This window comes from Lepisosteus platostomus, chromosome 3, assembly GCF_059453375.1.
Source record: "Lepisosteus platostomus isolate fLepPlt1 chromosome 3, fLepPlt1.hap1, whole genome shotgun sequence".
NCBI lineage: Eukaryota > Metazoa > Chordata > Actinopteri > Semionotiformes > Lepisosteidae > Lepisosteus > Lepisosteus platostomus.
This window is the reverse complement of record NC_142613.1, coordinates 36902689-37046867: the sequence shown is the minus strand read 5'-3', so window position 1 is coordinate 37046867 and position 144179 is coordinate 36902689. Positions and strand designations below refer to the sequence as shown.

General features: G+C 36.8%; 2 protein-coding genes across 2 annotated transcripts in view; both read right to left on the bottom strand.

The window, feature by feature from the left end:
• The window catches only part of slc35f6 (solute carrier family 35 member F6), a 10587-nt gene extending 9727 nt beyond the window's left edge, over nt 1-860 (bottom strand). Inside the window, exon 1 of the mRNA XM_088625506.1 lies at nt 620-860. Coding sequence (XP_088481632.1) covers nt 620-696 — 77 coding nt within the window. The 5' untranslated portion in view covers nt 697-860. The remainder of the gene's footprint in view (nt 1-619) is intronic.
• An 85694-nt stretch (nt 861-86554) lies between these two features.
• kcnk3a (potassium channel, subfamily K, member 3a) lies at nt 86555-143258 on the bottom strand. The gene is made up of 2 exons (XM_088625505.1): nt 142739-143258; nt 86555-88763 (listed from the first exon to the last, which is right to left on the bottom strand). Exons 1-2 carry the CDS (start codon nt 143019-143021, stop codon nt 87889-87891), a joined length of 1158 nt encoding a protein of 385 aa, XP_088481631.1. The 5' UTR covers nt 143022-143258; the 3' UTR covers nt 86555-87888.
• Nucleotides 143259-144179: the final 921 nt, after the last annotated feature.

The following is a 144179-nucleotide window of genomic DNA, read 5'->3' as shown; positions in this document are numbered from 1 at the left end:
GGGGTTCAGCAGACTAAAATCGCTGATATAGCACCCACAGAACGGTCAGTGTGGGCTCATAAACACAGATTTAAGACGGATTACGTAACACAGATGTACAGAGTATAACAGCACGCACGGAACGCAAAATTAATCAAAGTTCTATGCCTTTACTTATTCAGAAAATAAATCATCTGGATAACACTAATGAAATAAAAATCAGCGACATGTCCTGAAGAGATCAAGGTTTCAAGTTTGCAATGGTAATTAACTACGTTCCTTTACAAATATGTAAAATATACAATTGTAGCTAACTGCTTACTAGATGTCAGGTTTTCTAAATAAGTCACCTCCACACATTCATGCCATAATTATTAAAGGTTATAGTCAATTACTTCACAGTTTAAAAAGTAATCAATAGATCATACAAAGTCAGACACTGCACTAACTCGTAAGCTGGTGTTTTGCTTTCTTATTGAGACAATAAAAATACGAACAGCAATTAACATAACGTGCTGTAGTGTAAATATGCAACCGCTACAAAACAGTAAAATCAGGAAAGGTAAGTAATCTGATTTCAGTTTTCCTAAACGTGTCAGTCTTGACACTATCAGTCGTAAAACAAGCCCTAATCACTTACTTTGCTGATAATGTGTTGATTGAGCCTGTGATAAGCATCATTGCGGCTAGCAAGAGCTGGTATTTCGTCCAGGCCATGCTGGAAGGGAGAGTATTTCAAGACGAATGCAGAAATACGGCCGGTTTTGGTTCAGCTCAGCTCAGCTCAGATCTGCTTCTGTAGGCAGTTGATTTCAACTGCTTTTAGGACCTGCAGTTTCTTCATTTCTTCCTGTGATATCACATGACTATCCTATATTGTCAGCTGACTGCACACACGAGAGTTCATATATCTTGCAGGAAATAGATAAGGTTGAATGTCTGGTTTGTGAGACTCATCTGCAGTGAAATGCGAGTCTTGTTCAAACAGTTGTACAGTCAGTAATGTTTGTCATGCGAAATGTTATATGAATTTAGATGTAATGATTATTTGCAGTTTACTATAATAAGCTGTCTAGTATTAGCTAGGAAAATACGTTAACCAATTTTAATGAATGCAATAACTGAAGTGGCAATGATTTCTACGGAGCGTGTCAGATGTCCCTAGTTACAAGTCACGTGTCAACTAAAATTACATGTTATTTTTCGTGACGATTTATCCATTATTTGTAACCTCCTTTTCGTGAATTTGCTTCTCCACGATTCCATTAATCGAGCGTTGGCAAACGAAAAACTTTTTTTTTTCCAGAAAAGTACATCGGAATTAAGTAAAACAAATATGTAAATGAAGGCGTAACGTCGGCCAAAACTTTTATTTTGCAAACATTCAGCGATAAGTATCAGGGCTTAAGGGAAACCATAAAATAGCGAGAAGAAAAGCAACAGGCATTTAGGAAAATATGTGCAGTGCATTTTATGTAAAAACACTGTTATCCTTCCTGGGGAAGAAAGAGATCAATGCTGTTCAGCCCATCCCTCAGCCTGCAAGAGGGTTTTGAGAAGTGGGTCTAAAAAGAATCTTCTCCAGGAATTGAAAGGATAGCCTTGTGCTCACTGAAGTAAGATCTGAGGTCCTGTCTGTCCGTTTTCATGTTTTGCTAAAGACATTAATGACACTAACAGAATTGAATTTAATTAATTTCACTAACAGAAATTAATGTACTGGATTTTATATATACATATTCCTGAATATTCAAAGTCCCTTTGAGGCCAGTTAATGTTTTGATGGTGTTGTGAATGAGACTACTAAAAGCTGTAATTCAGGGCACAGGGGCACATGTAATTTGGTGCATTACTTTGCATTTTATGAAAATCTGTAGTTTTACATAAAATGCAAAGATGGCACATATATACTGTACAAGTACTGCACATATTTTGCAACATGAGTATTGTTTTTATTCTTGGCTTTAATGACTTCCCCTGAGCTGAATGTTTGAAAAATAGATTTTGACCAATGTTGATCATCCATTTACTTACAGCATGTGTGTTTTTTTTTTACTTGATTCCTATGCATCTCAAACAGTTTTGGGATACATCTAACAAATTCCCTTTCTTTATGGTTCTGTTATTTACTCCTCTGCTCCTACTGTACTCAGTACCAACATCTACTGTCACCTCTCATTGTGTATTCAAATTGTGCATATGACATGTATATTTTTATTGTTGTTGTTCTGTAAAGTGCTTTGAAAAGTTTATTATTATTACTTCCTTCAGATTTAGCCTTGATCATTAATAGAATGTATATTCTTATTGAAACATCACAGGTGTTTTGGAAAGAAGCTGCAACCTACTTGTGGTAACTAAAATAATGAAACCTCCTTATATCTTAAACGTTCTTATATTTTAAATGAAGGGTGGCATTGTGGTGCAGTGTTTGGTGAATATACAATTTAAGGGTTCTGGGAAAACTGGCGCTGGTGTGTGTGTGTTTGCGTACTGTGCTGGAGTGGTGTACCATCCAGGCTGTATCCCACACTGCACCCATTGCTTTTCAGGATAAAGTGGTTACCCCTTTTGCGTTATGCAGAATAGGACAACTCTTACTATTACCCTTACTGAGGAAGAGATCGGTGCTGTTCAGCCTATCCTTAAGCCTGGAGAATGGGTTCTGAAAAGTGAGTCTATAAAGAATCTCCTTCAGGAATTATTCAAAGTTAGCCTCAAGCTTACTTAAATAAGATCTGAAATGCTGTCCGTCAGTTTTCATGTTTTCAGTGTGGTCGCATTTTCCTAAAGACATTGACATAAAGGATGAATATAAACATATTGTAGTTCCTTTGAGGCCAAGTAAAGGAGAACTGCAGTTCCAGTTTCTCAGACCGGTTATTTAATCTCGGTAACACATTTTTACCATGCTTGACGACACCACAAATTTTTACAAATTTTTAAATGAAGGAAACACAATAGTGTGAAGGTACTGTATAGTCGTCATATTGTCTCAAACCTCTGGTCTCACAAAGGGCGAGAGTGAGAATTGGTGAGGTGGCTCTTTCTGCTCGCTCGTCACTGCAATGACTAATGTGACGTGCAAGCGAATAAGTACAGGTTGTGCAGCAGAGATTCCGCAGCAGAAATATTTCAACGTGATCTGCTCGCAGAGTTAACACGTAAAATGTGTTTGTCGTCAAAACCTTCAGTTGAGAGCAATATTTCTGTTGGATTAAAAGACATGTATTCACAAGCCTGCTTCACCTCACTGGAAGTTTGGTTGCCTTGTTCTGAATCACAGAATATGGCGCTGGGCATACCTGGAAATTTGTGATGTGTAATTTTCTAACTCCAAAATATAAAAATAGTGTTGCAGTTCCCCTTTAATGACGTGATCCTTTTGTTTATGACTACAAAGAGGTGCAATTGGGGGAACAGGGGCACATGAAGATGTTGGTGCATAACAGGAATGTTGTGATTAATGTATTTCTCATTTTAGAAAAAAGATCTGTACAACATTTATCATAAAAACAATTTTGTTTTACTTTGAAAACTATTATATACAACTGCAGCAGAAGTGTGGAAGAAGGGCAACATCCTTAAGATATAAGAAGATTCAGGATGTATTATGTCAAGTAGAATAAATAGGTTTAATGGCTTCTTACTTCACAAGGCACCTGTGATGTTTCACTAACAATATACAGTACATTTATGTTTAAGGCTGTATAATGTCCTGACCGTGTGAAAGAAAAATGAGTATAAAGTTCATAGATCATGTGAAAAGGAGGAGCAGAATTAATCTATACTCTGCATGCAGCAAGAAAGAGCCTTTAAAATTCTCTTTTCCTACTCACCTGTGGTAACCATTTGTGGTTTCGTTTTTGTATGTTGTATGAGAAACAATAAACAACATTTTTGACATTCCTGATTAATTATCCTTTGTTTTGCTTGTGAATTTGTTTGCGGGCAGAAGCAGGGCTTAGCAAAGTATGGTAAAGGAGCACCTGGACCGTGCTGGGAATGTGAGGGGTGACAGAGCCCCTTGACTCACTGAGAGTCACTTGGTGAGGTGCTGGCTCAGAGCTGGGGGTAGAAAAAGAAAAAGAGAAAGAGCACCCTGACCCAATGAGTCAGTTTGAGAGGCGCTGCCTCAGGGGTGGAAAATTAAGAGAAAGAATTTCCTTGACTTGCTGAGAATTGCTTGAGAAGAAAGCGAAAAGTCCCCTGGTTTGTTGAAGGAGGCACTGCCTAGGCCCTCAGGGGATTGAGGAGAGAAAAATGAGCAGGTTAGAGCTGCTGAGAACAGTGTGGCCAGGGGATCCCTCTGACTCATACTGTAAAAACCTCCCCAGGGGGGAAGTCAGGGTGGCGCTGCTAACCTGTAAAAACAGTAGCACCAAACGCAAGGCTTTACTTTTAGTCTCTACAAACAGAAATTAATGTACTTGTTTTTCTAATGTAATACTTATTGGTAGATGTTTGTATTCCTGTTTTAAATTGCTCTTTAGTTCTATTTTAATGTTACTGTGCAAAACACCTTTATTGCCATAGACAGCTACTGTAAGTAAATGAAAGCTGAGCTACATGAGGTTCGCTCTAAACTAAATTATGTTTTGAAGAGCACAAGAGAAGTTTCTAGAACTTAGCACTGTGTAATTCATGTATTCTTACTAATGCATAAGTAGAATATCATATGGGGCATGTGATTTTTAAATCTGGAAACTACAGTATGTTCTCAGATGGGATAACTGCTCCTGATGGTGTGAAATACTGCATCCTAGAAAACAGAAAATATATATTTTTTTTTATATATATAAAACAAATCTTATCCTTATGCCTCCAATGCCTCCTTCAGGGTAATGTGACTTGACACCAGAATAAAACCTCTTTAGTGAAAACTTCTCTTAAGGAGTTAAATTCTGAACCTGGGGTGCTGGTTGCTAGCTAGCTGCATGAGTCTTGTAAGGTGCTCTGGTTCCTTCCCACAGTCCAAAGACAAACTGGTAGGTTAACTGGCTTCTGAGAAAATTGATCCTAGGCTCCGTCTCCCCTGTGATCTTGGATAAAGCAGTTAGAAAATGGATGGATGAAAATTATATTATTCTCTTTGTCTGTTTAATATATTGGGAATCTCATGCTACTTGTTTATTAATTAAATACTACATGAGGACAGGCAGGGTAGTGTCCTGTCCTGTCCTGTCCTGTCCTGGGTCCTGGGTTTGATCCTAGACGGGGGCAACTTCTGTGTGGGGTTTGCATGGTCCTTTCATCTGGTTACCTACCACCTTCAAAAAGCTTGTAGTCTAGATAATTTATGGCTTTAATTTGTCCCTTGCACTGTATTCTTCCAATTGTTGCTATATGTAATAGGAATAAGCTTCCTTCTGTTAATGGCTGGATACTGTAGATGGATAAATCAACCATGTACGTGGTATAGGACACACACGCTCAGTTTTCTGTCATGTTTCACCTTTTTATGTAAGGTGTTTATTATTTTAAAAGTTTTTTTAGTAGACTATGATTTTGGTTTAGCTTTTGTGAAGTAAGTGTTGTACACTGCAATGAGTGTACCAACATGTTCTGGTTTGTCAATAAAAGTTGTTCCAGGCCATGGCCACAATCTTAGATTTCTGACAGCTTGAGCCTGACAAATTCACACCTCTAAACAGGATACTCTGCAACCTTTTAGCTTCTCCAGGGTGTCTCCATACACATCTTGGCTACTTCACAATTGTAATTCACAGATCCTTTCTCCTATCTGATTTTTTTTTAAGTGGTATTTTTTAAGTAGTTGAGTGTTAAAAAAAACAATGAATGGATGATTGGTAATCAGGAAATGGCGTATTTTGGCTTTTGTTCCATTAAATGACTTAAATGAACTACAGTTTATTTACATTAAACCACAGTATATAGTGTGCAAACATTTTCAAATTTGAAATATAAAGCTGTTTTAATAGCTGGTCAAATGCTGTCAACTTTAGTCCATGTGCTCTGTACAAAATTATAAATTGGGTAGAACAGAACTAATTCATTACTATAATAGTTTGATGTCAACAGTTCCCAGTTTTATGTTGCTCTTTTAGAGCCTGGACAAGCATGTGGCTGCTCACTGGTCTCTGAGCCCCAGAGACCCCAGCTTACTGTATAGCATCCATGGCATAACTTTCACACTTTCATCTTGAAGGCAAGCTTTTGTTATATGTGCAGCTGGAGATAGTGCATTGTTCTGCTACAATGTTTTTTTTTTTATGTCAGGTTAAGCCCAAAGTAAGTACAGCAAGTAAGGTCCCAGGAGTTGAGCAATGTAGCGCTGTTTAGTCAGGTTGCCATCAATTATACAAGTGGACTTCTGTAGAGACTACACACTCCTGTCCAGAGCAATCACAATTCAACTTCTCCTTTGGTGTTTTACTCACAACAATTAGTAGATATTTCTGCACATCAGCAGCACACTTGACTTGATTCATTATTAGAGAGTATTGTCACGATTATAGTCCCCCCTCCTTAAGGGTGCTCCAGCCCTTTCACTCAAGACTTTATTCTATGCACCTGCTCCCTATTCCCAGCCCACCTTAAAAGCCAGGCGCTGACGCTCATCCGGGCTCTGCATCTGATTTCCATATCGTGCGAGTCCGGGACCTGGAAGCGCCTGGTGCCGTTAAAGTTTTAACCCCTGTTCCTGTTCCTGTTCCTGTTCCTGTTCCTGTTCCTGTTCCTGTTCCTGTTCCTGTTCCTGTTCCTGTTCCTGTTCGCCGGTTCCGACCCGGCCTTCGTGGTTTTAACTTCGTGTTTTGATGGATCTCCTGGTTTTGGACTTTCTCGTGTGTTTTTGGATTCTCTATGGATTACTCTTTGGGATTGTTCGCCTCGGCCACACCTCCCCCGTGCACCAGCGCACCTTGGACACGCCCCCCTGTCTTCAGCCCCGTATTCCTGCATGACGTTTCCCTAGTGTTTCCCCACTCCGTCGGATTGTGTCGTCCGCATAGGGTCCGGAAAGAACTGTTCGTTACAAGTATACCGCACCCGGTATTTTTAATCTTCTTGGCCATATTTTGATTTTAGTTTTAAAATACTGTAGCATTATAATGAGATTTCATATATTAACCTGAGTTATTATGCTATCTCCGCTACTTCAAAATAAATTTATGTTCATGTCTGGGAATGTGTTTTGAAAAATATCACTCTTGAGTGTATTGCAATTGTGATCATTTGTGACACACACCAATGAACTGTCTAGAAGTCTGTTGCAATTTTTGGTAGAGGGCTATTTAATTACCATTCTGTCTTTAACAAATTCCAGAATGTAAATAGCAGGTCCAGAGGATCTCTGATGCTCAGAGATTTACACTTTGGTATCTTGGTATATTGAGGCTTGCCTAAGTACTTTTATTAATATTTTTTGAGTCCTCCCTATTTGTTTTTTTTTTCAACATATCAAGGTCTTCTTTAACAAAGAAACAAAATGTAAGCTTGTATTCCTCTTCGTGTGATGTGGCAGAAAAATTCTCAAAACATTTAAAATAAGCATATTTACTATACAGTATATGTACTATATATACTGATGGAAAAAAGAAACGCAACACCTCCTCCTCCACACCCTAATTTCAGTTTTCTCTTTGAGATGATCGTGCACTAAAATTGTGTTGACCTTATTTTTAAATGCCTTGACAAAATAATTGACATGAAAAATGCTGCCCTATTCTGGTTATTAATCATTCTGTCACTTCTAATGTCATGCATTTACTAGAACCACCTAATCAAAGAATGAAAATAATCACAAGAATGTTTGTCTTGTGCATTCCTAATGATGTATTGCATAACACTTAATTTATTTCTACTACTAAAGAAAAATTACAAAATAATTCAGTACCAATTTTTTACATTTTATAGAAAGTGGGCAAAATTAAATATTATACTTTCCTGTCTAGGCCTTGATTTTCTAAGGTTTAAGAGAGCTTTGATTTTATTTCACATCAGGGATTTATTCCATATCAAGTACTTCTATTCCATATCTTCTATTCCATATCATAACTTCTATGAATAATTAACTTTTCTGAGGTGAAATAGAAATCAATATGAATAAATCATTATATTTATATATTACTTTTCATTGCAGAGGATCCCAGATACTCAGAATGCTTCAGAATATTTCATATTTGAGACAGTTACTTTCTTTTCTTAGATACAGTAGTATATATCAATGGTAAAGAAGAATGTTGAGAGGCCATGTAAGCAGTAGAAAAACACAAAGTGCACACTTTCCAAATTAAATAGTGTGAAATGTGAAATGAGGTTTATCACTTGTTTATCAGCATCAGCAGAAAGGCTCACCATCTTTGATGTGCTCTATAGAGGTCAGTCATAATACAATACATTTTCGTCTTGAGTATTGATGTACAATATTTTCATATATTGGAATTAAGCAGGGCTTTCACTTTAATTATTCAAAATTTAAACTTAATTTAAACGGCAGGAAAAAGACAAAACAGCTAGAGTTTGACTTCTATGGCATACATTATGAACATTATTAATGTGACACAGTTATTTGGCTGATTTTATTTGAATCCATATTTAGTGAGGCATACGCTCAATATGTATGGCTGGTTTCTTTGTTTTTGTACAATCGAGTGTGGAATTGAAAGTGACATTTAGAAACATTACTTTCAACAGTACAATGCTCTGTTAACCCCAAACCTACAATTCATGTTTAGAATTCATCTCAGGCCAGTGAATACAGCAATCAACCCTTTGCCTGCTTGTTACGAGGGCTTCAGCAGGTAGAATATTTAATTGAAGTCAGAAGCAGGGAATTATTTAATTGATATCTTCACAGGCATACTGTATGCATACAAAATAAGTGAGCATTAAAGACAGCAAGTGCACTCTGGATCTTAGGATAGGAAACTGAACAAAGAATCACAGCATTTAATCTGGCCATGTACAGTAATATACACATAGTGAAATAACAACTATTTTGATTTATTTTTCATGTATGTGTTTGCTCTTCAAATGGCAATCATCTTTGAACACCTTATAGAAAACTCCATACTTTAAACCTATTGGGTCTTCAGGCTAGAGCTGTTCTGGTGTTCTTAGTTCAGAGGGCTGGAAGTGTGTAATGGCAACAGTTACCCCAGCAATACTGATAAGGGGGGATGTGATTAACTGGGTTAAAGTACCTTCTTAAAGGACACAACAGCAGTATTTGCTGTGGGAATCTGAACCTATGACATTCTGGGTTAGAGTTCTAACCACTGAATTAAAATCAAATATTGAGGCTATTCAAGGCCTTGTAAAAATATTCAGACCTGTACATGGTGTCCCATTTTGTGATATTACAAAAAACACATTTTTTGTTAAAAACCTGAATGTTCATACTGAAGACTTCTAAAGATAAGCTACAGTAAATGGCAGCAAAAACTGAAGAGAAAAACTGTAATATGTTGATTGCGTAAGTATTCAGACGCAACATTTGGTAAAACTACCTTTGGAAGCAATTGCAACAGCAAGTCATTTTGGTTAAGTGCTGACTTTGCACACCAGCTTGGTGCAATTTTCACCCCTTCTTCTTGGTTCTTGGTTGCTTAGGGATAGTTCACAGATAGCAGTTTTCATCTCTTTCCACAGATTTACAATAGGATATAAGACATGACTTTGACTGAGCCACTGAAGAAAACTCACTTTCTTTTTCTTAAGCCACACTAGTGTAGGTTGGGCCTTGCTTGTCCAATTGTTCTCTTACTGAAAATTGAATTTTTGCACTAGTTTTATGTCTGAAGCAGATTTTCTTTGATTATGTATCTGTGCTTTGCTCTGTCCATTTGTTCTTAGGCTTAATGAGGCTTACCATCCCGTGCTGAGGAGAAACATCCCCATAGCATGGGGATAACATTTGGATTTTTGACCAAAAAATTCCAATTCGGTCTCAACTCACCACAACCTTTTGCCACATTTTTTTTCAGGATCTTTTGCTTTCTTGCAAACTATAATATGTGGGATATGAGGTATGTTTTTCATTCTGCAATCCAGACCTGGTTGTATATTTGAATAAACACAATTGTGTCTAGGAATGTACTTGACTATTGCATATATTCTCCCATCTCCTCTGTTGAACTCTCTAGCTGTTTCAAAGTTGTCATTGTCCTCTCAGAATCACCCCTCACCGTTTTATTCCTGGCCGGACTACTGGAGACCTGATCTAGTCAGTGTCTTGGTGGTACAATGCACTGTCCTTTTCTTAATGATTGAGAAGACTGTGCTCACAGGGATATACAGAGAATTTTTTGTACCCTTTTCCTGATCTGTGCCTTTCATTGATGTTGTCACTGACTTGCTTTGGTTGCATCTTGGACTTCATGGTTGAGGCTTTGCTTGATATTAATTAATTAAGGTAATTTTACCAATCTAAATTAATTTAGGTTTAGAAACATATTTGACTACTTAAGAAATATTAAAGTTTTATTTCATATAATCTATTTAACGTTTTAGCTGTCATTTGCTTTGAATGTGTGGAGTAGGTTGTGTTTATAACTGATATGAATTGCTGCTTCAAAGTGTCATGACTGTGAGCTTTAAAGCAACAAAATGTAATAACTGTTCATGGATACTTTTGCAAGACACGGTAGGAGGATAAATACTCAGTAGAAGAACAAAAGCAGAAGAAAAGTTTTCCAATAACTAATATGCCTTTCCTAAACAGAAAAATGTACATTGAAACATGCTACCACTGTCATTATTCTTAAATACAGTACACTGCTGTTTACGATTGTGGCCAGTATGAAATAGCTAGTCTTTAGGAAAGTTAAATTGTTGTGATAGTACCCTTGGCTGAAAGTGCTAAACTTATTTTGATTGCAACTGTACTTACAGAAGACTATTGCAAACATTCCAAATGTAAAGACTGATATGTGAAGGCAGGGGAGAATCAATAAACTGCACATCTGTTCCAACACAGCATCACAGATCTATAGTCAATCAATATACCAGCTACAAAGACCATAGTGAATACAGGAAATTGTACAATCGCTTCTTTATTTTTTTCCCTCACTGTAATGGTCTGTGAACATTTCTGCAAGTTAACTGAGCCAGATGAGATGATAAGAAATAAAATGCAGAAATAAGCATGCATTAATGACCCTCAGGTCAGAGTGGCATGGTGGCACAGTGGTTAGCATTGCTATCTCTCAGTGCTGAAGCCTTGGGCTCAGTTTTGGACCTGGGGTGCTATCTCCGTGTGGTTTGTATATTCTCCCCCTGTTCACATGGGATTTCATCAGGTCCTCAAGTTTCCTCCCACTGTCTAAAGCAATTCTGGTAGATTTATTGGCTTATGAGAAAATTGGCCCTGGTGTGAGTGTGTGTCTTTGTGCCCTGTGATGGACTGGTGTTCTGTCCAGGGTGTATACTGCCTTGCATCTGTTGCGTACCAGGACACACTCTGGTTCCCCCATGAACCTGTATTGGATAAAGTGGTTATAAAATGAATGGATCAGTTTCCTGCAGTTGCTGTCCTGTATCTTGAACAGCAGAGTGAGCTATTGCACAATGTTTTCTTCCCTAGACTCAGAACTGAAAATTATTTCTGAGCTGCCGTTGATTGTCTTCAGCATTAAAATGCAGAAGGCAGTCTTTGATAAATAAAATGATTTTCAGTTGTTTTTATTACTAATTTATGAACTGAGACTATATAAAAGTGCATTTTTCCACTATACTCTGCTGTTGCTCTTTCTCTCTCTTTGCAATGTATTTAGTAGTGACAAAATTGTGTTTAATATCATAATAGGGTGTAGGCATGTAAAACAAAATCAGTTTTTGCTATTCCTTGGAATGAAATGAAAAAAAATCTGGCAATGCTTGCGTGGTAGGAAAAGTGTGCTTATTATTTTGCATGTGTAAAAGGTGTGTGTGTGTGCACAAAAGGCATACAGATTCAACAGTGGAACAATGCCAATGCAGTGAAAGAGTGTGTGTTTGCATTTCAGGAATGTTGCTGGAAGGAACATCAGAACACGAAGTTACAAAGGCATTCAGCCAGCCTCAACAGACTCCAACAACACTGTAATATGAAGCACCCATAATAACCCAGACTCTAGTATAGTAGTTCAGGTGGGTACCTGCGTCAGCATGCATAGGCTGCAAAGGAACAAGTAATAGGCTTATTCCATGCTGAAAAGAAAAGAAAGAAAACATAACGTTTCAGCTGTGGAGCCTTCTTCTCCACGGCCAAAATGTTGTGTTTTCTTTCTTTTTTTTCCAGCATGGAATAAACCTATTACTTGTTCCTCTAGCATAGTATAGTCTAGTATACAGTGCATTACTTTCCTGTGTTCTGTCTAGTGTTTTTTTCATTCAGGTTTTTTACATATCAATTAATAATATAAATATTCCACCCACTAAGTGGCTTTTACAGTCATTAAACACTTAGAAGTACAGTATGTTGCCCTCCTGGGTCTCTAGTAATATTCTTGTAAATGGTCATCATACTCTTCCATCTCAAATCCCAATTAACCTTTACTGTAGATCCTCATAGTCCCCTTCTTTCAAAAAATGTACATCTTACATTTAAGACAATGTGTAATCAGTTGTCCCACTTTTGGCTTGCTTACTTACTAAATCCATCAGTTCAAGCATCCCCTCTTGTGGAGACCAAATTGGATTAGAGAACAGTCCTTATCCAGTTCTAGCAAGAGTATATCTTTGCTTTCTACCCAAATAACTCTTCCCATTTATAAGGATAAATATAAAATCTCTATATTTATGGTTACTAATTTGCTCTGATGCCTCAGATGTTTTCATTGTATAATGTGTAATTCCCATTGTCTCAATTCTGTGGTTAATAACATTATGATGGCAAAGCCATTTCTATCAATGCGTTTGTCCCTGATGACCAAGAGACCTTTGCCTCTCATAATGTAATTTCCCGTACTTCTCCCTTGTTCCCAGACTATCCTGAACACTGTGTATCCACTAATTTTATGGTTATTCCCATCAGTGTTTGCCATGTTCCTCCATTACCAGTAGAACAACATTTTATGTACAAACTCATTTGATTTTGTTTCATTTTTTTACTGTGCTTGGAACACTAATAATAAAAATAATTATTATGTCATTTAACAGAAAGGGTATTATTCTTTTCTATTTCTATTTTCTTTTCTTTTCCCATTTACAACCGTTTTTTGTGCAATATATGTCAGGGACCCGTGCAATACATTTATATTTATATCTATATCTATATTTATATTCATATGTGTGATCGATTTTTCTGCGTACTGTTCTGTTCTAGTTTGTTCTTTGTGTGTCCGGACTGTAAGTAACTCTTTTAGTGCACCCCTCACTGTACTGATTGTATTGTATGTATTGTACTATTATTATTATTGTATCATTGGTTACACTGTGGTTGTGTTGTCTGTGTAAAGCTGCTGTTGTACTGCAATTTCCCTCACGGGATCAATTAAGTATCTATCTATCTTATTTCCTTTTTGCTCTTCTGAGAAAATTTTTATAGTAGGATTTTCTGGCACTTTTAGTCTGCTTTGTAAAATGTTCTCGGTGGATGCACCAATGGTAATTTGATGGCTTCAGTGTTTCTTTTATACAGTATGCTATTTTCTGTTAGCAGGAAGGGGAAAGCCTAATTAACAGTCCCATCTGAAGAAGGTAAGGAGGTAGTGGATACAAATTGTGGGGAACTGTGAGCTTTTTTATATTGAAAAAAGTTATTTTTGGCAAATATTTTTTTTAAAACTGAAAGCAGCGGAGCAGTGATTTGCTGAAAATCACTTCCTCATTACCATACATTTAGAATGGAAGGCAACAAATTCTCAGACACAATGGCTCTTGACAATGTCAAAAGTACACACAGCATAGTGTTTTCAAAAGCTGGAAGGTTGAAGGAGTAGGTGAATCTATTTAAAATAAGTGGCAAGCATTCTGTTTAATGATATTTTAAAATTCTTATTATGGTTATATTTATCAGACCAGTACTTTCTGGTTTGTCTTGACAATAATGTCTCAGACCTGTCTGTTAATGCCTGCATACATACTCTACAATGTATTTTGGGATTTATAGAAAATAGTGTTTATAAACTATAGTTCATTAAACCCACAATTTAAAGGATCTGGGAAAATAAACATGAGCCAACTATATATCAAAACAATTATTAACTAATATTTTAATGTTGCTCCTCAACCTTTGCTCCCATTCAAAATACGTCAAATCATTACATTTGTCTAAAATGTACTGGCATCATTTAACCTGTTAACCTTAAATGTACTGATATTATGAGACTTTTTCTCTGTATAGTCCCTGACAGATTGTGGCTACAGGCAACATAAGCAATGAGAAATGAGTTTACAAGTCTCTGATTGTTCCTTCAGTTACTGACAGTGAATGACATTGAACCCTGCTACACCACTACACTGTCAAACCTGATACCATTCTTGAGTGAGATCAATGAGCAACTTAAAACAAAATGGGATAGATGGGCAAGTTTGGCCCCCTCCCACCTTCAAAACCTAATGGAAGGACAGTTTTTATGTAAATGCAGTGAATTTTTAACAAACAGCAGCAATATAGAGGACACATGTTAAGGTTTAAAGACTATTTTATATTGAAATATTCTGTACACATTGAAGTATTGTAATGGATATTGAGCCCTGAAAAAATAAAAGCAGGAAGTAGCCTGTAAATAAAGAATTGTGGTCTGTAAATAATACCAGAGTACATGGAAATCTGTATGTGTGCGTTAGAGAAGGGATGGTTCAGTTGTAGGAGCTACTGTTGTCATATTGGAGGAGGGTCCGTATCCTCTCTTCACGACTCCACAGTCCCCAGAGAGGAATGAATGAATGCAAAACATTTGGATGGGTTGTAGACATTCAGGGGAATGCAGGTGTGCGAGATGCATGTTTTATATGACTGCTGTTCCACTATTCTGTATACTGTACATGCTCCTTGATCCCACACAGAAACTATTAGTTTAAATACAGTATAAACATCAAAAAGAAACAACCCTTTTTATATGAGTAGGAATCAAATCAGGATAATTTGGTCTGAAGGTGGATGTGGTCTCTGTAGACATAAAAGTATCTTGAAATGCAGGCAGCAGACATTTTTACAGAGTAACGTACAGTAGCTGCTGGGGAGTTCAGTTAGTTGCCCTTCAAACAGCAGGGGATCCTGTTTTGTGGAGATATTAAGAGGGGTCATCAAAAGAGAGAAAGTTATAAAGGATTATACAATTCTCAACTCCCTAGAATCCACAATGACAAAGAAAAGCTCTTTGGCTTTGTCTGTTTGGCAGAGTGCAGTGCTCCCTTGCTGCAGTTAGTGATCTCTGGGGGCTGAGTGGGATTGCCTTTTCAAGGAGATGAAACATCCCCGGAAAAAGATATCAATGAATGCTACAACTGGCATGAGAGAGAACAGTTGGAGGTCAGGCTAGTTTCCCGACTTGCACTGGGGTATGACAGGGGCAGCAGCAGAGCTCCAGGCGGGAGAGATCCAGCAGGAGATGATGGCAGGCACGACCACTGGCAATGCAAAAGGGCATCTGGGGAGAAAGGATTAGAAAATTATCAATATCCCAGAATCCCCAGTTGCTGATACAAAATTAGCCCTTTGGCTTTTTTATTATTGCTGTGGCAGGTTCTGTTCCTTCCTATCTCTGTTTTGAGTAATTCCATTGCAGGAGTTCTACACGGGCATGCATTCTCTGAAGCAAACATTTAGAAGAAAACACACAAAATGTTCTCATATTAAAATAATAACCTTTAGTACCATATTAATTTAAAGGAAAATCACTACACCGAAATTATTTAAACTTGAAGAGTCTTGTATGAGAACAATATTTATTATTTTTAACAATGTATTATCATTTCTATGAGGTGATACTATCAGCACCAAACTGGCATTAAATATTTAGTAGAAAATGTTATTGTCTATATTGCTGTCATTGTAAATCAAAGTGACTCTCATTCCATGCTTTGGTACTTGGTATTAAGTGATGGACAAAGGAAAGTGACATGCATTAATAATTGTGTTCTAGAAATATATAAGATATACAATGCAGAATATGAGGTTAGAGCATGGAGCTGTGTCAGCACATGAACTGCAAAGAAACTATTATAAGATATACTGTAGAATTATTAATTGCACCATTGGGTTACATTACTCTTCATAATTTCTGTATGCAAGACACAGATTTAATTTAGAGCTTCTAAAAGAATTATACCGTTTATGGTAAAATACAGACAATGAAAACTGTACAGATTAATGTAAAAAAAATAGTATTAGCCCTGCTCACAGGCTTAGTACTACTGCAGTAAGAAGGGTTTTAGCCTCTATGGCCAGTAGATTGACAATCCTCCCTCTAGTACCATGTTCTTGGGACTTCTTTTTAATCTTTTTTATTTTTGTCTTAGAATATTTGGATGGATGGGTGGTGAGGGGGTCGTTTCTAGCTTACCCATCACCAGTTTGCACCTGCTCCATGGCGTTTCACATGCTTCTGTTTTTTCTGACAGGGAAGTTGCACCACAGGGACTTGAGGCATTTAGTATCTCACTGTTTAAATATATTATTGGTTCTTTGATGGGGAGGCTTGGTTCAGAGTTAACGAGGATGAACCAGCCTACTTTGTGAGTTGTGTGTGCACAGGAGGGGAACTATTGAATCTCCACACTGCATAGCTGGACAGGCACAGTGTTGTCCAACTGGTTCCAAGGAGCCCCAGCTTGCTCCTTGAAGACAGACTATCCGCTAGGCTTGCTGGCTCCAGGACTGTGTTTGCCCCCATGTATTGTGGTAAGAGGATGGATGTGCACTGCATATGCACCCTGGATATGCTCTACTGTGCCACAGTGCCTCCTGATATAGGAATGGAATCTCCTCTTGTCACTTTGTATTTGTTTCTATCTGCAGCATCAATACTTTTAAGAGCTTTGTTGACAATGATCGTTGGACTTGTCTTGTCTGGTGTTCAAGTAAGGTCTGTAGCAGGACAAGAGGTGGTTCATTTTGCACCTTCTTGTTCAATTGCTATATGCTATTTTATTATCATTGTTGAATTAAGAGATATACATTAACCTCACAACATCTGTCTCTCACATATGCCCTAGCAATAATGCCAAATACCTTTGTCAAGTAGCTAAATAAAATTTCAGTTAACTTTTTTGTTGTTATTCACCATTTTGTTTTCCTTGAAGTCAGGCAGCTGTTGTTGTCAATTGTGTCTTCCGCACTTGATACCGATTTGCTCCCTTGTCATATGACCTTCTGTAGCTTTCTTATAATTTAATTCCTTCACTCCTCCATCACATGATCTTCTACATCGTTTATAGCTTACCCTTTCCTGCCATATATCCTAAAGATGATGAGCATAGCAGGCTGGGTGTACTAGCTTTACTGTGGCGGTCAAGCTCCAGCACAGAATGAAATCTGTATATGTCCATCCTGTGATTTTGTCAGTAACTAATATCTGTTCATGATAATAAGGATGTCTGTTCCACAGTCAGAAAAAATAACTTTTAATTGGCATTGCAGTGTTAAGTTATGGTCACTACAATAAACTGACTGTGCAGGAATAGTTAAAATAACAGATAATAGTAGACACAAGTCATTAAATTGAATGTTTTTCCTACAGAGTGTTTTTGTCCAGTTCATAGTTCAGTAGTGACATCAACAACAAATCATGAGAATCTGAATTAAATTGCAACTGTTTTTACACAAAACATTTTACATATTTTCTGCACTTATAATAGAATAAATGTTTAAATCTGTATTGTAGGTACTATACATGATATTGTTATATGCCTACTGTCTACCCACATCAATAAGTATACAAGGATTTCTACAGGTACTGTAGTGTTCCACCCTTTGACCTTCGTCCTGTTACATTAGCCTGGTTTACTTCTTCCTCTTTCCCCCTGTACAAAATGGGGTTAGGTTTCCTTGTTCTCACTCTAATTTTGCGTGCTTCCAGTAAATTTGAAAGCAATAAATCTCAGCCCGAGCCCAGTTCAATCTGGACTTGGGGTGCTATCTGTGTCTAGTTTACAGTATATATAATCTCAATGCTTGTGTGGGTTTGCTCTTGGTGCTCTGGTTTCCTGCCACAGTCCAAAGACGTGGGTGTAAGTTAATTGTTTTCTGGGAATATTGTCCTTAATGTGAGTATGTGTGTTTTTCTGTCTGTGTATGCCCTGAATGTTGTCCCATCCTGGCTATATCCTGCTTTTTGCCCTTTGCTTGTCAGAATAGACTCTGGCTTTCCTGCAATCCTCTATCGGATAAAGCAGTTAGAAAATGGATGGATGAATGGCTTTTAATGGATAGTCATTAGTCATTCCAATGATATAAATTAATTCCATAATTACTGAAAGTGCACTTGTTGATCAAGTTTAACTTAATCATGGTAAATGCCACACACATTATAAACCATAAACTTCACACTTTGTTCCGACAAATCAGATAAACGTACAGTGATTTTCTTTTTTAGTAAAAAAGTAATAACAACTGTCTGGGTGATACTTTAATTTAGCATACATCTTCCAAAGCAGGAAAAAATAATTATCTGATACACTGAAAATTAGCACATTAGATAGAAATTTGCATTGCAGTTAGATGACCTTTGCATCTTCAATTGTCATGCAATACCGCCCTTGTCCATCCATTGTTACCCAATTTATATTATGATGTAAATCAGTAGTATAAAACCTTGCTTTATTATTATTATTGCTGTTCTTATTATTTCAAAGAATATGTTAGGATGCTTAACATCATACACACAGCCATTGTTTTTCCATATAATTATTTTTATATTGCACGATTATCAGCCTTTGTTTTTTCTTGGAAGAAATTCTCACAAGAGTCCTGGGACATACTTGAACTTGAGTTGTTTGCAATTTCTGTAGGTCTGGAGGAAAGTAATATTAGGATAGGCACTTGGAAAGTAATCGGAGGTCCCTTAGTGCTGCAGCAGTTGGCAATATTAAGTAAATATCTACAATATCCTGAAGCTCCTAGAGCCTGGTTGCTAAGTTACACCTTCCCGGACGGATCTGAAGCCTTTTCCAGCCCCTCTAATCAATATAAGTGCTTCCTCAAATTCACCACATTTCCACTTATCCAGTCTTTCCATTTTGTCATTTCAAGTTAGTTTTTATTTGGTTTATGCAGAATAAATGCCCAGACTAAATATGAGGCATGGAATGTATAATTCAGTTTTATTCATTTCAATTTAAATTTCAGAACTGATAATCTAAATTAAAAAGCAGCATGTGGATTATGCATCCTGTGTATATAGTTTTATGTTTTTTTTATTTTTTGTTTGTGTTTTTGATTAACCTGATAAGAACATTTATTCACAGATTAGTCCATCCATCCATTTTCTAACTACTTCTTCCAATTCAGGGAGCAGGGGTCTATTCTGGCTAGTAGACAGGATACACCCTGGACAGGACACCAATCCATCACAGGGCAGATGCCCACATTCACACCAGGGTCAATTTTCCCAGAAGCCTATTAGCCTACCAGTACGATTTGGGATTGTGGAAGGACATCGGACCACCAGAAGGAAGCCCATGGGGGAGAACATACAAACTCCACACAGATAGCAGATCGGGTCAAAAATTAAACCCGGGGCCCAAGCACTGCGAACCAGCAATGCTAACCACTGTGGCTATCATGCATCTGTATCTAGATATTTAACGTGTGAAAAAGTCCTTGTCACTTTTACCAAGTCCAGACAATATTTTACCAAAATTCTCCCTACATTTAATTATGTTTTTATTTAGATATAAGATAGACTAACAATTTCATGTGACTTAACTAAGATTCAGTGCTAATGCATTTTAATGAGCTGTATTATCCATAGAATAAAAATATAATTTAATTATAGTAACCTATGAATATTCTTACCAAGGGATAGATGCATATTATTATGGCTGTTTAAAGGACACTGTGTAAAATATTTTGAAGTGCAAATCTAATTATTTTGCAGGAAATGAATAAAATGCCATAAACCAAAGCAATATGCTATTGTATGAACAATCTCATAAACATTTTTTAACTCCTTTATATCACTTTTGAGAACTTTTTATTCCTTAAATGTTCTAGCTTTGTTGTTTTTCACATTGAGTCACTTTGATTGAATTTGTCCTTATTGTTATGTTTTATTTCCCACCCTGAGAAATCCCATCAGCTCTACTCTGTGTACTTAAAAGAAGAAATCTGCCATATTAGGACAGTGATTTTAAGTGGCTGGGCCTCAAAGAATTCAAAACCTGATTAGATGGAAATACAGTAAATGGTTTGTTTTTTATTTCTGCACTGCATGGAATATGATAGTGTATAAGATGGTATACCTGAACATTTCTCTATAGCCTACAACGTGCTAATAAGGATAAATGCACTTGTTGTATTGTGTAGTTTTAACTGAAGAAATATTACCTTTATTTATTTATCATTAATTATTTTGAATGACACTACATTTAACTGTGCAGTAGGCTGAAAATGTTCAAAGAAAGTTTTGATATATGTTTTTTTTTCCCATTAGGGGAGACAAGTGACATTACAATTGACTTGAATGTTGCAGATGAAGCCATGAACTGGAGCAATATTAAGGATGTAATAACATTTCTACAGTACCTCCGAAATCAAATGATACATTTAAATCTCCTCTGCAGGTGGTATTTGATTTGACTCCTCATAGCTGGTATTATATGAAGGCAGTTTCTAGTGTCCTTTCTATAGGCTTTGGGCAGAATTCACGCATTGTGGGAGTTGTGTGTTTCCTGTTTGCCCAGATTTCTAAATTCCTTGCCAACTTTTACTACCCATACCAGATGATAACTTACCTGGGGCTCTCAAAGTGGCAGAAATGCATTTGTCTATCTGATCTGAGTGCAGCTAAAAGGTGGGTGCTGTGTTGGGAGCCTCCACATTTCCCACTTCTGGCACACAGTAGCTACAGTACATCATAGATATTATTCATATGTAACTTTTGACTGGTAGGATCCATGGTGCTTAAGGGTTTCAAGTGCTGCTGTTGAAGCAGTTAAAGTAATATTACATGGGGGCTTCACTGCAGCTGCAGCTGCCTTGTGTAGAAATGTGGAGAGGGGTTGCAATGAGAGCGCCTTTAATAAAACATGGCCAAAAATAAAACATGCCCAAATATTTTCAAAGCTGAAATAACTTAAAATACAGGAAATCAATATAATATACTGGAGTATAAGACTAAAAAGTAACGGTTTCTAGTTCCAGATATGGTCAGTGCTGTTTTGACCCTGACCAAAGTATTTTATCATGATTATTTCAGTGACCACTCTTCATAATATGGACTGGACAGTTTTTTTCTTACTTGTACATAACTAGACAAATATCTATAACACAGTTTTAAATACTTTTATAGGTTTATATTTATGTGATTATTAATAGTAACAAAAATTACATTTTTTTATTTAAAGCAGTATCATCAACTAAATAAGTTGTAGTGTTCAGTAAACTAACTTACTCTATATGTAGTGCTTATTATATTCTGGTATTCTACTGTGAAAATCATGCGAAACCCTGGGTATGTTTTTTTTTAGTTTAAGTATAATTATAAAATGTACATTTTAAAAGCTTTTTTATCATCTAGAATTTTGAAAAGCAAATGTACTGTAAGTAACAATAATATTTAAAGTGTAAGAGCATGATTTTTCCTTTTTTGGAAGGAAAGCTGCTGTTGATGCTCTTTAACTATGTTTTTTTTTTTTTAATCTGAGTATTTTATAAACATTTGGTCTCTCAGTCATGAGAGAAATTTGTTAGTGAGAGTATGCATGAAATGTGCACTCAAGGTTAGGGGTAAACCCAGGATAAAAGACTGACAAAACTATTCAGTGTTATCATTGACAGGAAAGATGTCAGATGCCTGGAGGGAGAGAACTACGGTACCTTTATTCAGGGGGAAGAGAGACGTGCAGGAATGCAGGAATTACAGAAGTATTAAGCTGATGAGCAACATCATGAAATTTTTGGAGAGAGTTATTGAAAGGGGGCCAAGAAGGATGATAGAGATAAGCGAGAACAAGTAATACTTTTCTGGCAGTCACATCAACACAAACTCTATGAGGAGATTGAGACCACAAATTGCTAAAGAGAAGTACAGAGTATTCCCAGTAAAGTTCATTGACCATGAAAGGTGATACAAGATAGCCTTTCTGGAAATCTGGGAAAAAAATAACTAAGGTGTTGTTTTTTTAAGGTGACGGTATTGTAATTGTATGTGTTTGTGACAGCAGTTGTCTTCTTGTATTTTGTTTTGCATTTTAAAGGCTGTCCTTTTTCAGACCTCCTCCAAAACTGCATGGTCCTCCTCTTTCCAAGTTGCTCTTCATTTGGTTCTGCTCCTACAAGTCACTTGATCTTCTCACCAGCTCTGTCTGTCTGTCAGCAGGCACTAAACTATTCAACCCGATTAACTCTGTGTCACTTTAATAAACACTTCAAATTCAGTCTTCACCAAGCACAAACTTTCCCAGTGGATTCTGTTTGGCCAGGAATGCTTCTCTACAACTAACACTTGCTTTCCTGACACAGCAGGAGCCACTGCTGACAATATGAACATGGCTAAATGCATAGTGCTGCTAATATGAATATAGCAAATTAAGTTTTAGTAGGAAAGTAAAAATAAGTGAGAAAGAAATGTAAAGATATTATAAATGAAAAATTATTTTATATAAAATAGTTTTACATTAGCTTGTCTTGTACCTTTTTCTTCTTCCACAGTGGGGAAGTAAAAAAAGTTTTTAAAAAATGTTACCATATATATTTAAAAGTCTAAAATTGAAGTTCAGATGAATATTATATTAAAAACTGTTCAACGCAAGAGGGTGACTCAATTAGAGTATTATCTATATTTTGGATCACCAAAAGATAGCTGCTCTGGAAATCTGTCTGGACAGAGCAACCAGACAAATGCAGAAACATAAAGGAATGGTATACAAGTGGAAACTATGGGGAAATGTATTCAAGCCTGGGACAAATGTTTCTATTACTGAAAAGAGATATACTGACTGAATGGTCTTCTCTAATGCGGAACCTTTCTTAAGTTCTGAGCTCCTGTCTTTTTTAAAAAAAAAGCATTTGGCAAATTAACTGCAAATGTGCTGTAATAAGTATGAATGGGTATTACAATAACATTTTACATGCTATTGTTCTTACATATACAGTACCAGCATTGCCACACGACTGTCATTTTGTATTATAATTCGAAATGCCTTTGTCTTTGGAATTACTGTATTACTGTACATTGGTTTGAGCAAAACCAGGCAAATTTTCTTGATCATCCGACTCAAAAGTTACTGTGATAATTTTCTTGTCCACAATGAGTCATAAGCTCATTCTATTTTTCAACCTGGAATTAACATGTGTTTGTTCTCTTGTGTTATACAGTTCTAAAATTGATGCAAAGCCATATTTTGGTACAGGGTAGAGTGATTAAAAATATGCCCTTTCTATATTTTGCAAACTGAAAAGAAATGAAAACGTAGAAAAATGTGACAAAAACACATTATCAATATTCCAAAGACCTGTTTGATTCGATTTAGTCAGGGGCATATATTTTTACTTCTTCATTTTTAGGTTTTTGTAATCCCTTTTAATTATGTCAAATACAATTGCTAGGACTGTCTGTTACAAAAATAAAGGCCACAGATATATAGGATGCCAAAGGTAATTATTATAATTTCTGAAAGATAACAAAATGTGACAGGAGAGTATAAGGCAATTTTTATCTGTGTCAAGTCTACTGTACTGTGAATTAATCCTTTATAAATGATAGCAGATTCTAAATTAAATTACCAATTGTTTTATTATAAAATGGTGGAGCTTGTGCGAGGCAAGTGGCTTATATCGTTAAAGCGTGTATAAGGTATTACCCTTAAATATCTCCGTCGAATATTTTAATGAATAATGACAACACCTAAAAATGGTAATTGATAAAATCTCCTTCATCTGTACTCGGAACAAATTATCTGATCAAATTTTATTTTTTCATTTTGAGCTTCTGGGCATTATCCTGCGAAGACCTGTCAAGCAGTTCTTTTTGCACAAAACAGAGGTTAACAGCAAGTACAGAACCCTGTCTGGTGATGTCTTGGCAAACCCCTTGTTTGATTACTCTCTTTCTATCTTTCTTTTGATTTCTTTCTTTCGCATTTAACTGACCTTTTAAACTCCCCAGGAAAAGTCAACCAGTAGCACAGGCTAGATTTGTACTAGACAATGACTAGGCTATTTTACTCTGTTTTGCTTTGTCCTTTTAAAAATGTGTTTGTGTATTTAATACAAAAACAGTTGAAATTGACATGAAAAAGTTTAAAGCAAAGACTATGAGGGGCTGACATTCAAGTCCTGAAAACACTTAGTTTTGTAGAGCAACTCCCATATACAGTAATTTCTAATTTCCCTAGATTTGGTGACAGCAAGAAATCAGCAAGATCCTTACATTTTCTGTATTATTAATGTTTGGTGTTGCAAAAGGAGCCTATGACCACCCTTAAAGTAATTAAGATGTGAAATATATCATTTTAAACCACATTTGACACTATAGCCCTGTCTGAAGCAAATACATTTGATGGAGAATCACAAGCATTTTCAAAGGCATATCATACTGTATATTTAGAGATTTATACAGTCAGAAATGGCTGAGTGGACTTAAGTTTAATTGATATAAATTGCATATGACATTAAGTGTATCACAAGTGCTCCATGTTATGTAATCACTCTTACTAGCTATCATGAAGCTAGTGCTATTGGCTGAAATTCTTACTTTGCCACGTATGTGCTGTTAAGTTGCCTGGGGTGCTTGGGAATGCACTTATCCATGAGGAATTTCTGTACTGGATGTCCTTAAAAGAGACAAAAACAGACGAACTGCAGGGCCAGAATCTCATAAATACTGCAGACTGAGCTAGAGAAAAAGGGTGCAGTGATGACGTTGGGGTAGACATTTAGACAAATGTGATGACAGATTCTGCTTTGCTGTATACTGTTGATGTAATGTCAAATGTTGCACTTGACAGCCCATTGCTCTTAAAAAGAACTCAGATAACATTGTAGAATTATAAAAGTCACGAAAAGAAACAGTATTCACATTTAAGTTCTTGTTTTTTATTTATAAATTTGGATTAACCAATTATTTTGTGTGAGGAAATCACACACATGAGGATCTTGTAAACCACACTAAAACATGTCCCAGAAATGTCCTGCTGGTTACGTTTAACCCATTTGAAAATATGCTGTACATCTATATGAAAACAGCAATTAAACTTTGTGAAACATAAGATAATTCTACAAATAAAATGAAGAGAAGAGATGGGTTTTCATTTTTCATTGTTTTGCAAAACATATCAGTGCATAAAATGTAATTTAATTTGAGTTCCAGTTTTTGTGAATAACGCAAATTCAAAACCTTATTCCTTACTTTCATCTTGAAAGAGAAGGCTTAATTTAATCTGACATGGGAACAACATTGACATTTTGATCCTAATAAGCACTGAAGTCAGAACAAAATTTCAACTCTACAAGCTTGAAAGGGGTATTGTTAACATGCTGTCTTTGAGAGAATATAATATTTGTTTGGTTTAAAAAACGTTGGCTTTTTTTCCCCCACACAGAATTACCTTCAAGAACATGTTACTGTATGAACCAAACACTTGAATACTTGTTTTCTGAAACGAGTGCACATTACAAATTGTACTCTAAGAAGTAGAATCTATAATGTACTCAGTTAAATATTAAAAATTCAATTACATTTGTCAATTAAATATATTAAGAATTTATTGAACAATGATTTATACAAGCTTATATTGGTCAGGTTGTCAATTTCATTTGCAGTGAAGCTCTTGATTATGCAACATCCAATGAAAAGAGGGTAATGATTTCTTTTTCACAGGTGGTATACACCTTAGACATGTCTAATTGTAAGAATTTGGAATCATGTCTGCCTTATCATTTATTAAGTTTCAGCAATGTGGATGTAATTAGAGAGTGTATTTTTGTTTGAAATTCCAGTGTACCATTCATCTTATGCTACTCCATCAAATAAAGCTGCCAGCAGCAAAACACACTGCATATAAACACATTTAATGCATTGCCGTTAATGATCCTGCAATAAAAGTTACATTTTTACCATCCACCTCCCATCTATTTTCTAACTGCGTTGTCCTGAGTCTGAACTTGTCCCATCAGGCACAAGAAAATACCTATAGAAAAAAAACAGAAAAATACCTTACCTTTAGAAAAGATCATTTTATTGTATTTCAATATATTCCATGGTAAAAATCAGAGTATTTGTTGTTGCAAGGCAGTTTAAAAATATCCTGAGCTTAGAAAAAAAAATGATGAATTTAAAAGTTGAAATAACTTGAAACTTACAGTTTCATTGAAAATAAATTAGAATAGACTTTTTAGGACATTCCATTAGCATTACCTGCGCAATTCTGTATGACATATAAGACCTCAAGATCAAAAAACAGATTTTACAAGATTCTCCATGCTGATGAGTCCCAAAATTTTCATAGCACTGCTGTGGTTCCCTTAAGCAAACTAATTCCTCAACAAACTGCTTCAATAAAATGCCCAGTTTCATTGATACATAAAGATATAAGTTGATTTGGATGGAGGCACCAGTAATCATAATTTGATGGGGGTGGAAAAAGCATCTGCAGAGTCTAGAGCAGGAAATTGACAAAATAATCAAGTATCAAGTAAAATAAATCAAGTATGATGGAAAATCAATCTAACTGAAGTTTCAATTAAGAAATTTCTAAGAGTTTTCGTTACAGGTCAGATTTTGAACTGAAGAACTAAGAGAAAATAATGGAAGATCATGACCTTCACAAACCCCTTTTTTTGTGTCTGTTTTCGGCTTTCCTGTTTATTTTATGCTTCTATTTGGTTTATTTCTAAACAAATTGAATTCCTCGGGTGATATAATTTGTTTCTAATCCACAAAGCTAAATTTTCACATCCTAAATCCTAAGAAGCAATGTTTATGGAAATTGTAAGATGTTAATCATTTAAAACCTCTAAGCAATCCTGATTGCAACTGAGAGGAGCTCCTCCATGCACTCTATAAGTGTACCTATATGTGCTGTTTTTCTGTCTTCACAGATTTTCTTAAATGAGCTTTCCAATTACAACTGAAACAAAACTGTAGACTGAATTGCATAAAAGAGATTATGGCACAGGTTAGCTTGTCACAACAGGCAACAATGAAAACACAGAAAACTGTTGACAGTTTAAGTTTAACAATGTGCCTTAGACCCAAAAGCAACACAAACACGTATTTTCGTGTTAAGCAGAACAATTTGCACTGCATTTTGCAAGAGAAGTCAAATATGTCACATACAGATAAAAAGCAGCATACTGTATATTATTAATATGTAATTAATGGATTTGCATTACGAACACAAAATACTGTCTTTGATTACTCTGATTAAATTACCCATCTATCAAACACAAATAACAAATTGGGTATCCCGGGTTGATAGAGGTGGTAAAATGTGACTATTGGTTGCTGGGAATTATACAGTATTTGTATAAAAATGTGTACAATTTAGTAAGACAGCAGTCAGACAAAGGATTCGCCTGACATAATGTAATCAAAAAGATCTGTTTCAGATTTGTTTGAGATATATTGTACTGATTCAAGAAAATATGACCGTCCTTTATCAGAGCACAGAGAGAAATATCTAAATATAAACACATTAAATTCAGAAGAAAGAGTACAGTTTCACTGAAGAATGTTCACTTTACTGTGACAGTAAAAGGATCGCAACAGTTTGGTTTTGTGAAACCTGTTCAAGATAAAAGGGATTACACTCAGATGAGTGGCCCAGAAAGTACCACTCATCACAGAACTAAAGTTAAATGCTTGGTTATTCCAAGTTCTTCCCATAACATGTCTGTCTCAAGTTTTAGAAACCTCAAATTATGCCCTTAAATATAAGTACTAGCAACGTGAGAAGTAGGTGAAACCTTACTAACATGCACAGACTCTGGCTGGGAAATGTTTTCCTTCTGATGAATATGTATGATTTTTTTATCTTAGGGGACTTATCTTTTATGACACAATAAGGGTCATAAAATCCAACACCAAAAGCCAACTTGTCCCTGAAAATGTGAAATTGAAATGCAAATGCACTACCTCCAGAAGTCCAAATGCTAATATCATTCACTATTAACCAAACAGAATGTGCCTACTACAATGATTCCTCTGAAGTATGGATCCAGTGTAAATAATCTTCATGCAGCAATGCACAAGAAACACAAGTATCGGGCTAAACCTTTGTCTCAGCACTATTTGATCTTCACTGGCACCACTAACTGCAGGAGAGTTTGTTTGGGACACTCCATATTTTTCCTTTAGTTCTTATTCCAGTTCTGATAAAAATTTACAGGAGACATTGTACTTTCATATGCACACTTTAAAATGCCAAGTTCTGCTTATTAAATTAAGAACATTGCCTCAGAATATTAATTTATGTACATATCCAGCAAAGCATGTCAGATAAACTGGTACCTGAGGCTTATTTTCAAATGCAAGTAAAAAAAGCAGAAATTGGTCTGGTAGCAGTATTTACCACCAGAGAGATGAACAGTGTTAACTGTTTGCATGTTCTGTAATGGGTTGCTTGGTTCTGTGTGTTGTTGTGATTGAGTGATAAAAAAACTTGTGAATGAAGAACAGATTACAGTACACTTTTGAGTATACTTTTGCATATAGTCTTTTTTCAAGAAGGAGGAGATCTTGTGTACTGAACAGCATGGGAATCATCAGGCTGGAAGGCAGGTTGGAGTGGATAAATGGTACATAAGAAGATGGATAGGACTGAAGGAAGAGCTCCCTCTTGAAAAGGAAAGCAAGAAGAGTTTTAGAAACATGGTGTTTATCCAGACATTATTTGTATCTTGTCATTGAACACCTCTCCATTTTACTTTAATTATTTAAAACAATGAGAACTTAAAAAAAATTCTATTCAGAAAGATAACTGTGCAAGGCTCTTTTTAAAAAATTTTCACAGTCAAAAATCCTGGGTGCAGCTTATATTCTGATAAATACAGTACTCCTTGAACTATCCTGCTGCAAAGCCTTAACTCATTCTAGTTTTCTTCCTAACCTCACCAGCTGATCAACTGTACTCCCACCACCACTTACTGTACAGTATATAACTAGTGTAACAAGGGTTCATCTCCTTTAACTTTAACTTATCTTAAATTCCTGCAGAGTAGATATCCACATTCTGTCTACAGCACAAAAACTATAAACATACTGTTTGCCCTAAGCCATTGTAGTCTATACTTTACACATTCAAGCAATTCATCTTCATAGTGATCTGAAACAAAAGTCGCTAAAAATCTCTTTAGAAAATAGGTCAAGATACTATATCACATAGGAAATATCGCCCTTATTTTTTTCCCACCGATGTCATCTTTACCATGAAAATGACCAAGCTCTTCACCCTGTCTCAGAAAGTAAGCCCAGCTGCACTATGGAGAAACCTCATTTGCACTGTTTGTTCCCATGACCTCATTCTTTTGGTAACTACCCAAAGGTCGTGAGCATAAGTGAGTAAAGGGACAAATAGTAGATTGATTGGAAAACCGAGATCTTTGTCCAAAAACTTAGCTCCCTTGTCACCACCATAGGTGCACCGATTTGCTGATCAATCTCACAATCCCCTCTACCTTTACTCATGAACAAGACCCCGAAGTACGAAACTCCTCCACTTGGTACAGCTGTTCCACCCTCACATGGAGAGGGCAAGCCACACTTTTCCAGAAGAGAACTATGACCTCGGATTTGGTGGTGCTAACCCTCACCCCGAATGCATTACAATCTGCAGAAAACTGTTGACTGCGTTCTGGAGATCACGGTCAGAGGAGGCAAAGAGAACTACATTATTTGCTAACAGCTCAGTTGCAGCCCTCAGGATCCCAAGCTGGATACATTCCAAACAACTGGTGTACCATTAATGTGATGTCCATGAAGATTACAAACATGGTAGGAGACAAGAAGCACCCTTGGTGGAGTCTGATGCCCACCTTGAACAGGTTCAATCTAACACTGAGAATGCAAACCCAACTGCAAATACTGTACATGGACTGGATGGCACCCCATGCTTCTGCAGCACCGCCCAAAAGATACTTCAGGGTATGCAGTGATAAGCCTTCTCCAAGTCCACAAAACATGTGTAGATGGGCGTAGCAAACTCCAGAACAGAGTCCGCTTTGCTCCTCCTGTATCCTTTGGCAAAGGCCTTCACTGGGGAGGCTGATGAATGTGATACCTCTCTAGTTGGAAAACACCCCCTGGTCTCCTTGAATATGGTGAATATGGAACCTCAATGTTCATTTTTGCAAAGTGCACCATAAACCCCATACTGTCAGGATTGGCAACCTCACCTCCAACACGCTCACCCTTAACACCAGTGCCCCTCAAGGCTGTGTGCTCTGCCCACTGCTTTACTCCCTGATCACCCGTGACTGTACTGCCAAGTTCAGCACAAACACCACCATCAAGTATGCTGTCAATACCACAGTCGGGGGCCTGATCACTGGCAACAATTATACTGCCTACAGGGAGGAGATAAAACAACTTGCAGACTGGTGCCGAGCCAACAACTTATGTCTCAACATCAGCAAAACCAAAGAGCTGATTGTTGACTTCAGGAGACCAGGAAAAGTCCACTCCCCCATCTACATCAAAGGGTCTGCGGTGGAGATGATGAATAACTTCAAATTCCTAGGTGTTCACATCTCTAAGGACTTGTAGCGGCAATGCTTGTTAATAAGCCAGAATTAAGCGTTGCTGTGCTTTTCTAAATGAGGCCCCATCTCTCTCTCTCCATCTCTGTGGTGCAGCCACAGAGAAGCTATTTATGCAGGCTGATTTAAGGTGTTTTCTTTTGATAAGGAAACAACTCCCAAATGGGGATGCACTTAGCTAAGCCGGGCCATCATGATCAATGGTCATCCAATCCTTTTTCTTCTCAGCAATACTGATTTCTACTGTAATTTATCTATTTTTATCCGCTTTACGTTATCCGCTCCATGTTACAAAATCACAAATGAGACTTCCACTTGCATTGTGAATTCGCTCAACTGAAGACCTTCGCCACTTGCTACCGCCTTACCCTGGATTTCATCGATCATGTCTCTGAGGTACACTGCACTGCATCTTCTTCAACTAAAACAAAGCTACATCTTGGTGAGAGACACATTCGATTATTGCCGTTTTACTGGGATTTTATGACCGAGTCGCTACATCCATCGCAGCACAGGACGCCGTTTCCTTAATTCGTCTGCCAGTGGAGTCTCTATCCCTGCCTTTCGCCGCACGACTGTAAGTCCATCCCGTACAAGCGCCGACCTCAAAAATCTCCTCTTACTACCGCACCTGGAACGCACTCCGCTTCTCCCTGCATCCCCATGACTGGCCAGATCAGCACTACTTAATACCCGCTCCATAAACAACAAGGCTCTTCTTTTATGTGACATCTTCAAAGAAAAAAAACGTACCTTCTGTGCTTAACTGAAACCTGGCACAAACAAAACGATGGATTCCTGTTCAACAAACTAGTCCCTCCTGGGTATGGTTTGTTTGACCTTCTGCGTCTTTCAGGCAGAGGCGGGGGCATCATTGTTATTTACAACGTTTTTTACAGTCTAAGTCCTATTACTATACCTCCTCCCTCTTCTTTTGAGTGTCTTATTTTAAATGTTTCTATCCCCCAGTCTACTATTATTGCCACAGTTTATAGACCACCCAAACTTAGTGAAGCCTTCTTAGCTGAGTTTGCTGATTTTCTCTCATTTTTATGCCTTAAGTTTAAAAGGATCCTTATTCTAGGGGACTTTAATATACACATCAATTCAAGGTCTTCCAGTCTGGCTAAAGACGTCCTTTATCTATTGGGATGCTTTGATCTTACTCAGTTTGTTTGTACCCTTACACATAACAAAGGACACACCTTAGATTTAATTATTGCAAATGACTCTTTTGTCTCCCACTGCTCTCCCCTTGATCTAGGCCTCTCTTACCACTGTAAGGTGACCAGGGGAAGGGTCATTCATAACAGGTATTTTCGGAATGACCTACTTAAAATACTAGATATGGACCTAAGCAAAATGGCTGCCAAAAAGAATCAGCTGACCCGTATATGGAAAGGGTCTAACCTGAGAAACAATGAGACACAGCTGAGCCGCATCAGGAACCGAACTATAAGTGCCCTGGAGGCAGTGAACAGGGTGGAAGCCGATAAGGTGAATGCGGTTTGGAGGAGGAGAGAGGAGAGAGGAGAGAGGAGAGAGGAGAGAGGAGAGAGGAGAGAGGAGAGAGGTTTATGTTAAAGATTGGACTAAAGAATAACAGACTACTGAAAGAAGAAAAGTTTTATGGTTTTTGGATTGCGGATAGTGGATAAGGATACATCGCGGATTGGCTTTATTATGGACTTTTGGAACTCGGATCGGATCAGGATTAAGAGAATGAATTACGGAATGGATTTGGAAGATAATTGGATGGAAGAAACGCCACGAAACACAGGAAAGAAAAGTGTGGTGTCTCATTTACATAAACTTTCCCCCGGAGGCACCACACCACTTAGCCATTCTTTTCAATCTGGAATTACCTGTTTCTAACACTTCCCCCCCACGCTCTGTAAATTTCCGCAACTGGCGATCAATTGATCACCCAAGGTTTGCAAATTCTGCTCTGTCCTCCTTATCTTGTTTCTCTTTCTCTGACCCTCTAGAGGACAAAATACAGTTACTTGACAGTGATCTTTTATCTACCCTCGACACCTTTGCTCCTTTAAAAACTCGAACCATCTCCTTCTCTCGCTCTGCCCCCTGGTACAATGACCATCTGCGATCCATGAAGGCAGCCTCTCGCAAACTTGAGCGTAGGTGGCGTCTTTCTGGCCTAAATTAACATTATCAGGCTTGGAGAGATTACTTATCAGAATATAAGGTCACTATAGAGTCTGCTAGATCCACCTACTTCTCTCACATCATTGAAAATCACCAAAACAACCCCAGACACCTTTTCTCCACCATCAACAGACTGCTCAAGCCAAACTGCCCTACCACATTACCTGCCTCATCACAACTTTGCAACACATTCTTAGATTTCTTTAGTTCTAAGATTGACAACATCCGGCATCACATTCTTTCCACTACACATAGCATTTCCATACCTCCTCCCTCCTCATCCAACTTCTCTGGTTCTCTTCTCTCCAGCTTCTCTCTTCTTGACTCAGCATACCTCAATAAACTAGTTACATGGATGAAACCCACCACATCTATTTTAGATCCCATTACCACCACTTTATCTCAGTCCTGTTTCTCTTCTCTCTGTCTCATTGTCCTCAATATTATACATGAATCCATGAGCACTGGCATTGTATCAACGGTCCTCAAAACTGCTGCCATTACCCCCATGCCAAAAAAGCCTAACATGGCTTTCGACAATCTTAACAATTTTCGCCCAATCTCCAACTTACCCTTTCTTGCTAAAATTCTAGAAGTGCTGTCACACTTCAGTTACATTACCACCTCGTGACAAACAACCTTTTCGAACCCCTCCAATCTGGCTTCCGTCAACTTCACAGCACAGAAACTGCCCTGGTCAAAGTCACTAACGATCTTCTAATAGCTTCTGATTCTGGTTCTCTTTCTTAACTCATCCTTCTTGATCTCAGTGCAGCTTTTGACACTGTTGACCATAACATCTTTCTTTCTCATCTTGAGACTGTTTGGAGATTCTGACACTGATACTTGGAGTTTCTTGTCTCTCTTAATGGGTACAGGTCTGAAATTGGTCTTGTTAAGTCTGGTGTTCCCCAGGGCTCAATACTTGGCCCCTTGCTCTTCAGCATTTACATGTTTCCACTTGGTCAGTTTTTAAGATCACATGGCCTCAGCTTTCATTTTTACGCTGACGATACTCAAATATACATACATAACAAACCTGACACTGATGTGGCTGTCTCTATTCTATCTACAGTAATTGCATCTCTGACATAAAAATTTAGATGACTCAAAACTTCCTTCATCTTAACTGCGACAAGACTGAAGTCATGCTTATTGGCACCCCCCATCAACTTCGTAAAGCCAGTCCTGTAACCCTATCTGTAGATGGTTCTGTACTTGAGCTTCAATCAAAATTGAAACATCTTGGGGTGGTATTCGATTCTGGCTTAACATTCGACCCACATGTGCAGTATACTGTCAAAACATCTTTTTTTCAACTTAGAAATATCGCTAGACTACGCCCTATGCTATCATTAACTGTGGTTGAAAAGCTGATCAGCACATTTGTGTTCTCTCGAATTGACTACTGTAATGCTTTATTCGCTGGGGTATCTACTGTAAATCTACTCTGAACAAACTGCAGTTTAAAATTCAGCAGCCAGAATCCTGACCAGGTCTAGAACAAGTGTTCACATTACTCCTGTCCTGGAGTCCTCGCACTGGCTTCCGGTCAAATTCCGTGTAGACTTTAAAATCCTCATGCTCACCTAGAAGGCTCTGCATGGCTTGGCACCTCAGTATCTGTCTGAAGTATTATTGCCCTACTCCCCACCTCGCAACCTTCGGTCTTCTAATTCTGCTCTCCTTACTGTCCTCCAAGCCTGTCTACATTGTATGGGTGACAGGGCCTTCTCCTGTTATCCCCCAAGCTCTGGAACTCTCTCCCCAAGGGTATCAGAGAGTCACCTTCTCTAAACTCATTCAAATCCAGTCTCAAAACCCTCTTCTTCAGAAAAGCCTTTACTTAACTGGTTCCATTCTTCACCCCTCTGCTTTTCTTAGTACCACCATCTGTGGTCTCCTCTATATATTGTAATTGTGTTTTATCTTGTGTATTCTTCTTATTTATTGTTGTTGTCATCCTGTAAAGCGCTTTGAGAAGCCACCTTTAAAGGCGCTGTATAACATAAAGATGCCGGAGGACATCTGCAGTCCTAGGTGACAAAGGTCAGTGACTCATCTCTCACCTTGGTCAACCAATCAGGGACTTGCGGTGCGTGGTAACACCATGTGGGTCTCTAATGCCCGCCAATCTCTCAATCAATCATCACACATCTGCGTCTTGGTTAAAAAGTTAGCACAAGCTCAGGTCGGGGCTCTCCTTGGCCATTTTCGCACACCCTCAGAGACAATCACATGACAACTGGTGTTGTCTGCACTGGGACTTGGACTTTGTTCTAAGCGTGAGGCCAAAGATCCCGTACGTACTCAGAATTCTGTAACGACCAACATGAATGCGATCTGCTTGATCAACAGCAGCCTACGGTTGGACCCTCGTCAACAACCTGAATAGCTTATTCAGAAGCAGTGCTGGACCGGGAACAAACCTGTTTTCTTCCCGTGTAAAAGAGTGACTTGCGAGGACCCACGGTCACACTCTGTGCATAGAGACTTTCTACTAGTCAGCCGGACTACTAGTAGTCCCCTCGGAGCAACGACTGCACTGCGCGCCGCAGTTAGATTCCTCCGTCAATCCTACTCCGAGCTGCACATCGACTGGTTGGCCGGTAGCCAGAGGACGCTGGCTGAGACGACGCCTATTGGACGACCGCTGGGACAGAATTTGCAACAGAGCCTGTCAGCTGGTTTTGGTGTTCGTGCCGGGAAATCCAAATCCTTACACAGTGGATAAGTAAACCCCATGTTCTACACTGTGTCTCGAGAATTTAATCGTTACCTCAACACAAGTTGTTATCAATTTAATTAATGAGTAATGTATTTACATTTGAGTCTAGTGTAACAGTGGGTAATGACACTGATTAGCGATATGGTATAGCTGAATGGTACTGTATATTGAAATATATTCTCTGTTGTGTATCTCTTTGTGTTTGCATCTCTTTGAGATGATATACCTTGTATCTTCGATAACCCTCACAGTAAGGTCTGCCACCTGTATCCAGGCAGACTGATATATGTTTGGTGCACAATTTATGTTTAATAAATGTATCTCATGTATTGAATCTGTGTGTGTGTGTGTGTGTGTGTTGCTAGTTGTTATGACAATTGATTGTCTAGAAGCCATAACTAATCACCTGCTGATTACTGCTACAATTATTAATTGTCTCTGTAAAACCATAAAACCCCAACAGACTTCACATGAGCACTCAACACCTCCAGTCTCGTCAAGAAGGCACAACAGCAGCTGTACTTTCTGAGAAAATACACCTGCATCCACAGATCCTCACCAACTTCTACAGATGTACGGTGGGGAGCATACTGACCAACTGCATCACAGTCTTGTACAGATACTGCACCGCATCCGACAGTAAGGCACTGCAGCGGGTGGTCAAAACTGCCCAACACATCATCGGCATCACCAGAAGTTTAAAAAAAGCCACCAAAATTATGTCTGACCCCACTCACCTCAGTCATAACTTGTTTGTCCCTCTACCATCTGGCAGAAGGTTCCGGATGCTCCAGTCGCACACAACTAGACTCCAAAATAGCTTCTTCCCCAGAGCCGTCAAGCTGGTGACACCCCCACTCTCTCCCATCATACTATGATCTCTCCTCACTTCTTCCTGTACCCACAATGACTGTACTCCAACACCACTACATACACGACAACTGAATGTAAGCTGAAATTGTACTTAAAACTGTACTAGTTGTAATATTTATTAATCACTGTATTATTTTTGCACTGTTCCCCGTATTACTTTTGCATTGTTTTTGTCCTGTTGTATACTTTTCTCTGACAAATGAAGTTGAATTGAATTGAATTAAACATTACACACGTTAGAAACAAACACCATTTGATGCCTGAAAGGGGGTAAACTTTGCCTAGATTGCACCATTACACTCACCACACATCAGCTATCAGTGGAGAGGACAAAATAATAATGAAGCCAATTCATAGGTGGAGACTATTAGGAGGCCATGATTGGTAAAGGCCAGGGTGAAATTTGGTTAGGACACCATGGTAACACCCCTACTCTATTCGAGAAACACCCTCGTATTTCTAATGACCACAGAGAGTCAGGAACTTTTTGTCTCATCAAAAGGATGGTACTTTTGCCAAGATATACATACTTTATCTTGATATTTAACAATTAGGAATGATTGCATATAACACATTTTACTGTACTTTAGGAAACCTACAATCCCCATTTAGATTAATAAAATAAGATACTTATTTAAAATACTTAATATGAAGAGAGGCTTATTGAACACTCTCAATCCATGAATAGCTTCCATCCACTGTAGATTACTTATCTGCCACTGCCTTTATAACTCAGCCCCCATGAACAAGGATCGGGAAGAAATTGGGCACATAATAACCACTGAAATATTATAGTTTCCTTGCTGTCTGACTGTGAACACTACAGTTTTATTCCATTGTAAATCCTCTTGTTTATGATATTGATCATTTAAAGTTCATGACATTCATGTTCACTTTATGTTTTCATTCACGTTCTATTGTGTAAACTGCAGGGAGATGAAAACAATTTGATAAGTAAAGCACTGAGTCTTAATCATTCTTCATTCAATCATTCAAAAAAAAAGAATGATGTGTTACACAATGCATATCCTCTTTAAATTCAGACAAAGCTAGACATGCTTTTGTTGACGGCTTAAAAGGGTAAGAAAAATGCTATTGACCAAAATAGATGTATTCAGTTTAATTTATTGGTTTGTGAAGCCTGCTTTCAGCTAGACCAACAGAAATGTCAATGTAAATAAGTGTCAAATGACAAGGGAATAAAATATACACAGGCATAAAAGATTAAAGCATTGCATTTGCTTCTTTTTAAAAACACAGCAAATGATATTAACATCAATCTGCAGTATTCTAACTACTTCATCATATTTGTGATCACATATGCATTTCTGTTTCATAACGTGAGCTGAGACAGTTTGTGTTATACTATAGCTCTTTGACTCATGCAAGCCAGCAAAGCATAGAGTTTGTACGAGTGAGACTTACTAAATCTCAGTTCCCTTTTGGAATGGATTGTAGTCATTACAAATTGGATATTGCATTGTCACTAATGCCAGATTTCCTTACATACTATCTTCCATTTTCTTCCATCTCTCTAAAAAAATCTTATTTCTGACAGGACTACTAAGGCCTTCCAGATCACAGCATCTCTTGGACATGCCAAAAGAATTCTGTCCTCAACTGTCCTCAACTGTGAAGGATTGGAGACTACATTGTGGACCTTGACCCAGGATTGGGCATTGCCCTCAATATCTAAGACATAATGTAGATTCGATATAATGTCATAGCATCACATATGCACATAATGTAGTGTCCAAAGCCAATGTGAGAAACTAGACCAAGTTTCAGTATTATCTCCTCTAAAGGCACTGAAAGCCTGTTATGATATTTAGGCCTGGCCTTTGGTTACTTCTCTGGGAGGTTCATGGCTGCTGTCAACACTGGGATAGCATACCTCAGATCCATATGGATCCAGAATCACAGTTGTGTGTGTTGATGTACCTGGGAGGAAACAAAGAGGCTGAGGGCCAGAAGAAGAAGAACCAAGGTCACATGCAACTGCAAATCATCTTAGCTTGTTTTTACTGTAACCTACTGTATGTACTGTACGTATGTGAGAGCTAGATATAATATAAGTATCAAGTATCAATTTCATGTATTCAAGACAATCCTTTCATTTTGGTAGGTCAGTTGTTTTGGGTCTATTTCTACGCTAATGATCTGTCAAGAACCACACAATGAATTTGTTGTGACAGATGATGAATATCTCAAATTAAATGTGCCAGTGTAATCACAAGCCTAGTCCCTTGTCTTCGAACATAATTAAAGAAACGGAAAATGTGTGTCAGTGTCCAACACAGAGCAAGAGTGGATAAACCATCTTTGAAAAAATATTCTGTGATTGACAATGGGCTGCATTTGTTCTGATTCTACAGCATGTAAAACAATTTTGTTTGAAAAGTCTGTACATTGATTTTCTAGCCCTGTCACTTAATAAATTAAATGAATTTGCCAGGGATGTCAGTCTTATTGCAGTTGATATCAGTGGAATTGCAAAGCATGTCTCAAATAATTATAGAGAAGTGGCAACTGTAATTTTAAATACTAGAGGCTCTTTCTTTTTTAATGTCATAATTGAGATTAAATTTCATTGCAAGCAAGTATACCAAAACTCAGTAGGCACAATACTTTAAAAGAAATGTCATTTATATAGCATTAGCAGATCACCCATGGAGAGCAAGTAAAATAAGATACAAGTAAAAAAAAAAACAAGGAGGCAGACCTATCTCCAGCTCCACACATATAGAACTCCAGGATTGGAATCTAACTCATGGTACTATGAGGCAGCATAGTGACAGTTGCTGGGTCCCCATGCATCCTGCATTTTCATATACTATATACGGTATACAATACAATTATTATAGAGACAGGTGGGGTATAAGCATGACAATGCCATGTGATATTGAGTTTGTCTCATGCTGAATCCATGGGGATTAACATGTCTGATTTACGTATTGCTTTTGGAATTTACATGTGCTTCACAGTACTGTAGATATTTCAATTGCTTAAACCAAAATAGGCAGTTAATTTCAAAACACCTGATTAAGCCTCGTGGAAAAATAAGGTATGCTGTATAACTTCCAGTTCCCTGTATGGGAGCACACCAGTCCAGATTGAAATCTTATTACTATGCCTGGACCACTGAAATTCAACCCACATCCTAACCCTAATTCAACCCTAAACAGATCTGACTCAGCAGGCCCAAACCAGAACATGGATCTAGAAAGTCTGACAATTCATCTGCGTTCAGGGGTGGATTATCTAATTATTGTGTATAATTATCCTTTTTGAATTTAGGTGACTTTATCAAAACTAACTTATTTAAGAGGATTTCCACTTACCCTGCATCCACATGAATTTTGTGCATCTAAAGGAATGACAAACAGATCTGTTAAAGTCAGGGTCTTGGTAACTCTGCGTCCCTTGGAAAACATGAGGGATTTCCCCCCTCTCCATACACGTCCTTTATACATATCCAACCCACTCTGAACAAGCTTAAAGTTCCCCATTTTCACATGCATGGAACTCTTAATAATGCATTAATAATTTAGTTTGCATTACAGCTTTATTTAACAAAATTCACCAAAACAATGCAAAAGATTAAGAGCAATAGTTTATAGTTTGAAGAGCAAAACAAAAATTAATACAATATAAGGAATCTAGATTTACAGTATTTGACATATTAGTGCATTGTTTTGGGCTTTAAAAAACAACATACTATGGCTATAAACCTGGAAAAAATGAGGTTCCTAAAGTTAAAAAGAAACGAAAGTGAATCATCCAGTTGTGTCAGAAAAAATGAACACAAAAATAAAAGTGAAAAATAAAATTATATGAAAGCCTACAAAAAGTTTCTACTTTCGTCAAAGGTAAAAACAAGGATGGAGCAGCAAAATAGCAATCAGGTTAAATTGTGGGCAGCAATGGTAATGTTGGATCTATTGCAGTCACAGAGGGAGAAAAAGGACCATCGGTGACTCCAGCTTCACTTTTCCTACTGAGGACACTGTCGCAGCAAAACTGTCAGTTCTGGAGAGAGACCAACAGCAACAGAATCAAACTGCATAAACGGCCTTGTTCCTGCTGAAGTATGGTGACAACTTTGCTGTAATGGACATGTCTGGATCTCCACAAGTACATGCTGTAAGCTCTGTGCTAATATTCCAACACTGTGGTCTCAATACATAAGGGAGGACAAACAATGTGACATTGTTAGATGAGGGACAGTCTAGGTAACTGACATGGATTTCCCTCCAAGTAATGACCAGGTTCCACTGAGATTTAACAGAGACTGTTACAAAATGGTGAGAAAATCACTCAGACATGACTAGTTTATTATTACTGGTTTGGGGCTCTGTTTTTGCTGTAGACATTTTGGGAAAAGAGACGATTTTCCAGGGAGGGCTTTAGTATATGGAAGCCTGTTTCATGACAATGAATGTTCCAGAGTGAACATAACAAACATGGTTAGCCAGTGCCAGCTACAGGTTAGCTTAGAAACAGGATCGGCATTTGATTATACTAGCCTAGAAATGTACTGACAATGTATAGAAACTTGTTGCTGTTGTATGTCATGTGGCTGAATGTCTCAATGTCTTATATAGACATTTGAAAAAATATAATGCCCTGCATGACAGAAACCTCATTCTTCACAGGCAATTTGTAAATAAACTGAACTTTTCTAGTCTTGAACAAAGAAGACTGAGGTACTTCATCCACATATTTAAAATCCTCAAAAACAGTGACAAGTCAAAGAATGGATTTCTTCATAATGAACAGTGCATTTACAGTAAAACTGATGCACCTCTTTACCCAAAAAGGTTATGGAAGTAGAGAATAATATGAATAGTGTGGTTTCTTTCAAAGGATGAGAACTTGTCACTTAAATACTAAATACAAAATGGGTAACAGGGCCCAAATGCAGTCTACTCACTGTAATCTTTATTCAAATTAAAGATCAAACTAATGGCCAAATTTGACCTGCTTATAGGCATGCTTATGAGGAGAGCTGGACAGGACCCACTAAATATCACTGTTTATGTTAATGCCTCCAAAATTAAACAACAGCATTTTTTAGAGAGAAACCTTTAAATGTAATTATCGATAAAGTGAAAATGACCAAATAAGTTTAGCATGATAACCATGTGGGATGTAGAAACTGTGTAGAGATGACAGGATCAAGCAACGAAATGTCAAAAAACAAAGTGTAGTGTATCTACCTCGGGACACTGAAGAAGTAAAACCAGTACTCAATGAATGGACAGAAAATGCTATACAGGAGAAATTACTAGATCTTGTTCAGGTGTATTTAGAATGAATGTGACTGCAGTATTTCATATTGGAATAAGCTGAAAAAAATAACAAAACTGACAGAAAAATCAAAAATGTAAATGTAAACATGAATAAGAATATAGCATATACTTATTGTTTTTAATGTTACTTTCATTTAAAACTTAAGTCAAATCTTCTATTTTTATTAATTAATAACAATAGTTTCAGGATTTGCCTATACAGTAAGTTTTAAATGACTTTAAATAGACCTGGAAAATAGATTGATACCCTTTAATGTGCAGTAGACATAGGCTTCATGCTATAAAGGCAGAATAAGCAAATTTGCTCATTATCACTGGAGTAAAAAATAAACTTTGTCAGCACATGGCCTTGAAATTAATCAGAAATAGATGAACTCTTCTATTCCAGGAACAGAATGAGGACACAGAACACAGAGTAAAATATGGAAGTACAATAACATGTTTTTGGCCTTCATTAAATTTTCATTTTTAATGATTATTCATCAACTATTTTTGTTAATTTGTTTTTATGCAATTTTCATAACGTAATATAACATATAATTATGTAACTCGAGGTGTCATTTAAAACTTTTTATGAAACTCATTTGTCCACGGCTTGTTGTTTTTAATTTTTGTACGCTATGGTTTTAAAAAAAAATCGATATACTGTATGCAGTCGGTGGGCATTTTTTTTTCAAAATTCTATACCATTCATACAATGAAATATGAACAGTGGCAGAGCTACTTAAATGTTAATAATAGTCTTCTTAAGATATGGTAGTTTTTAAAAGTGCACAATCTTTTTCACGGTGGCTATTTTCTGAACAAGGTTCTTTTGCATTACATTTGACTTCTTTTCAAGACACTTTATTCATAAAAAATAGTTATATGTAACTATGAGATCCATCCACATTACACTGACCTATTACACTTGGGACAGAAGAATGCTGAGATAAATGGTAGTGATATTGGCTAATGACATTCAGACTTGCAGACACCATAGAACTGCATCGGTCTACAATTCGTCCAAACATCCTTTACCAGAAAGCTGCTTATTCCTACTAAGTGTTGCAGCAAACTAGAGCCTATATTGGACAGAAAGATTATATTGAACTGCAATTGTCCATGTTTAGTATTACATTCATAGCATAACAAAAAAAATGTTCTGCATGTTTGCTGTTGGTTTGTTGGTATCAATAGTAGTATGTTTGCATAGAAGGGTTTTGAGACCATGTCGCTGTACAGAGACCAATCTGGCATGACTATCCTGGTTATTTAAAGGTTTCACTTTGTTTAATGGGTTAAAAAACATACTATGCAACAAATATGCTTTTTTCCCCTTTTGTGTTTTTGCTGTGATATTGGAATTTACATTATAATTTCGTAAAGACCAAACTTTGTCTGGGTCTAAGATATAGTGCTTTGAACATTGAAAAGGGCAGAAAAGGGAGAGAGTGGACTAAAACATGGATTGTGGGAAGGGAGACAGAAAGGGGGAAGCAGAATGTTACTCTGGGGGGAATGCAGTTTTGCTGAAGCTTCATCTAAGCGTGAAGACATTGGAAGAAGCCAGAAGAGAAGAGCATCATGGAGCCTGCAGAGGTTGGATTATTTTCTGCAATAGGTGGGGTATTAGAGGTCAAAGAAGAGCTCATTTCAGATGGAGCAAGAAGGAAACTCCCTTGTCCAAGCTTGGAGAGGTGAGCAGTGGTCAGACAGTTCCAGGAGTGCTATAGAAGCAGGGGGCTAACGTGGGAATGCACATGAACGATTCAGGTTGAAAGTTGGACATGGACATGGTTCTACAGTATCTCTTGCAAGAGCAAATGCTGAGTGCAAGAAAAGATCTCAGGAGGTAAGATATTTATAACTAGGAGAGCAGAAAAGGGTGTGTTTAGATATTCCTAAGCAGGAGAGCAGAAGTGGGTATGATTCAGTTTTGACCTCCTTCTGAACTTATCTATTAAACTATTAATTAAAATGAACTGGCCAAAGAAAGCAAAGATTCACATCATCACATTACAGCTGTCCGCATAGAATTACATTTTAGGAGACTGAACACATTTTATTTATGCATATACTGTGCACTTATACAATTTTTTTATCTTATTTAGCATACATATATATTTCAAACAAGCTGTCACCTTACCAGTTCTACTACTGCCAAAGTTTCTTTATTAAAATAGCTATCATTATAATGACAGGAAAGGGTATAATCTGTCACTATGGCATAGTCCGGTAACTATTTTTTTTCTGTACAAATGGAAAAAAATGATTACATGGTTGGAACTTGAGATGTGTTTTATGAAATGAAGGCAGTGACATCCTCTAGATTTACCGCTATATACACAAGGTTATTGCAAGTCTCTTGTATCATAGTATTTTTATGAAACAGGCTCCTGTAGTGTAGTGTAGAGATAAAATACAGCAATACAGTGGTGTGAAAAAGTATTTGCCCCCATCCTGATTTCTTATTTTTTTTGCATGTTTGTCACACTGAAATGTTTCAGATCATCAAACAAATTGAAATATTAGACAAAGATAACACAAGTAAACACAAAATGCAGTTTTTAAATGAAGGTTTTTATTATTAAGGGAAAAATAAAATCCAAACCTACATGGCCCTGTGTGAAAAAGTGATTGCCCCCCCTGTTAAAACATAAATCAACCGTGGTTTATCACATCTTTGGAAAGCTGAGTTCAATTTCTCTAGCCACACCCAGGCCTGTGTAGCGGTGAGGCTTATTAATAAGGCAGAATTAAGTGTTTCTGAGCTTTCCCAAATTAGGCCTAATTTCTCTGTTCATCTCTGTGGTGCAGCCACAGAGAAAGAATTCATGCAAGCTGATTTAAGATGTTTTCTTGTGATAAGAAACCAGCTCCCAAAGGGGGATGCACTTAGCTAAGCCTGGCTATCATGATCAATGGTCATCCATTGGCGCCTATCTGTCTAGGGAGTCCGAGTTGGACATCTGGATTGCATTCCTAAGTGTCAGGAGTAAGTGACTCATATCTCACCTTGATCAACCAATCAGGGACTGGTAGGGCCGAGTAACCCACGTGGGACTCTGATGCCCATGGAACTTTCAGCCAATCAATGAGCTGAAGTTCCTCCAGGTAAAAACAGGCAACACAGAGATTCAACAAGATTCAGAAGGGATTCTGGAGAGGATTCTGTGGACTGTTCTAAAGGGAATTCAAAGGAGAATTCCAGGGCAGGACGGCCCAGGAGCAGAAGGCTCCCAAGGGCAGGACATCCTCGCAGCGCGCCTCCTGACCATCCTGAGACTCAGCCCGGACAACCACGGAACGGCCAGTGTGTCCGAGTGCCAGAACTTTCCTTTGTTCTAAGAGTCTAGAGTGGAGGTTGGCAGAGAGTAACCAGCAGCAGGCCTCGTGAACAGGTCGGAACTGTGGACAGCTGAATCACTATTCAGAACTAACTCTTCATTAGGAACGAACCGGTCCTCTTCCTGACTTGCTGGGACCCACAGTCATCTTTTCTCCTGTGCACAAACTTTGCTAGTTAAAGCCAACACTAACTAGCCGGTCAGTGAGCATCAGCAGCGCACCGTCGCAAGCCGCACAGCACAGCCTGGCACCGAGCCAGAGAGCGCGGATTGGACAGCAACAGCCTGCAACTGTTTCTTTGTGCCCGCAGGAGATCTGAATCCCCAAAGATTGGATGAGTATTCAACTTCAATGCATTACAGCTCAAGAATTCAATTGTTATCCCAACCAGTTGATATCAATTTAATTCCTAAGAGTTATGTACTTGTTTCGAGTATCTAATGTAGAAGTTATAACCAAGTTCATTTATGAAACGGTCTTAATGAATGATATACTGAACGTATGTCCTCTTGATATATGTAACACTTCGTAACTGATTGAATATATATCTTTTGTATTCTGATAACCCTCTCGATAAGATCTGTTAGTTTAAGGCATATTCTATGTATTAATAAATGTATCCTCGTGTATTAGTACCTGTGTGTGTGCGTTGTTTGAGTTATGTCGCATGGTTGGACTCTAAAGCCATCAAAAGAATCAACTTTGTGATTTACTGCTACAATTAATAATTGTCTCAGTAAATGCCCAAACCCTACAGAACTGGTGCCTTCAGAGAGCCACTAACATTACATATTTGGCGTCCCTGAACGAATATGAATCACTACACCTGATTACTGCCACACCTGTTCTCAATCAAGAAATCACTTAAATAGGACCTGCCTGACAAAGTGAAGTAGACCAAAAGATCCTCAAAAGCTAGACATCATGCTGTGATCCAAACAAATTCAGGAACAAATGAGAAACAGGGTAATTGAGATTTATCAGTATGGAAAAGGTTATAAAGCCATTTCTAAAGCTTTGGGATTCCAGCAAACCACAGTGAGAGCCATTATCCACAAATGGCGAAAACATGGAACAGTGGTGAACCTTCCCAGGAGTGGCCGGCCAACCAAAATTACCCCAAGAGTGCAGCGATGACTCATCCAAGAGGTCAGAAAAAACCCCACAACAACATCCAAAGAACTGCAGGCTTCACTTGCCTCAGTTAAGGTCAGTGATCATGACTCCACCATAAGAAAGAGACTGGGCAAAAATGGCCTGCATGGCAGAGTTCCAAGACGAAAACCACTGCTGAGTAAAAAGAACATAAAGGCTCGTCTCAGTTTTGCCAGAAAACATCTTGATGATCCCCAAGACTTTTGGGAAAATACTCTGTGGACTGATGAGACAAAAGTTGAACTTTTCGGAAGGTGTGTGTCCCATTACATCTGGCGTAAAAGTAACAAAGTATTTCAGAAAAGGAACATCATACCAACAGTTAAATATAGTGGTGGTAGTGTGATGGTCTGGGGCTGTTTTGCTGCTTCAGGACCTGGAAGACTTGCTGTGGAAAATGGAATGATGAATTCTGCTGTCTACCAAAAAATCCAGAAGGAGAATGTCCGGCCATCTGTTCGTGACCTCAAGCTTAAGCGCACTTGGGTTCTTCAGCAGGACAATGATCCAAAACACACCAGCAAGTCCACCTCTGAATGGCTTAATAAAAACAAAATGAAGACTTTGGAGTGGCCTAGTCAAAGTCCTGACCTGAATCCGATTGAGATGTTGTGGCATGACCTTAAAAAAGTGGTTAAGGCTCGAAAACCCTCCAATGTGGCTGAATTACAACAATTCTGCAAAGATGAGCGGACCAAAATTCCTCCACAGCGCTGTAAAAGATTCATTGCCAGTTATTGCAAACGCTTGATTGCAGTTGTTGCCGCTAAGGGTGGCCCAACCAGTTATTAGGTTTAGGGGGCAATCACTTTTTCACACAGGGCCATGTAGGTTTGGATTTTTATTTTATTAGAATAAAAACCTTCTTTTAAAAACTGCATTTTGTGTTTACTTGTGTTATCTTTGTCTAATATTTAAATTTGTTTGATGATCTGAAACATTTCAGTGTGACAAACATGCAAAAAAATAAGAAATCAGGAAGGGGGCAAACACTTTTTCACACCACTGTATATTGCTGTACCTAAAGTATATATTACAGACTTTTTTAATACCCCAGTACTAAACCATTCTTTTGCAGGGGTACTGGAAAGGAGAACAAAAACAGAGCAACTGGCGAACACTGCAGTAGCGGTAAACATGCAGAACACTCCTCCCTTGGTGGATCTAGTACTTTTTAAAGCCAAAACACACTGTTACCTTACTATGCACCTACTTCTCAGCAAGACAGTCCTATTGTATCTTATTGACCATATTGTTAATTAAACTACCCTGAAAAACATATGCCATCCTTAAAAACAATTTAAGTTAAATAAGAAACAAATTTACAATTTACTGATCCTGAAGAAAATACCATCTAATTTAAAATTTAAATATCCTTCTTGAAAATAATAATGTTCATACAGTAGGTCAATGATCTCAAAGATACATGTTTGTATTGTTTGTAAGTCTGTTTTTATGTTGACACCATTAAAAGTGATATCTATTATAATAATATTCAAAACAACTGTTGGTTTTGGATGGGGATTCACCTCTGTTGCAAAATGTAAGTCTCTTGGCTATTAATGAAGATACATTTAATGGAGGAAGAGCTGCAATTAATGATTCTTCATTGGTTGCTTGAGCTTTAGCTAGTAAAACAACAGCTGTTTGACTTTTAACTTAGATCTTTGCAGCTTTGCAGTAGAAATTCTATTTCAAGATTAAACAGAATGGATAATATAATAATATAGATGGGTTCAACTGTCAGTTTTCAGATGACAAGTCTCAAATCCCATACAAGTTGCATGTCTTGTTTAACTGTGTGCAAAGACAGCAGCAAGGTGTTGTGCAGCAGCTTCTGTCCTATTCTGTTCTGTCTTATGCAAATAACAAAGTGTTGCATCTGAAAGAGCAAAACAGTCCTTCTGTATTAATCTTTTATTTTGTGCAAAAGTCTGTGAATTTATTTTTCTTCATTTTCAGTTCTTGGCTGATCAATACAAAGGATTTCCAATTAGTTTAACTACATGCAGTCTTGTCCTCTTTTTTAATTCATCCATTTAATCAAAGCTACTTAATTCTTAAATTCTCTGCAATCAATGAACTACAAAACTTTAATAATTAAAAACATGTTAAGTGGTATAAACTAAAGAAATCAGTTTATACAATAAATTTACATTTTGTAGAAGTTATACATTTAGAGTCTATAAAAAAGTACAAAAATATTAACTTCAAAAATGTTTACGTGAATCTTTCTTACATATAAATATATCTTGACTCCAGAGAATCCATTCAAGTATCTTCTCTTCCACCTCTCCCACCACCACATTATCACTCTTGCAGCAGCTACAGGTACCTCACCCATTCCTCTGATAACAGGCACAACTATTCAAGCCTCAACCTAGCATGAATTAGGAACTAAGCATAAATGACAATCTATGAAAAAGGAAGTAAAAGCAATATACTGCAAGACATTGACAATACAATGAAAAAACCTTATAATGCAAAGGTGGAGCCTATAATGTTGAGTCCTGAAATGGAAGGTCATCAGAGATGACAGAGTGCTGGTGTTTCTGGTTATATTCTACACCAGCATTTGGAAGGGTGGTTTTTGGAATATGGAATCAATTGGAATCAACCGCTACAAAGCGATACAAAAATTAGGAAAGTGGACAAGAATGGTTTCTGTATAGGGAGAAATATAGGACTGAAGATAGGAGGCAGGTAGGAGAAGGAGTTAGTAATAAAGTACAGTAGGTGGTTGCTTTGGACAAGTACTATATTTCAAATCTGGACAAGTACAGTATTTCAAATCTGGACACGTACAGTATTTCAAATCTGGCCAGAAGCAGAAAGAGGTAGTCAATGAAGTATACTCAGAGGTTAGTTCAGATAGCATAAACTAATTAAACTGAATTCTAACTGACTGCTTTTCTTTTGGATGCCTTAGGAATTTCTGATACTAAGGTTGCTGCTAAGATTGATATGATTGAAGTCTGACAGCTCCTTTTCATCTTACTCTGCAACTTTGGCTGACTCTGTAGATTTTAATGGCTGTGTACTTTACAGTATTTCTCCTGTGCTGTTAAGAAAATTGTACTTAGCTTAGATGATTAATAGATAGATAGATACTTTATTGATCCCGTGAGGGAAATTGCAGTGCAACAGCAGCTTAACACACACAACACAGCCACAGTGTAACGAATTATATAATAATAGTACAATACATACAATACAATACAAGAGTTACTCACAGTCCGGACACACAAGAGCAAACTAGAACAGAACAGTACACAGAAAATCGTATCGCACATATGAATATAAATATAGATGTAACCATAGATATAAATATAAATATAAATGTATTGCACAGGTCCCTGGCATATATTGCACAAAAGTGGTTGTAAACAGGAAAAAGAAAAAGAAAAAGAAAGAGAACAGATGTAGCAGTAGATGTGTATATGCGTTTAGTCCAGAAACAGGTCACTGTCGATGTTGCCTCTGCCAAACGCAAGGTGGATGCGTTGTACAGTCTTATGGCAGACGGCAAGAATGACCTCCTGTAGCGCTCCCTGTCGCACCGTGGATGAATCAGTCTATTGCTGAACGTGCTCTTCATTCCTGTAAGCCTGTCATAGAGGGGATGGGAGAAGTTGTCCATGATGGCCTCTAGTTTGGACATCATTCTCCTCTCAGCCACTACCTCCAAGGGGTCCAGGTCAGACCCAATGACAGAGCTTGCTCTCCTGATGAGCTTGTTCAGCTTTTTTGAATCTACTGCTCTAATCCCAGAGCCCCAGCACACCACTGCGTAGAAAATGGCACTCGCTACCACCGACTGATAAAACATAATGGACCATTCAAATTTGCAAGCCATAACATTTACAGTAATTATACTGTATACAGTATATGTACTGTATGTGTTAGATCAGAGAGTGCCACAAAGACAGACAGACTGTACAGTAGAGGTTTGATTCCATTACGAGAAGTGAAATTAAAAAAAAAAATTTTTACTACGGAGCCCCCTTCAGGCAATCTCGGTGGCAAATTTTTAGAGGAAGTGTGTAAGGCAGCAATCTACATATAAAATAATTATTACTCAAATGTTGAATGCTAGGGAAAAGTGTAAAAAAAGGATTAGAGGACAATTTGGGTTTCTGGTGTCTTTCTGTTATAGGAGTCTGTGATTCCCTGAGAAGAATAAAAGATTAACTGATTTACACCTCTTTTTGCCCATGGTCTGCTGGATTACATTCCTGCTTGCTTCAAACCTGCATCTGTACCTGTATTTGGTATTTGAAAATGGCTGGATGGTTATATATATATACTTCTGTGTATAGATAATTACATTGGTTAAAGTACTTTATTTTTTTATGTCTACCAAGTATCAAATAATACACCAAAGTGCAAAGTCTTACCTTTTCACATGGAGCTTCTTGTATAAACAGGACAAAATGTGAAGCAGCATTGTTTTTAGTCATATTGGTGGTTGGCAATTTTTCTTCATAACTGTTCAGTTTTGAAAACACTATAATGTACAATAGTATGTATATTTAGAAACAGAAAGCACTATCAGAATTACGAACTAAGGTAAAGATTCATAATTAAGTTTAAGGATCCAGTAATTGGTTTCAATCTAACCAAAGATCTTCTTACAAACGGACCAGAATGAACATCAAATTAGAATGGTCGCTATAGTCCACAAACATGCGTCATATCAAAATGCTTTGAATTGGAAAATGTAAATATTTTACTTTTTATATACTGTATGGACCTGTTTTCTATGTCATTTGTTCTGAAAAGATAATGGTTTGGTTGCTTTGGAGATATCAAATTTTCCATGAACCTGAGAAGCCATATTTGGAAATAAAAATTAATTTTATACATCTAAATACCAGATGTATCCAGTTTTCAGGACTTGGTATCCAGCTTTATTGACTGAATTATATTACCAAGAAATAAATTAACTCTAATCACAGTAAAGTAAACCCATTAGCCATCTCTTGTTTCTTGGAAGTGGCATCTTTAAAGCTCAATGTTTGTTTCTGTAAATTTTTAACCTGACACAGTATTAAAATATTTCCAAGCATTTTGCTTTCAACAACCACATGCCACAAAATGTTAAGAGATCATTACAAAGTACATCTTTGTCTTTGTATTTATTACATTTTCTGTATTTTTCCTTTTTGTGTCCTGTTTATTATAATTTTGCTACTGTCAGCATGCATTTATTTCAGCAAATAAGTGAAACGTTTTGAAGAATGAATAACAAACTTTTTACTGTAGCTTTAGAATGTTTTTAACTATTTCCAGCATGAAATCTATTTGACTTACACATTATTAGATTTCAGTATATTGTTTGTACATTGCTTTGTACCAGATCAAAGCTTATTTTCTGAGAGACATAATATGCTAATCCAATTAAGTACAAATGCTTTCTAATGCCCCTTTCAGACTCAACTGCCCATAAAACACATACGTAACATTTCTTTTCTCATTTTAAGACAATTTATGTTTCCCCCAAACTCTTTAAAGAAGAGCAGTTATTTACTTGGTGAACAAGGAGGAAACAACTGGTAACCAAAGTTGCTTCTCTGATCTATCTCCACTAATTTATCTGACAGCAGTAAACAACAAGCATTCATATTATCCAGTTGTCCTTCATAATACTGTAAATCCCATTTCTTTTAAAATGAGAATACAAATTAGGATATTCTCTTATCAAGCCACAACCTGCTCTTTATTGGCATTTTAGTGAAAAAATAACAGTATATGAGATCATAAGCATTTATAAAAACATTATTTAAAATGTATGTATATATCAGCACTAAGAGGATGTTGAAATGATGTACATTATCAAATGTTACATTCATGTGAAAATCAATTTTCAGTCCACCACAAAGTCAAATGTTGTAATTACTGTAATTCCATTGTGGGTGGTATCTAATTTTCATTATGAAATTTAAATCATTAGTAGAAACAGATCACATTTATAAAACAACAAATGCACAAATGCACAGAGGGCAACAGCACTTTTTGCAGCAGGTGCACTGATGTTTGATGTAAAAGGCATAGGCTAGTAGTTTGTTTGACTAGTGCTGTTATCAACAAAATCTGGATATTAGTGATGCTGTCTTGTGGGAATCTGCTTTCGTAGAGCCTTGACAGGCACATGCATGTTCACTGTTTTTTTAGCTCTAAATGCCAAACATCATCCCAGCTCATCTCACAGAAGTTCAATAGGGCCAAAGTCTGGTGAACATAGCTGTCCCATTCTTTATCTTTTAAAAAGAATTGTATGAATACAAGCAGCGTTAGGACAAAGACGGTGTACAGCAAAGACAACAAGTGAAGTCCTAGGACTAGAATGACTACTAGTGTACCACATATTTTGGAAGATCTACATTTCCAATGGACAAGGAAGAGAGAAGGAAGGAAAATTAATTTGCTAATTATTACAAATAGGTTTTCTTTCTAAATTTAACTCACACTGGGCCAAACTACACATGATCAGGGCAAAGACATGACCTAGAGAACAGTATCTGGAAGGCTGCTGTCACAATGTTTTCTTGTGGATTGGAGGAGAGCTGGTCTCTCCATCCACTTAATTACACTTAAATGTAACTGTGTAACTACCAAGGCTTCATAAACTTTCAGTCAACCACAATTAGTTTTAGAAAAATGCAAACTGCAAAAAACAATAAAAACAATGTATTTTGGTAGGAAATGTTATTTGCAATGTTTTTCTTGTCTGTTTGAGTATGCATAATAAAGGGAAGTTCCGATTAAAGTGTTCCCATAAGACATATATAGGAGGAGGCCCCTCTTAAGTTAATTTGGTAGCAGCAAACAAGAAAGGTACAGGTGTTGTTTCTTTTTTTCAGTTTTCATTTCTTTCTGCGAGTCTGTAAATTAATGTACTTGTCTGCAGATATATCACTCTGCAACTCACAACTAGCAACACTGAAGCTAAGCAGGTGTGAGCCTGTTCAGTACCTGGGTAGGAGACCTCCTGGGAAAAGCTAAGGTTGCTGCTGGAAGAGGTATTAGTGGGACCAGTAGGGGGGCTCTCACCCTGCACTCTATGTGCGTTTTAATGCTTCAGAACAGTGATTTGGACACTATACTGTAAAAAGGTGTAAAACATTTAGGAGCATGGGTTCTCATCCTTTTGATGAGATGTAAAACCAAGGTCCTGACTCTCTGTAATCATTAAAAATCCCAGGGGTTCCTTGAAATGAATAGGGGTGTTACCCTGGTGTCCTGGCCAGACTACCCATCATGGCCTCCTAGTAATCCCCATCTATAAATTGGCTTCATCACTTTGTTCTCCTCCAAACTGATAGCTGGTGTGTGGTGAGTGTACTGACGCAATATGGCTGCCGTTGCATCATCCAGGTGGGACTACACATTGGTGGTGGTGTAGGGGAGTCTCCCTTACCTGTAAAGTGCTTTGAGTGGAGTGTCCAGAAAAGCACTATGTACTGTAAGTGTAAGGAATTATTAATTATTATATCTCTAAATCTGCTTCATGAAAAATGGCTGAGCCCTCAGGTGACTGCTTTGTGAAAAGTCAATTGATTCATCTGTTGTACACGATGCTTTATTATAGTTCTAAATGTCATCGACATCCATGTGTGCAAAAAAAAGAGAAGAGCTCCGATGTTTACAGTTCACTGAAACTACATCCTGCAAATAGAAATAGAAAGGATTACCTTTGGTTTGTATGGATATTCAGTTTTCCAGTCTTATGAATGTCTGACTCTTAATTCAAAGATTATTACATACAGTATCACAGTTTGGAGGTTGCTGAGGAGGTACTGTATGTCCAGAATTCTTATTTTTTAAATGAGGCTCCCTTGACCCAGCAATTTTTATTTTTGCTGCTGAGGTTTAGTATGGACAGTACCCTTTCTGGTAGTCAAATGATTAGATTGTTGTCAATTTGCGAGGACCTCAGAGAGTAGCACAGCCATCACAGATGGTGATTGGCTGTGACACTGTCAGGTGTAATGGCAAACTGAGGAGGCGTGTTCTGGCCCTGACAGTGAATTTATGGCAGGTGATGCCCAGTTAAATTGTAAGTCCAGAGGTACTGCACACACCTCTCGCAACTGCAGACTGAGAGCTTTCAATCTGGGCAATTCATCACTTGTAAATCACATACCAGAATTGACCAACTTTATGATGGCTAGGTTTAAGTTATGGAATTCCAGTGTATCCTGTTCAATGAATTATGGCAACAGTGTCCATTTGTAGGATCTTATCTCAGACACAGCTCCGAGGAGCTAGCTCAGAGGAGTGGAGCAGTACCTGGAATTATTTCTAAATTAAGAAAAAGATTATTCTAAATGTTTTATGCTGATTTTCCTTGAGCTATTAATTATATTCCTGGCCAAAGCCTCAATACTACAAAGTAAAAAAACACAAAATTATAAGTGACTGAAGATCTAGGTAAGGCAAGCCAGCCCTTTTTATTCAAGATCTGGAAGTAGGCTTACACTAAGGGGGTTATAATAATCACAGAAAAGGAATATATACTAAAACTAATTTAAACTAAATACTAATTCTTGCTGTTATATCATATGGATCCTTTCTTTTGTTTAGCCTATGATCATTTATTTTTTCTATCTTTAACCATTTTTTAAATGGTTTTAGTTTGAAAGAAACTATAGCATTTTTCACCTTTCAAAGTGAAAATCATGTATTTCATTATGTAAGCATAAAGAAGAGTTCAAATTCAGCTCCTGTTTTGTGAACCTTTTTCTGATTATCATGATCTGTGTACAGTATGTTTAAAATCATTGTGGAGATGCTATAAGTTTCCAGCTGCTGGAAAACAGAAAAGCTCTGGTTTGCTGGACAACTAACAAGGCTGAATGAACAATGTAAGAGAAACAATTTAGATTAAATTGTCACTGTTTTATTACAATCATTTTTGCACATTTAAATTATAAATCTCAGAAAGTGGGAAGCCTAGCTGTGGTCTAATGCCAGGTAAAAGGAAGCGTTATATTTATACAATAAGTATATTTATATATACGTTGAAAATGGAAACAAACCATCACAGATCACAGTAGTGATAGGAAGTTATTATAAGTTACAGTACTGTATGTCTTAGCTGTCCCATTTGCAAAATGGATGTACATGTAAACATAAAGTTTTTTAGCCAGGATATATGACCGTATTTTATGTTCAATCTGCATAGTTCTGTCTTGACAAGTCAATTTGAAAACAGTTCTACAAATTATAATATAATAATATATAATTATATTGTAACGCCCTCGCCTGGTGGTGAGGAGGAAGCGCCCCTAGGCGCTCGTAGTACCGCTGGGCATGCTGGGAGTGGTAGCCGGGGAGAGTCTGAGGGTCAGCACGATGACCAGCGGCTGACCCTACCTGTGTAAATAATGTCCTAGTGATTCTAGTGCCCTGTGTAGTCCTGTAAAAGTGTAGTGTGTTGTTAGGTAATTACCACCCTAACTATGTGTACGTGTTCCGTCAGTCTCCTCATGTGTGTGTAGATCCTGTGTTTGGTTTTGTGTGGTTGTAAACAAATAAAGCTAATGCTTGTTTGTTAATCGCGTCTCCACTCGTCCTTGTTCTGTAAAGAACCTGCAAATGCTACAATATCATATTAATATATCTCGTTACTGTTGTAGTTTCATTTTACAGCCTTAAATAAAATAATGCATATCAATTTTTTTTATTTCCTTGGTCAGTGACTTTCAATTTAATAATTATTTATAGGTCTATGTGACAGAGTGCTTGTTATTTTTTCTTTCTTTTACTGAATGTGAAATACTCCAACATTTCCCTCTACCCTTCTGGTATGTTTGAGAGTGTGTATGTGATACGAATGAAGTGTGAATGAAACTTACCCTTTTTGTTGTTTCCCTAAAATCATTGCAGTGTTTTTCCCCAGCGTTGGGAGTATTGTATTGTGTTGATCAAGATGGCCACCAGTCACCTTTCCTGTTTGTAGTATCACACAAATGATCTTAAAGGGAAAGGTTACTGGTGAGCCATCTATAAATAACAGATATTAGGTTAGCTGTTTTGTTTAAGTGAATATATCACGGTTGCATTAAATGTATACGTTTTTTTTTTTGGATGGGTAAATACTTGAGTTTAGTCAAACTGCCTATCTCTGTTAAGAAAATGTGAGTGAGTCCCTTTAAGAGGATGGTCCTTAGAAGAGGAGGGGCTATAAAATGGACTGGTCTATTAAACGTATACCTTAGACGTCTAAATGTGGTCTACAATTCGTCTAGAATGAAATTCTAATATACGTCTAAAGTTATACATAAAATTATACGTCTATGTTTAGATGTTCATTATACATAAATGGTTGGAGTTCTATTATACGGATAAATTTAGAGGACTATTATACATATATGGTTGGAGTTCCGGATAACTTTAGAGGTCTATTATACGGATAACTTTTGAGGACTATTATACGTATATGGTTAGAGGTCTATTATACGGATAACTTTAGAGGTCTATTATATGTATATGGTTAGAGGTCTATTATACGGATAACTTTAGAGGTCTATTATACGTATATGGTTAGAGGTCTATTATACGTATATGGGTAGAGGTCTATTATACGTATATGGGTAGAGGTCTATTATACATCAAAGATAGATTTTATAGGTGTAGAAACAAGTAAACCAAGCCAATGATTAGGTTTAGAAATGTATTCTGAAAATACACATTCACACCTGAAACATATGTATTTCAAATTATACATTGTATACAATCAATCAACAATCAACATATGGGCAATAATCATAAAAAACACAACTAGTCTTAAACTTCAGCTACAAATTCTGGTAACATGGCAATATACAGTATAGTAATGACAAACACAAAACTAATTAAATTAACACACTAACTCAAAACCACATTTTGATTCAAATATACATTTTAAAATGTACAACTTCTATATTTCAAAGACAAAAAAATATTACAATGGAAGTTAAGAAGATTTTTGTCCACTATTTGCAAACCCTGTCTAATTGTCCTATCAGTTAGAACCAAAAATCTATTATTTTCAGTGTCCAGATCTCCTGGCCCCCTGCCTTGCATATGCATTCTTCAAGTAACACATTGCGTGCTCCTTTATTTCTTTTTCTGTTGATGTAGGGTGGGACTTCAGCACCGTAGCTATGTGAAAATTATATAATATTACTTCCCAAATAAATGATGATTAATATCTTCTTTAGTATAATCTAAAAAATGAACGGTTTACTAAGCTCAAAGCTGAAATAAATGTATAAAATTTGGCTTGCATCATAGCAGTTGAGCAATAAAGTCTGTCCTAATTAAAGAGTACCCAAAGTTTTAAAGTACAACATAGAATAAGAATAAGAGAAACGGCAAAACGATTTTGTGTCATCTTCCCCATTCACACTATTTTATGTGCCATTTTTTTGCTTATTCACGTACTATTTTAATCAAAATAATAAGAAAGATCTGTATGTATTCAGATAGTATTATTATTGTTCATACTTACTCGTCAAAAGAGGATTGCTGAGATATTTGCAGATATACTTCTACGTTTGAAAAACGTGTCCAAAATGGTGACCAACGAATACTAGCAATGCATTGTGGTATATAACCGGAAAATATGCTGGGTTGGATATTTTCTCAACGTATGCGTTTATTAATGTTGTCGATATTATGGTTTAACATTGATAATACATCGCGGCTATGTGCCCCCTGCTATGAGCTGATGTGCAATTTTAACGCATGCAGTTAGTAAGGATCGGTCACTGTTGTATGGTATTATATATAATGACATTATGGAATAAGATGGGGACAGGCCTGGCATCACGGGGGGAGGGGGGAATGTCGCCCCTTCAGTTTTGGGCAAAAAGATTTACCTAACTTAATTTGCGCCCTAAAAAAATAGTTGTACTTTGTCAATGGTCAGACAACACTAAATGACACGAACAGTCACTCAGTCTGTTTGATGGGCAGGAGGGCTATCCGTCCAGGAACTGCACATATCAGTGTTGTTATTGAGTGTCAACATTACGATCCTGTTTGCTCAGGTGGACCGATTCCTTGCAGTAGTTTATCATTATACTTAAAATCGTTATATAACTAGGACTAGTTATAGCAGTCTGTGCTTTCTGTTGGTTTCCACCCACTGTTGGCGAAAATAATTTACTTCGTACACTGTGCAGAGTGCCGTATACTCCTAGTTGCGGCACACGATACATACAGTAAAAAGCCTCAGGCACTGTGTTAGATGTGTTTTCGACGTTATATATGCGTTTATTCATGTCGTCGATTTTACGGTTGCAATTCGACGTTGATTATACGTCGAGGCGACGTATATATACGTATAGCCGTATTTTCGCCGTAAATATACGTATATTCGACGAATCAATGCCCACTGGGTCAAGATTCTCAAATGCATGTGAGGTCAGTCAGAAATATCAGAACATCACTAACAAAATATATATGTGAAGTTAGATCAAAATAAGTATATTTTTATGTACCTTATCTAATGGAACTTAAAATTTATTTCCAGTTATTGCTACCCTTGCCCCTAAAATAGGTGTGAACTGTTAGGTACAGTAGCAAGTAATTCCCACAGCGTGAGCACATTGAGCACAGGTTTCTTATTTATAAAAAACAGGGCTGGAAATGCTAAAAACAGCATCAGCTAGAGCCCAATGCAGCAGATGACCCACTTTGTGACTAGGTCTATGGACTGTCTATGTTGCTCAGTAATACTAACATAAGTAATACTAAGAGTGTTTTTGTTAAGAAATGACACCAAGTTATATAAGTTGTATTTAACAGTGGGATAATTTTATCCTTTTTGATGTTGATAAATGAAGCAAATGTTGATCTAACATGGAATGCAGTCTGTTGGGAAACAAAGAGACGTACAGTAGTGCATAAATAAAGCACAATTACTTTAATCCGTGACAATAAATGCCATTTCAACAACCTAAAATATTTATTGTTCTTGGAAAAATGACTGTAACTCAGACTTTTAGAGTATATTCTTACTAGCCCAGATCCCTTAGTTTACAGTTCAGGATCCCTATATTCTGTTTATCTGATTTCCAAACTGAATCACCACATGGTGTCCGATAAATATACTGTATTGATAGTACAGATACAGGAGAATACTGAAGTTTAGGAACATGGGTTACTCTCCATTTTTTTCTGGACTTTCACAAGAAAATATGACATGAGGAAACATAAGTACAGATACATACATTATTACAATATTTATATAAACGTGTATATTTTAAAGACTATACTGCAACTCTCTTTCGACATAATCCCAGATATTAACTTTATGACCAAAATTCCAAATTCAGATTCTGTGATTCACAATTTAATATTGTGGATCGTCTTAAGATCAGATACAGTATAATGTAATCATAGGATATTTCCAGTTTTTCCGGTACAGTATATCAGTAAAAACACAAATACAGGGGTGACAACCTTGATCCTCATCACACTTAGTATTACACAGAGAGAGAAACTTTCAGATATAAGGATGGAGCTAAAATGCTTTAAAAATTAAAAAGGAAAAAATATTATAATGTAAAACATCATACTGTATGTATTATATGATTTTTTATTTGAATATTCAAACATGATTTCAACTAAATAAAAAGCAACCTAGTATTCTTCCTAAGTATAAAAAATTTACAAGATAATATTAAAGTTGTTCCATATTTTATTCTTTTATAAAGTAATACAAAGCTTGACATACTGTATTGCAGTTCATTTGGTTGTTTGTGACAACAGCGACTAATTAAACCAGCCAAACCATAGTCAACATATGTGTTCGAGTTTAATATGAAATATCCATCCGTCTTCTGACTGCTTTATCCAATACAGTGTCAAAGGAGAGCCAGAGCCTATCCCAGCAAGCAACAGGATACACCCTGGAAGGGATGTCTATCCGTTGCAGGGCAGACACAAACACACACACCAGGGCTTGTTTTCCCAGAAGCCAGTTAAACTAGCAGTACTGTATGTCTTTGAACTGTGGGTGGAAACTAGAGCACGCAGTGAAAATTCACACGATTGGGGGAGAGCATACAAAATCGATGCTGATAGCACCCCTCGAATTGAACCCACGGAGCCAGAACTGCAAGGCAACAATAATAACCACTGTGCCACACTACCCCAGAATTGCAATTTTGTTCTAAACTGTTGTATTACATGTTGTGCCAAAGTTGTTACTTAATTACCTTTCACACAGCATGCAAAAAACAGACCTGGCTTCACTCCATGCAATGTTAAACTCCACCAACTTTGACACAGACACCAGTATGTTTCCTGCTAGTATTTTCAGATCTTCTTTTGCTTACAGCTATTGAGGACCAATACTGTTGTAATGATTTATTGCTTAAGTCTAGAAATAGAAATTAGTAATCTATGATTTACGTACACAAAGCCATAATGAACTGTACTAAGGCTCAAGATGTGTGTGTGTAAGTGGAAGATGTGAAGGATATTGTTCTCCCATAAGACTGTGTCTTCTATGATACTGTGAGATTTTCATTTACGTTCAATTATGGCATTTCTGGCAGATGCTTGCAGTTTTGTGTGATGAAGCAATTATTTTCTAGTTAAATGACTAGTATCGTTTTTGGCAAGGTGATATACTGTAGTATATCTGGGTGTGATGTTCATTGTGATATTTTTCTTATTTCTATAAACATTAATATTTTTTTCTGCAATTCAAATTCACTTTTAATAGAACATATTTCTGTGAGGTATACATTACTTTTCATTTCATGGGAAACCTTGTTGAGAACTCGCATAATAATAAGATTTAAAAGAACACTCCTTTGCTATGTTTGGGTCATTTACTACTGCTGTTTTTCAATTGAGATATAGATGTTACAGTATTTCTTTCTACCTGGAAAATTATCATAATATATTCATTTTGTTGAATGAAGAATTTCATAAACTGTTTCATTCAAGGTTAAGGTCAATTCCTTTTTTTTTTTTTTCTAGGAACTCAGTGGAGTGAGCCAGGAGCTAGATTTATTTCCAAGGCAAGTGAAAGATTAACATTCTAATTATTGTGAATAATTACAGTAAGTGTAGCCCTGACCACAGCCTTGCTGCTATACATGAAAGCTCCGATATAAAAGGGGAAGGGGACAATTTCAAGATTATGTAAATATTTTCCTGTCACATTGGCACACAATTCTTTGAACTTCAGAGGTGAAATATGTTTCAAAATAGGCAAAATTGCTATGTACAGAGCATTTGTCAGGGTCAAACCATTATGTCAATGTAAAACCATTTGCAAGATTGAAATTTTGCAGTTTTCTACGATACATCTCAATATCTAAACATCCAGTCCTAATCAACATAAATTCAATTTATATGTGCATGCTGTGATAACACCCCTGGACATGTTGCAATGCAATGCATGTCAAAATAGCTGAGTCCAAGTTAATAAACACAACAAAACAAGCAGCGGTAAGGTTCAGAATACGTGGCTTTTTTTTCATAGTGTGTGGGTAACTCAAAATCAAACAAAAAAACAACAAAACAAAAGCTATTTTTGAGCTCCTAGTCTACACTTTTTATTGAATTTCCTATCACAGCTGAGCAACTGCACTGCTTTCCTTTCTCCACACAAAGTAAATGAAGTCTTTCCCAGACCTTTTAAAACAACTTTAAAAAGTTTCAAAACTTTCAAAACCATACAGGCATTATACCCTGAAAGACTCAGACAGCAACAATACACTCCAACAAACTGACACAGGAAGCCTCTTCTTCCTGCTTTTTAAACAGTGACCTGACCAATTGGTTTCCTGCAACTGGTCAGGTGACAGAGCAGTAGCTCATTCCCCCAGAGATTTCTGGGTAACTCTCAGGCCTGTACTCTCAGAATGCTTATGGCTATGGTTTGTTTTAAGTGTACTTGTGAATTATGGGAATTAATACTAATTACCCTTTGCTGTTTTACAACACTAAGTGGGTAATAACTGCATTTTGCATATAGTCAGTCAGCAACCAAGCACTGCTATTTTGCCCTTTGTATGGCTATTCAGCATATGCTAGTTTCCAAAAAAGTATTTGCAATGTATTTTAAATAATTTCAAGTTTAACAACATTAGTTTATAAGACAAACATATACTGTACAGTTTTAATTTCACACTCGCCTGGCTGAGGAAATGACAGTGGTGGTCAGAATCTCCAGAACACTGATGCAGATTTTGAACACTGAACTCAGAACAAGTGTGCTCACCTGCACTTTAGCCAGAAGATGTATGTAACAGGCTTGAGCTTGTTTCGGATGGAGAAGATTCAGATATGCAGAGCGTGAAAAGCATGCCTGCTGTGGGTACAACTCTTGAACTGCTGAAAGCAGGTAGCAGGACAAGCAGCCAGCAGTATGAGGAGGTCTGGCTATTTTGGGATTGTAACTCTGTGGTGAGAAGTAGAAGACACTGTGGCAACTGAATGGGTAGATTTAAGCAGAAGCAAGAAGAAAGTTACTGATTAGCAATTAGAAGTACTTCCAATCAAAAAAGGATGGGAAGGGGTGTAACTGTAACTGTCTGAGCCTGAGCGTTGAAGTGAACGAAAAAGCATGACCCCCAGGTGCTCATTCCCAGCAATCTGGGGCTCCTGCGGTGGACAGTGAACAGAAGGTTAGGGGACAGAGGAAGAGACGAATCGACACATACAAGCAGAAACAGAGAGAGAGAGAAGGGTTGAAGGAAGCAGAATGGAGAGGCAGGGACTAGGAAGAGTGAGAGGGAGGGGGGACAAAAGTAGCGCAGATGCTCAGAGTTTATAGAAAGTTATCTGACTTAGGGAGACCTAAAGAGGAAAAAATGCAGTATGGTGAGCGATGATCTGCTTGTTTTCATGGCGGTGCTTTGGTTAGCGTCGCTGCCTCACAGCACTGGGGCCCTGGGGTCAAATTCTTCTATGCTTTCTGTGTGGAGTTTGTATGTTTTCCCTGTGTTTGTGTGGGTTTACTCTGGGTACTCCAGTTTGCTTTCACAGTCCAAAGACATACTGGTAGGTTAAATGACTTCTGGGAAAATTAGCCCTGGTGTGTGCGCCCTGCGATGGACTTGTGCCCTGTCCAGGGAGTATCCGCCTTGCACCTGTTGCTTGCTGGGATAAGCTCCTGCTCCCCCACCACACTGTATTGGATGAATGAAACAAAAGGGATGGATGGATATAATAGTAATGCATGGACTATTGAGGATTTATCTTGATAGTTTAACCTGCTTTTAATTTAGCTTGACTGCACTAATGATATTAAAATGTTTACTATATACCACAATAATTAGAAAATGGTTTATTTATGTATTTAAATAGTTTTGATCTCAATAAACTGAACTCCTAAGAAACCGAAACAAATTCCATTCACAGCTGTTACCAGATGAGTAATAGCAGAGTTAATTATCCTGGAAAAAGTAGCAGCAAAGTCTTCAATGCATACTGAACTATTCTGTTCAAAAGGCTGACTTCACAATCTCTCTTTATATATTGTTACAAAATCTTATAACATGCAATGTCATAAATTAAACAATGATGTGAATCAATAAGCACTGTATCTGTTTATATTAAGCAAAACAATCAATCTGGGTTATACAGTAGTCCTCGAGTTTTGATACAGAAAATAGGAGGTTTATACAAGTAATAACTTAGTAGAAGATGTATATATTGATATTGACTAATGTGAAATAGTCACTGCTGGAATATGAAGTCAGTTCAAGCAGTGTCACTGGTAGTGTGATGGAAAGAGACAGCTTGTGGTCAACTGTGAGGAAAATTACTGTACGTGGCAAGTGTTTATAGATGAAGCATTAGCTGCTGCAGCATAAGTTGAAAGTGAGGTTTATGTGCAGGTAGAGTACATTGACAAGGGATCTGGAAGCTCAGAATAATTACATTGACTGTGCCATGACTCAAACATTTTCCACAGTTGATGAATATGGTGGAGTGATATTGAAATTACTGCTCTGAACTCAATCCTGTGCTCCACAGGTTTTGCAGTCTGCTGGCAGTTCTTGATTAATTATCCCTTTATGTCTTAAATGGATCTTTTAATCTCCAGTCCTTCACAGAACTGATTAAACATGTCAAAATATTTAATAATTGACAGCACTAAGCATGTTCAAAATTGTGCTACACTGACTATGGTTTACTTAAGACAATGACAAAATGCAAGTCATTTCATTAGTACAGACCATGAGTCCATTACCTGAAACGTCTAAGAAAACAATTGTGCATAATGCTGATATTCCTGTTATATTTACTTTGGTTGTTAACAGTTGGAAAGCTTTAAGTATCTTTCCTAATGAATGTAAAACATCTTACAGGATTTGGATTAAGCCTGCTCTTACAGAAGATTGCAGGATAACATTCAAAATGGCAGGAAAGGTTTAGTGTCCAGATGGCTCTGACATCACTCCAAAGCTGTATGCCAAGATGCTGAAACTGACCTTTATAGCAAGTGGATACAGAGAAAAAGAATTATCTGCTTTATGTGTGAGATTAAATGTAAATCTGCATTGTCTTATAATGTATGCATGAAAAATATAATCACATGACATCACAACACCTTGTTGTAATTCAAAGAAAATAATTAACCTTAATATACAGATTTTTCAATTCTGTTTTAATTATTCATTTTATAATACCAAATCATTCCGCTGTGCATTCCGCTTCATTTCTAAAAAAGTCAGTAACAAAATGAACCCTAACAACACAACAACTGAGTATTAACGTCCTCCCGTCCCCTCTGGAGTAAAACTACAGTAATTAGATTGGCTACATTTACACAGATATCACTGTGAATCTAGCGGTAGAAAAAAATGCTATTATCTTGCTAGTAACACGTGTTGTAACTGTGGTGAAGGCATGTTTTATCGTGGCTGAAGAAACAGCTAAATCAGGGAGACTATTCTGCGAGGGCGATTTTCTAAAGCAGTGCCTGTTAAAAGTCAGTGAAGTAGTATGTCCAAAGACTTTTGCAAACATCAATCTCACTAGAAATACGATAGCTACGTGAGTGGACGAGATTGCCAACCATCTACAGGAGCAGCTTTCAGAGAAAGCTCCGGAATATATTGCATATTCACTTGCCGTTCAGGATTTTATGCCCAGATTAGACTTTCTTGCATCAAAGAAAAGAGCTCAGGTTTTTGGCTTGGCAAAGGAGCAGTAGGCTAACAGTTTGTGATGTAGACACATCCTTATTTGTGTTTGTTATTTATTTCACTTCATGTATTTATTTCAATTCATTTTGTGCAACATAGTTACATTGCCAAAAATTACCTAAAATGTTTGATCTTATTTTTATCTAGAACACATTTTCTTTTATGAAATGCTCAACCATATTATTAAATAGAGGAATGCTGAAGCAATATTTTGTTTGTATAGGCTACATTCACTGACGTATGTGGAAAAAATTATAATAAAACTCTAATCAGTATTTATCTGCATGTTTCCCCCGTGACATAATTGTTTTCAGCATGAAATAAACCTATTACTTGTTTCTATGATTGTTTTTAGTTTAAAAATGAGTTTGACACCCCTGCCTTACCTGTACAGACATAAATTAACACCACACTTCTGTTAATTTTTTTATCCATGGTTTCACCATGTCATGAAGTGCATTTTAATTTTTAAGCCCTTTTACCACAAATATTTTACTCTACACTGTGCTGTCTGACGGCTGGGAGGGGTAGCAATGACAAATCAGTAAAACATATCAGCGAATCAACAACTTTTATTAAATCAGGTATATAGTGTGTGTAAAAATGTGATGTAATGGTCAACCTTAGCTACGGTTTGGGTTAGGTTAGGGTTTTAAAAATGTTACCTCAATCTTCCATTCATTTGAGTGGAAAATAGACTTTACTTAGTCAAAATTGTATTCTGAAATAAACTAGCCACAACAATGGAAAAAAAAACAGTTTTTTGTCTCATTTTCCTTTATTGGAAATTTCATTTTGAAAGGTGTTGGTTTGAACAAGCATGGTTGCATGCCTAACTAGGCTAAGAAAAAGGAAAATCCAATAAACTTTGTCCTTATTTGACAATATGGCTGTGCATTCAATACCAAAAGCAAGAGTTTGAAAAGAATAATCACTTTCTTTTAAACAGTTGCTTTTAGATCATGGAATCAAAATTAGTTTGAAAAGACTAAGCAACCTTTGCCAACCCCCCCCCCAAAAAAAAAAAATCAAATATGGTACAATTTTATTTTTTGACAATCATTCTGTTATAAAGAAATTTCAAGTTGAATGATGTGTTCTCAATCAGCATGGTTTCAGGGTTAAATAGGTTAAGACTCAGGAATATCAATACATTTTAGCTGCATCTGTTCAAATGCCAGTGCATTAAATGCCAAATGCAACAGTTTGAAAAGCTGAAGCCCTTTCTTTCAAACTTTTGGTTTAAGGGTAATTAAGTCATCATTCATAACAAATAATTGTTCAAATCACATCATTCAAATGAATCACATCATTCAAATAACATTGAAATATCACTTTTCCTAAATTTCCTTTCTGTCCTAGAACACAACCATGCCATCAAACATCCTCTATGTTTTCTATAACCCTAATCCTAGCTAAGGGTTTGGGTGGTTAGGGTTAGGGGTTCAGATGGTCTCCGAAGAATCAATCCAACCTTCCACTCATTTGAGTGGAAAATATAACTCAGGGCATCAATATATTAGGTTTAAAACACTCAACAATCTTGCCAAACCAAAGAAAATGTATGAACTGTGTTACAATTTAATTTAAAGTATGCTGTCATTAGAAATTTCATGTTGAATGGTGTTCTCAAGGAGCACTGTTTCAGGGTTAATAAGGTTAAGAGTCAGGAATAGCCAATACATATTAGCTGTAACTGTTAAAATGCCAGTGCATTACATGCCAAATGCAACAGTTTGAAAAGCTCAAGCCCTTCCTTTCAAACATGTGCTTTTAGGGTAATTAAGTCATCATTCTCATTTAGGGCAATGCAGTGTATAGAGCCATATACAGTAGGCAAGACAAAATGTGAAGATAACATTGAAATATCACTTCTCTTAAATTTCCTTTCTGTCCTAGAATACAACCATGCCATCAAACATACCCTATGTTTTCTAATAACCCTATCCCTAGCTAAGGGTTTGGGAGGTTAGAAGTAGGGTTCAGATTGTCTCCAAAGAATCAATGCAACTTTGCACTCATTTGAGTGGAAAATATAACTCAGGGGATCAATATATTAGCTTTAAAACACTCAACAATCTTGCAAAACCAAAGAAAATGTATGAAGTGTGCTACAATTTTAATTTTTGACAAGTATGCTGTCATTAGAAATTTCGTGTTGAATAGTGCAGTGTATAGAGCACCTTTTATAATGTATAGGGCAGCTTTTCATTTTAAAAGCTGAAGCCCTTTCTTTCAAACTTTTGCTCTTAGGGTACTTAAGTCATCATTTCCATTTAGGGCAATGCAGTGCATAGAGCCATTTAGGCAAGAAAAAAATGTGAAGATAACAGTGAGAAATCACTTTTCCTAAATTTCCTTTCTGTCCTTGAACACAGCCATGCCATCAAACATCCTCTATGATTTAGAATAATCCTAACCCTACCCCTAGCTAAGGGTTTAGCTGTTTAGGGTTAGGGTTCAGATTGTCTCCAAGGAATCAATGCAACCTTTCACTCATTTGAGTATGAAATATAACTCAACTCAACAATCTTACCAAAGCAAAGAAAATGTATTAACTGTGGTACAAGTTTATTTTTTGACAAGTATTCTGTCACTATAAATTTAACTTTGAATGGTGTTCTCGATGAGCATTTTTTCAGGGTTAAATAGGTTAAGAGTCAGGAATAGCCAATACATTTTAGCTGTAACTTTTAACATGTCAGTACAGTAAATGCCAAATTCAACAGTTTGAAAAGCTGAAGCCCTTTCTTTCATACTTTTGCTTTTAGGGCAATGCAGTGTATAGACATTACATTGAAATACTGTATCACCTTTCCTAAATTGTATTTCTGTCCTAAAATACAGCCAAGTTACCTAAAATTGTTTACATTTTATGGGAATCCTAACCCTAACCATAGCTAGGTTTTTGTATTAGGTAAGGGTTCAGATTGTCTCCAAAGAATTAATAAAACATTCCACTCTTTTGAAGTGAAAATAGACTTCACTGAACCAAAATACTAGTCTGAAATGAGTTAACAACCTAGGCACAACACAGAGAATGTATCAACATTAGTACAATTCAATTTTAGACGTATTCTGTTAATGGAAATTTCATGTTGAATGATGTTTTCATTGAGCATAGTTTCAGGCTTAACTAAGCTAAGAGTAAAGACCCATTTAATTGATTTCATTTGATAATATGGTTGTGCATTCATTAACAAACGCAAGAGTTTCACAACCATTATCACTTTTGTTTAAACGGTCATTTTTATGGCATTGCAGTGTGAAGAATAATATGACGATTTCAAGGAAATTTAACTTATCCTAAATTCCTGTCCTAAAACACAGTCATGCCATTAAAAAATGTCTACCTTTTTTGGGAATGCTAATGCTTACCCTAGCTAAGCTTTAAGTTAGATTAGGGATCAGCTTTTCTTCAAATAGTTTCCTCAATATTCCAATAATTTTAGTGGAAAATAGACTTCACTTAGTCAAAATACCTTGTCACCCAAAGAAGGCTCCACAGTCAAAATATTTTCTTTCCAGCATGGAATAAACCGTGTTTCTTTGAAGCATAACTACTGTATAGGGATGTGCCCATCTTAGTTATTAAATATGTCATCCTGTTACTAAGGACCATCTCTTTGCCATTTTGTTTGTTACTTCAAATGTTAACTTAAAACTCCACTCATGGGTAACTGCCAGCAACACTTTTAATTGGCCAGCTCTAACTTAGGGTTTATCAAAGGAATAAATTGTATGTGGAATTGAATTCAGATCTGCACAAAACAGAAAAGAGCAGACAGATTATGTAAAAGCTTTAACCTAAGGTCTTAATCAAATTATTAGTATTACTAAAAAACAAAAATGCTGAATCAGAAAACATGATCTATACTAATAGTCTTTCGAACTGATTTATTTTTGTTTATGAGTTTAAAGCCTTTCATGCCTTTAGGTTCAACACAAAACAGCTTGCTGTAATGGGTTCTGCACTTGATACAGATTTAGTTTTTCTTTCATTTGCCTCTTCCAGATCTCCTCCTAAAATTAAATCAGATTTGTAAAGCCTTGCATTAAAAGGGCATCTGCTTTAACTCCAAATACATTAATTTATAGAATATAGTCTAAAATGAAGAAATGATTGATGTAATATTGATATGAAAAGGCACTGCAAAAACAAAGCCATACTGTATATCTACTTATTGTCATTAACAATTTACATGTGCTTAATGTTTTGCATTTAAGCATGTTCTTAATGATCTAAAAAGCTTTAATTATTTTTTGATAAATTAAAAATGATCAACATTCCTAAAGTTGGAATATCATATCAGAGGAAGCAAGAATAAAATTAAATGACTTATCAGTGGTGGAGATGGAAAGTAAAACAAAGTGTATGTTATTGCAAGATTGTCCCAAAAAGTAAGGGAGACAGTGTAAGTTCTTAGCAACAGATGCACAATGACACAAACTCATATAGACCACTTTCTGTCAGCATCTTAAAGAGTTCTTGCAGTACATCCACCAGATGCAGCTTTCTTTTTAAGGTGATCAAAAAGAAGCAGAAAATGATATGATCAAATTCTGATAAGGACTGGATAATAGGATATCGGTTTTAATCAAATAAGAGTGGCTCATGTATAAGACAGTATCATAAAAGAGTAAGAAGGGTGTCTTTTTTACATTATAATATAAAATATTGATTTTCAAATGTTACACAAAGACCATCTCCAAATCCTGTGCAATACTTATCATAAATGCAACAAATCCACACTTATCAGAAAAGTTATATTTTTATATTTGAACTGATCTTTCAGTGAAAGAGATAAGATAGGATCGTATTCAAACTTTCAAAAATATTAGCCTGTGAACTCTTTTATCCTTTTTCACAAGCAGTACCTCTTTTCAAGCCTTATCATAATCTGTTTTAGCTGCCGCTGGAAAACGTTTTAAATCAATTCTTTCAAAAGCGACCTGCATCAACTTTTGCTTCTTTTCCCATTACCATTCAAACTTTGAGCTCTCCCCCTTCAGCTATTTAGCATCCCATAAGCATGTCTTTTGCAATTCTGTTTGCCAAATGTAAGGTTATTGATATAGGGAAAGTAAAATTCTATTTTTACATTTTTGGGTTATAATGTATCAGCAATGCATTTCAAGCAACAATGAAACTACCAAGTACACGGTAATATCTACAACCTCCGATTTACAGTACAACACAAAAGAGACAAAGTTTCAATGTACACGGAGTGCCTTATTGATGTCATTGTCTGCAATTGAGAATTTGAGAGTTAACAACAGTTAACAGTGGCACCGGCTAGTTGACGATCTTTTGGAAAAGGAAACAGTTTGACTTTATGCTGATCCAATCCTCATTTCTGTGTGTGACCACTATGTTCTGAACATCGAGGCTTCGTTTCAATTACTGTACATACTGTACACTTTGCAAGTTCTAAAAGACAGGAAAGGATCAACATTGTTAGGAGAGCACTTATCTATTTTCCTTGCAGGAACCAGTGAGGAGGAAAAGCCACTTTTACTGTATGTCATAATTTGCCCAAAGTCTTTCTTGTCTGCCGATAAGGATATGGCAACCATACAGTTCTTTCACAAAGTTTACAATTTTGCACTTAACTCGATTTCTAGTTCTAAGTGCAAGTATCGCAAAGTTCTTTTGTTTTCAAGATTTAATTACAGGAAATTACGTACTGCAGTTCCCTCTTTAAGCATGCAAGTGATTGTGAATGTTTTTCTTGTTTGTTCATTTCAATGTGTATTCATTTTTTAATATTGCATGTGTTGTACTGTATGTCTGCTTCATCAGTATTCTCTCACTGCACCAAAGCAAATTACAATTACTATTGTTGACAGGTAATAAATTCTACAAAAAAAAAGCAGCCCAAAAATGTATTTTACTCTTATCATCTTGACACTAAACTTTACAAAAATTAAGGCAGTACATATACAGGAAATACAGTAAATTAAATGGATCATTACCAAGACTAAGTCTTACTCCCTAAATGGATGCTCACAAACAAATGAAAACCAGCTTATCTTTCTTAACAATGCATCACTAACTCAGGAGAGGTGTATTTAGCCTAAGCATTTCACAATATAGAGAATCAGAATTTCTAGAAATAAATAAGACAACTAAATCTCTTATACAATAAGGCTCAGATTCAGATATTCTTTCAACACTCATAATACCCAAGTATTATCTGGCTTCAAGTTTGATTCAAAAGAGGAACTCTCTCACTACACAATCTCCAAATGATGACTGTAATGTTTTTCCACATCTGCCTGTTCCTCTTTTGTTCATGTCCTGAACCCTGTTTTGTTTCATGATCCATTCCCTGAAGGCTGAGTTAATGAACTTACTAGGAACTGTCCAATCACAGTTGGATATTTATATTTTAATACAGCTAATGTAATGACTCAGCAGTGAATTATTTAACCTTAAGTTATTATGAACACTCCTTAACATGCCCAAGGCATGTTAGTAAACACACAATAACTAAAAACCTGTAATAAGCCTTCAGAATAGGGAAAAATCAGCTGGGTGCTGCAAAGGAGCCAACCCCCCCCCCCCCCACACACACACACACACACTTTTCTTGACAATAGGGATATATTGATTCGTATCTGTATTTTTATTTCTAAGTTTTGAGGCTTCACAGTCCATATGTTAAATAACCTCATAAACCTTTTGATTCACAGTATATGCTTAAGGGCTTTGATCAGTGGAAGCTGGATCTTTTACTGTTGTTAGGCTGTTTTCAGCAAGTCAACCTAGCATGAAGAGTCTGGCACATCCCCAGATAGGGAGCAAACCTTGTGCTGGGAGTAGTATAACTGGATTTTGTTTTCACAGAATTAATTTGATTATATAGAAAAGCTGTCAAATGATATTGGATGATAATGTTAAGGATAATGATATGGAGAATATTGGGCACTGATATTAAAATTGATCCTTTTTTGTAATGCTTGTCAGTTTTGTTTTTATGTTGACAAAAGGTCACTAGTTTCATCAGTACTTCTAAACATTTGTTATACAGCACTGTTCACGTGACAGTAACAGAAGGTCAGACTGGAATATCCCATCCAGAAATAGAGTTGAGAAAAAACAATGGAGTGGGTGTCTACACAGTAAGAAGTACACCTACAGTAGATGGCATAAAAGAATGTGTCATCAGGCACTTACAGTACACAACCAACAAACCAGAAACAAGGATGATTTTCCTAGTGTGTCCACGTCACAGACTATTGGCCGGATTGACTAGGGGCAAATAAAGTCTTCAACAAATGCTACTGAATTGCCACAACATTGTCATCAAGGTATTGGATTTCATATTTGCATGCAGATAGTACAAAAGCTCCTGAACACTGCTTAGCTCATAGCCTGGCAGGCAACCTTACAATAAGCTTCCAATAACTGAGTGACAGAAAGAGGCAAGAAAAAAAAGTGTTAAACACAGTTCCAGTGCTTGATAGTGCACTTTGATTAAGAAGTATAATGCAGAAATAATAACAACAATAATTAATGAAAGGTTATATGTGGAATCAGTGAGATCAGTTTATGAAGTAATCAAATTTCATTGAAAAAATTTCCAGGTGGTACAACAGTAGGAAGGGAGATGGTCTCAAGCTCTTCCTCTGCCTGCCTCAGAGAAACAGACTGCATGAACACTAGGATTTTGGACACATCAAGGAAACACACTGCCTCCTGCACTGTCCCAAATACAGTGCTGCTCAGAAGGATTATCTGCCAAAATCTGTAATCGTCACAACTCTGACACATTAGGTAGAGAAGAAACAAAACTGCCATAGTACATACATTTCCAAATACTCAAAGGCACTGACAAAGTTAATCCTATGGACTACAGTTTACATTTCATATTTCACTTGATTCTGAGTGAAATAAGTGGCATCTATAGGAAAGTGCATTAAAGAATTGGATAAGGAGACACTTCTTCATTCAGCGGTGTGGTGAGTAGAGATCAGATTCAGTTGATCTAGCTTTGTCACCACCTTGCACACTTGCACATTAAGGTGGCCCATCACAATTTTGTCACAATTTGGCTTGGGGAACCACTCTCAAGATCTACCAGTTGCCTCTTTTCAGAGAAGCCTGCTCAGTCCCAAAAACAGTTAATCTCACCAAGGTACAGTATTTGTTAGCAAAGCCTCACCAGCTCCTCTTCATCTCCTGTAGATTTACTCTTCAAATCAAAGATTCAAGTCTTCAAATTAGTTCACCAAAAGAAACAGAACAGATGCATTTCCAATAAAGACTACTGTACATTTCTCTTCTTTACAAAATATCCATTTATTTTTCCATTCACTGGAACCCCTGTCACACTCAACTGGACTCAATCTATGGCCTGCCTTTCCCTCACTAGAACACGTTCCATGTTTCCTCAGAGATATACAGTACAGTACTAGTGTGCCCTATACAACTTAGCCCTTTACACCCAGCGCAACAACAACAAACCCACAGAGACACTGAAACATTAAAACTAAATACAGGAATATTCAAGTACTCAAATAAAAATGCTAAATCCATTCTGGATATGTCTTTATTTAATTAGATCCAATCTATAACAAAATATTTGTACTGTAAGTTTTTTTTCCTTCTAAAATCTGTGCCTACTAAACATTCTGCAGTCCATTATACTACTCCTAAAAGACTCCAGAGACTTACTGTATGTTTTTTGATAGTATCAGAAGGAAAGAGGGTGACTGTGAGGTGAGAGACTTAGGCTATAGAATTTTGAGAAGTCTGAAGTTTAAGAGTTTTGTTTTGAGCCTAGTAAGCAGCTTAGCTGCCTGGTGTGAAAGTGAGGGATTTTGGGAAGGAAGTCAGTTAGCAGCTCAAAAAGGAGCTTAGGCTTTTGTTTTGGTTTTGCTTTTTTGTTTGGTTTATTTTTCTGCGCAGTAAATAAAATAGCCTCTTTTTTGTACCATGCAGATGTGTTTCATGTGCCTATTTTCCAGGGCCCACCTATCCTAAAGATTCCATTATTGCATACCTGACAGAGTCTCAGGCTTAAAATATCTTTGATCACAATGGGGTCATTCATTAAGGGACACTGCCTATATCAGGCTGTCCCTCTTGGCCATACAAAGACAAACATGGTTAAGGGAGCAACTATAAGGCCACTGACAACTTTGAAAGAACTATACATATTGGTGGATGAAATTAGAGAAAACGTCCGTGGTCAATAATATCGTGGACACTCCCCAAAGGGATCTTCTGTGGAACTGCAAAAAAAATCGTATCAAATCTTGCAATAAAGGATCTACTGTATGTGGTTCTGCACACAAAAAAGGTGGAAAAGGTTTTCAGGCAAGATAAAAACTTTCTGATCCAAAAGCAAACTATTATAAACTGACCCATCATAGTGCATTATTCAGTCTACACCGTCCCTACTGTCAAGCATGATGGTGGCAGCATGCATACAATATATAAGCTTGAAAGGAACAATAGTTTTTTTTCATGCTGATAAGAGAAGATGCCTGAAGAAGGCCCCACGTCCGAAACATTGCGTTTTCTTTCTTCTCTTTTCAGCATGGAATAAACCTATTACTTGTTCCTTTGCAGCCTACGCATGCTGACGCAGCTACCCACCTGGACTACATATACTGTATATGCTTGTCTTTTGGAATTGCTTCAGACCTAAATCTGGGACAAATATTCACCTTTCAGCAATATGATGATCCAAAACACAAGGTCAAAGCTATACTGGAGCAGCTTAAGAATACGAAAGTGACTGTTCTAAGCAAATCTGCCTAGAGGAATGGGCAAAACTTTCACCAAGCCAGTGTGTATTGTCAGTAGAGTCTTACCCAAAAGATTTCTGCCACCAAAGGTGTTTCCACCTTTCCATTCAGGGGGTGAATAAAGGTGTTTAACTCATAGAGAGAACATTCTAAGGAAATCTCTAAAAAGTCAGAGAGCTTGTGTGAATGTTCAGGTCCTCTGGCAATGGGAGGATGCAAGTCAGTTCCAGCCCGGGCGTAAAAGCATTAATTTAAAATTATTTTCTCTTACATACTGTATGTCTTGTGTAGAGTAATTTCCACTGTGTTTATTTGCAGTGTTACTCTCTTAGTCATGGCTAAAAGTTGTTCTAGTGATGTGAAAAGCAAGCCAAACCTAGGAGTTAAGATGTGTGAAGTTCTATGCTAGGGTGACACTCATACCAGGGCCAGTTTTCCCTGAAGCTCTGCACTGCCATGTGTCTGTGTCTGTCTATGCCTTGCAATTGACTGGTGTCCCATTCAACGTGTATCCTGCCTTGCGCCCATTGCTTTTAGGGATACGATATGACTCCCTCACGACCCTGTATTAATTAAGCAGGTAGAAAATGGATGGATGGAAATTCTGTTCTACATACAATAATTGTTTTGGAGTACTCTTTGCTTCAATTACAGCTTTATTGTTAAAGTACTGTACAGAATACTGTACAATACAAATAATATTGTAATAGTGTAATTTTCTATTACAGTATTGTAATGATGATAATGATAATGAGTTAGTGTGAATATACAATATAGGAGTGTATTCCAAACTTAAATCTTGACTAACCAGTATATTCAATTATACTAAAGCTTTTACTGCATTGAATTATTTAGGGATTTCATGAAATCATGTTGGAAAATGTTTGTAAGCTGTAAACAAAATGAAAAGGAAGCCTCTATTAAATGGCATAACATTGTGAGCAGCCTAATCTCTTTTCCTATATCTTAGTTGTTTTTGCTCTACATAAAATTAAAACACTGTTGGGAAGGGGAATATTCATAGTCTACTATCTGTTTTAACATGGCAGTGAAAGGCTATTGTGGTTTTTTCTGATTCACAAATAAGTTGTTGCTTTACAACAGCATAAATTAGTCATGTCTTTTTTTCATGTTTGCATACACTGAAAATGGTTCATAAAAATGTTGATAAATGCCTTTTAACAACATGGGAAATGTAAAGCCCTGAAATGCTGGCATCAACAATAAAGGTTTGTCAATGAGAAAAGCTCAATGTTGTTTTATTCTATTTTTGTGTGACTAATATGTCTGATAAAAGAATATGTTTATTACAATATCCATCTGTTTTCATTAGACAGGAAATGTGAATATTATGTTATGTTTACAAAACAATATTCTCTCATGTCCACAGTTAATTGGTAAAGTTGCCAATTAACAAAAAAACTCCAAATAAATATAAATTTGGAGAAATAGGGTAAACACCCATCAAATTCATTCATGTAAAATATAACATCTACTCACTCAAACAGACGTTGGAATAACAGTGATATTTTAGAATATAGGCACAATATAGTTACTGTCTTTTTAATAAGTTACCTTAATGTGTTTAAAAAATATTTCTCCTTTAAAGTGCACAGATAAGTTTAACTATTTTGTGAGAATCAATTTTATTTATGCTATTAAAAGCTGAGTATAATACAGTATATCAGCTAAAATGGTTGTTAAAAAGGGACCAACTGGGGGCTAAATCCAATGTGCAGAGGAGCTGAATAATTGTGACAAAGTGAAGGAAGATGCTTTGCTAGAGCTGGGCAGAAGTAAAGCTCTGCGGGTTATAGTTATATAACATGGATAATGTCAGCATTTCATATGAGGCCTTCTCTGGGATAAGCTTGCAAATACCACTCAGGAAAATAATTCATATTGGCTGCAGGTATGTGTACCATTATGTGGGACTGCAAATGTGGATACAATATTATTGAAATAATAAAAAAGGAAATAAATGGTATCTGTGTGCATCTAGCTATATTGGTCTAAAATAAACAAACACTTATTTTCTTTTTTTTTTGCTCTATGTGGGCTATTGGCTATAAAGCTTCTTAAATATCAAGCCTTACCAAAAACAGTTCTGTTTCTAGCAGACCTTACCTGATCTTCTAAAACACAATTGTTATGTTGATTACGTAAATTCTTAAGAAGATTTTGTTTCTTTTTTTACTTCCCCTTAATTCTGCACCTGTTCGTCTAATGCACAAACAGGTCAGTTTCAGTTTATTTCTGGTGTAAATACTATATACTGATGTTTATGATAAAAGCCCAGAAAATGGCTGCTGTAAATGGATGAACCATTTTTGCAGTTGTACTGTATACCAATGATAAAAGAACAGGATAAAACACATGATAAAAAACTTGAAGAAGAAAGGAGAAGAAAAGACAGGAGAGGGAACAGACAGAAACATTCAAGGAGATGCTCAAGAGACAAAACTCTATAACAGAGCCTCGAGGTGTTTGAAATCTGAGTTTTTGAGAAAACTCAAAATGTGTGTGGTCGTAAATCATCACCAGGTGGTCCAGGTCTCTTGTCAATTGGTATTTGCAGCAACCAGCGCTGAGAGACAGGTTGATGTAAACATGCTAGCTTGCCCTGCCACTTGTCAGTGAGGGTAAGTATGACAGGACACCCCTGAGATGCCTTTCTTTTAGAGTTAATTGTTGAATGTTTTATGTTGTTGTATGTTGCATTGTTTAGTGTGTGATAATGTCATTAATAAATTTATCACAGTTTGCCCTTGATTTATTCTTTGCCAAAGCTGTGTCAAAGAATAAAAGAACTCAAGTGCCTGTAATTATGCCAACCTCTCTGTTATATTCTTGGCATAATATAATGTTTACAATTTGGGAGTTATAATTATTTATATTAATTGTTGATTATCCAGTTGGTTATTTCAGTAATTCTCTGTTTTCGTAACCCCATTTTCTTAACAATATCAATGTCCTCAAAATATAAATTATTGCCAGTGCATACAGGTTAGTACTAGCTTTAACAATGACATTGATGTTAATACATTTGGGTGACTTTCTATTGGTAGAAAGTACAGTATACTGTATTTACAAAGAACATGTTGAAAGAAACGGAGTTGATCCATTTATAAATCATGTTTTTGCAGAGAACATGAATCCAACAAGGGGCCATGAGAATGTGTCGAAAGTGTTATCTGCAAAGCAATACTTCAGAAATGATTTTTTCTTTGGCGCTATGCAAGCACAATTTAAGGAGATTCAAATTGAGCTGTTACAGAAAAACAATTTGTATTTTTACTGAAGTGCTGGAAAAGTGTTAGCATTCTATATTGTTACATATTCTAAAGCTGAACCACTTTATAGAATGAAATATTCTAAGCAATTTAGCTATAGACATACAGGTAGTTGGGTCTCCTACACTGGACATTTAAATATTTTGAAATTGTCAGTGTCAAATGTCTTTTCTAATCTTAGGATTTAAAGTTGGAGAAAATTATTAATCTTGAATCATAATAGCGACTCCAAGCAAACTATGAGGAAAAATGTAGATGTAATACTCCAAGTACGGTTCTTTGTGGTACATGTTGAGTACTGATGTATGCTTTTCATGATGGCAAACCAAAGGTTTTCAGGTTAGTGGAGCCATAGCACTACATATGTACAAGACTGTATGTACTTTAACATCATTTAAAAAATGAATTATACATTTACCTTTACTGGGGATCACCTCAAAATTATCAGACAAAATGTTCATAAATATGTACCTTGTATGACATTGGTGATACAAAGTCATTCTTGCTGTATTGATTAAATGGCTGCAGCAGAACCTTTTATTTTTTTTAAATTGCTACAAGCAAATTAGATGACAACTGATACACAAGCCCATCCCAAAAGCTTTTGCGACCCTCTTATTGTAAATGGTAAGTTTAGCTGCAGATGCAATGCAATTTTCTGATATTTTAAGTCCCAGTTAAGTTATAGCCACGCAAATGAATGTCATAACAATAGAAGGTATAAAAAACTTAAAGGTGGTTCAATAATTTCTTAACAACCGAGTCCAAATGTCAGAATGTTTGTTACGTCCCAGTGTGTGTTCTGTGTGTGTTTTTTCTGTTATGTCCACACTGTTGACCCTTAATTGTTCTCCCTTCCCCATTGGCCCACCATTACACCACACTTTCAGTATGACGTCATCATCAATTAGCTCTCAGCCAATCAGAACACATCTTATTCAGTATATAACCTGGAGGTTTCGTTTGACTTCGGTCCCGTTCGGTTTTGGTTTTTGCTTCGCTTCGCTCCTTGTTATTGCTTCGGTTTCGTTTGTTGGTTTGTTTTGCTTTGTGTTTGTGTATTTTCGTATAGCTTCTGCTTTGTTGTTTTGTTGGTTTTACGTTAGTTTCTTTGTACTTTCGTTTGTTTGTGTGTTCATCCTTGATTTGTCATTACCTTGCCCAGTGTTACATGTTCAACTTTTGTGTTCTTTTTGTACCCTGCTCCTATTTATTACTCTTGTTTTTCCTTATTTGTCTTCGTGTGAACTTTTGTATATAAGGTTAGTTTAGGTTGTTGGGTACACTTACACACTTAGTTGATTTTGTATTAGTACACTAGTTTAGTACGGGTGAGTGCCATTTGTCTTGTATGGTTTTGGGTAGCCAGTGCAGGTTAGCTAGGGTGTTGAAGACGCCGAAGACCGTGTGTTTCGGGTTTTCTTTTGTAGTCAGATTAGCTTTCCCTCACTGTCCTAGCCAGCTCCATTTTGTTTGTTATTTTCTTTCCTTTGGCACCACTCTAGTTCCTTACCCTTGTTATCATACTTCCTAGTCCCTCACTAAAACCCCCCCTGCTTCCAAAAGAATTATCCTAAATGTGACACCCCTTTTCCCCTAGACACTCGGGGTCGTAACAATGTTACACCTATCTACTAAAACATTTTAGTTAATAAATATATGCATAATACATCGTACTGTATCTGGGAGCTTCTCTTGCCACTAGATGTGTATACTTTCATATATGCGGTCTTTTTCAATAGAGCTATTGTTTATAGTCATTGTACAATTGGCTCAGTGTTACTGCCATTGGCTTATGCTTGCAAGTGTTTTCTTGGATTCCAGTGCAACCGCAACTCACGTTTCCTGCTAAGCACCTGCCAGCTCAGTAAAATGAACGAGATATGGAGCCTTTCTCCGGAAAGGCACTGTCAAGCTCACAGTGTGTCAAATGACAAATGGCTCTGACAGATGGCATACTGAAGAACGTTTTTGTGTTCCCAGTGTGCCACAGAGTTTTCACATAAGAAAGTTAAGGTGATGGGTAAAAAACAGGAATAACAGGCATTTAAATAAATTAGGGCTTCACTTTTGCGATAAGGACTTTAATGTGTCCTAAACTACGATAGTTTAGCAAATCAAGCAATTGTACTTCATTCATTTTTGATGGGTCATTTTACACGAATATACAGGCTTTCATCAAAATAATTGGAAAACCAAAAATAAAATACATTCTAAACATAAAAAATCCCCAAATCCCATAGCAGTATCTGAAATTCTCCCTTTTGTGCCATACTGTATATGTAAAGTCTAGAAAAGATAGTTTAAGGTAACATGCTGAATCATTTCTCTAAAAGCTAGATTGTGATAATGCTTTTTGGTCAATGCAGTAATGCAGTCTGGTAATACTCAAACATACACCCACATACTGTACATATAAATAAACATGACTGTAAAACAAAGACTGTCCCCATTACTAATTGCTGAATCACTCTATCACAGGCTTTACATATGTAATTACAAGCAAAACATAAATGTCAGGCGTACTTGGGGGTGCAGGAAAGCAGGCCTATTTGATTTTCAATGCACAATGCACATTTTTAATATAACAACTATTTTACTGTGTACAGTATACAGTATGTATCTGGTGTTGTCGGAATGTCAGAAACTTTACAGGCATAATGGCATTTTGGTATTCTTCTGGATTTGCAATTCTCATAAATATGGCAGGTGTCAGTTTTCTCCTTCTTTGTGTTCTTTTTAACAAAGGAAGGGTTTCCTTTGATTTCCCAAGGTCAGCATGGAAAGATGTCATAACAAGTCTTACTTAGCACAAACTTTGATCAGCAGGTGTTTCCGAAAGTAGGCTTCTTAAATTAATTGGAATTCTTCAAATATTCAGTTTAAGAAATTAAGGCAAAATATTTCAGGAATGTTTTCCATGTTTCTACAGATATTTTGCATTTGTTTTTTAGCTTTAATTTAAGCCATAGACCAGGCTTCTACTGTATAACCTTCCAGAGATACAGTATTACAAAATGTTTGAGAGTAAACATCATTCCAGTCAGAAATGGGCTATTTGGCTGAGGTCTGATTGGATACTGTCTCCATACATTAATCAAGCGAGTTAACTTTGTGTTTTTGTTTTGAAGACAAAATAAACTATTTGAACATTTTTGATAGGATTTTCTTTGTATTATCTGGGTTCACACTGTGATGTTAAAACAGAATGTTTAATATCCAAAGTGAACAAGTACTTTGAATTCCCTACATGTTGCACTTACTTTTAAATGTTTAAAGCTGAATTCAAGCTGAACCTTTTCAGACTGAAAGAGAATAGAATGTATGTAGGAATTATAAAAATGCTATTTTACTCAGCTGGAATGTATACTTTTGCATACAATGTACATACAGTATATAACATATACAGTACAAACAAGACCAGACTCGATGTTTGTCTCCTACTTTCCTTTTTCTCACCTAGTCCAGTCTAGTGGAATCTATCCTGCCTGGGTCATTTATTTAGCACTAATCACATACAGTAGATGCTGTACAACCATAGTACAATGAATAGAAAGCTTAATCATCAATCCCTTCAAAGGTACTATAATACATGATTATAATCACTACCACCAATACTCTTATTACCATTACAGATATTATAATTGCTGTTTGGGTTTGATCATTTTAAACATACCATAGGTATCAAGCAATTTCGCTGACAATGTGAACAACATGACAGATCAAAGGACAATGATAGGTTTTCCATATGAAATGTGACAATATGTCAAAATGGACAGTAAAAATTATCATTTGGTATGACCTTTTGCAGCAATCCTGGCAGTATTGACATACAGACCTGATCAGACTCTGGAGAGATTGTCGTGGGATGTTCTGTCACACAGCTGCAATCAGCTGACAAAGGCTGTCATGGTACTGTAGAAGAAGAAAATGATTAGGCCTAGAAAGGCAAGCAAAGTCTTTAAATCATTTTGCTTTTCTGGAAGGATACACCTACTGTATGAGGACTTACAAAGACTGCTAACAATATCTGAAATATATAAAAAATTTATTTGGATGAAAATGAAGATTGGGATTGTTACATGACTGTCTTCTAAAAAATAAGTGGTAGAATACCACAAACAGACCTACAGAAATGTACACAGTAGGAAAGAACTCATGCATCAGCGGAGCAAAAGGAGTTCAACATTAGTTAACTATCCTGGAAAAAAGTCAAAGAGGTGGTTAGAAAGGCAATATCAGGGGTCCACTCCAGAGTGAAGAGGGATCCCCTATAAGGATATAAGAACTGCTTGGCTATGGATATTATTTTGGAGGATATGGAAGAAGGGGACCATCAAATCAAACTGGAAGAGGACAGAGGGCTGCTTTGTTCCCAAGGAGAAGAGCTCCTCTGTCTTCGCCCAGTTCAGAACAATCTAATCTCTTAGACTGGAGGGGAAGATCTTATCAGTGTTAGCCACAAGGTTGACAACATACAGTACATGAATAAGGACAGGTACTGTATGTTGACACATCAAAACAAAAAGAGGGGAGACCAGGCTTTTCAGGATGCTTGGAGCCCTATAGGTTTCTAAGACAGATGATCAAGGAGGTGAAATACAGTAGAGGAGACCTGACAGTTGTTTGGCTGGGCCTGGCTAATGCATGGATCATATTCCACACCATGAAAGGAAATGATTACAAGCTGTTTTGGAGAAATTAAGTTATTGTTTGAGGCAACACAGTTTATGACAAACTGGTAAGAATTAGAGAAAGGAATTTTAACAGACTGTGCAAACTCTCTTATCTTGTTCATCATTGTAATGAACCTCATAGTAACAGCAGCAGGAGAATAAACCCAGGGACCCCATATGTATTCAGTCAACTGGCAACCAGTCCTTAGGAAGTTCATGAATGATCTAAGGGTAACAGCAACCTCCCATGTGCAAGCAAGGGTTTCAAGGTGTGGCATTTCCAATAAGGGTGATTGCCAAGACTCCTGTGGCTGCTAACAGTGTATGAGTTACCCACAACACTAGTAAAAAGAGTGGATAGACAGATCAGCAAGCACCACTGAAATTGGAATCCATCTAAGTTTCACATCATATATATTTGGGATAGCTGCAAATCCCTCTGTATTCACTTGTGGAAGAATTCTAGGTGGCAGAATGCAGGTTGGAGATTTCCTGCAGAAACTCCAGGGAAGATCTAATAAGAAGGACAGGAATCAACACTACATCAGGAAGGATGTGGGCAGCTGCTATTTCTGTGATCCAAGCAAAGAGAACTTTAAAACTCTGAGACATGTTTGGGAACCCATGTACATGCAACTAAGGCCTGGGAACAACACTCATTTCAAATGCGGGGAAAAGCCAGCTCAAAGAAAAAAAGAGCCATTGTACAGGAAGAAGTGAGGAGTCTGGAGGAGGAGGGTCAGTGGTCCAGACCAGTGGACTTGGCCGTACAGGAAGCATGGACAAACTGTAATCCTCCTGAAAGAAGATTGACAAAACTGTGGAGGCTGGAGTCCTTTAGGATCTCTTCCCTGCTACAGGCAGTCTACGACACCCTCCCATCACCAACAAACCTGTACAAGTGGAGTATGAGGAAGGATCCACAGTGCAGGCTCGGTGGAGAGTAGCACTTTCCTGAGGGAGGTACAGATGACACCGTGACAAGATTTTGATAACAAGTACGGACATTGTGGAGAAAGAAAGACAGATTAAACAGTAAACTCACGGAGAATCTACAAATAAATTTGCATTTGTCATAGAGGGTGAGGTGAAGGAAAGTAAAATCCTTTATCTTCCATAAATCTCTATCATGGGACATTAGGATGGAGCTTGGAGGAAGGCTGCAGTTACCTGAGGTTGTTCAAACATCCCTAAGGCCAGAAGTGAAGATGTGGTCCCCAAAGGTGACAAAGGTCATCATCACTGAGCTGACGTGCCAAGGGAGAAAGGATGCAAGGCGGTCTTTGAGAGGAAAAGTGCCAAATATTAAGACTTGGTACAAGTCTGCAGACGGAAAGGATGACAAATATGGTTGCTCCTGGTGAAATTTGGATGTAGATTCCCTGGACAGTATGGAGAATGTTGTCTTACTATTTTTTTTACTGAACAATGTGAGTTATTGCTCTTGTAATTTGCAGTTTGTTATAGGTTGAAGTTTTGATTTAATCTAAGCCCAAATATTGCATCTGATGGATTTTATATTTCAGTCCTAGGCTGAACCATGGTAGCATCATAAATATATATTTTTTAAAGAAAACATGTATTATGTAGTCTCATTATGCAAAATACAGTACAAAACTGATGCATCTGAAAGTACTGTAAATCCTGTCTTAAGAATAATTATGTAACTTACGTTTTTTTAACTTTTAAAAGGTACATTGTATTTAATCTTTTTGTACTACTTTAGTCCAATCAACACTCCTTGTGATCTTTAGTCTGTTTTGGTGATCTGGTGCAAAACTAACAAGGGTACAGTAAAAACCATTATTCAGTTTACTTCACAGGCTATATTGCTCAGTTACTTTGTTTTCTTGTGTAGATGGGGCTTGTGGAAGTCAGGCTTCCCCTCAGGTAATAGGATATTTAAAACTCTATCCTGGTTTAATAAGAATGTGCAGTATATAGCATTCATCTTTTGATCTGAGTTTACTCATCATAATAAAGCACATCACAATAGGTTAACCTTTTTTCTCACATCACCCTCACCCCCTGGCACATTCTAACATTTCTTTGGTTGTAATTGTTCGTCCCATCCATCCCTTTTCCCAATATTTCTGCTCTCCTTCAATCCCCCACTTACCTGAAGAAGGTTCCACTGCCAAAACATTGTTTATTCTTCTTTCTTCTGAGTTCATAACATGTATTAAGCTTGTACCTGTTCCTATGCAACATGTATGTTGACATACAGTACTTTCAATCCATCTTATGCTTCTATCTGCATAACCGACCTCTGTTGCTAAGCTTCCTTTGAGATTCTGACCATCTCATCAGCATCAGGTGCTTTTTACGAGTTCTGCTTTGTAAACAGCATTTTTCTTGTAGATACTAAGCTTTAAGTGTAGTAATGTTTTGCAATTAAATATTATTTGCAATTCCCATTTTCTGTAATACTGTTTGTGTTTGGTTGCACAGGGACATCCTGTTAGGATTTATTGCATACTTATGAGTTAAATACTGTAGCTAGATTAAAGGGAATAAATACCCATTAGCCTATTTCTTTATTGCTATTCCATTTGCGTACGTTTCTCCTACAGTCCAAAGACATACTACTAGATTATTCTCTCCTGGCAAAAATGACCCTGGCATGAGTGTGTGTGTGTTTGTGTCTGTCTACCCTGCAATGGACTGGTATTCCACCAAGGAGTTGTCCTGCTTTGTGCCCATTGCTTGTGGGATAGGCTCCAGCTCTCCCATGACAAAGTATTGGATAAAGCAATTAGAAAACAAATAGATGTATGATATTTTTTCCCATACTGGACTTCCAGACTTTCAGTATAGACTTTGTGTCTGCTTGGTGTCACTCTATTGCCCCCTGTGTATCTACACCCTGTGAAATCTACTTTGCATCTTGTACCAACCTGGTTAGGCCCCAGACATCACAGCCTTTGTACAGCTATTGAAAATGAGCATGTTGTACAAAAAGTAAAATATTTAACAGACTCTTAAATAACCAGATTTTCCAACCTACTACAATGTATAATTCATATTCAGTTCAATTTTAACTACAGAAGATGGAGGAAAAATGTAAACATTTTATATGTTACAATTTAAATAAGATTGAGTTCAGTCCCTATGCTTAGTATAAGAAGGTGGCTTAAAGTAAAAAGCTGCAGCATTTATTATGAAACACATTATTCATTAAATTTAAGACTACCCTGTATATTATTAAACAGATGATAAAACCATGAATGACTAAATCCCATTTTGTAGCACATAAAAAGGGTACCTGCAGACAGTTATTATATATAACACACACAAAACAAGATATGCACAAATGTAATGTTTCTGTTTTATTTCAATGAAGCAAAATGTTTTGTAAGAAACAGCTTTTGTTTCAATTTCAGAAAATAACATAAATTAAAATATTCTGTTTTTAATGGATACTGTAAAATATCTAGCATCCTAAAGTGCTGCAATTAATTTAAAAATTGAATAGCCTACACACAAAGAGCAAACAAACTCAAAAAACATGGTAATACATTGTAGCCTATGGCAATAAAAATAAACAATCAATAGAAATGCATGTGGCCATAACACATTAACTTAATAAGAATAGAAATTACACTATTTCCTATAAGAGGTAATAGTTTTACCAGGTCAACAGTACTCAAATATGTGAAGTGTTTGTCATAAACAGATCTTCAGTGACTAAGACATAAGTACCAAGATGTTAAGACTCAGTTTGAGTTTTTAACTGTAAAAAATAGGCTCTTTCCTAATTGACAGAATATAGTTTTAAATAAGGTTTCATTTGTAGAAATATATACATTTCAGTATGCAGTTCTTCTCTCTTGGGGGATCTTGAGTGAATATACAGCTATAGCCACTTACTGCAACTGCACATTGAGCTCCATGATCCAGACATCTCTGGTTCAAGCCTGGATTTCTAGCATGGATTCCTAGCCAACAGTCCTCAGGATCCCCCTGCACCACAGTTGGCAGTGTGCTGCAAAGTTAGAGTGAGCATTAATCAGCCAGGGTCTTCTTGGTTTTTGGTAAAGAAGTGACTGCCCCGAGGGGCTGGACCTCTTCAGTCTTGCAGTGATGTCACTGTGCGACAGTCTCCTCCTCTAATCAGAGTCAGCTCTCTTGACAGGCACCTGTCACAGGGTAATGGCTCTAGCACATGGGCATGTTAGACAAACATGCTTCCTCCTCATTCTTTTCTCATGCAGGACAGTCATTGCTGTGAGCTGACTCTGATAAATTGGATTTGTCATCTGTTTTTCATCATACTGTATACACTATCTACCCAACTTCCAGTTCAACAAAATGTGACGATGGGGATGATTATGTAAATTAGCATGAAAGGGAAATGATTACCGAATGACAGAAAACAAAATACAAAGCTATAAGCCACAAATCTGGGATCAGTAACTGACTTTACTATATCTCTGGTACTGCTGTTTTAAAGCTAATGTGCTTGAAGACTTATCAGCAAAGCAAAACTGTATTTCATTCAATAGACCCTACCTATCAAAAGGTGCAAATGATTCAGTTCTTGAGGTTCTAAAATATTTGTTTTGAAATGAAGAAAAACAGTCTAAAACAGTGTTTCCTCTACAATCTCTTTCAGGGGGAAAGAAAAAACCTTCCAGCGGCTAAACTGAGCTTCTTCGTTTCATGAGTCCCCTAAAACCTGAGAGGCTGTGCAGGCCGGTGGACACAGAGCTGATAGCAGACCGCTGCTGCATGTTGCAGACACAGCCGTTAGAGCGCGGATCTGGAAAGCGCGCAGGGGAGGCTTCGCCCTGCTCCACACAGGAATCGGAGGTGGAGAGATCTCTAGGGATGATCATGGGGATGGAGTACTGCAGCTTCTCCCGGCTCTTGAACCAGAGGCAGGAGCACATGGACTGGAAATGAAGCACCTCAGCATAGACATTCCGGAGTCCACGGCTGGTGCCCACTGTGGAGGCGGGGGGTTCTGGGACACAGTGGATGTTGCTGGCCTGCCCGTTGCGGGTAAGCAAAGCCCGGTGCTCAGCATCCCGCTTCTCGTCCTCAGCATTCATTGTCATGAAGCGTAGCACCACAAGGTTGAGGAAGGCCCCTATGACAGTCAAGCCTATAAGAATGTAGATGAAGCTGAACGCTACGTACTTTGGGTTGTTCTGTAGGGCTTCATCTTTTTGGAGGGCCACATAATCTCCAAAACCAATGGTGGTGAGCGTGATGAAGCAGTAGTAGTAGGCATGAAAAAAGCTCCAGTCCTCATATTTGGAGAAAGCAGCTGCACCAATGCATAGGGTGCTGATGCAAGAGAAGAAGCCAATGGTCACCATATTGGCCATGGAGACATTTGCCTGCCGCAACCCAAGGCACTTCTTGATGCGGTGCAGGAGGTGCCTGACAAAGGTGTTGATTCGTTCACCTAAGCTTTGGAACATCACCAACGTGAGCGGAATTCCCAGAAGGGCATAGAACATGCAGAAGACTTTCCCTCCATCTGTGCTGGGGGCTGCGTGACCATATCCTGAGGAAAAAAATGAATAAAACGTGTAAAGAAAATACAGTATGAAATACCAGAACTGGTTTCCACTTTTTTTCACTGTCCCATGTGCATTTATGGGTAATGATTCATTTTATTATATGGGGCATTGTAAATAGAAACACATTAATAAGTTAAAAAAAAAATCACAGCCCTGCATCTTACTCCAGATACGCATTGAGAAGGATGTTAGTTATGATGCCAAATTACAGAAAGGCAGAGGAACTGCAGTTACTAGAAGTAATATATAATTAAGAGATTTGAGTTTTGCTTGTTTTAGGGTATTGATCCAGATAAATGAAATCACCCAAAAGCCCCATTCCAGGTCACACGTGAAAGAATGATTTTAAAACTCTGTTCACCGGAAAAATAACAAGGTGCCAAAGTAGAGCACTTGTCCTTAGTTTTGAAATCCTGTATCTAATATACTGTAACTTACACTCTCAATTGCCATGTTCCTTGTTTGATAGTTCCTTGTTCTTGTTCCTTAACATGTTCCTTATTTAATAAACTTGACTGTTTATTGAAATGATTGTGGTTCATATACCTGATTATACTGGTACAAAGATTATAACAGTATAATGAGCTACTGTATATGGACTTTACAATCATATGTAGTATACTATTTTTCTTCTGAAAATACACATTCTCATGTGAAGTATCTGCTGTATGAACCAGTACATTTGCTGTGTGCCGTTTTTCTGAAATGGTATATGTGTTTCATAATATGCTCTTTTTATCATTTTTAAGATATGCCCACAACAAAATTAACAAGAATACTATGGTATTCTTTAACAGATTTGTTTATGTTTTAAAGTAGACATTTACCTCCACAAAGAGGACAAATAAAATATTCTGTTTCTCAAACCTAAGATCTTCTACACATTCAGCACTTGTGACTTACCCACTTAGCTACGGGACCTGTTGAGAAGCTCTTCATTTTAACAGATGTAATGCATTCCTGACGTAGATCACACAAGTCTGTCAAGGGTTTATCCTCTGTTTTCTTAAAAGTTTCGGCATCCTGTTTGTGCTACAGCCAAAGGCTTCCGTGAGCAATCTGAGCACGCAGAAGGGAAACCAAGCTGTATGTGACTTAATGGTATAACAACAATCACAAGCTGTCAATGCTTGAGCTCTATGAAGTTGTTACAAAAGGTTCCTGATATGTGATATTCCATGTGTTGCAGTATCCTCAGGTATTCTCCAAATCACACCCTCAACCACGTTTCCAATTCAAGAAGAGCTGCCAAAGGGAACAAATGCACATCCAATTTCTTCCAAATTGTGTGGCACACACTAACAGAATATATTGAATCCAACAGTTTTTATTTGTATTATTCAAGATATTGAAAGCATGCACATCCCAAAACTGTTGTGTTAATTTCATTTTACACGTTTAGTGTATGCTATCAAATTCTTTTTTTTTCCAGATGTGGAAGAAATTAGCTGTATTTTTTTAGTGGTATTGTGTGAAACTGCACATGGCATCTGAGGAGAGGAACTATCTTGGCTGGCAGTGTTTGACTGCACCTGTTTCTGTTATTTTCTGTATATTTTATAGTTTATATTCTTCAGAAAGTTATTCATAATGCTTGAAATGACATAATCAAAAATTGTATTTAGGTTGTATCAGTCACACTATATTTGGATCACAGGATAAAGTGTATCATTAAAATTGCTTTGAAAGTCTTCATTGAATTATGTAATATATGGGGTGAAATGGGATCATCTTGCTTTTAAAGTATAGTTTTTTGCTGCTTGTGAGTCAGGTTTACCCAAGTGTTTCTTGTAACTTGGCATCAACTTCCAATTTCAAAGATTTTATGTTTTTAAAAATTGACCACTTTTTCCATGTTTACAATATTTGCTATTAGAGGTGGGAGCAGCTTGATAATAACACAGCCTGTGACCCACAGTGGAAAATAATCTGATAGTTCTACAGTACGTTCTGTATTGCTTTATAATTACTGTCAATCCAAAAATCAAGTACATGATATATTGCTGTAAACAATAGCAGGGTCAGTAAATGACTCAGGTGTAAGGCGGTACTGAGGCATATGAAAAAGTGGCATGAGAGTTCTTTTCATTATCTGCCCCAGTTCTGCTTATAGAATAATAAAATAAAAACTTGAACAATGAAAATATTTCTTAACAATAAACAGCACAATCTATAAAACACACTGTTACATGACATTTGCTAGTTATTGTACGCTACATATTGGATACAGTATGAACTTCATACACTATACTATCAATGCATTTCAGAGGCTTACATTCTAAAGACCCAGAAAATCCAGTATTCTTAACTTGTCAACGATCAAAAAAAATAAAAAAATAACTTTGCATCCTATTAAATGAATACTACTAAGAACTAAATCTTGTCACGCCCCACACTCTCCCTCGCAAACGACGTTACATTCCCGGAACCTCTGCTTCCCAATCTCATCCCTGATTGAACCCAGCACATTCTCACATGCATCAGATTCCTCAAATTCTCACTCCCTAACCAATCATCCAATCACACCCCTTTCCTTTCAGTATTTAAACCCCCTTCGCACACCTTCCCACGCTCACTATTGAGAAGCCTATCTTAGTATTCTCCAGTGCGTGTTTCCTAACCTTTTTGACTGATCTCCCGTTACGAATCTTCTGCTTCTGCCTCTTGACCTCGCCTTCTGGATTTTGCCTTTTGAATTGTTTTGACTATCTCTCGTTACCGGACCCTTTGCCTCCCTTATCGACCCTGCCTTTGGATTTTGTCTTTTGGATTTTCCCTTTGCTACTCTGTGTCCTGTGGGATTCCGGTCACGCATAAGGATCCTCCTATTCCACGTATTGGTTCCCTGACAGAATAGTGAGCCATATTAAAATGGATCCAGCGGACCAGAGTCAACTTTCTATTCTCCTTGAACACTCCCGGAACCTGGACCTGCTAACTACTGCAGTCCAGCAACTAGCTGACCACTTTGCACTTCCGCCGTCTCCCCCACCTGCAGCTCCTGCCCCTGCACCCCCGCTTCAAACACAAACTAATCTTCTACCCCCTCCCCTCCCGGAAAAATTTGATGGCGACTCCTCCAGTTGTCAGGGCTTTGTGAGTCAATGTCAGATGGCTTTCCACATCCGTCCAGACTGCTTCCCCACCGATGGAGAAAGAATTGCTTTTATGGTATCTTGCCTCTCTGGACGAGCTCTGGAATGGGCTGGACATCTCCTCTCTCGAAACGCTCCTGAGACTGCTAACTTCCACCTTTTTCAGACAGCTCTACAATCTGCCTTTGGGCAGTTGCACTCTCGCCACCTCATTGTTGCACGCCTCACTTCCCTTACTCAAGGATCTCGCTCTTTTCAGGACTACTCTTCCGAATTCCGTTTTCTGGCTGCTCAACTCGCTTGGGATCACAATGCCCTGATTCACTACTTCCGCCTTGGATTATCTGATGAACTCAAGGATCACGTTGTGCACCTGCCCCTGGACTTCCCATCACTTGACTCCTTCATTTCTCTAGTTTTTGAACTAGAGCTCAGGCTGCAACAGCGAAGGTCGGACAATCGAACCCCTCCCAACTGCCTTCCTTCCATAGACTGACCTCCGAGGAAAGAGATTGCCGACTTCGTGAGGGGCGTTGCCTTTACTGCGGTTCCCCTGATCACCTCCGAGCTGCCTGCCCCAGTCGCCCTCCTTGCTCCTATCCACCTGCTGTTATGGCCAGTGTCACTTCTTCCTCTCCCAGATCTGGACTCTTTCTCCCAGCCACCCTGTCATGGACTACTGGACAGACCTCTCTCTCTGCTTTTGTTGATTCGGGCTCCGAAGAGAACTTCCTAGACTCTGGACTCGCTTCGTCCTGGAATATTCCCCGGTTGCCAGTCACCCAGCCCATTCGGCTCCTCACTCTTGATGGCTCCCCCCTCTCCCCTGCTCTGGTGAAGTGGCAGACCCCTCCCCTCACTCTTCGCATCGGCGCCACCCACCAGGAAGTCATTCGGTTCTTTCTCATTCAATCCCCTTCTCACCCATTGGTTCTTGGTTTCCCGTGGTTACGGATTCACAACCCACACATCTCATGGTCACAAAGGGAACTCACAGCCTGGGGTTCCCATTGCCTTTCGCATTGTTGTCAGCTTCCTCAAAAAGTTTCCGTCTCCTGCGTATCTCAAGATAACCTCCCCAATATCCCTTCCCAGTACTCGGATCTACACCTAGCCTTCAGTAAACAGAAGGCCCTATCCCTCCCGCCTCATCGCCCATCTGACTGTCCTATAGATCTAATTCCAGGGATTCTACCCCCTAAGGGCCATGTCTATTCACTCTCCAACGAAGAGACTCAGGCTATGGAAGATTATATCCAGGAGTCCTTGGAATCTGGTTTCATCCGCCCCTCTTCCTCACCTGCCTGCGCCGGTTTCTTCTTTGTTAAAAAGAAAGACGGCTCTCTCAGACCCTGCATTGATTATCGCGGTCTGAATAACATAACTATCAAGAACAGTTATCCCCTTCCTCTGATTTCATCGGCTTTGGAATCACTCCGGGGCGCCACTATTTTTTCTAAACTGGATCTCCGCGGTGCGTATAATTTGATCCGCATTCGGGAGGGTGACGAATGGAAGACGGCATTCATTACTACCCACGGTCATTATGAATACCAAGTAATGCCGTTTGGACTGATTAATGCTCCTGCTGTCTTTCAGGGGTTCATGAATGACATCTTTAGGGATATCTTGCACAAATATGTCCTGGTATACCTGGATGATATTCTGATCTTTTCCCGAAGTCCCCAGGAACATGTCTCTCATGTGCGTGAGGTTCTTCATCGTTTGATTCAGAACAAACTCTACGCCAAATTGGGAAAAGTGTACTTTCCATGTTACCAGAATCCACTTCCTTGGCTACATCCTCTCACCCCTGGGCATTGAAATTGACCCTGCCAAGACTGAATCCATACAAAACTGGCCAACCCCCCAGAATTTAAAACAAATTCAACGTTTCCTGGGATTTTCCAATTTTTACCGCCGTTTTATTAGGAATTTCAGCTCTGTCGTCTCCCCCATTACAGCCCTGACCCGAAAAGGTCATGATCAAGGGAAATGGACTCCTGAGGCAGACCAAGCTTTCCTTCATCTCAAGAGACTGTTCACCACAGCCCCCCTCCTCCGTCACCCAGACCCCAACCTTCCATTCATTCTTGAGGTAGATGCCTCAGCCAACGGAGTCGGTGCCATATTATCTCAACGTCATGGAGAGAAGGGTATCCTCCACCCCTGCGCCTTTTTCTCCAAAAAATTGTCCCGGGCCGAGACTAATTATGATGTTGGAGACCGAGAACTACTGGCTATCAAGCTCGCCCTGGAGGAATGGAGACACTGGTTGGAGGGGGCCCTACACCCTTTTACTATTCTTACGGATCATAAGAATCTCTCTTACCTACAAACTGCCAAACGTTTGAATCCACGCCAGGCCCGCTGGTCACTTTTCTTTTCTAGGTTCCATTTTTTTATTACTTATACACCGGGATCCAAGAACATAAAGGCTGACGCCCTATCTCGCCTCCATGATCCTCCTGGCTTTTTGGACCCTCCTGAACCCATTATACCCCCTGAGAGAATTGTGGCTGCTATTAGATGGGACCTGGAGAACCAAATCAAACGTGCACTTCACAACCAAACCGTTCCCCCCCAGTGTCCTCCAGACAGACTCTTTGTTCCCGATACCATACGCTCCACTGTTCTTCGCTGGGGTCATGACTCACTATTTGCAGGTCACCCCGGTGTCAAACGTTCCTTGGAATTCATCTCTAGACATTTCTGGTGGCCTTCTATGAGGACTGATGTTACTGGGTTCGTGCAGGCCTGTCCCATCTGTGCCATGTCCAAATCCTCCCGTCTTAAGAAGCCCGGTTTACTCCAACCACTCCCAACCCCTAGAAGACCTTGGTCCCACATCTCAGTGGATTTTCTTACAGATCTTCCGGAGAGTCAAGGCAAAACTACCATTATGGTCGTGGTAGATAGATTCTCGAAGTCGGCTCATTTCATTCCTCTTCCTGCCCTCCCATCTGCTCAAGACATGGCTGACCTCTTCATTCTTCATGTCTTCAGACTTCACGGCATTCCTGAGGATATCGTATCAGATCGAGGACCTCAATTCATTTCAAGATTCTGGAGAACTTTTTGCAAATCTCTCGGGACTTCCACATCTCTCACGTCTGGCTATCATCCTGAATCCAATGGACTGACGGAAAGAACCAACCAGGACCTTCTTACTTACCTTCGATCTTACGTCTCTGCTTCTCAAGATGACTGGGTCTCTCTCCTCCGCTGGGCTGAGTATGCTCATTACTCTCTCTCTTCCTCCACCACTGGGATGTCTCCCTTCTATTGCTCCCTGGGATACCAACCCTCTCTTCTCCCGGACTCTATCCCTGATTCGAATATTCCCTGCCTCCAGACGCGCCTCACTTTCCTCAAGAGGATTTGGAGACAAGCCAGATCCGCCCTCCTGAAGACCTCCTTGCGGCAGAAGACCACCGCTGACCGTCATCGACGACCTGTGCCCAGACTACGACGAGGACAGTTTGTCTGGCTGTCTACTAAAAACTTACCCCTTAGACAGCCTTCACATAAGTTGGGACCCTGTTTTATTGGACCTTTTCGCATCCTCTCCCAGCTCACCCCTGTAACCTATCGTCTTGCTCTTCCTCCAACTATACTCTCAGGGTGCACCCCTCCTTCCACGTCTCTCTCCTGAAACCCTACCACAGATCCCCCCTCTCCCGGCCTCGGCCACCTCCACCCCCACCACGACTCATTGATGGTCTGCCTTCCTACACGGTCAATAAGATCTTGGATGCCCGCTGGCTCCGAGGTCGCCAACAATTTCTAGTCGACTGGGAGGGCTATGGTCCTGAGGAACGTTCCTGGGTCTGGGAGAAAGATATTTTGGATCGCAGCCTCATTGATGACTTTGTTCGTACTCGCTCTCTGAGGTCGTCAGGAGCCGACCCTAAAGGGGGGGGTACTGTCACGCCCCACACTCTCCCTCGCAAACGACGTTACATTCCCGGAACCTCTGCTTCCCAATCTCATCCCTGATTGAACCCAGCACATTCTCACATGCATCAGATTCCTCAAATTCTCACTCCCTAACCAATCATCCAATCACACCCCTTTCCTTTCAGTATTTAAACCCCCTTCGCACACCTTCCCACGCTCACTATTGAGAAGCCTATCTTAGTATTCTCCAGTGCGTGTTTCCTAACCTTTTTGACTGATCTCCCGTTACGAATCTTCTGCTTCTGCCTCTTGACCTCGCCTTCTGGATTTTGCCTTTTGAATTGTTTTGACTATCTCTCGTTACCGGACCCTTTGCCTCCCTTATCGACCCTGCCTTTGGATTTTGTCTTTTGGATTGTCCCTTTGCTACTCTGTGTCCTGTGGGATTCCGGTCACGCATAAGGATCCTCCTATTCCACGTATTGGTTCCCTGACAAATCTCTTTTTCCTACAACATGGAGGCCAAATGTCCATGGGAATCAATTTCCCTAGTCTGAAAAATATCACCAAATTAGAAGAGAATAGTTTTATTTTGTGTATTCCACATAAAGGAAATCAGAATTCACTAAAATAATGTATCAGAATCAGGTCTTCATCATACAAGGTCTGAGGAAGAAAAGAATGATGGTGTCATTCTTTCCTTCCTCTGTTTTTCTCGCTCCTTATTTTCCATCTCTCTGCATTCATGGCAATTGACTTTCCTTTATTATGGTCAACCAGAGCAAACTTCCAGGAACCCCTTTTGTTCTTATCCACCTCTTAGCCTATCTGGTGTTTGCAGCTACTGTAGGCAAACAGCACAGTATGCAACAGAAACAAAGACGTAATGAAATAACAAGTAATACTAACTTATTGTACATTATAAAAGCTGTACCAAAAAGAACTATAGTATGAGTGCATTTTGAAAATGGATTGTCCTAGAGCAATAGGTTCCACAAATAAGGTGCTGGACATGAGAAGGCTCTGATTCCCATTGGGTGAAGCCTGGTCACTGGCTGAATGAGAAGGCCACAGTCATCACCTTGAATGTTAACTGTTGACTACTCACACTTTGTACTGTATGTACTGTAAGTACAAGAATCTAACCCTAACCCTTAAAGTCCATTCTAAAATTTATTTTTGCTCAAAATCCTCAAGCTCTACCAAATTCCTAACCACCTGCTTTCAGGCAGCAAGTTAATTGAATCTACTGTTCATTCCTAAATTTATTGTTTAATTTTTAATCTGTCTTAAAACTATTCATTGATCATTGTCCCCATTATCCCATCATGCTGAATTCCAACAAATTCAGTGTCTACTTCTCTGGATTCCAATCTTACAGAACCCTCTGTGCCTGATGCCATTTCCTCAGTGAAAGGTAAATCCAGTGTCCTTCCTCCAACTCAGTAAATCTACAGTATTCTCTCTCTCCTGTCCCCTGACATCCCACATAGTTCAACAGGAGTCCACATTTCCTACCCCTATCTCATCTATTTCTCATTCAAATTTTCATTTCTCCTCCATTCCATACCCATTATTCTTACCACTGGTTTCACAATTCCCTGCTCTGATATACACGACACAGAAAAGCCTCTGTCTGGACCTTCTGTTTCAACACCTTTCATCAAGGATTTCTCCTTTTCCCTGTCCCTCGCAATCCCTTAATGTTTACTCTGTCTCCCTTTTCCCTCTCCCTCAGACAGTAAATCTTAGAAGGTATAGATTTTTTCAGTCTTGCCCACCTCCTCTCTTAATTTATTGATTCTTTTCAAAATAGAACTACTGCCTGCAGTGCTATTTCTGTCACTTACTGTAAATCTTCAAACCCACTTTCTTTTCTCACAATTTCTGAATTTTGTAATGTCTAAGTATTTTCCAAGATACCATGGGCTTGAAAAGATGAAGCTTGTTTGCGCCACTGGAACCAATGTCCCTACTGTAGAGCTGTGGATATTGATATTTTTACTGCTTTTTACTTCTGCCCTCCAGGTGTCACCCAGGTTGGCTGTGTGCCTCTCTCCTCTTCTTCTTCATCCCTGCTGTTTCCTTCTGTTAATCTCAGTAGAAGGTCTTCACTAAACATTGTTGTTCTAAAGATCCTCACAGCAGTTTTGGTAATTGGAGGTCGACAAGTCTAAAACTTCAATTAATCAATCTTCTCTTCTTCTTGCCATTTCCTTTTAACTTGAAGCTGCTGTGGTGAAGATCTTGCCTGCTCTGTGTGCCCCCATCACACTTACTTGACCCCACTTTACCTTACATACTCTCAAATGACTGCTGGTTCAGTCTCCTCCCTGAATGATATTCCCTACTGGATTCCGAATTACTCCACCACCCAGATGTCAGTTTCACTCATGTTTTACTTGATGGCCACTCAATAGGTTTGTTCATTCCTTTTACCTACGAAACTTTGCAGTCAACTACCTTTAATTTCTGACACCATGTCTGTAGATTCCTTGCTTCTGGCTGAATGATCGACCCCTTTGATTCACCCCTTTTTGCTGTATCATCCCACTGATACAATGATTGTATGTTTTGCATGAAAATAATTCCTGTTGTCCTTGTTAGAGTATCTCAAAGATGCCATGCAAATCATTCTGCAAGGCCAAATATTTATTTCTCAAATTCTAGATTTAACTTTCTTCTATGATGAGATTTTTGTTATTTCCAGAATACCTTCAGCCTTTTACTGATGCAACTCAATTCATTGGCTTTGGAGGTTATTTTCAAGGCCATTGGTTCACAGTGCTCTGGCCTCCCGGGTTTTCCTCTATCTTATTCATTTTTTTCCTACTGTCATGGCTACCATTCTTTAAGCCCACAATTGGAAACAATAATCAGTTCCTATTCATTCAAAAAAACTTTGCAGGTGTCCAAATCATTAATAAGGGACAATCATCTTATCGGCTCATTGTGAAATCCCCCTGTTATCTCAAATGACTTCCTCGATATCTCATTGTCACAACTCACATTCTACTGTAGGACATCTTCACCTTGTTTCAGAGACACAAAAGAAATAAACTCGTTCAGACTGAGAGTCTTGTTAGTAATGGTCATGTACAGTAGTAATGAGGTCAAATTGCAATATCATTGAAACATTTCAAACATGACACATTTATTCCACTGGAAGAAGAAAGAGTATATATCAGATAAAATATGTTGTCTTTCAACAGCTTAGCTACCTGTTACCAATTTTTCCAGACCCTTAGAAAGACTAGGTATAATACTATATATAATATATATTAAACAGGTCAGAGGAGCAGACATTAAATGAGCCACACGTTTTATTAAAAAAAATTCAATGTCATTAAGTGGACATACAGTATTGTGATTTTTTTAAAGATTAGTTAGTATGTCTGATTCAGTTTTGGGTTGTATCAAAAAACCTATTGTAATAAGACATTGGCAAAACTATATCAGACTTTAAGATTTTGTCAAATATTGACCTATCAAATACATAAACCACATAAATGAAATGTTTATTGTCTGGTCATCAGTTTGTTTCACTTTATCCCAAATATTTTTGTAGGCTAACTGGGAACAGATTTAGGATTCATCATAGGAAGATTATGTTTTTGATCAAGAGTTACAGTTGTGCAGAACAAACGTATTACATCAAAAGCTGCACATAGATAATTCTACAATTCAGTTCTGTACTGCAAAGCCAATTTTCTAATCACCCCATTATCAGCAAGATAGGGCTTGAATTATTTATTGAAAGGCAAATCCACAGAGCAAATCCTTTGGGAAGTAACATTTCCAGGGGTGACGTCTTTTACTAATAAGGTCTAGAGAAGCTGTTTGCTTTTAATTAGTCCAAACAAAGATAAAACCCAGACCTTGGTAAAGGAATCCTGGACATTTGTATTTAGTATCAATGTGTTTAGATTTATCAAAAAGTTGTCTTAAAACAAATTAGATTTAATGTTTCCAAGCCAGTAATACCAGCTACATAATAATAAAGTTAAATCGGCTCAAGGGCATCTATGAAAATAGCTTGTGTTTCAATTTTGGGCTATTAAATTTGTAAACATTTAATTTGTAACATGAAGCTGATAATGCTTATACATTAATGCAGCAATATTTCAATCTACTGAAATAATAATTAGGTCTACATTATTCATGTATAATGTAATTGTAATAAAAAAGCCCTTTCAACAAGGTCAACAATGTCTAATATACTGCATATACTGTATCTTACAAGAGGTTTCAGCAATTACAGAGCAAAGTTAAAAACCTTGGTAATATAGACATGTAGAGAGATGATTACTAAAATAACTCAATAATAATTTTGTAAAGTAGTAAATTTAGTCAAATTTAAAATTTGCATGTCAGTAACAACCCAGCCATGTGCATTTTGAATAAAAGTGAACTATGTTTCATAATTGAATTTGTACAGATGCAGCCATTCAAAGTGAGTGGTACAGACACGTACCGGAGGTAATTGGCTGCGGTGTCGCGCATCATGACGCAAGATGACGCGGGGTACCGCGGTACGTTATTGGTTGACCGACAGGGGCACTCGTGGTCCGTTGGTCTGTCGTAAAAAGATTTACAGTACAGTAAACATCTTTACTGTGCCCGTTGTAGATATTGAATTTTACCACTGAAGGGAAATCTTAGTAGCTGAGCATAAAAAGAATAGGAGCATACTGTAACGCGTGTGAAGGCCATAAACAATATTAATTTTGGAACATAAACATACAGTACAGTACTGTATATGGCTGGTCTTGGTACTTTAAAGTAAAAAATACACACTAGTATTCCATTTCTCCCTAAACATTTTAAGCATCGAAGTCTTTAACTAAAGAGATACCGGAGTCAACAAGCATACTTATAGAATTTGATTAATAGGGAATATAATATAGAATCGCGTATCTAAAGAATTTAATAACGATATGATTATATTTGTGTACTGCGACAGGGCTGTGTAGGGCTGTTTCGCCTCCCTGTTCATGTGACTTCCCCTGTAGCCCACTGGTCTATGTGCCTGTCTAACAACTCACAGGTTGTGTGTTCAAATCCAGCTGGTGCTGGACTTTTCTTTTAACAAACATTTCTTCGAAAAATAGAATAGCGATATTATGGACAATCAATTGACTTTTATATTTCAAAATATCACAACATGATTGATTTTAAGTCATTTTTGATAACAATGAATAGTCACCTTCTTCCCTTCTGACAACGGTTCCTGCTTCTATTGTGTGTGTGTGTGCAATAGAGTAAATTTTTATAGAGAAATGGAGGCTGGACAGTATGCTTTACAATATAAACATTTATATTGATTTAAATCGTGTTCTGATTTAAATCGCAAACGCGTGTTTAATTATGTGTTTTTTAATCATAATCAGGCTAATGCATTTCTACATTTCTGTACGAACCAGCTTAGAGGTTCATACAGAAAGACAGCTTGTGTTTAAATTGAGTGTAAGGTAATTTATGCTTCTAAAGTCATGGTCAGCATTTATTATTGTACTGTGCTGTAAACTTGTTCTGTGCCTAGTCACATTATTTTATAGCGTTTTTATAGTGTTATCAAATCTGGTGGCGCAGTTTCCTGACTCCCATGTCACATGGTCTGTGATTGAATCCCATGGAACTATGACTTTATTTTCTAACAAACATTTCTTTGAAAAAATGAAACGTTTCCCTTGGTCAAAGATTAAATAAAACCTCACTCGCACCAAACAAATTTATATTTCTAAATATCACAACATGATCGAATTTAAGTCTTTTTAATAACAATGAATAGTCACCTATGCGTTACAAAATAAACATTTATATTGATTTGAATCGCATTTTGATTTAAATCGTAAACGCGTGTTTAAATATATGTGTTTAAAGGCGATATACTGTATAAAAGCGCTGATTCTTATGGAGTGTGTTCCGCCGGGGATTCAAAAAATGTATTTTAAATAAGCTGATAAAGCTTAGACTAACTGTATTCTAAACTCTATTACAACAGAACATTGGACAATGCAACGTAAATTGCAAAAATGCACTTGGAATCTGTCCAAGCCCTCCTACAAAAATTATTTAAACTGCGACACTGATCATTCATCTCTAAATAAACTTTATTTTATATAGCGTTTTAAGCGAATAGGTAATTAGATTGCTCATAAACCTAATCGCTTTTTCTACATAAACACAGCGTGATTGCTCTCTGAAAATGCTTTTCCTTTATATTTAGGCTCAGATTTCAACTATAGATCGTATTATTATAAACTTTCTTGGAAAAATGTATTTTATGTAAACCATGTTTGCTATTAATTCATTTAGGGCTAAAATACGTTCATTGTCTTCCAATCGATTTGAGTTGACATTGGAAGCTTGCCACACCCGGACTGTTAAACCAACGCATTAGCACGTCAAAGCCCATTGAGGGTATTGAGCCAGTATTGGCTTTAGTATTAGCCATACAGAACATTAAAGTGCCCCTTTTCCATTCAGCGGGTGCCTGAGCCGCTGTGTCCTATCTTCTGACAGTCGCCGTTGTGAATGTCTGTAGAGTGTATCTTATTTTTAGTACTATATTTTTGTATTATATTCCCTATTAATCAAACTCTAAGAGTATGTATCGGCTTGTCCCCTCCTCCCGCCCCTCTCTGTGTACAGTGGAGCCTCCTGTCCAGCCAGCACATGTCCACAGACATTCACAACAGCAACATATCATAAAACATTTGCACATATAGTTAAATTATTAGTTGTTTTTCAGGAAGTAAAAAAAAACACTTGAATTACTTATCCAGTCTCTCGAAATAAAGTTATTTTTCAAGCAATGCAACAAACGTCAGGCAATGTGTTTTTTTTTAATCCAACATTGACAGCCACATCTTAAATCTTGTCAGTCAGGTCTTTTTTTCTCTAGTTGAATTGTGGTTTACACATCGCACGACTTTAAAAGCTAGAAAGACAGGTTTCGATTCACATTAGCTGGCAAGCCTTGTTAACAAAAAAACTAATAATAATGTAACATGCCACTGTTTGTTCATGAACAAAGTTATACTGAGATTTCCTTAGATACGCGATAAAAAAAAAATTAAAAAAAAATTTGAATCCCCGGCGGAACACATTCCATAAGAATCAGTGCTTTTACAGTATATATCGCCTTTAAAGGTGGCTTCTCCAAAACGCTTTACAGGATAAAAACAACAAGAACAGCAACAACAACAATATTGTATTTCATTGCACTTTGAAAACCGAGTAATAACTTAACTATACGTGCAAACGTTTCATATGTTGCTGTTGTGAATGCCTGTGGAGTGTATCTTATTTGCCTTGAGTCCTGGTTATCTCTCTCCCCCTCCTCCCTCTCTCCCTCAATTCAATTCAATTCAAGGTGTTTTATTTGCATGACAGATGGGTACAATCAGTGTTGGGTATGTATATTTTGATATTTACACCCGGCGCGGCACCGAGGGAGCGTCTGCATTTATAACTTAGTTTTTAAAATTAGTCAAACAATATGAAGCATCTCCTTTTACTTTTAAGTCCCTTAAATACATTGAGGACAGCTTTCTCACCACTTAAGATTGCTTTTTGATACCATCCTTACACAAAGCAGAAACTTTCCGATGACTTACAGTACAAGTGGAAAGATTACAGATTTTAATCGTCTTTAATTTTGTTACGTTATACGTTTTAGGAACGTTTCATCTAAACAAACACCACAAAACTATTCTCGATTGTATTTCTGAATGTTATGTTACACCTACAGTAGTTCACTGCTTTAAATACATCGAATTAAGAAAGTTATGTGTAGCACTTTAGATCTTTTTTTCTGAACCAGGGAAAATCTGATCATGTTTCTCTATAACAATAATAAAAAACTTTTTGACTTTTTTTAAATTGCATTTTGGGCGCGGACAGCACATACAAGGGTTAATGAACTGCGCCAAGAAATTTAAAATAGTATTCTTTAGGTGTGAGGGTAGGAGTGGACCGCAGCAGGCATAATCAGCAAACCAGGAAAACAAAGAACAGGACAGGTGAGATGTGTATCCAGAAAGCGAGTGATCAGAAAAAGGAAATGGTGTCTTTCCCTGGCATTAGCTCATTGGTATGGTGTAAGTTTACCCTTACTTCGTGCGACTGGAAAATAATTCGTGATCGGATCAACGAAATGCTTCGTAGAAGGAGGCGCTCTTTTCCTCTAGTCTAACAGTCTGTCCACAAACAAAACATTCCTGTTAGACAAGAGGAATTGAAAAAAAAAACAATTTTGTCAATGGAAACCGGTGTGTGTGTCTCTCTCTGCTGGATGTCCCTCTCACTCTCTGCTAAATGAATAAAAGCCTTTTATTAAAAACGCGTTTGCGTTTGTCTGGTATTTACTTTGGTCCCTTTTAACTGTTTTTCGATCTACTGTATTGCTTTGAGATGCCACTTTTAAAGGTGATATGTAAAATAAAGTTTTTTATTATTGTTATAGAAAAACATGATCAGATTTTCTCTGGTTCAGAAAAAAAGATCTAAAGTGCTACACATAACTTTCTTAATTCAATGTATTTAAAGCAGTGAACTACTGTAGGTGTAACATAACATTCAGAAATACAATCACGTATTTGACAAATAAAAACGATTACAATCTAATCCTTCCACTTTTGATCCCAAAATCCCAAGAAATATACATCTAAACGGGTAGAAAGGTATGCTGAAAGTTTATTAAGATACTTAGAAGACAAAGATACTGTATCAATTTATGTTGCATTAGCCTGATTATGATTAAAAAACACATATAATTAAACACGCGTTTGCGATTTAAATCAGAACACAATTTAAATCAATATAAATGTTTATATTGTAACGCATACTGTCCAGCCTCCATTTCTCTATAAAAATTTACTCTATTGCACACACACACACAATAGAAGCAGGAAGCAGAAGCAGGGACCGTTGTCAGAAGGGAAGAAGGTGACTATTCATTGTTATCAAAAATGACTTAAAATCGATCATGTTGTGATATTTTGAAATATAAAAGTCAATTGATTGTCCATAATATTGCTATTCTATTTTTTCGAAGAAATGTTTGTTAAAAGAAAAGTCCAGCACCAGCTGGATTTGAACACACAACCTGTGAGTTGTTAGTCAGGCACGTAGACCAGTAGGCTACAGGGGAAGTCACATGGAGAGAGAGGCGAAACAGCCCTACACAGCCCTGTCGCAGTACACAAATATAATCATATCGTTATTAAATTCTTTAGATACGCGATTCCATATTATATTAGCAGAAAAGCTTAAAACTACCACTTTTTCACACGCTATTTCACATGCTAGTTAAATACTTCGATGCTTAAAATCATTAGGGAGAAATGGAATACCGGTGTGTATTTTTCCTTTAAAGTACCGATTCCTGGAATCTGACTGGCTGACACCCTTCTGAAGTGGTTCCATAAAATCTGGTATACGGAAAAGAAAGCGTTGATACATACAAGTATCTTTTAATACAGTCTTTGCTGTGCTCTTGAGGATCCTTGTGATATTTTGAGCTCTAGTTGAATGATAAGTGTCGCATTTTAAATCATTTTCGTAGTTAGAAATTATGAAACGCCCTGTTAAAAGCAAGGACGTTTTTATGCCTGTTGAAGTAAAACAAAATGCCTGACAAAGTATGGCTTGGACAGATTCCAAGTGCTTGTACAAATGTGCTAAAGAAATTATACTTTGAGTATACAGCTTGTCCAAAGTCATCCATTATTAATACTATTAGTAATATCTTCGGTAAAGGCTTTGATGCATAAATATTTCTGATAAAGGTAGGTTGTGTACTTTTGTCCAACTGAGCAATCTTGCTTTCATAAAATATACCAACATTTTAATGACTGATGATTAACATGCTGTAATACACAGTTCAAAATTAAAAGCTCAAATGCTGTACATGAGAGGTTAAGCTCCCCCTGGCGGTTTTACAAGGTGACGCCGGATAGTTTCCAGCATGACGTCAAATGACGCGCGATTAACCACGTGACACTGCGTGACACCGCGTGACACAGCGTGATACCGCGACACGCCCACCGGGGTATGCCGCGAAATACCCCACCCATTTTGAATGGCTGCATCTGTAGTTGCTTCATTCAGCTTGCTGGGGTAGGCTCCAACTCCCCTGCAAACTTGTATTGGATAAAGTGGTTAGAAAACGGATGGATGTTTCATCCATATTGGTGCATGTTTAAAATACATGCTCACATACAGTATACTGACAATAAGAAATTGTCATATACTGTATATAAATGTACTATATGTTAATATGCATAATCATAAGATTTGTCATAACCCTTCATCGTCTTTGATACTTAGAATTCTGGACATGAGTATTTTTCTGTTCATTTTCAACACCCAGCCACCAAATTCAATATTGTCCCTCCACTCCCAAAACTATAATGTAAGGCAAACTCACACACTGAGCATGAGTACTGTACATTGTTCTATGAAAGAGAGCACTATACATCCACCCATTTTCTAATTACATTATCCAATACAGGGTTGAGGGGAAGCTGGAGCCTATCCCAGACAAACAACATGCACAAGTAAGGAAACATCCTAGACATCCAACAGTAGTGAAACACACATGCACTGACACAAGGGACATTTTTTTTAAAGAAGCCTATGAACTACAAGTATATCTTTGGCCTGGGTGAAAACTGAAGCACCCAGAGGAAACCCATGGACACATGGATACAAAGGAGAACATACAGACATCAGATATTACCTCAGGAATTCTACCCAGGGCCCCAGCCCTGTAGGCAGCAATGATAACCACCATGCCACCGAAGAGGACACTATTTAAACATAAAATAATTACAATATCCAGTGCCAATTATGAACACCTGATGCAAATTATATGAAGGAAATTATTATAAAGTTTTCATTTTCAGAATTCAGTAGTTAACTAACATCATGAGACATACATACATGTTTTAGTTGTGATACACAATAAGATATAGTAAAAATGGATTTTCATTCCTACTTCTTAGATAGACTTTCTCTTTAATCCGACAAAGCTTGATTGCACACATGGACAGGTGGCAACACATGTGATTTCTATTTAATAAAAAGAGGAGACAAGCAGATTACATCCTAGAATTATCTCAGTGGATAAGATTCAAGGGTCCACATTTGCACTACTGTATATTATCTTGCCTAAATCACATTCAGTATGAAAGGAGAAACAGCATACACTGCAAATTAACTTACTGGACTTTTTTTGATTTGGGCTTTTTAAATTTAAAATACCTGTTGTGATGAGTTGTTTCTAAGGCTGTCCTTAATTTATGTACTAATTGTAATGATGGCAGGAGGACTCATCTCAAAAACCTTTTATTTTTGTTTACATTCACTAAACTGTACACTTTCATGCAGAGACATTACAAATCTTAGCACACATTTATACTTATTTCTGTCTTATAAAAAGCTTTTAATTTACATGAGTAAGAATACATTTATGACATTAGAAAAAACCCTTCTAAATGTGTTCTCCCTGTTATTGTAAGATCTAAAGTCATAACATAAATATGATTTTCACTTTCATACAGTCCACAATGTGCTCAGATCTTTATTACAGTATTGTTAAAAACAGTTCAAGAACAACAGGCATTTTGGTCCAGTGGTGCAGAGAGCACAGGCAATGGTTTACTCAGCACTAGAGAAATGTCATTTGGTCAGATAAATCATCCGTCACCATGAACAAACAGAGGAGTACACATGTGGTGTCAACTTAAAGAGCTCTACAGCTTTGATTGCTTGGTTCTGAAATCTTAAAGGATGTGTCACGTATCGCACACAAACATGCAAGCACTCCCGCATTCTCACGGGCACTACTCTTCGTAAATGCCCATGGACCAATTAACACCCCACTCGTTCTTATTTAAACCCTCACTCTCCTCTTGGTCCTCACTGGGCTGCTCCTCAATTGTCTTCTCCTGAAGACAACCTTTTTCTTGTTTATGTCCTTTGACTCCATGCTACCATACTAGACCTCGATCTTGAATCTCGTTTTGGTTTAGCTATCCTCTCGGATCCCTTTCCATCAACTGCCCCGACTCCACCGGAGACTGCTTCGCATAAGGTCCAAGTACTCCTGCCTGCTATGCCATGACAGAATGTTACATTTGTGTTTCTATTTTTGTCTATTATGGAATCTAGATCATTGATATAAATTAGGAAGACTGAAATCCTAGTGCAGATCCCTGTGGTTTTCCACTAATTGCATCCATCCAATTTTGAGCAGTCGTCAGTTATCGTTATTTTTTGTTTTCTTTTGATTAACCAATTCACAATTGTACTGTAATTGTACAAAATCTGTACTTTTTATTTTTCAAAAAAACATACAGTATAAGCACATTGATACTTTTGATACAGTTCCTACCTCAAAGTTCCTGTAGTATTATCTTTTTATAGAGTTGTTTCTCTTTTTTTAAAAAAATTCTGTAAGAATCAGCTTTGATGAAATTGGACTTAGGGAAGATGGGATTTCAAATTTCAATTTGTTTTATGATTGTTTTTATATTTATGATAATTTCTGCAGAAGCTTTCTCAGCATGTGTTGGGGTTAATTGTTCAGGCAGCCATGTAAACTGCTGTCTAATTGAATCTAAAATTGCCTATTAGCTGCCATATTCAGTAGCTTGATTTCTGCATTAGCAAGGGATATATTGTAGTTATCGGCTTGTGTTTCTTGAAAGGTTTTTGAAATGTTAAAATGTATTTAAACAGATACTATTATATTGTGTTTTTGTTTAAATTATTTTAAAGGACAGAAAAATAGAAGACATAATATAAAAGGTCCTTTAGGAGAACAAAATAGATTATCTCTGGAGTTCTTTACCTTTTTATCACTTAACAGTAATGAATCACAACATATGGAAACTGTAATGTATTGTAGGTTTTGTTAAATGAAACCATGTGCAATTTGAATAAATAAGTTAGAAATTTAATATAATATAATTATTAATATAATTAATACATGAAAGAAGATAAAACTAGTGAAAAATAAGCAACAAACAATTGATGTGTGTTGCACGCTGAATCAATGCTTGTTTATAACATAGGGCTTACTTTTAATAAGAATTGACTTGCTAAATTGGACTTTTTCTTTCCATGTTACAAATAAGAAGTTTTACCATTTCCATTAACTTCTGATTGCATTTTTCAAACACTGAAATTGAGCCCTTCATCACATCACAGTCAGGCATTTTATCTTATTGCAATAGGACCAGTGGTATAGTAAGAGCTTTAGATGTGGAAACCATTTAAACAGTGAACCAGGTGGACGTTGATCAACTGTATCTCCTATTCAAGGAGCTGTTTCCTTAATGTTTATACATCAACCTCTAACTATATTGTCATAATCTATTCATCTGTTTTTGAAATACTGTAAAGCCTAGATGCAAACTGCTGCATATCCAGGTTTACAATTTTGGAGAAAAAAAATCATGACACATAAAACTTTTTAGTGCATTAGGTATTTACATAATTCAGTGTTTATCAGATGCATTTAGATTATGCAATTATTCAATACAACATATCACAAATTATTTTGTATTTTTTTGAAAATGTTAGAAAATACCTTACGTACTGTACCTAATACCCTATAATGAAAAATGATGTACTGTATGTCTGCTGCATCCATTTTTCTTTTTAACTATTCAGATAGAAGATGTTTTGAACATTTTGAACATTGCTGTGGCACCAAATAAATTAATGCTTTTCAGTCCAATTCCCTAGAACATATAAATTGTTTAGATAATGTATATTTGTAAGAAGAAAAGTTATAAAACAGTCTAGATAAGTGTCACCCTTTTTTTCTGAGAAAGAATGAGCTTTATCATGCCAGGTGAATCATCATATTGTGCTTTTTGTCATTCACCAGAAAAATAACTGTGCCCATCAGGCTTCTCTCTTCAGCATACAGATATTTACTCCTCATTGGTATTTCTGTGGTTCTCTTATATCAGGAATTCAGGAAGGCATTATTTTCTGAAAAATAAATTTAATCAGAGGTGGCTGGCTGGTTTCATGAAAGGAATACAAAATCATGGGCTATGTACTGCTAAATCTGAAGTACCTGTGGTAGAGCTTTGTTCAAGCAGTTTTTCTTAATTCTAGGTTTGAAATACTGGTCTTGACAGTGTAATTTATTTTCTTAGATGGAGCCGTTAAAAGGATAGCTCGGTATAACAGCAGTTTGTATTGTCTCACAACACTGGGACTCTGGATATAATTCTGGATCTGGGGTGCTATTCTGTGTTTAATATCCCTGTGTTTGTGTACTTATCCTCTGGTGTTCCCTTTTCCTCCCACAATGCAAAGATATACTGGTACGTTAGTTGGCTTCTAGGAAAACTGGCCCTGGTGTGATTGTGTGTGCCCTGAGATGGACTGGTATCCCATCCAATGTGTATCCTGCCTCATAGATATTGCTGGTCGGGATAGGCTGCAGTTCCCCTGAGACCCCGTTTTGGCTATAGTGATTAGAAAATGGATGGAATGATGGAAATATTTGAGTTTCTTTAGAAAGTATTAGTTTGATAGTTTGTGAAAGTCCTGTTTTATGTCACCAAAATACTATCAAAAAGAGTTTAATGTTTAAATAATGCTTGATCTGATTCTGAAGAAATTTGAAACTACATACTGTAATATAGAGAAAAGGCCCCAACTAGCTCTGTTGGTAGAGCATGAGACTCATAACCTCAAGGTAGTGGGTTCGTGTCCCATGTTGGGTGCCAGGTCCTCCATGTTGGAGGTTGGGCATAAGGCTAACAACTCTGTCCTGTAAAAAATGAATCTTGCAGAAACAGCAACAGGATGTTGCTGCCCCTGCATAATGGGCAAACATCCATCCATCTATAATACAGAAAAATTGCTGACCCTAAATGTATAGTTGGGTTAGTTGTCACAATCGCTACTGCCCCTCTTAAGGGCGCTCCAGCCCTTCCTCGTTCTGCCCCATTACCTGCACCTGGTTTTGTTCTGCCCCACCTTAAAAGCCAGATGCAGGTTTCACCCCGACGCTTCTCGTTGAATCCCGTTTCGTGAGAGCCCGGGGTCCTGCCGCGTCTGGCTCCGTTATGGTTTTAGTTTCCTGTTCCTGATTCCCTGCCCCGCTAGTCCCGACCCGGTTCTGGTTTTTAATTACTTTGGATGGATCTCCTGGTCTTGAACTCTGCCTCCCGTGTTGGATTTCCCTTTTGGATTTATGCTTGGATTGTTGGCCCCGGACTCACTTCCCCCGGACACCTGCTCACCTTGGACATGCCCCTGTCTCCTGACCCACTCCTGCATGATATTTTTCCCTATTGTTTCTTCACCTTCCGGATCGTGTCGTCCGCATAGGGCCCGGAAAGAACTGTTCCTGACAGGTTAGTCTAATTTTTAAATTCAGTCCATCATTCAAGATTAATGTTTGATACAGTAGGATTAGTTTATTTATATTTTTGTTTTGACTTCCATCATTAGTAAATACCCTTCTAATAAAAAAAACTTTAAAAATCAAGTGAGTCACATGACACAATCCTGTTGCAGCGTGCAGAAGTCCATAGCATATACATTATGAGTGAACTGAGGCATTGAAGAAAATATAAATGTAAAAAGTACTTGCAAAAAAGTACTTTGTAATTATTGAACAGTCTAGCTTAGGAGTATGAGAAACACGTGTAATGGGGACAAATACAAAAGATCTAGTGTTAGCTGTGAGTTGTATTGCTTTAACATTTTCTTTAAGCATATCAAAACTTTTTAAGACCTTACGTACAGTATATTATATACAAAGAGTTTATCAGTTACCATTGCATAAGTAATACAGTATTTAGGCTGATAAGTATATTGCATGTTTATTAAATGTATCCATATATTTTGTTAAATTTGAGGTGATTAAGATACAATAGATAATCAAAGAGCCTAGGGAATTGAAATTTCATTAAATAAAAAACTAAAATGACAGCAACATACTGTAATTTGTTAAATATTTAAATCATTTGAAGTTCTCAGGACACATCTAGTTTCTGATAACCTGCTGAAATAAAGGATAAATGATTAAATGTATTAAATTGATTTTAATCAATTAATTAATTTTCATTGTAAAGTTAAAGGGCATCCTTATTCCTAGGGTGCTAGCTGCATGGAGTTTGTATGGTCTTCCCTGTAGCACCCCAGGAATTAAACTCAGGATGCCAGTGCTGCAAGGCAGCAATGCTAACCACTGTGGCACTGTGATGACTGTAGTCTCATACATTACATCCCATCATGCTGAATTCAAACTCAATAGATGCCTTCTTCTCCATAGTCCATTCTTACAGAACCCTCTGTGCCTGATGCCACTTCCTCAGTGAAAGATAAATCCAGTCTCCTTCCTCCGAGTCAATAAGAAGACATTCTACAGTATTTTCTCTCTCTCCTGTCCCCTGGCATCCCACATACAGTAGTTCAGCAGGAGTCCACATTTCCAACTCTGTCTCATCTATTTCTCATTCAAATCTTCATTTCTCCTCCATTCCATATCCATTATTCTTACCACTGTTTCACAATTCCCTGCTTTGATATACACAACACAGAAAAGCCTCTGTCTGGACCTTGTGTTTCAACACCTTTCATCAAGGATTTCTCATTTTCAACATATTCAGTGTCTACTTCTCTGGATTCCAATCTTACAGAACCCTCTGTGCCTGATGCCATTTCCTCAGTGAAAGGTAAATCCAGTATCCTTCCTCCAACTCCATAAATCTACAGTATTCTCTCTCTCCTGTCCCCTGACATCCCACATAGTTCAACAGGAGTCCACATTTCCAACCCCTATCTCATCTATTTCTCATTCATCCTCCATTCCATATCCATAATTCTTACCACTGGTTTCACAATTCCCTGCTCTGATACACACGACACAGAAAAGCCTCTGTCTGGACCTTCTGTTTCAACACCTGTCATCAAGGATTTCTCCTTTTCCCTGTCCCTCGCAATCCCTTAATGTTTACTCTGTCTCCCTTTTCCCTCTCCCTCAGACAATAAATCTTAGAAGGTGTAGATTTGTACAGTCTTGTCCATTTCCTCTCTTAATTCATTGATTCTTTTCAAAGTAGAACTCCTGCCCGCAGTGCTATTTCTGTCACTTACTGTAAATCTTCCAACCCACTTTCTTCTTTTCTCACAATTTCTGAATTTTGTCTTGTCTAAGTATTTTCCAAGATATCATGGACTTTGGCTTTTTCTAACTTTCCTAACTGAGAGAGTGACTCAGTAAAGTATGGAATTCTAAGATATTCTCTCTGAAACAGAAAAAAAAAACTTTTTTTTCACAAACCCACTGTTATTTGCACCTGATCAATGAAATTAGATAGTTAGTTTCTTTTTTTTACATCTAGAATATCAAAGAATATTTTCTGAACCCAACTATAGCTGGGAGGAACCAAGTTCTTGTCTACCTTGCGGTGAAGACCCTTAGATGACAAACTTTGCACAAACTGTTTTTAAAGATTGAAGTCAGCAAGACACTACTTAAGGAGAGGTTCTAGATAATGGCAGGCTAAAGCTCTGCTCTCGATCTTCTCTGTCTGCAACGGGTCCCTCCTAATAAAGAGCAGTGTAAGCTGCCCGAACCAATCCACCCAGTTTTCTATTACCAGTGCTTAAGTTTATAATCATCAAGGATGTTTGGTCAATGAATCATTAAGTATAAAACTTCTTTATTTATATTATAGTTCTCGAGAGTTGGACTGTTATTCTAAATGCTAAATTAAATTCTAAATTGATGTTTAGTTCACTACATTAATTGCATATTGTCTGAGAGTATAAATGTGACTTAATTATATGAGACTGTAGCATTTATAGTTGATGGGTATTTTAACTGAATTTATTTACTGATCTATGTAATCCCTGAACAATCAGTATTTGTATCACAACAGACAGATATTCCACAGATATATTTTATTACGTTTGTTGTTTGTTATGCATGTTTTGGTTATATCAATAAATTGTACAGTACATTATATTTTTAGAATACTGTAAATGATTATGTTTGATTGGTGCCTAACAGTCATTGACTAACAATTTACTCAGTTTTTATGACAGCTAGAACCCCCATCATTCTGTAGGGAAAACTATGGAAAAGTAATAATAATAATAATAATAATAATAATAATAATAATAATAATAATAATAAAAAACTTTATTTTATAAAGCGCCTTTAAAGGTGGCTTCTCAAAACGCTTTACAGGATGACAATGACAATAAATAAGAAGACTACAACAATAAATAAGAAGATTTCACAAGATAAGACACAATTCAAATTACAACAATAACAATAGAGGAGACCGTGGAAGTGGCACTTAGAAGAGCAGAGGGGTGAAGAATGGAACCAGTTAAGTAAAGGCTTTTCTGAAGAAGAAGGTTTTGAGTCTGGATTTGAAGGAGTTTAGAGAAGGTGACTCTCGGATATCCTTGGGCAAAGAGTTCCAGAGCTTGGGGGCATAGCAGGAGAAGGCCCTGTCGCCCATACAATGTAGACGGGCTTGGGGGACAGTAAGGAGGGCAGAATTTTAAGAGCGGAGGTTGGGAGGTGGGGAGTAGGGCGATAAAAGTTCAGACAGGTATTGAGGTGCCAAGCCATGTAAAGCCTTATAGGTGAGCATGAGGATTTTAAAGTCTACGCGGAATTTGACCGGAAGCCAGTGCAAGGACTCCAGGATAGGAGTAATGTGAACACTTGCACTAGACGTGGTCAGGATTCTGGCTGCTGAATTTTGGACATACTGCAGTTTGTTCAGAGTAGATTTAGATACCCCAGGGAGTAGAGCATTGCAGTAGTCAATTTGAGAGAATACAAATATGTTGATCAGCTTTTCAGCCACAGTTAATGATAGCATAGGGCATAGTCTTGAGATATTTCTATGGTGAAAAAAAGATGTTTTGACAGTATGCTGTACATGTGGGTCGAATGTTAAGCCAGAATCGAATATAACCCCAAGGTTTTTTAATTTTGATTGAAGCTGAAGTACAGAGCCATCTTCAGATAGGGTTACAGGACTGGCTTTCCGAAGTTGATGGGGGGTACCAATAAGCATGACTTCAGTCTTGTCACAGTTAAGATGAAGGAAGTTTTGAGTCATCCAAATTTTTATTTCAGAGATGCAATTAGATAGAATAGAGACAGCCACATTAGTGTCGGGTTTGGTATGGATGTATATTTGAGTATCGTCAGCGTAAAAATGAAAGCTGAGGCCATGTGATCTTAAAAGCTGACCAAGTGGGAACATGTACTGCATGTGACTGCACGTTCTAGAATTTTAGAGAACATGGGTAAGTTGGAGATGGGGCGAAAGTTGTTAAGATTGTCGAGAGCCATGTTAGGCTTCTTTGGCACGGGGGTAATAGCAGCAGTTTTGAGGACCGTTGGTACAATGCCGGTGCTCAAGGATTCATGTATAATATTGAGGACAATGGGACAGAGAGAAGAGAAACAGGACTGGAATAAAGTGGTGGGAATGGGATCTAAAATAGATGTGGTGGGTTTCATGCGCGTAACTAGTTTGTTTAGGGATGCTGAGTTAAGAAGAGAGAAGTTGGAGAGACGGGAACCAGAGAAGTTGGATAAGGAGGGAAGAGGTATGGAAATTATATCCGTAGTGGAGAGAATGTGATGCCGGATGTTGTCAATCTTAGAAATAAAGAAATCTAAGAATGTGTTGCAAAGTTGTGATGAGGCAGGTAATGTGGTAGGGCAGTTTGGCTTGAGCAGTCTGTTGATGGTGGAGAAAAGATGTCTGGGGTTGTTTTGGTGATTTTCAATGATGTGAGAGAAGTAGGTGGATCTAGCAGGCTCTATAGTAACCTTATAATCAGATAAGTAATCTCTCCAGGCCTGATAATGTACATTTAGGCCGGAAAGACGCCACCTACGCTCAAGTTTGTGAGAGGCTGCCTTCATGAATCGCAGATGGTCATTGTACCAGGGGGCAGGGCAAGAGAAGGAGATGGTTCGAGTTTTTAAAGGAGCAAAGGTGTCGTGGGTAGATAAAAGATCACTGTCAAGTACCTGTATTTTCCCCTCTAGAGGGTCAGAAGAAGAGAAACAGGATAAGGAGGACAGAACAGAATTTGCAAACCTTGGGTGATCAATTGATCGCCAGTTGCGGAAATTTACAGAGCGTGAGGGGGAAGTGTTAGAAACAAGTAATTCCAGATTGAAGAGAATGGCTAAGTGATCAGAGAGGCCTAGATCAAGGGGAGAGTAGTGGGAGACAAAGTAGTCATTTGCAATAATTTGATCTAAGGTGTGTCCTTTGTTATGTGTAGGGGTACAAACAAACTGAGTAAGGTCAAAGCATCCCAAAAGAGAAAGGAAGTCTTTAGCCAGACTGGAAGAGGTTGAATCAATGTGTATATTAAAGTCCCCTAGAATAAGGATCCTTTTAAATTTAAGGGATAAGAATGAGAGAAAATCAGCAAACCCACCTACAGTAAGAAGACTCCACTGGGTTTGGGTGGTCTGTAAACTGTGGCAATAATATTAGATTGTAGTAGTAGTAATAATAGTAGTAAAAGTGTAGATCTGAGAGAAACCAATTCAAGATTTATTAACCCCTGGGGATTGCCTTATGTTTGCAAAACTTCTTATGTTCTTTAAGAGTTTTACACATTCCTGTAAATTTAAGTGAAATAGTGAAATTAAATTCCTGATCAAGAACTTGGTTTTTCCATTAGCTGTCCTCTTGTGTGAAACTTGAAGCTGCTTCAATTACAACATATTTCTAAATCAAGTTCAATTTTACTAGAGATCTTTATCGGCACTTCATGAACTTTTAAAGAATGGATCACTGCATTATGACTATGAAAGAATCATGGGTGAAGTATCCCTGTAGTGAATCTCAGTGTCCTTCTATTGCCTTGTTCAAATTAGAAATCACAGCAAGAGCTTTTGACATTCACACTCGCAGAAGCAGTGGCATTTTAATTTCAGGTTGATTGTAATATGTTACAGTTAGGTATGAGTCAGAGACTTACTTCACTTGACAGGTATATTTCTGCAGGGGCTTAGGCAGCCAGCAAGAAACCATAACAATTAGTAAATCACCACAGAATGTCATTACTCTGAAGACATATTTCATTTGAAAAATCAGTATAAGTATAAGAATGTAGATAAAGAGGCAATATTTATTGCCACAAAGCACAGACATTTTTTTCTTTTGGTTCAAGTGATAATTTTTGTTCACTTTATTGTCTATACAGTATATAATATAATATACACCTCTATGGGCTATAGATCTGTATTTGCTTCGCTGGTCTCTCATTTTCTTCTAAAAAGCTCTGGTAGAGCATCACCCCACCACCAGCATGCATCATACTGGTTTTCGCCAAACATTACATTTTGCATTATGGCCAAATAATACTTTTGACTTATCTTTCCTTAGCACATTATTCCAGAAGTCTTGTTTTTCATTCAAGTGCTGTTTTGCACATTTGAACTGAGCAGCAGTTTCCTTGTGTCTATCCTTCCATGTAAGTTATTCTTATTCCTGTTGTCCATTACTATTTAAAAGTAACTTTTATCCAACACTATCCAAGAATAGATTAATATATATATATATTTAACACTAGTGGATCCAAATTCCATACAGGCAACAAAATATAATTCCATGAAGTAATGCAAATTTTAAATTTTGACATTCAAAACTGTCTTTATGATTCATTTGCCAGAGGACAATAGCAAGCAAGAACTTCTTCTCAAGTGTAAATCTTTCATTTGTAAAGACTAGCCCCTTACATCATTGAGTGAACATTCAGTGGAGTCCGTTTTTATTGTGTAAGTCCATGATCTTTTCAATCACATGGTTGATTTCCCCTTTAAATTACACAGGAGAGCTTGGTCCTTGAAGTCGTTTGTCATTCTACACGACATGTGAAATCACTTCCCTTCCTTTACTACTATATGTCTGTCTACACACTGTTGGAAGACAATACAGTCCAATACCTTCACTGATGTTCAATATTTGAAACAGCATCAAATTTAAATGGAGTCAAGACGAGATCAGTAATTACAGTTGGGGTAATGTAACTTTAGTAGTTAAAAATAACTTATCTGAAATCATATTGGATTATTTTCAGAAATAATAAATAAATAATACTAGTAAACACTTGATTTTAAGCAGATCAATGTTTTTAAGTCATTTCAAAACCTATTAATTGCATTATTGTTCTGGCCAAGGTGACTTTTGTGTTTTGGTATGTTTGCTTTCAAAACTCTAACAATTTGTTAATTTTATAAACAGAGCAAAATATTTGAATCCTCAAATGATTAGAGCCTTGACTTTCCTCAATTATTCATAGATACAGTAGATGTGTCTGCTTTGATTTGCAGTTCTGTTAGTAGAAAAATGATTAGTGAACCAAATGTTTACCTAAGCCTCAATCTATTGAGGTTGTGCTATTACATTTTACAGAGTGAAAAACACAGTGCACTTTGCTAAGTATTCTGATATATTGAACAGTTAAAGGCCTTTTTTTCATTTCTATTTTTTTACATATTACAAAGGTACTGTACAAATATGAAAATAAGAACTTTTATTCATTTTCCTGTACGAATAATTTTGCATCTGCAAATGGCCTTACCTTTGTGAAATCTGACCCCTGGTGTGAGTGTCTGGTGTGGTGTGCGTGTTTGTGTCTGTGTGTGCCCTGTGATGGATTGGCGTCCCATCCAGAGTGAATGCCACCTTGCTCCCATTGCTTGCAGAGATAGGCTTTTGGCTCCCTATGACCCTAAATTAGATGAAGTATTAGAAAATGGATGAATGGAGAGAAATGGCCTAACCCTTTTTTCTTAGAATCACTTACATTGCATGTCAGACACCTGATTCAATGTTAGCCCTTGAAAAAGATCACTCTGTACTAGCACTGCTGTAAATTCTAAAATGATTCATTTGACCTGAATACTCTCATATTTTAAAATCAGCAATTGAAGGCCTTCCTTCACCATGAATGTAATTTTTCATTTAAATTTAGACTGAACTGCACTTTTATTTTCTTACCAATTTTTTAATGTGCAACAGCCTATTCTTCTTGGCAATTTGACTATGTAAACAAAAATGAAAAACAAAGCTTACAGATTTTCTGAATGATTGGTTTTAGAGATCTTTAGTACTTAATAGTGATGAACCACTATTTTGTTTCAGCCCTGTTTCCTTCTAAATAAATTTATTTTGATTGCAAAGCAACCCTTAATACTCAGGAAAACATACTGTAAGCACCAAAGTTCCTGAAGGCAGTAGCCAAGTACTGTAGCAGGCAAATTAAAGAACTACACAAAATAAAAGCAGATGGGGAAAAGGGTCCTTTTCAGATATAACATTGCCCAGCAATCACCATGTGAAAGAAAATGCATGAATTATAATCAGGACCTTCAAAAGACTACATTAAAATAATTTCCAGTAAAGATTAATTAAAATGAAACAACATAATGGAGAGCAGCGTCACACAGGTGCAAATTCAATGGTGCACTATGACTTTACGTCTTTGAGAGTAAGTGCATCTGGAAGTTCAACATATAAAATAATTAAAACTGACTGTAATTGGCATTTTCTTTTTAGTATTTCTAAATAAATGTTAATATAATAGGCAAACATTGTTACTGAGATATATATATATACAGTGTCTTGCAATATCTCTTTATTGATGTCTCTACAAACTGGTCACTTATTCGATAATGCAATATAATGTATCTCAACAACTGAAAATCTGTAAAATAAATTGTATTTTGCCACAAGCACAAGGTGTTACATATTTCTTAGATTTTATTCTCAAGGTCATTCTGCCTCCTGAAAAATACTATCAACCTTCATGCTACTGAAAATATTGGAAATTTACAGCTTTACATGTATAGTATATATTTCAACCATGACTGAACTTTGCCTGTAGCTGCATTATGTTTAATTTATAATATATCACTTGGAAATATAGAGTCAGGCTGACACATTTCAGTTTCAGAACATTAAAATTGGAAATTTCAATTCCTCACTTTGATTCTAATTATTAAAACTGCTACTGTACTAAGGAACTCTCCATTTATATCTAATTTTGTCTTGAACTCAACTTGGATACATTGTAAACCTGTAATGAATAAAAAAATCAGAATTAACTCATGGAAAATACTGAAATATATCTATTAATGAAAGATATGCCTCTGTAATACAGAGTTTTGTTGGAATTTTAGGGATCTGAATTTTATTTAGTTTTTAACATCCTTCTTTGAGCCTGTTGAATTCAATCAACTCATAAATATGACATATTTCTTATAAATATAAGATATAAATTATAGCATTACATATTTCTGATACGGTGCATTCTGCCTAAAGATTAATTGTATTCAAGGGTTGTTAGTCACAAATGATTTTTCATATCAAGAGTTTTCATGACACTGTATGCAGTGGGAGATCTGAATGCAAGAACGTTTCTTTATTTCTTTCTGCTTTTTAAAGTTAGACATGCAATGCTAATGTTAATATTTTTTTCATTCCTAAAGGTTAAATTACAGCTTTGACAGAATGTGACCTTTACAAGTCAGTAAAACTTTCCTTGAAGTAAAATTAATCTCTGAGGAGATAATTGATTCCCACCACCATCAAAATGTTTGAAAATTGATGACATCCTACAAAGAAAGGATTATTTCAGAAATTAGTAGGATGTAGCATCAACCCGATAATGATTTATAATGTTATGTTAATTAATGATAATTAAAACCTATCATTTTTTGAAGGCTACTTTTTAGCCTTATCTCTCGGTCCCAGGGAATCTGTTTAAAAGTTGAATATAAAGTGAATGAGAGATTAATTTAATTGATTAATTGTTAAAAGAAAACTCCACATCAATTATTGACGCACCTATTAGATAAAAATATTTGGGCAAGAAAATACTCTGAGACTATGACTGTAATAAGGAAAGAGCATTTATTTATATGTTTTTGCTAAAACCACATACTGTAGGCTTGAGGGACAACCACCTGTGCATAGGGAAAAGAAAGTGGGACCCATCTACAGTATATTAAACCAAGACATTTTCACATTGTTTGTGGCTCTGAAGAAGGTGGGGCTTAACATGATAAGAGTTGGTGATTACCAGTTTAAAAACACCTTTATATGTTATACTGTACAGTAGATACTCTAGAGAGCTGGTGATTGGAAGAAACTGAGTTTGTCTTTTCCCCAAAATTACACTCTATCTAGTTCTTCACTTTTAACATAGACCCATAGTTTTCAAACTATAAACTGCCAACATAATGTGCTACTACTCAGATATTCTGTAGCATTATTCATCCTCTTAATCATGCAGCATAAATCATAAGCATAAAAAACAGGCTAGAAAAGAAATCAACAGCATATGTGATAGGTTAATAAAGAAGCACTCTTCATTACAGATAGCATTATCACCTATTTTGTCACAAAATGTAGTGAAGGGTACATCTGAATTTAAAAGGTAATGTCCATTGACATACATTTATTAAATTACTTAAATTGCAGCTACAATTAGTACAACAGCAGCTCAGTTTCTAAGTGGTTGAACTGCAATCTAATTGAATTTCTAAATGGTTTCATGCTTTGTGCTTTGACTATCTGTGAGACTTCCAGAGCTACCAGCAAATATTCTTTGTTTTGTATTCCATTTCAGAGTCCCAGCGAGTTAATGTATTAATCAACATAGCCTGAGGTTCTCTTCCAGTTATGCAATCCCCCTGCCTAACTCCATTCACATAATGTAACCACCCCTTCATTACACAAGACCATTTACTAGCATTATTCCTTCAGGTTATGTCAAAACTAAGCATTTTTTTTAAGCAAAATATTTTCTTCTTTACTTTTACGTTCATTTCACTGGACATTTATTTCACTGTCTAATTATACACTTTACAATAAGTGCATATAAAATACAAATAGTGAAAAAGTGAACAATAAGGTCAAGTTTTAGCTAAAGGAAAAATACGGTGAGCAATTTAGAATGTGGGCATACCTTTAAATTTGTGTATAATTTCTATATTGCAAAAGAAGGAATCAGTGCCTGCCATATCCTATATGACCAATGATAGGTCTACTTTACCTGAACTTATGTACAGATGTAGCCATTTAAAATGTGTGGTAAAACCCCGTACCACGGGAAATAATCTGCAGAATACTGCAGTACGTGATTGGCTGGCCAAAATGACCGAAAGGTGGCACTTGTGGTGCATTGGTTGTTAGTGAAATGATTCCTTTATTTAATCTCTTTACCGTGCATGTTTAAATCCGGTTAATATGGAATATTAATATGGAATTTTACAACTAAAGAAAATTGTGGTAGCTGAGCATAAAAATAAGAGAAGCATAATGTCTCTGAATATCATAAATTATATTAATTTGAGAATATAAATATATGATCAAACTGTATATGGCTGGTCGTGGTAGTTTAAATAATAAATACAGAACAGTATTCCACTTTCTTCATAAACATTTGAAGCATCAACGTTTTTCACTCGGTCACTTACTTTGGTTATTTTGGGTAAGTTTTGACGTGCTCATTCTGAGTATTTTAAGTTTATATACTTTATAAAAAACTATGAATACTTGTGCCTGTTATCACAGTAAAAAGCCGCATGCTTTTTAGAATCTGCTTAATAGGGAATATAATATGGAATCGCATATCTAAAGAAATTAATAATGATATTAATTTAAGGATCTAAATATCTTTATATACATGTAGCTCAAAGTATTACCGTAGTCCACTTTCTTTGTAAACATCTGCATCAATATGACTCATTCACTCATGATTACTAGGATACATTTTGCCTGCCCTTTTTAAGCTATAGCCTAAGCCGCTGAGCGGCATAATGGCTGCAGTGTGTGACTTGCATTCTGGAAGCTAGGGTTCGAATCCTACTTAAGGCATGAGTAAATATTAGGGACAAAATAGTGAATTATTTGGTACATCTAAATATCACAATGTGTTCAAAGTTAAATTAGATCAACAACATCTTACGTGCAGTCGCTGGACTCCGATCACCTTAATCACAAACAGCGAGATTCCATTAAATACTATATGTGACTTCTAACAACAATTGGTTACACTGTTGGTGAGTTATTGCAAAGTGGTTGAATACTTATGCAATCAGTTGTTTTCTGTTTTATATTTATAATTATGAAAATCTGTAGAATTTTGCTTTTACTTTGCTTTTTCACATTATAGAGTGTTTTGTGTCAGGTCTTGACTTGTTTGACTAGAGTGTTTTGTGAATAATCTTGATAACCCCTGTAAATACATTTTTTTTTTGCTTGTTTGGACATGTCAATTAATTATTTACACTCCTAATTGTACTACCTAAATGTGCATGTGCCTGGACTGTGTGCTCATTTTTTAAAACATATTGGATCTTAAAATACAGTATATTCACCTTAATAGAATTATACACACAATAAATCTTTGTTCTTGGTACAACACTTCCTATTTTCATTATTTTTTCCAATCTTTAAAATAATTAATGCCATTAATGTGCCAAAATAAATACCTCACCTACTTATATTCTTTTAAAGCCAGATGGAGTGCCTGACAAAGTCTGTCTGGTAACATGCTACGAGTTCATTAAATAGATTAAAGTTCTTTTCCCAGAAAACAAACAGAAGTAAATTCTGAATGTCTGAATTAGCTTTAGTTCATTGCCATTTAAGTGTTTAACACTTAAGACCATAAAGTACATTGTTCTCTGAATTTGAATCAGTTGAGCACCTACAGTAAGTGTACTAATTCAGTGCTCATGTGTTTACATTCTAGGCCTAATTGTTTTGAAAATCGAGTCCATAATAGCTTTTATGTGATTTTCAAACCATCTAGAAACACAAATGCCTCTTACAAAAAATATCTTAATTATTTTACAAAAATACAGGACATAAAATACTTACTGTAGCATACATAAAGGCGGCCTTCAAAAAAATAATTACTCGGCTCATTTTTTATGCTGCAAATCTTCCCTCTGCCAGTGAGGGAGAAATTACTGTAAGTAATTCACAAAATGTTATTAAAATAAACAATTATATAATTAATATAACTTTATTTCAACTTTATATGATAGAGGTCCACAGATTAGATGATTATTGTAGGGTGGGCAACTCTGATCTTCAGTGATCATAGGATTTTTGGATTGTGCTTTTATATCTGGGCTCTGAATTAGTGAATACGTTTACTATTCAGTTAATTATTTAGCATTTTTCCAATTTTTAAGGAACTAACTCCTGTACAGGTGTTAAAAATAATTGGAATCTCAATATCATAAAAGTCCTTAATGCAAATTGTTGCTTAATTAAAAGTTTTATTTGGAACTGTAAAGAGTACTGTGCACTAATTGTAACTAAATAATGTTTAATTTCTTAAATACTTTTGTGGAATTATTAATGTACAGTAAGTTATTAACTTAAATTAGATACAGCAGCTTTCTAAATATTTATTATTGAAGAGAGCACAAATTTGTTTCATGATAAATTATGTTCTGTAATGAGATACAGTACACAGTTATTACTAGGTGCTTTTGAGACTCCACCAATACTTTTTACAATACTACTTTGTAGCAGAAATATTTAGTTTTGACACTCCAAGTTTGAAGAAAAAACTTTTAACTGGTTTTGTATTTTTTTGTTTTCATTTCGAGAGTTACAAAATGGAAAAAAGATGTTAGTAGAGAAAAAGGGTGGAAATATTTTTTAGTTGGAAGTACAGTAATTGACAAGGTTTTTAGGAGTGTCAAAGAGCAATCGGCTTACTAAAGTGATGCTTGTTCTGGAGTTCACACTTCTAAAACTATATATTTACCTCTGTTCTTTCCTTCTCATAATTCTCTTTCCTGTGTGCACCTCTCATTGTCCATGAAAAAGAAGAAAATAATAAAAAAACTGATAACGAAACACTGTTAGCTCACTTACTCAGTCTTAGTCCTTTATCTCTTTTTACTCACTCCTCCTATTATACAATTAGTACACAGACAATCAAGAGGATCGTAGGACAAGAAATGTATGATCTTAGTACCAAAACTCTCCAAGGAATTTCTATTAATTTATAACAACATAAAAGAAGACAATTGCTTTCCTGTCTTTATTGCTAGTGGTGATATAGCCATATACAGATGCAGCCATTCAAAACGAGCGGGGTATGCTGCGGTACAATGCGGTGGGTGTGTCACAATGAAATCTGTCATAACGTGTCATTTCGCGCTGTACCGTATGCAAAGTAGATTATGTTAATAGTATCCAGAATCACCTTGTAAAAGCCAGGTGGAGATAAAGTTTAACCTCTCATGTACATCAGTTTCGAATCTTTATTCAGTTAAGAATTTCAGTTGTATACTCTTTAGACTTTTAAACTTAAAGTGTGTATTACATCATTTTCATCATTATACATTAAAATGTTGGTATATTTTATGAAAGCAAGATTGATCAGTTGGACAAAAGTACACAACCTACTACCTTTATCATAAATATTTTAATTATGCAGAAATATTTTATGCATCAAAGTCTTTACCAAAGATATCGCTTCAAAACATATTTTAAGAGGGCAATTGGTCATGTTGTTATTATTTTATCAGACTGCTGGGATGTAGTAAGGACAATTCTAAAATGTGTATCACATTGTTTTTTTTGTGGTAACTTTACTCATTAATAGTGGCATGTTGTAATACCATATTATACTGTATGTACAGAACTGTACGGTTGGGAAGCCCCAATGTTTCTTGTTTTATCTTAAAAGTGTAAGGTTTTCTTGAACACCTAATCTTAAAACCTAAAAGGTTTGTCAATATCATGGTATTCTATCAAATGCTCATTTGAGCCTGCTCAGTGTACTAAAATGATACATTTCTCTGTGCTAAGTAATATTACAAAAAAAGCCCTGCAGCTTTCTAGTATGTAGGAAAAGCTACCAGAAATAAATTATAATGCTGACACAAGTATTATTAATACAAAAGTAGTAAACATATTTGGCTTAATTTAAATGTTAACCAAAAGACATTATTGTGGGTTATTTTGTTGCAAAAAGTCATCAATATAGGGATTCTTGGGGTTATGAAATGCACCTTTTTATTGCAGTATTTTAATGATTTTTTATATAAAATAAAAAATAAATTTAAATCTACATCTAATATAGATTAAACATATTGTTAACTGGAAAGGGTTGAACTGGTGATTCTATCTACCTGCATACAGTTACTGTGCCCTCGGTTCTGTGATTCTCCTCCACGTTACTCAGTTCTCTCTATTTCTACCTCACTGTAAAAATAAATTCTATAAATTCCAAAATGAAAGTAAAATAATTAGTTTAATTTAATATCGACAAACTTACCCAAATTTAGTAAAGTATAAAAAACTTGTGAATATGAGATACAGCTCAATACACAAAATAATAAATTACAAACTACAGTTAATTTCTTTGGGTTTTCAAATTGAGCAATAACTATTGACAAAGAAAATGTCTGAATTAAGATACTGTTCTAGGACTACAGCCGAAGATTTTTTTATAAGCATGGTTTAATTCAGGCTGGTACTACCTAAGTTTCAACGTGCTCTTAATGAATATGCACAGACACTACGTCACAAAGAAGAGGCAGCAGATGAATATATCCTCATGGCAAAGACCAGCTTCTCTGAAAGAACACATCCATACAAAAAAATCCCATGTGCTGTAGCCTAATCTATACCTATAAAATAAAATACTATAAGGATTGCAGCACTTAAATGAAAATTGGATACAACAAATTGTAGATTTTTCATTTATTTGGAAAACATGCAGTCTTGGAACAGCTTCCATTCTGTCTCTTGGAAAATTCAGAAAGCCCAGAAAACATCATTTCAGGAAAAACCTCTTTATTGAATATTATTAATGTTTGAAATGTGTTCTGTTAACAGTTCTGGCTCGTGCAGCATCAAATGTTAGGATAAAAGATTTAAAATGGGTTGGATAACTGAGCAATAAAAAGTTTTTTTTTCAAAACCACCATCAAACATGAAAATGATGCTGACACCTACCACTAATTGGTAGCATAGCGTATCTAATGGCCAATAAAGGTCAGTTTCCTTTCATCTGCTAGACTTAAGCTTGGAGCAGAATCAAATACCATGATAGGAGCTGGATTAAAACAAGTTTTTAGGGTTGTGCAAATCCTTTAATATACTCGGTTTATTCGGAGTAACAGGAAATACCAGCATGTCTTTATAGGCCCATAAATGTCTTCATTCCTTCAGCTGATTTGTCAGTTTTTTCATAAAAAAACATTTTAATATGGAAACAGACAGAAGTCTTGAATTCTTCGTTCTTGCTTCTTAACGATGCCCACTATAGACCTCTGCCTGTAAGTAATGATATTTCTGAATGTTCTGCAAAGGCCAAGTCTCTGGGGACACAAGCACAAAGCACTGAGGTTCAACAGTCTCACAGTCAGTGAAGCGATGCAGTAAAATAAATGATATCACTGTAAATTCATAACGAGTACTTCAGTTGGGACATAATGAACTGTAGGTGGTGAATAATTAATGTTTTAAAGTTTTAATTAACTGACCCACAAGGAGCCAACTTTGATCATTTAGATGGCTATTGACTAATAAGTTCCACCTTTATGTTCAAATAACAGAGAATTTAATATTATTGCTAATGAATCCTAATTAGAGTATAAACCAATGTTTAAGTTATTAAAAACAATTTGGTCATATTTTATGCTGAATGAAAATTACTATCTTCAAAAATCACTTTGAAAGTCCCAGTATGCAACTTGTGTTCATATATTGGAATGATGCAATTTTTTGCCATTTCTTTTCTGCCCTGATGCTATTCCAGGATCGTGCAAGAAATAATATTATAATATGAGAAAGAACAAGCTATAAGAACATACAGTATATGTCTAATGAGAAATCACAGACATGTGATTTCTGATGATGGGCAAGTCACACTTCATTCAATCACACTTCACACAGCTTTCAAATGTTTACTAGCAATTGCGTGGTAAGCAAATGTCCATGTTTTAACACTTCTCATCTTTCTCAATATCTTGATCTTTGTTAGGGTTATTCAAATAAATACAGCCTATGGTATAAAACAGTTGATATACAGTATGTCTGAAGTAAAACTAGAAAAATCAACTCATTTTTGTAATCATTAATAAAATTAATTTCAATAGTTTAATCCAAGAACGTCGCATAAAAATTGTGCTAAGCCCTAGTAGTACATCAATTAAAATGCAGTTTTGTTCATTACAATTCAAAAAAGATATTCCCAGGAAGAGGAAGCAGTTCTTTAAATGGGAGACTGTAGAGTCTGGAAGAAGCAGCACAACTACTGTATATTGGCAAAGCCTACAGTATACGATCACTTCTTGAAGAGAAAAGACTGGAATAGATGCCTCTATTAGCTACTAAAAACCAAACAAGCTACAGTAGATGGAATGAATGGCCTCCTTATATCTGCAGACTTTTTTATGTTCTTACTGTACTGTACAGTATGTGTGCCTATACAATTAACAATTCACTAATTTTCAGTGTCACAGCCCTACCACCATTGCTCTAAAATTCTGTACTTTGGTGCAATTAGATATTTGATCAGACAATCACTTTTCTATTGCTTTTCTGTTCAAGCAAAACAAATAGCAGTGTGATCTACCTGATGGCTCATGTACACTTGAAAGTTATTTGACGTGCTGCATGAAGAGGTGTAGTGGAGATGTGAGTGTGTCTGTGGAAAGGGAGGTTTTTTAATAAACTTCTGATCAGTGGACAGAGAACAATAAGACTGAAGGGATTGACATCTATCTGATGAAATTGTGCAAAAATCGTAAATTCTGAGATATCAATACAACTCTTATGTATGACAATGCTACTGTATGTCAAAATATTGCACACAGCTGTGTTAGCTCTCGATATGATACTTTCTATAAGTATGGTAATGGATGCAAGTTGGCCAATTGCTTGAGTGTGCTTCAGGAAACATAAGCTGCTTGGAGCAGACATCTGTTAGATGAGAAAAGAATTGAAGGAGATCTGACTGACATCATTAGCAGTAGTATCACTTTACCTTGTCCCATGCACTCACAGGTGATAGTGAAATGCAGTTAGATACCGTTTCACAAACTGATGGGTCCCAAGACTCGTAACTACGGTCAGAACAAGCTATAGCTTTAATGTTCACTGCTTTTTTGGCAACATTTAAACTCATCAAGAAATGGATGGATAAATATGTTTAAATTCAGGATCTGTTGGCAAAAACATCCTTCAGAGTATCAATGACATGACACTTTATCTGTGAAGAAAGAAGCAGGACGTTTGAATGGGGATCACAGAATAAAAGGGATATATGAACCTAATTTCACTGGGCATGAGTCCATGTTGTAAAACTGACTCTAACAACTGCAGAAGCAGTGTTCTGTGAAATGTAACACACTTTCCAATAATTTAAAATGATGATGAATATTAAATTATTTAAAATAATTGTAAGGACAGTTTTCTTTTTTACCAGGAAAAAATAACATTTTTACTTTCTATCAATTAAGTAACCAACACAAAAGTAAAAGCTACAGAAAATTTCAAAGTTGAGCCAAATTAATTGCTTTGGCTTTACAAGGTGTCTTTATTACACTTCCATGATTAATTGCCATAAGCTCTTCTTATGTTGTACAGCATATAGAACAGGAAAAATAGACAGCTGCTATTTTTATACATGATCTGCATTCTTGTCCTAATTTAACAAGATGTAAGGCTGTTTGAGGCAGATCTAAAATGTAGTGAAAGTGTGTTCCGCACAGACTTAGCTTTCAATCAGCTGTAGTTTACGTGCAGTTTATTATATTGCATCTGATCCATCACAAAAAGCAGAAATATATTTGATCATGTTTGTGTAATATGCTTGCCAGAAAGATAAGGTTTATTCTGCCTTGTTAAAATCAGTGATACAGTATGTCCTACACATTAGCACCCATACTAGACATATATTAAGCACAAAACTGTTCAATACTTAATGTATCAATCAGCTTTAGAGCTAACACTTTGATCTGTTTGATTTAATTCTTATTTAATTAATTTCTGTTCAAAGACAAAAACAATTCTCATTAAGAAGGCACACTTACATTTAACAAGGCTGTTTAAATTCCTTGGCTTATGCTAAAATACAGCATATTACTTAAAACATTTTGCCTTAGATAACTAGACATGTAAAGAAATTAGGCCCTGAGTCCTTTAAGCACAATGAGCTGTGCAAGAAAAGTCATGGTTGTTCTGACATTTCCTCACGAAAATGGAACAAGAAGGTTACCCTTAAGCAAGATGAGCTGACAAACCATTGTTAACCTGCAGGAGGAGGCAGTCTAGGCTCGGATCATCACACAATCTCAGGCAGCTTTGTTATTCCACTTCTAAAAGACCTGGACCTCAAGGTCGTAATCTGCGACTACGTACTGTAAATTAAGGCATTCTGTACCTGGGCCACGCATGTTACACTGCTCATTAATTACACGAGCTAAGCCAGAACTAAACAAGTAAAAAACAGTAATGTTGGGTGGAAAGAAAATGATATTTACTGTATGTGACTTGAAAAAATATTTTGCATGTCTGCAGGGAGGTCTTGATTTTTTAGGAATTGAAGTAGAAAGTTATGGAAATGAAATTTCTCAAATATTAAAAGAAGATGTACTAAAATGAAGTTGCAGGAAATTGTGACATTTAGATTTCCCTAGTAGGATGCTGCTGCTGACACATGTTTCACTTACATTTCCCCCAATAGATACTTTGCTATAGAAATGGGTACTCTACAGGCTGCCATTCTAAATGAAGATTTGTTCTCAACTGACTTACTGTATCAGGTTAAGCAAAAGTTTAATTTAAAAAAAATACACATTACCTACATTAATGAAATTATAACTTTCAGATATGATATTTTGATGCCCAAGGAGGTTGTTGGTACTATTGGAACAGCTTTGTCATGGTTTAAGGATTGTCTGACAGAAAACAAATTGTCATTCCTCTACAAAGTTTTTAACATGTAGCAATTTTGTTACTCCACTTGGACCTGGACCTTTTAGGACCTTTCCCGCAGGGTCTAGGACCAGTTCTTTTTAGTTTCGATATGCTACCTGTGGTTAAGATTCTTCATAGGTATGGCATCAGTTTTAATTTCTATAAAATTCCAAACTTATATTAGCATTAAACTGGACAATCAAGCACTGTCTTATCATGATGCTTAGACAATATTAGAAAATGGATACAACAAAATGTTTTGCACCTAGACCCTGAGAGGATAAGAAGTTTTGTTGATTGGTAAATGTTCCAACCTTAATTTAACTGATAATGACATTTTCAACCAGTCCAAGTACTCAGGTGAGGAATCTTGGGGTCATTGTTATTTGCATCCTCACATCTGATGTTCATGATTGCAGTGTCATGAAAACCCCTGTACTGTATGTGTATCCAAACATGACACTCCCAGCCTGATGCAGAAAAGCTTGCAAGCTTTTGTTTTTCCTAAAATCTTTTGGATTTAAATCCAATACTAACATGTATGAACACATACCAACTGTTTCAATTTCCTTGAACTTCACATTTTTGCATTCCCAATAAAAAGTTCTGAACCCTTAGAGACTGTGATTTCTGTTACATTGCTGCACCCAACATCATATCTTACATATTAGACAGCACTTTTTAAATCCCCTCTTAAAACTCCCATTTATAGTGAAGCTTTAAATTTGTTCTGGTTTGGGTTTACATTTTTCTTTCCTTTGTTTTCTTGTACAGCACTTTGAACTGATGTACCATCTTAGGCACTTTAATGTTATCTTTTGATAATCTAACATTATCTATTAAATAAATAAGAGGACTTTTTTTGTAATATATATCCATTGTGAATTATCAGCTATGCACAATATATTTAAATGATGCAGGCATGTTTTAGAGCTTTAATAAAATTTGTGTAAGAACAAATTTTAGAAAGCAATTGAATGACATTTACACAGTAATTTCATGAATTACTACAGATTGAATAATGATATTGACATAGTCATTTTACCAAATCGAAGTGTGAATTCTAGATGCATTTTGTCTGTATTAGCCATCTAAAACACTAATTAAACTTCTTTCTACAGTCTTTGGTAATATGTTCTGAACTCTTGAGATCATTAAAGCGTATGCTTTCTGATTTTAGACGCATTTCAGTAGCACTAAGAATTAAGTAATGATCATCGGTTACACTCTCCTAAAGATGAAGTGAAAAGAAGAAATGAATTACCTTGATCCACAGCTTTGGATTATGTTCATAATTATATATTTAAAGCAATGGGAGAAAACCAAAAATGCTCCCTATACTATTATACATATTATACATATTATACATACATACAAATGTCAATCAACCCAACCAATACTGTATGACTTTGAAAAACGGGAAGAAACTGGAACACTTAGACAATACCTAGACAAACCTAGTAAAAGCATGCATACCCCGCCCACATGGTGCACTGGTCTGGACCCAATAGTTTATTGGCAGCAGCCACACCACCATGCTGCCCCCTGGTGGTCTTAGTATCTCAGAATTTTCACTCTGCAATAGCCAATTAACAGTGCAAGTGTTTTTGTTTGCTCAAAACAAATATTTTCAATTCCTTTATTTGCTTTCATAAATAATTGCCAAAATACAGTATATGGATGATCCTACTGATCCAAAGATTAGGCATATGACTTACAGCAGTGTACTGTACAGTAGACGCATGGTTTTATATGTATTGTACAGTATGTTTTAAATTGTGTGTACATTCAGTGCAGAGATTATTAAAAAATGACTTGTCAGACTTCAGTTTGGCTCTCTTGGTATAAAAGCCTACCAGCCTCCACTCAAATTAAAACGATAGCAAAGCAGAATACAGTTCAATAGGTCAGAAGGTTAGGTGTGGATCCAATATCTACAACACAAATAGACAGGTAACCAACAAAGGTGGTGAAAAAAGTCAATATGAATGTGACCTGACTGACCGTTGATTGATTTAGTTAAAGTACTCAAAGTACACTCCAGCTTCTTCAGTCGACAGGCTATAATGTGTTAACAGATGGTTCAATACTTCTCTCTGTAATTGTGTTTAAAAGTTTAAGAGTCATGTACAACATACCCTATACTGAATATACAACACCATAACCAAGCAAAACAATGTTACTATCAGTGCTATCTCAGCAAAGTAAAGTGATTGGTCAGGGTTACGTGGCCAGCTTTCATCTCAATTTCTCACATGAGAGAAACAGGCTTGGGTATCGGCAGTGGGAGCACAAGATGTGTTGTGACAGGAGGTACTGTAGGTGCAGACCATAAATTGCTTAGGTCATATCTAGTTATCTATGATTATACATTCTAGCAAGTCTGATGAAGAGGTAAAAATGCATTTTAATGTGACATCTCAAGGCTAAATTAATGAGCCATCAATCACGAAGTGCTGTAATTTCATATTCAACCTATGGACTATCTGTCTGCCTTGTCAGGATAAAAGTCCCCACTGTGAGATTATGCAGCATGCAATTACAATTGTTAACATTAGCATCTTTTATTTTAAAAGTCAGTATTACTATTTTATTTGTCTGACCCCTTTTATCCAAAGCAGCCAATATTTGTACTCATTTGTACAGCTTGGATTTTAGGCGGTAGCAAATTGGGTGAAGAACCTTGCTCAAGGGAACAACAGCAGTTTCTCAACTGGGATTGAAAACCACAACTTCCAGGTTTTATCATGAATCTAGAACTATGACCCCAGCTTCATACTGCTGCTGCTATCTGTTAGAGTAGTGTATACAAGTATTTTTCTGAAATCTGTTCAAACATTGCCATTGCCAACTCTGTTGAAAATACTGTATATTCTAGACATGTATAATACATGGTTTTATTTTCTCATGCTCTCATATCCCTTGAAGCAAATCCCTATGGATCAAAATGTCTTTTGCCAAAATATCATATCAGACAGAGATCTGAATCAGGTTCTGACAGGGATGTCTTATTTGAATGATTTGACCTTGTAGCACACTTTTTCTACAACAACCAGGTAGAAAGGGGGACATTTTGTAACAGGGAAGTTATTATGTGCATTTTCTCAGATATCATATTGCTAACTTGTTTTAACTATTTGAAAGTTGTTCACATATTTACAGTAACTGCACAGTTGTCATGTCATAAATACAAGGGAATTTAAATGTTCAGAAATAATGGACTTAATAAAATAATTGAGATATCAAACTAAATCTAAAAAGAAAACGATCCAGATCAAGGGGTCATTATTTTTCAGGATGAAAACTGGGGACACAGTCAAAATGAAAGCATGATAAGGATTAGTCACAGGTTTGACCTAGGCATTAAATACGTAGTGGTAGATTTGACGCATATGCCTGATCAGGCAGACTGCAGTGGGATGATTTTCAAAATGGCAGTCAGCGGCAATTTAAACACAGATTTTTTAATGTTTAGCTATTCTAATCCTTTGAATGTAGTCACACCAGTGTAGCATGATCCTTAATGTGTATGTACCTCAACAGTATGTCCCAAATATTCAGTACACTGTAAATGTAATTTAAATTTGACTTTTTTATCCTTCATAGAAATAAGAATACAGAAATATTTCAAAACCTACAGACATGGGTCATGACCGCTGTTTTTAACTAAATAAAGCAGACTAGGACAAACAAAGGTCACTAAAACAACCATTAACCTGGCTAGCCAACTATAATGTGAAAGAAAGTATTCATATAAAGACTACAGTGAATTGCAATTTAGCAAGAACAAAGCAAGTGATGATGATTTGGAAGTACCAGCAAGAGCGAGCATCCCACGCGGAGACAATGAGAGAACTGGAATACAGGGGACATACATCCATTCTGGCTAATTTTCAGTGGTTCACACTCTAGATATTTACACAACATGTTCTTTGTTCTCTGACATGGGTTCTTTGTTTGACATATTCAATTTCTTCTTCTTCACACATATATAGCAATATATATGAGCATGAAATTCTGTTATGTTTGCCTTGCTTAGTTATTGTAGCCTAGTACAGCATGTAGTTAGTATGTAGGTTTAAAACATTTCAAAGTTTACAAGAAAACAGAGGCGCACTGAGGATCCAAAAGGATTTTGGTTTTCATTCGATTTGCCCCCTGAATTACCTAATTTAAACTCATTATTTGCTCGACTGGTTATGTTCTGTTCATGAAGCTGAAAAATTTAAGGACACCTATAAAGCCGATTTGACAGCAGTGTTTGAAGACCTCTGGTGTAAAATGATTCTATCATTGGACATAGTAATAGTACTACTGCTACTACAACTAATCATAATAATAGTAATAAAAGTTTTCAATGTATGCAGCAGAAGCATTAGTTAAATGCTATGCAAATCAAACATATAAATTAATAACTAATTTTCCATAAGAATGCATATAAAAGGGGGGAAATGCATTCCAAATTGACTGTAAAATAAAAACAATTATACCAACAAATGTAATCAGGAAAAAAATACTATTTACATAGTTGCAGTTAAGCAACTTCATCTAAAATATAAAGAGAAGACAGCTCTTAGTGATGTGTGGCAAATGGTTTAGAAAATATATGAGTCAAATATATGAGACGTAAATGTCTCCTGTCATTTTACTCTCAGTGAGCTTTTCAAATGCCATTTATTTTAAAATCTTATACTGTTATTCACATTGCAAATTCATTTATCCTTATTAAGGATTTAAAAGGTTATTAATTATAAGTGAATTTTAAGGGATATGATGAATAGTGGCTGGTAGAAAGATATTCATCCTGGTACGCGATGGGTTACATACTGTAGAGCATATATCTCGAATAGGGCACAGATGCCCAAACAGATGCCTGTTGCTAGCCAGGCCCCAAAGCGCATTGAGGTGAGAATTAGTGGTGTCCTCGATTAGGAAGTGGAAAGTATTTCGTAAAGAACAAAATCAAACATGCCAAAATTCAGACTTAACTGTAATAATATATTTTATAACAAGCATTGGAAATTTATTATTATAGGTGTAGTACAATTAAAACAAAATGAATGAAAACCTAAACAAAAACTAAAAGTTTATTTAAAGGAGTGCTGTAAATGGTCTGTTTGAATTCACCATGTACTGTACTTTTTTTTTTTGCCGGAAAGGACCCCTTAATTTTACAATCTATTTTATGTTTTTCTGTTTTCAGTTACTAATGCTGGAACCAGATTTTCTCGGTTATTTCTTGGTTATTGAATTAAACAATCCCCACCTCAAGGCAAGTAAGTTTTTGGATTACTCTTGTATTCTGTCTTCCACCATTAAATTATAGGATTTTATGCATTTTTACCTGTAAAGATCCTAGAGACTGCCTTTGTTTCATCACTTAAACACGATGAAAAGAGCTTTGTCATATTTCCGCTCCATTTTTTTCTCTTTCAAAGCCTCTGGGATCAAGTCATTTTTTAAGCACCAGTTATTTTACACACTGTGCTCTCTTTGTACCTGATCAAGCATTTGTGCCCAAACATAACAGCTGGTGCATTCATGTTCCTGTTAGTCCTTTGAAGTCCATTCATTATTTTATAATTTGCAACATTTAGCACAGGATTTGTGTTTCAGATTATATAATTTAACTTTTTTCTCTATTTGTTGAGAAATAATTAAATATACAATTGTAAACACTCAGAAATTGTTTTTCATCAGACCAACATTATTGTATATTTTGCTTGTGCTATATTTCAACACATTACACTTAATCATCAATTCAAGCCATAGGACACAGGTTTTGTATGTATTGCATATGAAATACAGTATACAAGTAGACATGTTTATTATCTTTGTATAACACCAATTGTTATGCAATTTTATCTGTTCTCACCCCTGCTTTCAATTATATACTGTACTGCATAAAAAATATTATAGGAATATTAATCACAAAATTACTGTCAAACCTGTCTAAAATGTATAAAGTTTCCAGATGAATAAAGCATCTACCCAGTGCCACAAAAATCTAAAATAAATTAGAGAAAAGCACACAATTATGAATTACTGTATGAATAGTTTGGCTCATTTCATGATACTGCTTTCTTAATACTGCAATTTCATTTGGAAACTACTTTCCAAAGTTCTTCTCTGACTGTGAGTTTAAGGTTGTCACTGCAACATTTGTTGCAGTAAACTGCACATTTATTGCTAATCGACAAGGCATTGTGGGATCATAAAAAAAGTAATCGCTCATTTTGAGGGAATAGTTGCAGCTGAGAACACCACATGTGATGTGTTGCACAATACTTCTGTGCATTGTGGTCACTGTGATCAACATGAGAAACAGGAGGTGACAGAAAAAGGGCTGCCAAAAGGTTTTCATGTGAAAGTTCCATTACAGTTTATCAAAACCACCCTTGTGCCAAGTACTGCAGTTTGGGGAATGATTTTAAATTGCTTGTTATTTTTTCCCATTTAGCATTCCTTCCGTAAATAAAAGTCTTTCCAAGGAGATGGGCAGGGTCTGTTAGGAGAGCTAGCTAGTGCAACACTCCCAGTGGGTACCCAGATGAGCCTTGGTAGCCTACTTGCACTTTGTGTATTTTGACGATTTTAACCAGATGAGCCCCTAAAGGCCCTTTCACACAAGAACCTTCAATCTCTGAAGATTGTTTTAAATGGCAAGGTCTAAACGTTCTATTCCAAGTTTCCCAGGCTTTTTATCACTTTAGTGATTTCTTTGGAAAACACTTCCAGTACAATACAGCTAAAACTATGCTAGCTCAGTCCCTTTTGTCTTGATATATCTGTTTAGAGCTACTTTGATAGGACAGTGATCACTGACAGCCGTTTAGATTATTGCAGCTGTAGACACTGGACAAAAATTCCTTTTGCATGAGTTATATTAATGTACTGTAGTGCATAGTGGAAAAAGACTGAATATTCTGCTGAACATTTTGTAAATATGATTCAACAATGTTTATATACCAGCCACAGAAAGCTGTAGCTTTTTTTACATATTGACTATAAATATTATGACTATTGGCCTTTATTATGAACAATTTCTCATTTCATGATGTCTATTATTATTATGAAGATACAAATATGCCATTTCGCTCGCAATTTGTTTGCTTTCCACTTCTCATTTTCTGTTGTGATGACTGTGAATTTGGCACCTACATTAGTCGACAAACAGCTGAACTGTGGAAAGTCAGGAATGATGCCAGCAGTATTCATGTGTACTTTCCCTCACTGCTGTCCAAATGCATCTCAGTTCTGACCTCTCCCCTAAAATTGTCCTATTCTGACGGAACATCTTACAGTATGTCTGATTTTAGGGTTTTAAAATGTTGTCACCTGAAGTAAAAAGTCTTCAAAAGCTTATGCATGCAAAATATAGGTGTCTCAGTGATAGTATCCTTTCTTCTTACTTTTTATATTTTCTTTTGTATGTATTAAATTAAAAGGTAATTTATAACCATCTACTTAAATGCTATAAATCATTTGAATGGTTTTCAAAGTGCACTTTCACTTGGATCTTAGATAATCATACCAACCTTACTACTACTTTTGACTAATACCACACACCAGGTTAAAATAAGAATACATACAAAAAAGGTACAATATAAATAGTGCTGTACAGGAATTCTAAGATAATTTGTATGAAAATCACATGAATTTCTAATAGCTAACTTTCCATCTAAATTAAATTACCAAACAAACCCACAATCCTATGAATAATTTGATGAATTGAGAACACTTAGAATGTCATGGCCTTTATATCTAATGGATAAAGCTTTGTCTTTTAAAAGTTGATTTTATTTTCTGGCACATTTTTCTACATTTTTAAATTTGTTTCTTCCTAAGATTTGAGACCGTATTCATTCAATCAATATGGTACTCATAAATCCTCTTATTTAGTAAACTTGCAGCTGAAGCTAGATGCAGTTTCATACATATACTGTATCTTGATGACCATCAACATGTACTTATGGCACTGGAGGTATATATCAAGCATAAACAGCAATTTTTAACATTGTAAATCAATTAAAATCAAAACTCTCTTGTTATAGTATATGGCAACAAATGTATACACATGTTTCATGCAGAGCCACTGCTCATCATCAATAATTTTCCAAGTGACAGGATTAGATTTAATGCTATTGATTTTGAGTGCTCTAAAACCAAACTTTAAAGGTTTAGAATCAGAGTAGAATAAGTGAAACAAGTCAGTAAATGATCTCCTCAGATAAATCACTCACATATAACTGAATGAACTGAGCAATTTAGATCCTGTGTATACTAGAACATTTTATTGTAGTGTACCTTAATTTATCTAAGATTTAATATTTATTGACAGGTTGAGTAAGTGTGCCAAAACGTTATCTGTTAACACTTTGAAATAATGTTATGGTGAGGTAGTGATAGTTGGCTTTGTGAGAAATCCACCTGTTCATTTGAAAAACCTGCAAAAGGAGGCACAGCTAGTTTGAATGGGTAGTTAACACTGAGGCGGAGTGAAGTTCCATGAGAGGGAACGGTGCTTTCAGGATAGGCTCTGCATGGAATTGGCCACTCCTCTGAGCTAATTAAGAGGCTAATAAGAACAACAAGGAGGAACAGAATTTCAGTCTGTGTCTAGACTCCAGCCTGGAAAATTGATTAGTGGTAATGCAAGAGAAGAGACCCAGTTTTAAATTGGAGTGGACTGGTTTATAGGCTCATGCAACCTAGCAACTACAAGTGCTTGAAACAATATAGCTTAGGCTGAACTGGGGGGCATCTGATGTGCTGAAAGGCAGGGTGTGTGGTACTCTATTTGTTAGGCTCAATGGGGCTGAATTAAGTTACTATGCTGCTGAAGACCACCAGCCGTAGCCCCATGAACCAGGGCTGACAGGAACTGCTGTTAGCTGGAGGAGTGGGGCATTGCTTGATGTGGTTTCAGTTTACCTTCTCCCCACCGGGGAGAGAGAGGAGTCTAGATTGACTTAACTTTAGAAGATCGACAGTCTCGGAACGGAACTTGAATTGAAATGATTACTTAAGTGACACCTGGGTGAAGAGTTGATAAGACATAGTGACTTGTGTGTGTAGAACCTTTTTAGTTGCTCTTCACTTGAAGACTGTGTAGTTTTCCCATAAAACAGCAAGGATCCAGAAGTAGAATTTCTTAAAATGCAAAAAAAGTTTATGGTAATACACTGGGGACAGAATGAGTTAAAGACTGCAGAATGTCTTATTTTAAAAGAAATTCCAAAAATTGTTAAATTGTAAATAAAAACCAAACATACAACATTCTTATCTTTGGAAGGGCAATGGAATCCTTAGGAACCATTTTGGAGGCTTGCAAAGGTTTCTTGTGTCCTGGGGTATTAAAGGAGGAAACGCAAAGAAGACATTCAGTAGCAGCACGTACTGTATCATCACAGTGTCAGGATTGACCCACTGAGGAAACGGGAAGATGGACCCTATGCGGTACCTTAGGGGGCTAGACGAGAGGCGAAGTCCGAGTCAAGTTCCAAGGATCGTAGAAAAGGGCAGGAGAATAGGTTTCCAATCCAGAATAAGGCAAGGCTGAAGCTGTAGTCGAAAAGGCAGTTCCGTGAGTCAAAAGGTGAAGATCAACAAGTAGGCTTCCAAATCCGAAGGGGCAAGACAGTAGATGTAGTCGAATGGGAGTTCCATGGTTAGTAATAAAGAGCAAGAAGGAAAACATGATCTAAGGCAAGGTAGGTAAACAAACAACCAATTCCAGATGAAGAGCAAAGGGTTGAGAAGGGTTTAAGTACTGAGCAAGGAAGAAGGTGCGTTGATTGATGAAGTGTCGTGGTTGGCCGATTTGCAGGGGTGGTGTCTTTTGGCAGAAGTGCTCAGGGCTGGAGTGTCATTTGTGCAGGCGCATTTCCGTGTGAGAATGTGGTGAGTAGAGGGCGTGACACATGGTTAAGTACAGAGAACTCCCCACAGACTGCAGGCAAATGGTCACTGACCTCCACAAGTTGAGAAATGGTGATTAAAGAATGCACATAATGCTAAATCTAGTGCTTTCCACTGTGGAGTCCATTATGGAGCACAGGTTAGGATTCTGGACTCATTCCTAGTATGTTGTGGGTTCAAATTACAGGTGAAATAGTGCTCTTGTGCCCAAGAGCAAGGTACTTTACCTGAACTGTACTAATAAAATAGACAGCTAAAAGGTGTGAATGTAGGTACCTTTATATAAAAAGTGTTAATTATATAGGTAAACTAACAAAGAGTAGAAAAGTAACTGTAATAATCAATTTTACAAGTTTACCAAATGTAACTTGTCACACTAACACTGTATCCACAATTAATTATAAAGTACGAAATTACAGGTGTGATTATCCTAAGGTCTGGAACATCTCTCCTTTTCATAAAACATATATTAAATCATAATATTAAAATATTTTAAACTAATATAAATACTACAATATGCTATACTTGTGTGTTATTACTCAAGTCTATGTAACTTTATTACTGTGCCAGCTTTACTTAGGAGATCAATAACTCTACTTAAACAGTAGTTTTATAACACATTCAACTTAATAAAATACCAACTGACTCTGACTATTTCTCTTATTATGTGGATGATAAAATATTCATAATGACTATATTATGGACTATTTTTAATCAGCATAATGTCTATGTTCCTGTGTGAACACTGATTCTCTAGTTATTAAAATGTGTTTTTGGCGCATGTTTTCATAAACCTCGTTTCCACTCATACTGTAAGTACTGCTAAGCTAATATTTTTATTTTTTCATTAATCTTTGAAAAACAGAATTGAAGCTCACAAAAAAGTAAAATGCGCAATTTTTTAATTTATTTTTTAATTTCTAAATATACCGCTAAAAAAGGCGCAGGTACAGTAAAATGTTTCACTGTTTCTCTAATACGAAAAACACAAATGGCATCGCAACTACACAAACATATAGGCATATCGACATTGCTCTTAAAAGCATTAATATTTTATAAATCTGCAGCTCCTGCATTAGAATTATAGAAGCGAGATGCTATTTATTAAATCGGATCTATTGTATTTCTTGGGACCGGTATTCCAAACACGTTCAAATAAGCACCAGGAACTGAAATAAACTGGATAAAGAATGCAAAATGGAAATCCAGAATCTTAATTGCATTTCAACTAATGTGTGGATAGATTTCTGACGTAAAGTTAAGTTGCTGTGGAGTTTTATATCCCATAGAAAAAAGAAACGCTGCTAATACCGATTTTGTTAAAAGCGGTTTGATTATAGTCGGGTATTACTGTAAATCTAAAATATACTGTATATGACTATTATTGAATGTATGAGTAGCAAGATAAATTCAAAGATGTTAACCACACGCGGCATCTATGAAACCAATAAATAGTAACTGCTTTCTAATCGTTCATTCGTATTGCATTCTTCTTAGAAAATAAAGTGTCGTTGTTGAACCATTATATTATTTAGCCCTCCTTTACTTTATTTTTCATCTTTGTTATTAAGCGACCTCTAAAGAAGTGGTAGATAAAGTACCGCGGATGAGTTTGTTCCTTTGCTCCTGGGACACTGGTGATTTCTCTTCCATTCAAGTATTTTATTAATGATAAGATCAGTCTCACTTAAAACAGAAGTACAAACCTAATACATCTTTGGTCGTTGTTGAATTCCTTGCATCCGACTACATGCATTACCTTGAGTACTATTGTATGCAACAAAAAGAGCCCTTTGTTTAAGAAAAAGCCTTAGAAGCTTTGAACCATATACCTGACAATTATTGTCCAAAGCATCAAGGAAACACATTCTGTACCAAGTGTACATTTCAACACGAAAAGATAATCACGGTTGTGATGAAAACGGTATGAGAAATACACCAAAATACAGTAGCTTCCTGCAAAAGCTCTCCCTTTCCTTTGGAACGCCATGAAACATAAAAGAGAGGAAAAAAACACGGTCTTACCTATCGTTGTGATCACAGTGATAGCAAAATAAAAAGATCCTGCGAATTTCCACTGGACTCCCGCTTTGTGAGGTTTCAGTTGCAGTACAACCCTTTCAAGTTCATCGAAGTTCTCTGGAGTCAGGTTATATGCAACCATCAGTTCTTCCTTTTTACCGTCCAGTTTTGCCTTCTGCGTTTTCTCTTGCTCAGATTCCAGGGCATCGAAAACAGCCGCTCCAACGAGCAAATAGGTGAAGGTACAGATGATGAGAGCGAGGGTCCTTACGTTTTGCCTCTTCATGGTCTGGGTGAAGTGACGGGTTTTAAAAGTTTTAATGTTGATCTTGAAGACGGAGAGCTTGGCTGGTTCATGACTACGTTGTGCCGCGCGAAGAGCTGTGCGCTAAGCCGAGAGGTCTTTGATTGCTTTATTTACTGAAGCCCTCATTTACAGGGAGCTGTTCGTTCAGCACCACCCCCCACCTCTGAGACCCGTCACACCAGAGTGTGTGCGTGCCTTATTTGGTCATTTGCTCCAAGGCATAAATTCTAAGTAGTGCTCTCTGTATGGAGACACTGCAGCCTGGAAGTGTACTCACGGTACTGCATAAAAGCAGACGGGTTAAACACGTTTTTTTATGACAAAGCCATTTGCTATGAAATGTAATCAAAAAGAGTTACTTGGTGCTATATGAACGTTTTATTAAGAACACAGGAAAGGCTACAAACGAGACCATTAAATTACATGTACGGGACGCTCTAAAACGTGTTAATCTGTCGTTGCTACTGGATTTTTTATTTAGCATTGTGCTTTGTGTTTTCATGTATACTGTACATTACACTGAATACGCCTACCCTACAGTACATTATGTAACCTGTATATAAAGTAATACTTAATGTTCAGTTCCATTGTTCCTTAAAAATGACATGTTCTGTAATAAATTGTTGCATGCATTGAAGTGAATATTTTTTTTCCAACTAAAAAAGTATCTGGCATCAAATCTAATAAATTGTGAATTCCACCTGACTAACAAGTGCAAAGATAATGTGATGGCCAGAACAAAGGCAGAATAACAATTCCAGAAAAAGCTGGAGGAAAATGTCATTAAACAAATAAAACTATTGACCTTCATGCCCTTTGATCTGTAGAGAACTGAATGGTAATTCTGGTAAGTGTTCCTGGACAGCCTCAGCCCTGCAATTTTCTTATGGGATCCAAACCCTTGAATGACTGAAGACTTGGAAACAGAGGTACTGTAAGTGAAGTGAACTTGATTCATTCAGTTAAGTCAATGGGAGATTAAGTTGCAATGAAAACCAAAAAAATATAAACATGTGGCTCTCCAGGACCAGAAGAAAGAGTGATCTACATTATTATTATTCCTGCTGTAGGTCAAACACAAGTTTATGCATATCTTATTTCACCTACAGAGCATGTGATTTCTTGTATGTATAGTGC

Bases quoted from the DNA above. Each gene is read 5' to 3' on its own strand.
- kcnk3a (XM_088625505.1), bottom strand. From the start codon at position 143,021: ATGAAGAGGCAAAACGTAAGGACCCTCGCTCTCATCATCTGTACCTTC. The intron at 88,764-142,738 runs GTAAGACCGTGT...TTTTTTCCTCAG, and splicing joins CACTGTGATCACAACGATAG to GATATGGTCACGCAGCCCCC.